Source organism: Glycine max, chromosome 6 (genome assembly GCF_000004515.6).
Source record: "Glycine max cultivar Williams 82 chromosome 6, Glycine_max_v4.0, whole genome shotgun sequence".
NCBI lineage: Eukaryota > Viridiplantae > Streptophyta > Magnoliopsida > Fabales > Fabaceae > Glycine > Glycine max.
Window position 1 is genome coordinate 20,348,487 of NC_038242.2, and position 144,179 is coordinate 20,492,665.

Consider the following 144,179-nt stretch of genomic DNA (forward strand, 5'->3'; position numbering starts at 1 on the left):
TATATATATATATATATATATATATATATACCCAATTAATAAAAAAAGGTAAGTAACAAAAAAAGAAAAATGCAATACAATTCATAATTGTTACATACAATTAATGGTTCATTGTATTCACACTGTGTAAAATTGCAATACGATTTATTTGGTATGAAAAAATTTATGTTTGATTTTCACACTGTGTAAAATTTCTCTTAATCCAATATAAAAAAAAATGAACCAAGAAGGTTAAACCAGGGAACCGAATTCAAACTCCTTCGAATGCACACTAAAAATTATAATTTATTTTATTTTAAAAAATATAGAGATTGGAACTATTAATTAAAATCTGCGACAAAAACCAAAATGTAAGATTTTATTTTCCATATAATTAAAAAGGCAAGTAACAAAAAAAGAAGAAAAAAAAGGTAATAGTTGATACTTGACTACTTGTAATAATGAATAAACAAGGTTAAACTGGGAAACCAAATTCAACCTCCATTAAGTACACACTGAAAATTATAATTTTTATTTTAATTATTAATTATTAATATCATTACCAAAGCAGAGAAAAATATAGTAGTATTATTATTTTGGAGAAGAAAGGAAACAAAAGTGATACGTGGGTAGGAAGCAAGATATTGGTTACGTGACAACAGAAAGTTTATTGTGGGGTTCCGCAAGCAGCGGTACACGCGCTCTCAAGGCGCGTGGGAAGAGGTTGACGTCAACGCGCTTTTGGGTTTGCCCTAACGCAAGGGAGGGCATGACGGAAGAGCTCTCTCTCTCTTGTTCTTATCCATCGCATTGAAAAGCAGCACCATCACCACCCCCACCTCTTACCCCTTCTTTCATAAATATGCGTCTCTGCAACAACATGTTCACCACCACCTCCTTGTTCTTCACATCATCCTCATCATCTTCTTCAATCAGTTGACTCTTCGTTCCTCCCTCTATTCTTTCGGTGCGTTCTTTCTTCTCTTCTCTTTCTTTTTTATTCTTTTTCCTCAGATCTGCGTTTTGCGTTTCGCCTCTCGTCGTTTTGTTGATTTTTTTTTTGTTTGTTTTGGATCTCAGGATGGAGCCCATGGACATCGTTGGGAAGGCCAAGGAAGACGCTTCTCTTCCTAAAGGTATGTGTATTCCTCTTTTTTTTTTTCAGATTTGTGATTTTTCCAATGTTAAATTAAAGAATAAATTGGGGAATTTTGATAAACAGTTTTTATTTATTTATAAAGTTGGTATTTCTTGCAGCGACAATGACGAAAATTATTAAAGAGATGTTGCCCCCGGACGTGCGTGTCGCCAGAGATGCACAGGATTTATTGATCGAGTGTTGTGTCGGTAAGGGTTCCAACGCCCTTTTTTGTTTGTTTTTGTTTTTTATTTTAATTGTTGACTGAAATTCTGTCAGTTTCAGTGTTTTTTCCCCTTTTTTGTGTTCTTTGTTTAATTTTTCTTTTATTTGCCTTTTTTTTTTAAGTTTAGTTTTCTGTTTTTGTTTTCCCCTGTACTGAATGTGCCGGTGTGTAATAATCTCAGTGCCTCTTTGTTATAATTTGACAAATGAAAGGGAAGGCTTAACTAGATGGTATAGATTGTGCTGTAAATGATGTGGAATGGAAAGTTAATAATATATTTTTTGGTAAATTCTTTTTGATTTTTTTTGTTTTTATATTTAAACTTGTGGTTATTGTAAATGAGATTTTGTTTGTGTATCACTATGGTATGTATGTGCACTAAATGAGATTTGGTTGGTGCATCTATCATTGTAGAGTTTATAAACCTTGTCTCGTCAGAGTCCAATGAAGTCTGTAACAAAGAAGAAAGAAGGACGATTGCACCGGAGCACGTGTTAAAGGCTTTAGGGGTATTTCTCAAATTGTTGAACTGTTGTATTGCTAAAGTTTTCATGCAGATCCGTTCCAATTTATGTTTGATTAATTATGTAATCTCTTCTTTGAAGTGCTGCTTTTTGTTTTGTATTTTGAATTTTAATTTCTATCTTGTAAGTTTTTATGTGAGCTTGCTTTCTATTTGTGAAGTGCCTGTTATTCTTGAAATTTTTTTTTTTTGTGTTGCATTGTAGTTTGATAGCCAATGGTAGCGCAGTAGCAGGTTATATTAGTCGTGACTTTTTTAGTTTTGGGAATTTTAGATAGTGGGTATATTTTGTAGCTGTTGGAGGAAGCACATAATTATACAATTTTATAGGTTTGGTATGTAGGTTTACAATGTTTGTAGCACAATACTATTTTATCTTGGGCAGTGGTTCAATTTTCTAGTAAGCCATTGGATAAAAAAGATTCTTGATGTTATGGAATATGCTTTTGAAAAGATTTAGAATAAATATTTATTAATAGTAACAATTCCATCTTTCTTATCCCTATAGACCCTGATGTGCAAAAGGTATTTATGCTGTATACTTAAAATTGAAACCATCTGGATTTCACTCCCTTCTATCTGCACTGAGATAATCAGATTTGGCTTTGAAATGAATTTCTCCTAGTGTTTTCTCATTAGCCTAGCCTTTCCTTGGTTGCTTACTGTTTATCTTGTCCATCCTAAATGCTGTCCTGTGCTTTCCGCTTCCCAGGCATTGAAATGTGTTAACTCATTGGTAGAGTCTCTAATTCTGAAGCCAAAATTATTGATTATAGCAATGTGTATCTTTGTCAAAGTATGTTGTATTTTATTTTTGTTGCATGTAAGATTGTAATTGGAATCTCATAAATAAAATTTTGTTTTTCAAATGATTTATTTCCAATTCCCAAGTGTTCCAAACCAAAGCATTATATTGTTTTCTATTGTCATGCTTATAAATATTCATGAAAATGATTTTTTCAAGATGGGCAAATTGTATGCTTTCAAGTGTATGGGGTTGGTTATTGATTTGCATATGTTTCTATCAGGTTCTTGGATTTGGCGAGTACATTGAGGAAGTTTATGCAGCATATGAACAACACAAGTTGGAAACAATGGTGATTGTTTATGTTAATGACCAATGTGCATGATATGTATTACAACTTAGCAGCAGAATTGTTTTTGTCTTGTATTCATCCCTTAATTGTTTATTGGGTGATCAATTTTATAAGAATCCATGAAAACTTTTAAAAGTGCCCTTGGACCATTTTTGAGCTTTTATCTGATCAACCATACTAGTGGAGCTACCAGCCTGTCTAAAGGTCATCTGTCATAGGGGAGCACCTGCAGGGTTCCATGATGATCCTCTAAAGAGACCCACCCAAGTTGGTTATGGTTCTCTTATAATCATGCTGGTAGCCTGTTGGTGTGACCCATGAAATGTAAATATGGTATACCATAGGTGTATGTGTTGGGGAGATCTTAATGGGATGATAACTTGATTTTACTCCTCTCCTCTACTTTATAGGGTGCTTTGGGAGCATGGCCTCTGTGGTTTGGTTGTGCCAGTCTGAGCTTCTATATAATTTGTAGAGGGACCCATTAAAATGGGTATTCTGTAGGCAAAAGCACTGGAAAGACCCTAATGGGCTGATAACCTGACTATGGTCCCCTCCTCTGTTTCCATTAAGTGTTTTAAATATTATGTTTGAGAGCTCAGCCTATAAATTTTCATGCTGGTGAAATTGAAATTACCTATGATTTATGAATCTCCACTTATGTGTATGGTCCATTCTATCCTTGTGGAGTGGTTAAGTATTCCATTAAACTTTGAAGTAAATTACTGATTGTTCTGTGATTGTGGTTTGTGATAAATGATGTAAGAAGTTGTGGTCCAGGCAAATTGATAATCCATCTGGCTATTGAGTTCTTGGTATATGTTCTTGAATTTTTTGTGCCAATGCTCATTGTGACCACTGAGCACACCATGAGCTGTGAGGCAGGAGGGACATGTATTATTGATCAATTAGACCGGAAAAGTGAATTTTGAATCATTAAATTACTATTGTTGTTTATAGATTGACTTTGTTAAAGAATTATCTTCTGACTTTTTTTTTTCTTTTTTAACCTTCCAGCAAGATTCTTTAAAAGGTGCAAAGTGGAGCAACAGAGCTGAGATGACTGAGGAAGAAGCATTGGCTGAACAGCAAAGGATGTTTGCAGAGGCACGTGCAAGAATGAATGGAGGAGCCATTCAATCCAAGGAGCCAGAGGCTGACCAAAGTTTAGAGAGCTAACTTTATAGGACACTTTTATTTTCTTTTGAAGCATAGGCAAGCAGCATCTCTTACTCTTCCCTATGCGTTGTTAATTTAGCTCGATTTTGCACATACCCCCATTCACTAGTTTGCTGGCCTACGTGAATGTACTCGCCATTTGTGTTCTTTTAGTAATCCATATTTGTAAGTTAATGTAATTATTGGAGTTCATCTAAACCCTCGTCTATTTAGAATTTTACATGTAGATTATTTCATTTACCTGTTGTATCTCCCACACCAACAACAGCTATTGCCTTGATTTTGACAATAGTTGCTATATTAGAATGTAACAATCTATTATATTCTGTTATATAGAAAGTCGTGAAGGTTTTACAACAGCAATTATGGTTCTATAATAACAACTTATCATCCATATCCTAATTTATGATGCCTTTTCGAGTATTGGTGCCAAAGAAAATCTCAAATTTGTGTCGATCTGATACACCTATTCAATTAAACGAATTTTATCGAATGACTCTGTAGTTAGAATCTCTAATCATGATCAGTAGTTTATTCAAACAGTTAAGCGTGCTTTGTTACATTCTCGTACATTAACAAAAATGAGAAATTTTAAAAAACTCTTGTTTAATTCTCGTACATTACCAACAAAAGTGAGAAATTTTAAAACAACTCTGATAAACGTGGGAAATGTTAAAATCAACTCTTCAAATAGTTGGAGACATATCCTTGCCTAGCCCTGACAATCGAAATTCTCTGTAAATGATGTACTGATGTCTGTTTCAAAAAAAATTCTAATTTGAAACTTAACTTCTTATCACTCAAATTCTTAGGGAAATGCTTGGGGCATCAATATTTTGTCGGTCCACTCAGTAATTTTTTAAAATATAAAAAATATTCATTTTTGGCTACAAATAACAGATCAGGTTTTTTTATTTCTGCAGTGTTTTTTTTTCCCGTAAAATTGAACTCCCTTTTTGAATGCTTTTTGTCACCGGTGGTGTACGTGCGTTATTTACGATTATACGGTGAAGTTCGATGATTTTTCGTTGCTAGAGAAGAAGAGGTGTGTATTTTTGTTTTCAACATACGGATTGGCAACCTGTATGATTCATACGGATTAACAATCTGTATGAACCTTCATACTAGGCATGGCACCCACGCGGGGCGGGGGCGGGGAGTACTCTCCCCATCCCCGAACCTTACCCTACTCCCCATCCCAGTTCCCGCTCCCTTGGTGGGGATATTTTTTGCCTCGTTCCCCCTGCTTCTTGCGGGACCTGCGGGAACCTTGTTTTACATTAAAAAATATAAAAAAATATAATTTTTTTGTTTTATCTCAATTTTTCAACAATAATAAATTTAAGGTTTAATTCTAAGTTTAAAACATGACTAAAAATATCAAAATAAATCAATAATAATAGTAATAAAATCGCACAAGCATAAAAGCATCCAAGAAATATTCAAGTACACATTAATGTTACAGTATTAGACAATAAAAACAATAAAACTAGCATAACATTACAAGTTTTCATACAATAAATTAACATCATCATACTGAATCAAGTCTTCATACTTCCATCCAAGTGCAATGAAACATCTTCAACATCAAACCTACACAATGAAACATGTAAATATGTGTTTAGAAAGTATAAAAAAGTCATGAATTAATATAATAAAATTTTCATACCGTTGTCGTTGTCTGCATCGTCAACTATTGAGCAAATTCCATCTTTGATTTTAAGGAACCTAATGACACAATTAAACAATCATTAAAATAAATTAATTGCTTAGAAGAAAAATTTACTAGTAAAATTAAATTTATTACCTTCAATCTCATTACGCAACCAATCTTGAGAGCACATCAATGCCTCAACAATGTCTTCATTTAATTTACTACGATGTGGAGTTAGAAACTGTCCACCAATGCTAAATGCAGACTCTGAAGCAACCGTTGAGATATGAATAGCTAGAAAGTCTTTAGCAATCCTATGCAAAGTAGGATACTTGACTCCAATGTTTTTCCAATATCCCAAAATGTCAAAGTTACTAATATTTGATTGATTAAACAATACATATTCCTCCAAGTATAAATCCAATTCAAATTTAACACAATCACCAGAAGAAGTTTCTTAAACATATTTTAAAAAGTCAGAACTCCAATGTTTTCTTGAAGATGATGATTGTTGAAGAGTTTTTAGTATTGATTGCTTTTGACCCCTCACTGTTCGAAGCTTACAGGTTCTAATGTGGTTGTGCAAATGCTTCGTACTTGATCTTGTATCACCACCAAGTTTCTTTTCACAATATTTACATATAGCTTTCCATTTTCCCTCTATTTTCTTTCTTTTGAAGTGGGTCCAAGCAGTGGAAGTTAATCCTCTTTTATTTAGACTTCTTTCAACATCTTCAACTTCTTCTATATTTGGAGAATTTTCTGCTTCTTCCACTGGATTGCTTTGTGCGTCATTAGCAACTTGTTGTGTTTCTAATGGAGCAATACTATTAATGGATTGATCAATAGGCGTACCCATTTTCTGTACAACAAACAAGTAACAAAATTTACAAATATGAGTCATGTAAAATTGTAAATGCACAAATCTGACTCTTATTGCTAGATTACAAATTTTAAACTCAATGAATCAACCAAACCAAAACATCACAATAAGCTAGCAGCATAACTAAGAGTTGAAAATACAACAGAAATAAATAAATAAAACAGAGGAAGAACATGCAATAGAGGAAAAACAATTCGAAGTTGCGAAACCCAGAAATGCATGGTGCAACTCGAAGAAGAAAAAGGTGCAACGAAGGCTTCCACGAGTTCATGGCTGAAACAAATAGTGAAGAAGGAATGGTGAAACGAACGGTGAAAAAGCGAAGAGGGTGAAGATAGTGTGAAACGGTGAAGAAGTGAAGAAGGAACGAAGGTGAAGAAGTGAAGAAGGAACAAAGGTGAAGAAGGAAGTCAAGGAGCGAAGTCTAAATGTTTGATGCGGCGTTTTAGGGTTTGGGTAATGTTTGTGTCTTTGTGACTTGTGAGATATTACTTATATATATGATAATTTTATTTTGTATTTTTTTTACTAGTAAAATAATATATTAACCCTTATATTTATGTTATATATATTATAAGTTATGAGGGTATATAAGTAAAATTCTATATACGCTGGGATACGAGGACCCTGCGGGGCGGGGAGCATAGTCCTCATCCCCGTCCCTGAATTAGCTGCGGGGGGTTTTTTATCCCCATTCTCGTCCCCGCAGGGAATTTTTCCTTGACCGCAGGGCCCCGAATGGGGCAGTACTCGCGAGGATCCCTGAGTTGTAGGGAGAATTGCCATGCCAACTTCATACAGATTGTCAATCCGTATGTTTTGATTTTTTAAAAAAATTATAACTTATTTAGAATTTTTTTATGCGTTTAATTTATTTACAAAATTTGATAATTAAACAAATTGAATATTTAATTGAATGTTGTATTTAGATGTTTATTACAATAATTGATAGTTAAACAAATTTGGTATTTAATTGAATGATGTATTTAGATGTTTATTACAACAATTAATAATTAAAAAAAGTTGATATTTAATTGAATGGTGTATTTAGATGTTTATTATAGTGATTGAAAATTAAAAAATATGAAATTTAATTGAATGATGTATTTAGATGTTTATTACGACAAATGATAATTAAAAAAATTTGATATTTAATTGAATGATGTATTTAGATGTTTATTACAGTGATTTAAAATTAAATAAATATGAAATTTAATTGAATGATGTGTTTAGATGTTTATTACAACAAATGACAATTAAACAAATTTGATATCTAATTGAATGATGTATTTATTAGAATATATATGATATTTATTAGTCATTTGTTTAATTATAATATTATTTTTTATTTTTTTATAATTGAGTATATTAATGAAAATATGTAGTGAAAATGTATTCTGTGGATATATGATGTACAATACATTTTTTTTTAATTTTGTATAGTTATATTTGTGTCGATAACAAATGAGGTGATTGTATAACTTTTTTAGTTGTTTTTTTGTTTATCATTGAATTTGTTAAATGTTTTATTGAGATGGATGAAGAATAGTGAATGTATGATACTATCATGTCTGAAGAAGTTGATATGAATGTTGAAAATGAGGAAGATGCTAGCGTGAAAGTAGAACACGTTGATTGCTTTAATGCCTTTAATACTTCTTAAGTATTTGTCTAATTTTTTGTTGGTACAGTAACTATATTACATAAATGTCCATTGATCTCAGACCTTCTTTGAATTGTGTTATAGTTGTTTCCTACTTGTGATGAAGTTTTACATTGAGCTCGATCGGTGACTCATGAAATTGGATTTGTTGTCGTGATAATGAGGTCGGACACAAATACTGGTGTTAGAGGAAAGACCTCATTTATGTTAATAGCTTGCGAAAGGAGTGGTGAGTATAGGCCTAAGAAGAAGGATTTGGTTAGAACATGCACTGACAATAAAAAATGTGGATGTCCGTTTAAGTTGCATCTGAAGCCAATTTTGGAAGGATAAGGATGGATGGTGAAGTTAATTTGTGGGACTCACAATCATGAAATGACAAAGTCATTTGTTGGACATCCATATGTGAGTCGACTAACTAAAGATGAGAAGATTGTTGTTGCTGATATGACGAAGTTCATGGTGAAGCCAAGAAATATTCTTTTGATGTTGAAGGAGCACAATGCCAGTAGTTATACAACAATCAAACAAATTTATAATGCCAAAAATGCTTATCGTTCTTTCATAAGAGGGAGTAACTTCGAAATGTAACAACTCATGATGTTGCTTGACCGAGATCAATATATTCACTGACATAGGCTGAAGGATGAAAATGTTGTACGTGACTTGTTCTGGAGTCATCCTGATGTAGTAAAATTAACCAATTCTTGTAATTTGTTTTTTTATTGACAATACGTACAAAAAAATAGGTACTAACTGACATTGCTTGATATTATTGGTGTTACACCAACAAGAATGACATTCTCTGCTGCTTTTGCTTATTTGGATAGAGAACATTTTAATAATGTTGTTTAGGCTCTACAACGGTTTCCGAATCTTTTCATGAAAGTTGATGCATTCCTTGGGGTTATTGTTACCGACAGAGATTTGGCTTTGATGAATGCAATGGAAACTGTATTCCCGGATGCTACGAACATGTTGTGTCGGTTTCAAATTGACAAGAATGTGAAGGCAAAGTGCAAAACCCTGGTGGGTTAAAAAAATGTATAGGATTATGTGATGGAGGCTTGGGGGAGTTTGGTTGACTGTCTGGGTAAGAGTTATTTTGATGAGTACCTTAAGAACTTTGAAATGGCTTGCTCTTGTGGCCTATGTTTGTCGATTATGTGTGCCAAACATGGGTGATTCCACATAAAGAACTATTTGTACAAAAAATCTACTTGTACATCTTTTGAGACAAGTACATACGTCGTTGGACATGTGTTTAAAGTTACCTTGTACAAAAAACTACTTGGCATGGTATCAAGGTACACTTTAAATGAAATTGCTGCTGAGTGTGAGTATGTAGCTTATACAGGCAAAAACCCTTCACGCTGTGGATGTGTCATGAGGACTACCCATGGTCTTCCATGTGCATGTGAGTTGTCTAAATATGTTGTTGGCTCCATACCACTAGAGACAATCCATATTTTTTGGCGTAGGCTCAGTTTTTCAGATCAAGGATTATGTGAGGTTGAGGTGACCATAATTGGGGAGATGAAAACCATATCGAAACGATTTGAGCAGCTCGATGTTTGTGGCAAAGTACATTTGAAGATAAAGCTTTGGGAAATTACTTATCTTGATTTGAACTATATGGGTCTTCCTCTAGAAAAGGTGAAGACCAAAACGTGATCCGTCTTATTGGGAGTATGTTGGTGCGTTACACTCTGTGCAAAATAGTAATTCTTCAGTGAAACGTAGTGCATCATCAATTGAGCAACCAATACAGAGACAAAATATTTCAATGTTGGATGAATTTCATCCATGCATCTAGGATTCTATTGAAAACATTATTGATGTCAAAACGGATGGTAACTGTTGTTATCATGCAATAGTTGCCTTATTGGGTATGGGTGAAGATTCATGGTCATTGGTGCGCAACCATCTGCATAAAGAACTCACAAGCTAGTCGAAAGAGTATATCAACTTGCTTGGTGACATAGAGAGATTTGAGGAATTAAAGCGTTCCCTACTTGTTGACGGATTATTTATGGTGCGTACGTTTATTGTTATGTCACTTTTTCTTAAAATAACATTTAGGTAACCTCTATTTGTTGTCTGTTACATGTAGGTTTCCATAGACAAGTTGATGAATATTATGGATATGGGATATGTCATTGCTTTACGATACAACGTGATTGTTGTTTCTCTTTCACGACAACAAAGCATAACATTTTTTCCTCTTTGAAGTCAACTGCCACCAGATTTTTATGTGCATCACGTAATATGCATTGGTCATGTGCGAGGGAATCATTTTGTTCAGGTAATTGCATAATTATTATGTTAGTATAAATGCTGACAATGTTGTTGGTTATCTTACATTGAACCCGTTTGTGGTTATGTAACAGACTTTTTTACAAGACCATTGTCCTTTACCATCATTGGCGTTGTTGTGGAATACACATTACCATTATCAGGCAAAGTAGTGACCCACCCCATACATAGGTAGAATGCAACGTTACACAAATTTGTCAAGGCTAAAAACCGAATTTGTTGACTTAGGTGAAGAATGAACATAAAATATGTTATTTCCAAAATAATAATTTTTTTTGACATTTTGTTATACTATGCATGTTATTTCCACTAATTGTGTTGCTTTGTTAAGATAACTTAAAAAGTTAGGACATAAATAAGTACTTTGAAAATAACAAACATACGGTTTCATTAGCTAATGGACACCAATTTAAACATTACATTAACTTAAAAGAGAGTTGAAACAAACAAAAAATGCGTCAAAAACTATAATTAAATAATACTAATTTTTCACTGAATCATGTTGCAACCGAGACATGTTGTCTTCCATTTTGGTTACCGGTTTACTAAAAACAGCTAAAATTTCTATTAGGAAAAATTGTTTCCAATAGTTAGACTGTACTAAAACCTTCAATACGTCATTGTCAGTTTTCAGCTCAATAATTTAAAATTTGATAACTTTTTCTGAATACTCAGAATGAACTACTTGTCGAAAAAACAATCGTCTTACCGTTTGTGATTCATGAATACCATAAGAGGGAATCCATTGAGGTGCAACTTGCTTGATCACATCCTTGAGTCCGTCGATGCTACATCCCGAAGGAATGCCACATATTTTTGGATTTTTTCCTGTGAACGAGTAACCCACAAAGTCGCTTTGGCGTGACATGTTTCACCTCCCATTGTAATATAGGAGGGCATCATGAGTAGGAGTCGTAGTGGCTTGAAGTAAGTTTAATATACCATCCGGTGTTCTACCAATGATACATAATAACTCAATCGGGCCAACACACAAGTATTGATAATTACGCATTAACATTGTGTTAACATCATCATCATTTTTCAATTGCATAGATTGAAAGGCAAATTGGTTACCTACATCTGCGAATAAATGTTGGTAGTAAATTTCATCCAAATATTGATCATTGCTCTTTAGTGTTTCAAAACTACAATCATTAGGTACTCGCATGGGTATTAGAGTGGAACTTTGGAAATAAACACCATATTCATTGCGAATAATTGATCCATTTGGAAAAATAAAAGCTAATCTAGAGTTAACAATGGTCTGATTACTTGTTTCTCCCAAAAATGTCAAAGTTTCGAGACTACAATTTGGTTTCTAAAGGTAGATTGGGTGAAAATATGTGATTGTTGAGAGTGTTTTTGTGGTATTTATAGATGTTGTTCATTTAAACTTAAATAACTGAGTAGACAATTGAATGTCAGTTTTGTTGGTGCAGTATTTTTTTTAAAAAATAAACGCGTGCCACTTCCTATGTGTTGTCAAGTACAACAATGTTGTTTCATACTTTAATGTTGCATCAGACATGCATTGTTACTATCAGAACTAAAATAACTGAGTAGTCATTTCTATGTCAGTATGTAGGTATAGTATTGATTTTTTTAAACAGACGCATGCAATTCACAATGTGTTGTCAAGTTTGAAAATGATTTATGATGCTAAAATGTTACAAAAAACATACAATCATAATTTGTTAAGGATGAATTAATTTATTCCTCAAATCAACATTAACGACTAATTAACGATAAATGGATAACAAAAATTTGTATAAAATAATTAATCACGTGTTCGTAAGTAACATACCAAATTTATAAATTAACCAAAATGTCAATGTCAATAAATAAATGTACCAAATAAAAAAATTATCCACAAAATTAAAAATAGCATATATAAGGCAAAAAAAAACTTCCATGATCGTCCATACGCCGCCCAAGCCTCGATCTGTGACCTCTAGTTAGTTGGCCAATGTAGCTTCTGGCGATGCTCAAACATTCTTCAACAATAGTATAGGCTTCTATTCCTTCGGTGAAGATCGTGAAAAAAACAAACATAAAAATTGTTAGTAATAAAATAAAAAAACTAAAAAACAAACATAAAATACAAAAAATATATTACCACTGCATATCGAGAATGATGCACATCAACGTCTGGTTCATCAGGTGTCACTGCCGCCACCGGTTGCTAATGCACATCTGGTTCAACAAATATGTCATATTGCCGAATCGGCGAAACTCTAAGAGGATCCCCTGGCTGTGTCGGAGTCATAAACAAATGTGAAATCATGTAGAACTACTCCATGTAATTTAACGAACACTGGTCAAACACTACACAAATTTGTCCCACAGGTGCAATATAGTCACCAAACTACATCCATCTAGCATCCATTTCTTCAACAGAAGTCTAAGGCACAACAGGATGTGGTAGAATGGTCTGGATGTACCCAAACTGTTGTACAACCTTCTCTGGTTGGTGAATGAGTGTCAAGGGGCCTCATATGAGATGGTTGGAAAACAAGAAGATGACCTCAAATTCTCTAAATGAATGATGGTCACCATATGAAATCCAACACACAACATCAGGGGTCAGTCTATTCAGACGCCTATGATATGTCGACACGGGTAACGCCTTGCTCGAGGTCCATCGACATGCACGCGGTCTCTGCTGGTCATAATCCTCAATAGCTATTGCGAAATCAACAGATGAGAAATGCCAGTAGATCCAACACTACAAATATTTTGTAAACATATTCATTAAAATAAGAGACAACATATAATAACCAACGCTAATGAAAAATGTTTTATTAACATGTCAACTAACCTGTAACAGAGTGTGACATATCCTGCAAGCTACCTCGCTGTGCTCTTTGACGCCTTATTTAAATTATCATACATATACACAAGTGCAGTAGCGCCCTAAGTGTAAGTCTCACTCTGCGTCAAGTCACGTAGTGCATCCAAGAATACCACGTGCACGTGTGTGACACTCTTGTTAGCAAAGAGTATGCATCCAAGCAGATACAACAAATACGCTCACGCTGCTATGATCCAGTTACATGCGTCAATTTTTGTCTGATACACATCTCACAGACAGGATAGTCGAACATAAGAGCCATGACATTGAATCGTCTCAGCTCTTGCCTCTACAATGCTGACCTTGAGTAATTCAACCAACATATAGACAACATCGTCGACATGAAGCTGCTCGAAGCTATGGAATGCCCCTATGATCAGCAAATGCAGCAACAACGCCACATCATCCAAGGTGATAGTCGCCTCTCCTATGAGCAAATGGAAACTACTAGTTTTCTTATGTCAGCATTCCACGAAAGCAGACATAAGTCCTTGATCGCCCATATCTAGGGAACATGCGATCAAAGGACATAGTCCGCTGACAACCACAAGGCCTTCAATCTCTGGAGCAGGCCTACCGAACTTAGCCATCTTCTACGTGCTTTATGTTTTTTAAGATTTATATACCTCTCCATTCCAAATTCTCAAAGCAACGTGATTTTCAAAATCTCTCAAAATTGATGTGTCATGGGGTCCACCTAGAAAACCTTCAACATCAATAACACCTTCAACATGTGGTTGTTGTTGCTCTTCATTTAATTCCTCTACGATCGTACGAGGATCCTCAACAATACGCGCCTCTTGTCGCTGCCTACGGGCAGATGCGGTAGGCCTTCGCCGCTGGGACATCATTATCATCGTCACTAGTCTTTCTCCTCCCTAGGGCTTTTCCTATTGCTTGGCATAAAGCCTGTTCGAGACCTCTAGTTCTAACCACTATATGCATAATATTTTCATTTTTCTAACAATTTTAAAATATTTTAAATTTTGGTTTCAATCATTTTTTAAAACTAATAAGTTTAATATCTTTTAAAAATTGGTTTCAATATTTTTTTTAAAATTAACAATTTTAATATATTTTAAATTTTGGTTTCAATAATTTTTTAAAACTAACTAACAATATTTAAATTATTTTAACTTTTGGTTTCAATATTTTTTTAAAACTAAAAAATTTAATATCTTTTTAATATTGGTTTGAATATTTTTTTTAAAACTAACAAATTTAATATATTTTAAAATTTGGTTTCAGTCATTTTTTTTAAAACTAACAATTTTAATATATTTTAAATTTTGGTTTCAACAATTTTTTAAAACTAACTAACAATTTTAAAATATTTTAAATTTTGATTTCAATCATTTTTTAAAACTAACAAATTTAATATCACTTTTAAATATTTGTTTCAATATTTTTTAAAACTAACAAATTTATATTATTTTAAATTTTGGTTTCAATATTTTTTATAACTAAAAAATTTAATATCTTTTAATATTTCTTTGAATATTTTTTTAAAACTAACAAATTTAATATATTTTAAATTTTGGTTTCAACAATTTTTTAAAATTAACTAACAATTTTAAATTTTGATTTCAATCATTTTTTAAAACTGACAAATTTAATATCACTTTCAAATATTTGTTTCATTATTTTTTAAAACTAACAAATTTATATTATTTTAAATTTTGGTTTCAATATTTTTTATAAGTAACAAATGTAATATCTTTTTAATATTGCTTTGAATATTTTTTTAAAACTAACAATTTTAATATGTTTTAAATTTTGGTTTCAACAAGTTTTTAAAACTAACTAAAAATTTTAAAATATTTTAAATTTTGGTTTCAATAATTTTTTAAAACTAAAAAATTTATTATCATTTTTAAATATTTTTTGCAATATTTTTTAAGACTAAAAAAGTTAAATTATTTTAAATTTTAGTTTCAATATTTTTATAACTAAAAAATTTAATATCTTTTAAATATTGGTTTCAATATTTTTTTAAAATTTAAAAAAATTTAATATGACAGCATTGTTATTTCCAAATTCATTTATATTTATTATATTTTTGTTTCCAATCTAATTACTAAACTATTTTTTGTATTGTTTTTATACCGTATAAAATAATATCACCAAATCAATACTTATAAAATTGCTAAAACTATGCCCAATATACAAAAAAAAAAAACAAATTAAAAAATAAATCATAGAAATAAATTTAGAATTATAAAAAAGTCTTACCGATTAGCAATTCGTATGACCCATACATATTGTTGATCCGTATGATTCATACGGATTGTCAATTCATATAATCCATACGGATTGTTGATCCGTATGGCATTTTGTTCAGCAAAAATGTAATTTTCTTGTTACCATCGACGACAACCAACAATCAAAACACAATGATTCATACAAAATAATGTACAAACAAATCGAAAATGATAAAGAGAGTAACTTACCTTGAAGGAGAACAAAAATGCGTCAATGAACGAAGAAGAAGAAGCTTGCTGCGTGAATGGAAGCAAGAAAGAACATGGAACGAGGAAGAAGCTAGGAAGAAGAAGAACCAAAGAAGAAGGAGTGGCAACGAAGGAAGAAGAAAAACAAGGAAGAAGAAGCAACAAGAAAGGAGCAATATCAGAAGTGACTTATACGTACGAGTTACTTTTTTTATTTTTTATAAAGAAAAGGTAAATGACATTTTAGTCTTTTCACCTTGATTGTTGGATGTCCCAACAAAACTACTTGAGTGTCCAATTCTTATGTGCTTCCCTCGAACCATCTTATGCCTCATCCGTTTCAAATTCTAAGACCGGCCCGTATCCACTAAAACAAGTTTGTTTCATTAATCAACACTTTGAGTAGAGGATTTATATCCTTTTTACCCATGATGCCTCTTTCTTTTTAATAAGGAACTCCTGTATGATGATTTTGGGTTATAAATTACATAGTTTCATGTGAACAAATATAAGAGCAATAGGATAGAGTACTTTTTTGTGGGGGGCCAAATGGGGAGGTGTCAGTTCGAGGTAGGTTTAATGTTGTGTCTGGAGCCAACATGAGCCACGAGATTTCAGTAACTCTCTCAACCGATGTCTGATGTCACCACCGTGAACCGTTTGCACTACAAGACATGGGAATGATGCAGAAGGGGAGAGTGGCATGTCGAGATTCAACAACACTACAACAGTGATAGATTCATGGCTTTGGGGTTTGTCTGTTTTTGGCTTTATTTTTTATCCTTTTCTACCGTTTTAGCCTTTGGAGGGGGGTCCCTCAAGTCAAAAGAGTTTAGTCAAGCAAGCACGATCCCCTCCCTGCCCCACAAGAAAGTGAAATTACAAACACGTTGTCTCCTCAGATTCCTTTCTTCTTTTTTTTCCACTTGTAATTGCACAATATCCCATGATTTCCCACATCCACTGGTGGGGACTGCTTTGTTTGTTTTTTCTTTTGTCAGGATTCTCTTCATTTCACTCACACTATATAGTAGAGTCTTCTAACATGGGTTTATATAAGTGATACTGATTAGTGTTTTTAATTAAGGATTGTCTTTTATGTAAGAAATAAATCGTATTGAAAAAAAAAATATTTATCTTGTTTGCAGGCCCCACAAATGAAAATAACTTGTACTTATAGCATGTTTTAAAAAAAAAAACGAGAGGCCTTGAGTTACAAAGAACAACAATTTAAATTAAATTTAAGGCCTCAGTCTCTCACATATCCATCACCAGGAATAAAAAAGAAGAAGAAACTAGATTCTCTCATTCTCTCATTCTCTGTCTCTCTCTGTCTTCTCTTTTGGTTTTATCTTTCTCAGATGAACAAAGTCACAGCTAGAAGCTCTCAAGAAATGTCTTCCAAGAGGCACCACTTTCATTGGACAAATAAGGTTGGGACTGAGGATGGCGAAGTTCCCACTTCAGAATCATTCTCAACACTCATCAAAGAGGAGAAAAAACATGAAGACAAGGTTTCTATTGTTGCTGCTGCTGCCGAGGCAACAAAAGCACCAGCATCTCATGTAACAAGGAAGAAGAAGCTGCAAGCAGTGGCAGTCTCAAGAATCCGGTCTGTGCTCACCGTGTTCAACAACAACAGCAACAACAACCGATCCTCGAACTCATCTTTAGGCCTCGGCTCGCGCGTGGTCGGAACCTTATTCGGCTATCGACGAGGGCACGTGCACTTTGCATTCCAGAAGGACCCCACTTCCCAGCCAGCCTTCCTCATAGAGCTGGCTACGCCAATAAGTGTTCTTGTTCGCGAGATGGCGTCCGGGTTGGTCAGAATTGCCCTTGAATGTGACAAGGAGAAAGAAACAGAGAAGAAACATGTGAGGCTGCTTGAAGAGCCTCTGTGGAGGACTTACTGCAATGGCAAGAAGTGTGGCTTTGCCACCAGAAGAGAGTGTGGACCAAAGGATTGGGATGTTCTCAAAGCAGTTGAACCAATTTCAATGGGTGCTGGTGTTTTGCCAGGAAATAATAGTAATAATAATAATAATAGTGGAGCTGAAGCAGTAGGGTCAGAGGGTGAAATCATGTACATGAGGGCAAAGTTTGAGAGAATTGTTGGGTCCAGAGACTCTGAAGCTTTCTACATGATGAATCCTGATAGCAATGGTGCTCCTGAACTCAGTGTTTACTTGCTTAGAGTCTAGCAACCTTGCAAGCTTGCAAGATCTCTGTTTATTATACTTAATTTTCCTCTTTGTTTTGGGTTATTGGTATACTACTTGCTTAGCTCTTCAATCATGAACATGGTTGATCTAGTCTTCTCCAGATTTTTCTTTTTTTCATGTAGTATATTAAGTGGGTTTACTTTTTTTTTTGTTAGAATAGGTGAGTAGGCTAAGTAAGGAAGACGGGGGGAGATAGTGGGTAACCAATACTTTACAGCATTGTGGTGTGTGGGGGGTGGGTCATGAAAGGTGTATATGTGTAATTTTTTTTCCCTTTCCAATCCTTTTAATTAATGATATGAGGGATGGAGGTTAATGCAAGTCATCATTGTCTTGGCATTTTTAGTTGGTTGAAATAGCTTTTGATCATTTCATCATGTCATCTTATTGTGAAATTGCCCTCTTCGCCGTTATGTACTAATTGCTTGTCGATTAATCAATTAATTCCCTATAATTGAAGTGCTGCCACAGCTTATGAATATATTTTCTGGTTCAGGTGATCATCCACTTAAGTGGATATATCACTCTTCTAATTTTTAAAGGACACACACAAAAGAAGAAAAAAAAATTGTGTTCACATCTTATGTCCCTATTATTAGGGTTTAATATGTTTTTTAGTGCCCTTAATTTGTATTCTATTGCCTTCTTTCCGTGTTTAGTTAGGACACTTTATCGGTATCCTCCCAAATCCCACAAAAATTCGGTATTTGGTCTAAAGGTTGCGATATAGTTTTTTTCTATGCAAAATTTTGTGTGAATATGATCCCATAAATTTTATTGAACCCCAATCATAGAAGTCATAAAAAACAATATGTATAGCTTCTTAAAGGAAACTCATATCCGATTACTGACATCAGAGCCCATCTTTTTCTCCTTTTTCCTTTTGTTTACACATTGGTTCTTAGCTTTACCTCTTGTTGACTGCTTTTCTTTTCTTTGTCTAATTCAAATCTGTGACACATTTTCATCAGTTTATGGCACATAGTAGTTTGTGCAGCATGAGTTGAAACTTGTAGACTAGCCCAGTTCCCACCACCATTAACATGGATGCAAGAAGATAGGAATTACTTTTAGCACCATTGTTATTTTAGTTTCACCATTCTTTTTTGCATTATTTATGGAAATTTAATTGCAAAATAAAAATATTAAATACTCTTCCAAAATTAAATTTACTATGCAATAAAAGGGTGGTGCGACAAACACAAAAGAGTGATGTAAAAAGTAATTCCCAAAACATAGATCTTTTATGTGGCTAGTTGGCTCACAGTAGTGAAAGTGTGAAACCCTTTTCCTTTTTCCATTTCCTTGTTTTCAGGCTTTCGATTTTCTACTATTTGTTTGCAACTTGAGAGAACACAGTGAAGCTGATAATATATGGCTTACAGAGAGGTCAAAACCAAATTCCTAAGAATTCTTTCACCAAAACCAAAGTTGTTCATCATGTAGTCATCATTCTTCTAAATAAAAGCCAATTGCTGCACTGCACATAAAGTCTGGCCATTCCTTTATAACCATTATGGCTCCAATTAGTGCACCAAAATCCCCTAACCCACCACAGAGAAAAGAGATAGAAGAAGAAGTTGGAAGAAGAGAGCATTAAGGTTCTTCACAAGCCATTACAAAGTTCATTTTGCTTCGACTTTTACATTTTTAATTGTAGGGTCTATTTGATGTTGCTGCCTGCAGCCAACTAGTTTTTTTTGATAACCATGTTGTAAGTGTGAATTATCTAACCCAACTTTACTAACAACTAATCTCTGCTAAAAAAATTGACTGAAACTTTTTGTGAAATTTCTTCTTTTTAATCACATTTTTAATTCACAAGACTTGAATTTAAGACCTGATTAAGGAACTGAAATGCAGTATCGCTCGAACCAATAAGTAGTTGACAGCTAGCTACTAGTTTAGTAGATAACCAAATGATTTCAACAAGAAAAAAGGAAAAACCAATAGAAGTACTGACCACCCTGGTGGGCTACATGTCATTATGAGTTATGCTATAATAGAAGAAGCACATCAGGTTGTTGTTTGATTTAGGACAATTTTGTGTATATTTTCATAAGAAGGCTACCCCATATAAGGACTTCAAGGAACCACCACCTCTTGTCCCTTCTCTGGGATAGGTGCTGTCTTGTGGCCTACTTGAATGACTGGATCAGATATTTGATTTCATTAAAAGATTCCAATTTCAGATGGAATGCAATGCAAGGTCAGAAAATTTTAGGGTAGGCCTTGGCAATTTTTTTGGTAGGCCCGCTAGACCAAGAGAATAATATTTGCTTGGTTGAGTTTGTTATGCCTACAGGATGAACATATGCTTGTGTAATCCAAACGTAGACAGCACTAGCAATAGTTCCATGGTTAATGCTGTGTATGAGAAATGTGTTATATTGTCTACAATATTAATGATCAAGCAGCAATTGTGACCGTAACATCAAAGCTTTTGGAGTGTCCGAAAGCGCATTGTTGGAGATATCGACCACTAGCATGACCAAATTATTATATATAAGTAAAGACCTAATTCCAAATTTTAAGAAGAATTGTGTTCACAATTGCAACCCTATCGGCCGCAGTTATATACAGAATCATGGGTTTTGAACATTCTAGCAACAATGACCACAAAGTGAAACCATGGATATGGTTAGTTCATGCGCGATGGTTTGACTGAACTTTTGTAATGTAATTCTGAAAAGAATACAACTTTAAAAGAACAATCACCGCAATTTGGAATGCTATTCTTAAAACAACAATGACCACTCAAGGGTATTTGATCGTGTTCAGTTCTATTGCAAAAGCGGGAGGGTAGAGATAAATGGAATTTTTGTAATAGATGTTTCTTCATTCTATATATTATTCCATAAAAAGCTTAGCAAGAAAACAATTTCATAGCAGACCGACAAAAAGTTTTCGACTTTGTTGGTTAAGATAGAGACTGAATCTTTGAATATTGTTTTATCTAATAACGGAGCTTAGCTATTACAACCGAGGAAAATCCTCTGGAGAGCATAAAAATATTAGAAAGAAATGAAAAGTAAAAAAGATACTAGAGACCGCAACAAGCAATCTCGTCCCTGGCATGTCGACACCCTATAAACGTTCAGTTCTCTCCCTCGGCCTGTCCTTCGATAAGAACACACACCAACCAAATTAATTAGAAACATTAAATTACAAAGTTTAGAATTTGGCATAATCGATGTTAAAAGAATAATAAAAAATATTTTCCAATTTTATTTTCTATTTACACTTTATTTTCTTTTAAAATATGATATTCATTGGGCCGAGCCCAATGATTAAGAACTTCACACTTTTAACCTTTTTGTGCTACCAAACTCTTGAACTTGAGAGATTGTGTATCCTCTAGTATCCATTAGAGCAAGCCCTAATTGGTCTACCTAATATGACAAAAAACGTAGACCGAATCTAGTTGCCCCGTTATTATCTTAATCTTATATTTCAAGTATTAAGGGATCTAATCTAAGCATATTTAATCCAAATTCTGTTATATGTTACTTGATCATATCATATTTCCAAGATATAACAAGATCTTACCATAATTAAAGAACACCTATATAATTCTCTCTAGACAAAAGAGTAAGACAAATTACACACTAATATTAGATATGGCAACAAGACAAGACAGGGATGAATATGTGGTTCCTCGTCCTCTTACTCACTTTCCCAAAACTATCCTAGTTCCCATTGGGGATCAGGTATACATGTCCCCATTTAATAAATTTTTGTAAAAACAGCATAAAAAATGAACAAAGCTAAATATATTATTTATTCAAGAAGTCAAGTTTAGACATCCAATTTGTCATAATCAAATATAAAATCCTATCCCGTGAAAAGTTTTCCTATCCCATCACCTAAAGAACTCATGACAAAGATGAAACATGAAGCATCTAATCCTTCCCATCTAGTACCTCAACTAGCTCGTCCAACGACTGCTCCTGTTAGGAGAAGTTCAAGGCCTCCTAATGAGCAACCCTCCAACTACTAAGGGATATGAGTGGAATTGAGGATGAAGCTCTTCCTATCCCAAGGAAGCACAAGATTGAAGATCAACAAAGGTCTACTGTCCAGAAGAAGAAGAAGAAAATGTTAATTGGATCGAAAATCTATAAATGGTGGGGGGAGGGGGGGTTGAATAGATTCCACAAATTTTTTAATTTTCTTGATGAAATCAATTCAAATTCAAATACCCTCTTGAACAATCAAGTTTTCCTCAAAATCTTTTATCACAAGGATAATCTTGCTTAAGAAAAACAATCACTTCTTGTTCCAAAACAAAGTTTTAATGAAACATTCAGTTACAAGATCAAATACCAATACAATTCAATATTAAATCAAGACGGGTTTATATTGATTCAGTTTTCAAGAGAACCTACATCCCTTTGAACAATCGCTATAGAGAAATCACTTTACAAATACTATGCACAAGCAAATCTCTATCACAACCCTTATTCCATTTGACCCTACAAGAGAAAATCTGAGTTGAACCCTATAACTCAAAAACTTTCTTGGTAACCCTAACCAAGATCAAAATCTAAGAAGAGAAAAATAAAAAATGGAATGAAAAAACCTTGTTGTGTAGCTGTAAAATCTTCAAGCTTCAATCATGGTGCTCATCTTATGATGTTGAATGCAGGATCTTGATAAAATGATATTCTCTGAAGAAAATGCCTTGCAAACCCTCTAAGAGACACTTTCAAACTTATATGTATAATTTTATCTCATAAAAGAGTCACTCTAGGAAAATAACAAGATGGATATTTAATAAAAACAATTATAACTATCATAATCAATTATCAAACCCAGGTAATCGATTATTTTGTTCATATACCCTTTGTTATGCATTTCTAGATCATGGTAATTGATTGTAATAAGTTGGTGTTCGACCAGAATACTTATTTACTCCCTCTTCTAAATTGGTATTACTTGTTTTTATATGAGAGTGGTCTTACTGGCAAACGCACCGGGTCGCCAAGTAAAAATAATTAAAATGGAATGAACCGAGTATCGAACACAAGAAACTTGTTCATTTAGCAAAGTTTTGTTAAGTAAGCAGACATTTGCAAACAGAAATTAATGATTGTGAATTAAAGCAAAAGTATGTTCTATCTTAAGTAAAAGCAATAAACGAGAACAAGTAAGTGTGAAAACAAATATCTAAAGGCGTTGGGTCCTCCTACTGAGTAAGTTGATGCAATTAAAGATGTTCCTGTATTCTATGCTAAGGACAAAAATACCAAACACCGATTCCTCCAGCGTTTGGACTAATTTAAATCAAACTTCGTTCGCAGATCCCTCTTGTTGAACTTAGCCTAATTTAAACAACATTATACTCACAACATAATAAAGAAAACTAAAATCCTGCACAGTATCCCTAGCAATGCAGTTATTCAGTCCCTGCTCTATCAAGTTCTAAGGAAACAATACATTTCCCAATGCTAAAGTCCCTAACAACACACACAAATGGGTGATCAAGCCACAAGCATGCATACAATAAGCATAGATATAAGTAGTGAACACATAAAACAACCTTAATTAGATATGAAAAAGAGTTTACATCAACTACTCAGTAAGTATCCCCAACTGAGGGTTTTAGCCTTTCATGGCAAGGAAGCTCCTTTTACACTGAAGAAGAGGAATCAAGAGAAATTGCTTGCTTACAAAGGAGTGGGGATGTCTCCTCCACCTCTAGGAATCTCACAATCTCTCAAAAACTCACTAATCTCCCTAAAAGATGAATACTTGGCCCCTTGCTTTACTCTATGCTCTCTGAAATTCACACTCTTCAGGCCTCTGAGTAGTGAAAAGTTCTCTCGGCTTTTCTTTGGCTCTCCTTTAATTTTGTGCAAATCAGGCTTAAAAAGGGCTTCCTGATCTCGACGTCACGCTTAGCGCCATTCTCGCGCTTAGCGCGAGTAAGTGAATTTGAGCTTAGCGCCAATCTCGTGCTAAGCCTGGAAAGCGATAGACGACTCACTTAGCTAGCTGATAACGCGCTAAGCGCGTGCTTGCGAAGCAGATGCCTTTTTAGATTCCCCTTTACTCGCTAAGCGCGCTACTGCTGGGCTTAGCCGATGATGCACGCTAAGCGCATTGAGCTCGCTTAGCGCGATGACTCCTTTGGCACTTCTTCAAAATAACTTCTTTTTGCCTAAAATTAAAGAAAATTTAACATTAATTCCATGTAAAGAGGCTTCTACTGAGCAGAGATCAAAACAAAGCAGTTTTATTTACAATCCTACCAAAAAGAACCATAAATTGGGAGATTTATATACATTTTGGAAAACTTTTCTATACAAAAGTTAGTTGTAAACAACAACTAACAGTTGGTTATTAATTATTTCGAACACAAAGAACAATCTTCCAATTGCAATTCGATATAATCAATTACAAATAACTGGTAATCAATTATCCCGCTTACAATATGTCATCTTTGCTTCTAATATGTTGTTGAAATTGATTACAACCAAATAGTAATTGATTAACTCTCACACAGAGAGCAAATTAAGTTTTTAAGAACACTTGTAATCGATTATTTGGCTCACAATGAATTTCTTTTTTCTGAAAACAAGCTTGGTAATCGATTGACAATTCCTTGTAATCGATTATCTCGATGGGAATAACCTTGTTTCAACAGAATTAGAGTCTTAGCCAAGGTTATAACATGTTGTAATTGATTACAAAAACCATGTAGTTAATTAAACTATGTTAAACACTTATGTTAATAAATACTTAATGATCTTAGCATTCACAATCACTTATTACACCAATCTAAGCATGATACTAGATAAATAAACTATGAACACACATGCCTAGATCTAAAAACAATCAATACATAATGTCACATGTATGAAACATGTTTGGCATTGTAAAATTACATAAACAAAATTCCTTAGACTAAGTCTTCAATCTACAATCTCCTCCTTTTTGGTTTTTGAAAATGCCAAACCAAAATGATGTGTATTGATGTTTTCCTTTGATTGTAAATGCTCTAAATCACAGCTTAACAAACTTGTTAGTAGCACATTCCTTAGGTATAAGCAATTCAACACAAATACTTAATCATGTTTTTCTCCCTTTTTTGGCATTTCAAGGTCAAAAAGAAAGAAATAACAAGCAAGTAGACACAATACCCAATCAACTAACCATCATATGTGGTGCAAACAAATTACGTAAGCAAAAAGATAGTTGTATTGATAGATGATTAAAATAGGACATAGTACATTGTGTTGCAAAATTAGAAAATGCAACATTAAGACATTAACAAGCATAGACAACAAGCTGGAGGCATGCTAATCCTAGACTCTAATGTTAGGTCTTAGGAAGAGGCACTGAGGAAATGGTATGGCATCAAAATGTGGAGCTCCTAGAGCATCAAGCCTCTCTGAGATGGTTTAAAAATAGTCCTTAAGCTCTCTATAATCCTCCTTGTGAACTCTCATAAGTTCATCCATCTTCTCAATCATCATGAGCTCAAATGCAGTCATTGGCTTCTCCTCTGCATGAACTTCCTTTGGCTTCTCTGTCTAGGCACCTGTTCAATATCTACGTATCCCATCTACTTGAGGACTTTGTTCTTCAACTCTAACTCAGACTCCACAAAGTATGTAATCTCATCATTCACTTCAACCTTGAAATGATCCAAAATTCTAGAGATGAGTACAACAAAGGGATACTTGTAAAAGTCAAACCTCTTTTTCTTTAACATGTTTTCCATTATCACATTGACCCAATTTATCTTGTTTTTTTGGATCAAGTGAATAATCAACCAATCCTCCTAGTGAGCTGAGCATGATTACTCCCCCTGGAGTGATAATTCATGCTATGCTATAGGCCAACAGTTTATCCTCCATCTTCAGCTTGTTGAATTCAATCCTAGCCTTTTGAAGATCCTACTTGTAGCCTTAATGCCTTTGGATAGTCCAACAATCAACTCCACTTCTCAAGGTCATTTAAATGAATTTCCCCTTGACAGTAGCATAGAGATACTTTGTCTCGTCATCCACATGAGTAGTGGTATAGAAGACATGAACAAGATCAGGGTAAAATGTGCCTTGCATCTGAATAAGCTTCTCCAACCTTTGCTTCTCCAAAATCTTAGGAAACTGAAACTTGTGACTTGAGCCAAGTTAGATTCAAAAACTTGGGTTGAACCAAATCCTTCGTTGCATAACTATACCTGTAGGAGGAATCATAATGATCCTCTAAAAACCAAGGAGAGGTATAAGGAGGTGCATCTGTAGCTTTGCCTTTTTCAGGGGAAGACCCAACTATCTTTTTCCTCTTCTTTTGACCTTTAGCCTTAGTACTAGTAGGCTTTTTTTTTTCTCCTTCTTTGGAGGTTCAGAGGAAGCATATTTTGTAGATACCCTTAATTTCAGTGGAGCCTACACCATGGACTAGGTATGACTACGTCCACACCCCTCTGATGCTTACAGACTCTTTCCCCATATGTTATTATGTCTCTAGATAGCCCAACTTGGACAAGACTAGTGTATCCCAACTTGGAAAAGATGACTCCTCACTAGATGATCAGTGGAACTCAAAGAACCACCCATTCATCCATTGAGGAAGGCGGAGGTTAGAAAAAGAAGATGCCCATCATAAGCCTTGATCCATTCTCAAAGACATCCAAGTACTCCCTGTCTGTAGAACCACTTAGAATTGACACATCAAAAGAGAATCCCACTCCTTAAATTCCCTGGTCCAAGGATGTTGACATCTGGTGTCCTCACACAAGGTTCTTTCTCTCTAACCCTGCTACTCTTAGACCTTCTCATAACGATCTAGATATGATAAGGGGATCCTCAAACAGATGTATACAGTTGATCAAGCTATAACATACTCACCTGGCCTAACATCAATAGGTGTATTAATTTAAAAATGGTACCAAATAGGATTTTCCCTAGGTTGCCTATTTGTGATGAAGGCAAAAAGAAGAACGTCAAGCTCTACTTCAACATGGAAATGCCTAGCAAACAACAACATGTTCAACTGGTCAACTATCTAAGGGACTGGAAGACTTTGTTCAGAGGTCAGAAGCTGATAAGAAAGCTAAATGTTGATGAAGCAAAGACCTCTTGGAACCAGACTGTGTGGATTGACACTCAACATGATGTTTCTTCCAACTTTGACAAGGTCCCAATCTCAAATCAAAGAGATTTTATACATGTTTTGCGTCCAACATGGGTGTATCATTCTGATGATACAAACGTATGTTTTGTAAAGAACTTCGATGATGACTTCATCTAGAGTCTGAGGAAATTGTCAATCATCTTCAACCACAACGTCTTTGACCTTTGCAAAATGAGTCAAGCAAAGTTCGTAGCCCGGGTGAAGCACTTATGTGAAAAGAAAAAACCTGAAATGACTCAGTATGAACAAACATGGAAGGCAAGGCTTGCAGTTGAGGTAAAGCAGAAGATTGAGGTAGAAGCTAGAAGGAAGGTCATTGGCAAGAGGAAAGTTAAAGCAAATGCTACTAAGGATCAACCTGGAAAAGTTATCCTTAAGCAATCAATCGTTGTTGAAACCACATAGGAAGTAGATGCGTTCATTCCTGCCTTAATTGTTGAAGCACCAATAAACAAAGTTGATTCGGATATGACTAAACCCCAACAATCAGAAACCGCATATGAAGCTACGTCCGAAGATACTATTGTTGTCACAGTTCATACAACAACCTCTGAATCCATTCCTATTAACTATGCACCTCCAGAAGTTGTGACCATGTATGAAGTTCAAGAGATGATTGGTCAAGCTATGAACACCTTTGTTGAAAGTCAATAAGCTGAAAATGAGGAGTTTCAACAATCTATGCAAGAGGCAATCAACACTCAGTTAACCAACCATGGTGCCACTCTCATCCAAAATCTTCAACAAACTCAATTGGATATATTCAATGTTGTTGTTGTTGCACTTGCTCTGCTTCCGCCTCCGCCTTTCCACCACCACCACCAGTAAGTATTCCACAAACTCTTCCTCTCCTCATCCATTCTCAAACACCTACCCAAACACTAAGCCTTAACCCTTCACCACAAATAAACACCTTTGAACCATCTTAACCATCACCTACAAACTCTGGTACCCCACGACCACTATAACCAAATCATCCACCACCATCTCAACCACCTCTAGCACCTATTCAAAGATAATAGTGATGCCAATCATAACCAAATGAGATGCTTGAAAGTCCACTCACATGTGCTCATTTTTTTTTGTTTTCATAGTTATATTATATTTTCACTTGTATCATCATGCATAAGATTGTTGGACTTAGGAGGAGTTATGGATAATATTCCATACATAGAACTCTGATCATCCATCATACATAAGCATATTTTATTCACTCTGATAATTACAATAAATATGTTTTTCTCTTGATCAACATTTATATGGTTTGTCATCATAAAAAATGAGGAGATTGTTAGAATTGTACGATCCACATATCTCTTGGGTTTTGGTGAAAACAAAGATATAAACTTATGTTGATTGTTTGTTTAAGTATAAGTAAACATGATTGACCACTGAAAGCAACACGATGTAAGATCTACACCATTCTATATACTCCACTACAATGTAACATAATTTTTCTCTATAATTAGCAATCATGCATCACAATATGAGACTTAATTAAAGTGTAATTCATTTGAGCAATGTTAATCTTAATAAAAGGAACATATGTGATAAGCGATATTAATCTTTCCTTTATATATGTCTAACAGTTGTATTGAGATATGAAGGATAACTTTAGAAAGTATTGATCTAGGATTAATCCAGACGCACATCATTTGTCATTAGCTGTAAATAGAGAATCAAAGATTGACAATGGTTAGTTTTTAAGTGCTCAAGATTCTTCACTAATATTCTTATTTCTTAGTATAAAGAACGCATCAAGGCTTCTCAAAACAATATGAACGATTGATCAAAAAGACTATAAACAAGTTCAATAGCAAAAAAGAATAAAGAAACATTGTGCTTATAAAGTCAATCCTTTGCTTAGCAAAGTTATGTAGATATATCTCATTGTAAACACACTCTCTAAGTGTTTGAATATGTGATTCTACAAACTGTTCTTTGTGAAAGCCAAGGGGGACTTAGTAATGAAATAATACTTGAGTGTTCTTAGATTCAGGGGGAGTCTAAGGATTGTGTCAGTAGTGGCCTAAAGAATACTTGTAAGCTAGGTGTGGTAGGTCATAATACTTGTTGTAAACAAAATTGATTAGTGGAACCCTATATTGGTTGGTAAAGAATAACTTGATGTAGCTCAAGTTAAGTGAACCAATATAAAACTAAGAGTTTCCACTACTCTCTTTTAAGCTTGTCAAAGTATTTTAAAGTACACTATTGACACATCTTTGCATACAAATTTTTCTTGAAAACAATGTTTATAAACCATTGGACAACAATCTACTGCTTTTTGTGAAAACATAAGACTTATTAGTGGACAACAATTTATGTGAACTTATAACTACTTCTAAAATCACTTCCATTGTGAAAAGTTTTCAAAGTTTATCTAACACACTATTCAACCCCCCTTCTAGTATGATTTGTTGTATTTCATCATAGTCCTTGGTCTTTCCATTAATCTAACTTAGCTTAGGGTTAGTTTAGTTTATTTTAGTTTCTTTTGCTTGAGGACAAACAAAACTTTAAATTTGGGGGAGTTTGATAATTGTTGTGCATGCTTAACTTCTTCATTTAATTTACACATTAGTTATATTCTTTTTCCTTATATATTGCTTAGTTTGATACCATTTAGCAAAGATTTAACATTTTCTTAGGTTTTAGTCTTTGTAAATGAGTTTTTACAAAATTCATTAGCTTTTGTGTGATTTGAAGTGTTTTAGTTCACAAACAATTGAAGTTTGTAGTTGTTGATTGCTCGTTGGTCGAGTCAAGCTCTCCCAACGAGGGTGCTCAAAGGAGAAGACACATGGCAACTTAGGAATGGAAGCTGGAGAGCCATGTCAGATCCCATGACTTGCCCAATGAATCCAGCTCAACCAGCAAGTAAATCCCTTTGAGATAAAGATTTTAGAATTCTTGAAGAACTCACCCAATGAGCAACACTTTATGGAGAAAGGACAAAACAGAGATATTGGGCCCATATTTAAGCTTTATTGTCTTGGGATCAAGATATCATCCTAGGGTTTCATGTGATGGCTAAGACCTCATTTTGCTACCCTAGTTCTTCATTTCTTCATTTTCCTCTCATCCTTCTTGTAATTTTCAATTGTTGATGCCTCTCATGACAATGAGAGACCAATTTACCCATTATTGGGGGCTCAATGTGCTAAAAAATCTATGATGTAATTACTCTTACTACCTATTTAATGTTATTTCAATGTTATTGTTCTCTTTCTATGCTTATTATGTTGTTTGTAGTTTCATCACCCATGTGCATGTCTCTTATAGTGTGATTGTAATTGGAAAATGTTTTTGCACTAACAACTAAAAGAGACTTCTAATATCTAGGGATAGAATGATGTTGATTAGCCTTGTTTTAACCTTTGCTTTTGTTCAAATCACTTGGTTTAGCTTTCTAAGGTATTAGGGGTGGAATCAAGTGATTTAGGATCTTTCGCATGAGGGATCATGGTTAGAGTATATTATTAGGTTAAGATAACACTTGCTTTAACAGTAAATAGTGAAAAATAGTTACATTGCAGCAAAATCTCTTTTAGTAAATCCAAGTACCCAAAATTCATCAAAATTCTACCTTAACACTTTTTTTAGCTTATAAATAGTTTGATAAATTGTCTAAGAGAACTTGTTCTATTTTTAGTGGTTTACTTCATAGTTTAGCTTTAAATTTCTGCACTATCATCTTAAAAATAAAAAAAACCCTTTGCCTAGAACTTGATTTTGCATAAATATCTAGTACAAACAAGTCTCTATGGGAATGATCTTTGAATATTTATTGAAAATATTACACCGATTAGTGTGTTTGCCAATGATGTAACAAGTTTTCTAGCACTATTGTCGGGGACTTGTTTCTTGTATTAGGCATTTGTGCTATTTTCATTTTCTAGGAATTTATTCATTATTATTTTCCTTAAAATTTTGTTTGCATTACTCTTGAGAATCTTGTTCCTTTAGATCACATGATTGAAAAAATGCCTTGAGGAAGAAGCAAAAGCAACAGGAGAAAAGAGCTAGGCAAAAAGCTCAACAAGCTTCTTCATCTTCACCATAACCACAACATTCACCTCCCCCACAACTGCTATGCCTCCTCCAATCTTTGAAGAACCACAAATTGATGCAATCCTACCCCGCAAGGGCATTGGATAGAAGACTCCAAGTAGATTGGGCCAAAGATGCAAGAGAAGGCCCTAGGGTTCTTATGAGCCTTAGGGTAGATTTCGGGCCCATGGGCTAAGTACGAGCCCACTTATCTTTGTACATATTAGAATAAGGTTTCATTAATTTTGGGTTTTGTATTTAAGGCTCCATAATGTAGGTAGGGTACCCTAGAAATATAGGGATTTTCAGCCCTTGTATTTTAGGGCACCTAGACTAGTTTTTGTATTAGGGGTAGTTTTGTAATTTCACATACACTAAGTGAATATATGATGTGTGTGGTTGGAAATAAATTTAATTGAATTGGTAGAAGCCCAATCCAATTAAATTTTAGAGGGGGAGGAAAGCATTTGCTTACTACACCCCATTGCCACATCATATAGTCACACTTTGTGCATGTCCTTCATGCTTTACATGCCTCATACACCTAAGCACACTTAGTGGAGAATCTTGGAATTGATCTTGGATTAGTGGGTTGAACCATAACTAAAATTCACTAATCATAATTAGTGAAATTTAGGCTCCACAAATTCAATTTCAAATTCAAGTAAAATTTGAATTGAAATTCAAATTTCCCTCCAATTTTGTGTGACACTTAGGCTATAAATAGAGGTCATGTGTGTGCATTTTTTGGAACTTTGATCATTTGAATATTAACTTCAGATTTCAGAGCTCATTTAGAGCACAAAATTTCGTGCTCTTCTCTCCCTCTCCCTTCATTCATATCCTTCTTCCTCCAAGCTCTTATCCATGGCCTCCTATGGTGGTGAGCTTCTTCTAGACTCATATTCTCCTTGAAGTGGCGTCTCCTCTCTCTCTTCCTTCTCCATTCCGCTGCCATTTATCTTCCCAGAAGCAATGGAATCCATTGATGAAGAATATCCTAGGCCTACAAGCTCCAGTGGAGCTTACATCACAAATGGCGGAAGAGAAGCCACCTAGGTGGACACTTGGAGATTACTCCGCCCATACCATTCAATAATTCTTCACTAGCGTTGTGAGGTTGATTGTGCAAGCAGCCAATGTATCTTATCCCTCCTCACTCATCCAATTGATCAGTGCAAATCAATTCCATGGAGATCCTTATACTCATCTTGCAACATCCATTGAGATTTGCAACACAATCAAGCTTGTGGGAGTGTCGAATGATGCTAAGCATTGGCTCTTTTCATTCAAAGGAAATAGCTTGCATACTTGGGATGAGGTAGTCAACAAATTCCTCAATAAGTATTTTCTAGAGTCCAAGACCACACAAGGAAAGACTAAAATCTTGCCTTTCTATCAACTATTGGATGAACCTTTTAGTGAAGCTTAGGATTGTTTTAGAGGCTTTTTGTGGAAGACTTCTACTCATGGCTTTTGTGAGTTGATGCAAATTAACATGTTTTTTATGGTGTGAGGCCACGTACCAATCAAATACTTGATGATTTTGCGGGCATAAAGATCGAATTGAAGACTCCAGAGGAAGCCACAAAGCTTATTGAAAATATGGCGGCTAGTGATCATGTCATAATTCAGAATAGGACTCATGGATGGGTAACTAAGTGGAAAGTGTTGTGGTATCCTCAACAAGGCAAGTTTGGCAAGGGTTGGTATGGTTTTTGTAGATGGCTAGGGCTAAAGGAAGGTGATGAGGTGATCTTCCACAAGTTCCATGGTGTGAGCATGGTCTTTATGTTAGTCAAACCAATTGACATGTTGTCAACTATGGAGTGAAAGTGTAAATCAAATCTTGTGGTTTACTAACATTTTCCTAGCACCATTAACTTGTTGGGTGAACCTTTTGTTTAGTGGTTTGTTGAAATGGTTATGTAGGACTCTACTCTTAAATGGATGTGTAGGATTATTGTTTATTTTGTTGTATTTCACCCCTGGTTTTGTCTATAGTCAAGTAGCAATGGTGCTTAACTAGTGAAAATTGTATTTTAAGTTCATCTTCTTAGTTCACCATCAGCAATAGAATGTTCAGTGTAATATTGTGAATAGAGTAATGGACATATCCTTTGTCTTTGCAAAAACTTGTTTCATCTACTTTGGTATTATTCGAATGACAGATTAACAAAACCACATGTGACTCCTTCCTTAGGACTATTTTTCTTCTTCTTTTTTTTCTAGCATTTTTCAACACTTAAATCTTTTTCTTTATTTTTTTCTCCCTTATCTTCATCTGTCACCCCCTCATTATCACTAACTACATCACCCTCACACTTAACACCATAGGCAACATTATCCTTGTGCCTACTCCTTGCAACCACAACCTTGTAATGCTCCTTGGGATTTATCTTCGTGTTAGCAACAAGTTCCCGTTAGATTTTTCAAGTAGTTGCTTTGCAAGTTGCCCAACCATTACTTCAGGATTCTTGATAGCAAACTCGGTTCTCTTGTGTTTGGAGATAGACACTTGCATGAATTGAGTCAAGGTGTCTTCCAACTTGCTAGTCTTCTTATAGAGAGTTGCCCCTTGGTTGGGAGGCCTATTAGATGAACCTCCTTAATCTTTGTTGAAATTATTCTTAGGATGAAATTTCCAACTTTGGCCTTGATTTTGATTGTAATTGCCACCTTGATGATAATCATGATTATCGCCTTGGTTGTAACCTTGGCGATTTTGACTAGCCATGTAATTAAGCTTTTCATTGACCTCCTCTTGAATCATACAAAGACCAACCCCATATGCACCACAACACAATGTGCATGCTCCAATTGTTATAGTGGAAGGTTGAGAAGGAGTATGAGAGGCTCCTCATCATTGTTACTAGTAATAGGGGACCACTGTACAAGGTGATCTAATAATCACTATTATCGCATTGTTTTATGGTTACCAACACTTTGTTTATGAGATGACTATTTTGCTAGACACACCTAACCATCGACCTAACCAATCTCCAATCCATGCAATGCATCAAGATTTCTTTGGAATTTGACAAGTATGAGGATGATTACTACTTTTTCATTCCGATAAAAAAAAAAACAATCAATGGCCATTTATGATTAGCTTCCCAAACTTGAGTACTCCTTACGGGATCCTGCCAGTTGGAGTTTTCATTTATAAGGAGATCATTTTGCAGAAATGAAAGCAAAAGCAAATGCTTTAGCTCTTCCTGAGATCATAAGTTCCCAATTGTATGCTTCATTGTAATCCATGGAGGCATGCTTTCAGGGAATGGAGGAAAGACAATCCTAGTATTTTGGTTCACCTACGTAATTGGCACCTTCCTAAACTATCCGAGGAGTGATAACTGCTAAATATGAGTTATTTTATAATAAAAATATATTGAAAATATCTTTGAAAATATTTATTTAGCAGTTATTTTTGGCTTAAATGGTAAGAATTGATACTTTTATTATTTATGGCTTGCAAATATGAAAAGATAAGATTACAATATCCAAAAGATATTGATAACTGCTAAATATGAGCTATTTTGAAAATATCCTTAAAGATATTTATTTAGCAGTTATTTTTTGCTTAAAAGATATGAATTGATATTTTTCTTATCTATGACTTGCAGATATAGGAAAGATAAGATTTATAAGATCCAAAAGATAACAAAAAGATAAATAAGGAAGATTTTTTGAATCAAGCCCAAGTCCACTTCATCAGCTATAAATGGAGAGTCAGGCCAAGGAGAAAACACACAAAGTCTCAGAGCACTCTCACTACTACCTAAAGCCTGAGAATTCTTACTCTCTTCTCTCTTTTTATCATCTTTCTTTCACCCCTTTCATAGTAGCTAAACCCCTAGTTAGGGCTTGGCAGGCCTAAAAAGCCAAAGAGATGTATAATGTACTTCATATTTATCAATGCAACAGGATTTTTTTCCAGGTTTTTCTATTCTATTATCTTTTCTGCTTTTATCTTGCATTATTCATCTTTATATTCTTTTAGGGGTTAGACGTTCGGGAGAGGGTAACTTCTAAATAAGATTTAAAGAAAATATGCATGCATTAGTTTTAGGGGTTAGATACTCGGAAGAGGGTAACTTCTAATAGAACAAAAAGAAAGGATTTCATAAGAAAGTCATTGCTAGGAATAGAATGATAATTTTATGCCCATGCATTCTTGCAAACATCTAGAATTCATACTTCATGCATTTTATTTGTTGAGTCTTTGCAAATGAATTTGGGAGATAGATGAATAAAATAGGCTTGTCATCGTGAGAAATCAAGGGCAAGTAAATGAACAGATGTGGGTAGAATAGAATCACCTAAATTGATAAAGAAAAATCATAAACTCATACATCCTAGGCAAACAAGGCATGCTAGGTCCTAACATTCGCATTCAATTGAATTCTCTCTTTAATTATTCTGCTTTTAATTCTTTTACTTTTTATTTATAATTTACTATTATTGTCTTCTATTCTGTCTTCTATTCCTTTATAAATTGAAAAGTATCCAAGATAAGTACAACACAAAATCCCTATGGATTCGACACTCGGACTTCCAAGTACTTTACTACTTGTGACAAACTTGGTACACTTGTCAACGAGTTAACAAGGAGCTACCATCCTTATCCACCACCTCGATGACAGGTTCCTTATTCCAATCCCTTATTTTTAGATTTACATTGGGAATAGTGTAATTTTTTTGGGGTTGCCTAATGTCTTAGGTTCATGCACTTCTATTTTGTTTTAGATATAGTTGCATTATTCTTGCATATATATATATATATATATATATATATATATATATATATATATATATATATATATAATTCCTTTTTAGTTGCATGTTTGCCTTTAATAACCCTAAAATTGAGTGATAACTTGTTATATTCATAGAATTGGACATATTAGACTCTTGTTGTGGAACCTTTGTGCAATTGATTTGTATGCAAATTGGATGATTAGCATGATCTCTCATTGCTATTGTTTGCGTTGACATGAGCCATTGTCGTGATGTTTAACCTTAAATATTGTTCCTTGTTATGTGTGATAAATTGGTCATTAGTGTACTCTAGAACTTGTTTTGGAACCTTTTTGGGGCTGCATACATTGTTCCCAATGCAATAGGCATTATTACCAATTCTTTTGAGCCCCTAAAATTGATTGGAAATTTTGACCCTTAGTTTCCCGTTTAAGCCAAACACTCTTATTATTGTTTTGGTACCTCTTGTCTATGTTTGAATTGTCTTGATCCCCTAGATTTGAAATTTGACTACTTGGTGGAAAAACACTTGAAAATGGAGATGTTCTTAGTTAATTATAATGTGTGCTTGTTGAATTGAAATGTTGAGTGCCCTGGAAAGTAAAGTTGATAAAGTATGCTTAAAAAATAAAAATAAAAGAAAGAAAGACAAAAATTTGGACAAAAAAGTGATATTGAATATATTGAATTTAGTAGACATGAGTTAAGAAATTATAACACATTCCATGTTGCTTGCAATTTCTCAAGATTTAGGAAAACCTTGTCTAGGGAGATAAAATGTTCTAAATTCTCGATAATGCTGACACAAAATACACACTTAGAAATTGAGAAAAGAATTTATGATAAAGTAACAAATCAATTATAGTGAATGTTAGACCCTAATTTTGTCTGGAAAAAATAAAAATAAAAAACAAGAAAATAAAAACGAAAAAAATAAAAAAAAAAGTAAAAAAAAACAAAAAAAAAAGAAATAAAAAGGAAAGAAAGAACATAAAAAGAAAATAAAAAAGAAAAGAAAATGGAAAGAGAAGAAGAAAAGGGAAAGAAAGAAAATAAGAAAAAAAGGAAAGAAAGAATAGAAAAATAAAATAAAAAAATAAAAGGAAATAAAAAAAGAAAAAAGAGGAAATAAAAAGGAAACGGAAAAAGAAGAAAAAAAAAAGGAAAGAAAGAAAATAAGGGGGGAAAAGGAAAGAAAGAAATTAAGGTAAAAAAAAGAAGAAGAAAAAAGGAAAGAAAGAAATCAGGGAAAAGAATGAAAAAAGGAAAGGGAGAACAAAAATAAAACAGAAAAAATAATAATAAAAAGGGAAAGAATTATAAAGGACAGAAGGAAAAAGAACACTATAAAAGGAGGAGGTATGAACACAGTTACACACATAATTATAGAGAAAGAATTACACAGAAACACAGAGAACATGTAAAAAATAAGAAGAAGAGGCACGAATCTTGAAGATGCGAAAGAAGTTCACTACTTCGCGTTGTTTGGCACAATAACCAGGAAAGGGGAAGGGACTTCCAGGTATCCCCTTATTCCTTTCATCTCATTTCTTTCTTTCTCTTTTCTTTTTCTTTCCTTCCCTTATCCTCCCCTCCCTTTTCCTCTTTCTTTTGGTGATGAGAATCCTAAAGCTGCCTAAATACAAGGACCTATGACCAGGGATAAGACCAAACAGTCAGAGGATATCCTCCATCAAATGGTAGCATCCATACTTGACAAGGCCCAAGTGGAGAAGGACGAAGGCTCAGAGGCATTCCCAAGAATCTTGATTGCTGAAAGCCCAAACTAATTTGAAGACCCATATCCAATATTTTCTATTTGTAAGTGTAATTAAATAAATTGGTGGCTAAATCCTATGCCTTTTCAGCTGCACCAATTTCAGTTAATTTAGTAATTTAATGCTACATTATATGTATTCAACTCATTTGAAGGAAGGGAACTTTTGACATTTTTATAGAAAATACCTTGTGTATTCGTGAGAGCTTCTCTCTGGGTTCTTTGTCGAACCAATTCCGGACTTATCAAGGTTGAACCCTTGTGGCGTCTACCCCTGACTTATCTTTCATCTCTAGAAGTAGCGTCATCCGATTTCGTGACCTGTATCAAGCGATTCGCCCCTAATAAGGATCACATCATTTGGTCTTTTACTTGATTCGCTTTAACTTGTCGGTGAACTCAAGGTTGCTGGTGAGACCCGTAGCATTTTTTTTTTTTGTAAATATTTGTTGTCCATCTTTTGTTATATAATAAAAATAAAAAAATAAAAAAAAACAAAAAAATGGAAAACGGAAAACAAAATAAAAATTGCTATTAACACCACCTTTTTCACATATATAGTTTTTTCTTACATTTTGGGCCTGGCCCATTTTTTCAAAAAAATAATTGTACATAAACTAATTACCACTAGTTACACCTTCATTTACTTGCACACTCCCACTCTGGAATGAAGTAAAAACTGCTATTTGCATCGTCTTTTTTCCGATTTGGCTTTATTATTCTTTTTTTTATTTATCATTGTCTGGTTAGTTCGTAGTGTATTGTAAATATTCTGTCACTTATTTATTTCCCCCATGTTTTTAACCCCACACCCTTAATTACTAAGTGTATTCCCCGCTTCTATTTTATCTCTTTCTATTCCCATTTGATTTATTTGTGTGTGTCCCGTCTATTGATTACTTAACGCTACTTCAATCATTTTGAAATTCTATGTTAGTACTCTTCAGTACACGCTTACATTTTGTGCACTTCATGCTGAATCTCCGACTTGCTTGGCAGAGTTTTAATAAATGTGTGGGTAAATTTAGTGAATGTCATGTTGGGTCTCCGACTTGCTTGACTTCATAAAGTTTACCGCAAACCCAAAATATTTTCCACATTTTATGCACTCCATGCTAGGTCTCCAACTTGCTTAACTTCGCAAAGTTTACTGCAAACCTGAAATATATTTTTTTCACATTTTGTGCACTCCATGTTGGATCTCTAACTTGCTTGATAGTGTTTCAATAACGTGTAAGTAAAATTTTGTGAAAGTCATGTTGGGTGTCTAACTTGCTTGACTTTACAAAGTATACTCGAGGTTCTCCCTTTTCTCCACAAACAAATAATCACAATTGTCCTTCTTCTCCATAAAAATTGTGCATTACTTAAGATCACTTCAAGGTCCAATGCCTTAAGCGATTCTCTCCTATGTTTTCTTAAAATTCAACATTGTTTCAAGGTTCAACACCTTAACGACTCTTTGACACGCAATTAAAACAAATCTTTCAAAAAAAAAAAATCCACCCAACACACAAACTATTTTCTACCCAAAGAACTACATAAGTCCAATTTTATCGTTGCACTTGAGGATACATAGGAGCGAGGGCAACCCTTTTGTCAACCTAAAAAACTAAAAAACATAAAATTCCTTTTTTTTCCTAAAAAATAAAATTCACTTTCTTTTTTTCTAAATAAACAAAAAACATAACAAGCATAACTCATGTTCTCAAGGGAAAATAAATAATTAAAAAGTCATTTTATTTTTAGCACACTCAATTAAAGGTTGTCATCTTTATGACGGGTGCATAGGGTGCTAACTCCTTTCCCGTGCGTAAATGACCCTCGAATCCTTTTTCTCAAATTGTAGACCAATCCTTATCCTTTTTTGTTTTTCTGACATTTTCCTTAAATAAATGTTGGTGGTGACTCCCCTAGTTTTCCTTTTTGGAAGACCACTTCATCCCGTCGTGACCCATATTACGATAGTGAGTAAAAGGGAAATATGATCCTCGAGAGTAAGATTGTAGAGCATATGCCATAAAAAATAAGCACAAAATGCCTTAGGTAAGGACACAAAAGTCGTTTATGGAAATTGGAACGTGGATGGTGCATTTGATAGGCTAAACAACATAACTAGGAACTTTTAGTGGTTGTCATAGTTGCAAAAATTTGTTTTATGAGTTTCTTCATGCACAACCATTTTTCGATGGTAGCCTGGATGTAGATCAATCTTGGAAAATACAGTGGTTGATTTGAGTTCATCAAGCAACTTGTCAGTAGTGGAGATGAGAAACCGAACCTTGATAGTGAGAGAGTTCAAAGCTCGATAGTCTACACAAAATCTCCATTAACCATCCTTTTTGCAAACTAACAAAACTAAGGATGAAAGAGGGTTGATGCTTGGATAAATAATTCCTTCATTAAGCATTTCCTAATTTCCTTGATGGAACCCTAATTTGCGGATCTAATTTATAGCATCAACAAACTGGGGAACCTATTTGAGACTCTCTAAAATTGGGGGGAATAAAAAGGAAAAAGGGAATTAGAAAAGGAGATGGAAAGAACAACGCCAAAATCTTGGAAGATTGATAAGTTGAGGATGATTTGCCACAAAAATGAAATTCTTTGATAAGAACCTAAGGTTTTATACAAGAACTAAGAGAGACACTCTCTTAATTGTGTCTAATATGAAATTTCATAAAAAACTGCCAAAAAAGTGTTTAAGGAGTTTATTTATACCTCATACTAATAACCCTAAATTAGACTCAGGGCCCAATAACTAATCTAATAATTAAAAGATTTGAAAATAACAATAAAAGGTCATAACAACCCATTACAAGTCCAAAAATACAATTAATAATGAAAATAAATCTTATTCTAAAAGTTGACTAAAACTTATGAGCTTCGCTTCTTCTTCTCTTTCCTCCATGAGAGAATTTAGTCTCTTGTAAAGTTTTTCTTGAAACCTCTAGTGATTGGTCCATCCATGTTGAGCCTACCCAAGTCAAACTCTTCCTCCTTGGATAATCCTATATTATTCCTTGCAAGCATGAGGCTAATGGTAAGGCTTATTGTTGATTGGAGTGGATTAGGAACCAGTGGTATGTGATGATGGCTATGGGGTTTGTTAGGTGGTAGACCATAAGGTGTCTTGAAAAACTCATATCGGTGAGTAGGTGTTGAATGGGTAAGGGTAAGGGTAAAATATGGAGGCTGAGATGGTGGGTAGCATAATCAGTAGGTGGAATCAACCTATTGAATTAGTGTAAATGTGTATTGGAAGAAATTGTCAAAGGTGGTAGGGTGATATGGAGTTCAGTAGAAGGGTGGTGGTGAGTGCAAGTATCACATTCCCCATTACCATCCAAGACAGAAAAGGAAGAATTGGTCTGAATTGGTAAATGAAGGTGTGTAGCGATTAGTGGTTAATGTTATGGCTACTGCTAGTGTCAACCAAAATCGAAAAAGGTAAACACCGGATATATGGCCCAAGAAACGAAGGGTATTGGGGAGTCAAAGCCCAATAAGGCTTTAGAGAACAACTAAAAAAAATTGTTAGTTGGTTCATGTGAGGGGTCTGGAGGTGGTTCTAAAGATGTTGGTAGAGGTAAGTCATCAATAAAAAAAAGAAAGGAATATGATGGAGGTACATTTTATGTCCCGAGTAAAAATTGTCACAATTGTAACATAAGTCGACAACATATCGACAGAGGGGTATGAGATATGAAGGGTCCTAGACAAAGAATCATTGAGGTTTTTCTTGGTTTTGGTGTAGGGAGGGTGGGATCTAGTGTTGTGGAGTAGCATGGAACACTTCAGAAAGTTGGATGGTTGTTTGGTGTTAGCGTCACCGATGAGGGAAGAGATAAAGAAGGTAGCAGCAGAGGAGTACTAGAAATGAAGGTTTCTAGACAAAACATCTTTGTTTATAAAACGTGAATGTTAAACAAAAAGTACGACTTCGGTGGGAGACACTAGACCATTGGTGATGGTGTATACAAAGGTTTTTGGAGGTGAACTTCCTGAAAGAAGGCATGAGGACGGTGGTGGTGATCATGTGAGGGTTAGTAGTGGTGGTGAAGAAACAAGTATCTGGGAGACAATAATCATCCTCTGAAAAGTAATATCTCTGTTTATGCTTTTGGTAATGTAGTAGATGGAGAATTGCTGGAAAAGGGTACCTTTTTGGGAAAAGAGATGGATGATTAAGAGAATAGGGATGGAAAAGGAGACAAAAAGCCTATTGACATAGAGTTTCAAAATTTGAACGTTGGAGTCAATATGTAGGGATACGTGGCAGTTGTTTTGAAGGGTGGTGGAGATAGCAAAGCGAAAAAATGGTAATAGGAATAGGGCAGGAGGACAACATGGGAATAGATAAAGTGAAGGTGTAGCAGAAATATGACTAGTGAATGGGGCAATGGACAAAGGGGAAGTAGTGGTGGTTTACTGGTTTAGTGGTAGAAATGGTAATAACAGCACTTGAAGAGGGGGCTGTAAATAGCGGTGTGCAAGTTCCAAAGATGGGCTGAAGTCAACCAAGAAGTATTATTTATACCTGCTGAGTGACAATCATAATATAGAGTATGTATTAGACTCCCTGTGCCTTGTTGATTGTCTTTAATTATTGGGTCTTGAGAGAAATTGAATGGTTTATTTATGGTATTGCTTGATGCCAGTGTTTGTTTGGTTCATATTCTAATTTGCAAATAATATGACTAAGTTTTGTTAAAGCTCAAGTTTACATGTATATTTATAGAGGCCATCTATACTAGGTGTAAATAAGGAATTTCTCTTGCAAGGTCATCAAATACAAGTCCATTGTTCAATAAACCCTCCTGTCTAAATTGTATCCCTTAAATTTTAACTCAGAAAGATATCTGATTGTACATTGTCTAATTATGTTATAGGGGATTGTTGCAGCAGGTCTTACACAATACCGAGCTTATTCCACCGATGAAGTCATATTCTAATCCAATTTGCTAAATTTATAAGTTTACCAGCTGTTTGAACTATGAACTCTCAGAAATTTGTTTATTCTTTTCTTTGTTGCTTCAGGTGATGGCATTACTTCAACAAGGAAATCAGAACAGAACCACAGAATCAACCCGTGCTAATGAAACATCTTCACGCTCCCATGCTATTTTGCAGGTAAACTTTGAAATTTTTTAGGAAAAAAATGAGCAATCCCTTAAATGTCATGATTGTGACATATGCTTAATTTGTTACATCTAGGTTGTGGTTGAGTACCAAGTTAGAGATGCTGCAATGAATATTATTAAAAAAATGGGCAAGCTCTCAGCTATTGATCTTGCAGGTTCAGAGAGAGCTCTTGCCACGGATCAAAGAACAGTTAGATCTCTTGAGGGTGCCAATCAGTACAAACTGCAAAGAATTGAAGAGTCGAAGCTATCGTTTTCGGTCACCAGTACAAACTGCAAAGAAACGAGCTTTTGGGACATAACTACTGCCAACAGCCCATCAGTTACCACATTGAATGGGAGAAAAACTAGAAGTCATGTCATTTCTGAAACTACAGCACATCCATCTGTGCTTCTTCAGGTCTCGTGTTTTTTATTCTCCTGACTCCTGTTACTTTTTTTTTTCTCCTGACTCCTGTTACTTTCCCTCCGGATGTACATCACCATCAGCATATAACACAATTAAATCTATAATCTAAGGTCTCCTATAATATCTGCACTTTTAAAAGTTAGTAGTCAATACTTATAATGTGACTCTTTTTCTATATATTTATCTCAATTCTCAAAGAAAAGAAGTTAACTAGGAAAGAAAATAGCTAATATGTCGTGACTTTAATTACATTGTTGAAATTCCTTTTTATAAACCTGTTTATCTTCTCTGAGAACCAGAGGTCTTCCAGGTGAAAGCAATCCCCGACAGTTTTGTTATAAACCTCCAGATAGGACAGATGAACAGCATGATTTCCATCACAACTTCTCATCCTGATTTTACTGAACAAATCCTTAATTGCCAACACCGTCACACCCGGACTCTCCACTGTACCAAGCATTGTGTAAGTTTTTCTGGCTCCGCTGGCACCATAACAGAAAACTGATCCATTCCTCCCTTGCAGAACTCCTTCCAGAAGTTCTGAGGTTCTGAGGTTCTGAAAATGTAAAGTCAATGTATACCTTCCATCAAAGATAAATGAGTGCCTAAGCTATAAGATTTTGAATGCATGCTGAATATTAAGCATGGAAAGATTCTATAATGCTGTCAAACCCTTTTCTCTTTAAGGTTTTAATTTTCTTGTATTATAAGAGTCAAATGAACTCCAAAGGCCAATGAGCTTGAAACTCAGCTAGTAATATTGACATAACAAGTTCAATCCTCCTCAAGACCTTATCATTTACTAATTTTTCCTGTTGAACTGTTGTCAAGCTCAAGCACAGCAACTAAGCAAGTAACAAAATTTTCAAAAGAAGCCATAGAAGAGAAGATAAAATTTCACTGATATCAAAACAAGCAAATTGCAATTTAATGTAACATAAATATTTAACCCTGGAAATGAGCCAGCTCACGAATGAGATGCAATACAGTTATTAACATAAATTAAAGACAGAAAGAGAGAACCACTAGGGCCAGAATCCACCAAGAGAAAGCTTCGCGGTTGGAACAGAATCCACCAATATTTGAAACGCAACAGTTAAGAGAGAACCACTAGGGCCAGTTTCGCCAATGCCACCACTTCCATTATGCGATGTGGTTCCATCAGGGAGAATAGCAAACCCTGAAGGAAGAAGTGCCACGTAATCTGGGTCTCCACCATTTAGAACCACATTCATTGCAACAATGTCCACCGGAGCATAAATGACAAAAGAGCCTGTTGAATTGGTGCAACTCTCTTGTAATATCAACATGTTGCTCTGGCTCGAATTTGCACTCTACAAGGTTATGACTTAGTTAATTAGTCACACTTCACTCAGTTTAATTTACTGGGAATGTTTCAAATTGACAAATAATGAATATACATATATAACATACATTTACTCGAAGTAGAGATACACAGTTTCCTGTGTCTCTTCCGTTTGCAATGTGTGCCATTTCTTGGACCCTGGAAATGAGCCAGCTCACGAATGAGATGCAATACAGTTATTAACATAAATTAAAGACAGAAAGAGATCAAAATTAAAATTAGTCTTTAGAAAACACTGCATCTATCATTAGTAATTGTTCAGGTAGTGACTAGTGAGTGAAACCTTCTGAAGGACAAGGACATTTCCCAAATTCCGATGCATATCCAAAGCAGTTTTATCAAAGGAAAAAAAATGTAAAAAGAAAAAACAAACGAAGCCTAGTCTCTCAAACATAAAAAAGTACCACATAAGCATGTTCCTACATAAATTTTTTAAAATAAAAACTCTTTTCAATTCTCTTAAAAAAAAACATAAGCAAAAATTTCTAAATAAGCTCAATCAAATACATCCGCGTTCCTAAAGTTCTCAAAATGTTAAATTAATCAAGTAATTATTATCATTCTCAAAAGCAAATCGAAAACGAAACTCACGTGGTGGAATAAACGTCATGCTGAGTAGCCGAATCCGTAATTATTATCTTTTTCGGACGCAAACTACGTTAGGTAAACGTCACGGCGGTCAACGATTCTGACGCAACACCGTGAACCCGCTTCCTTCTCCCTCTTCGCCAGCGGCCTAACCCTAACGAACACCAGAATGCGGGTCCCACCCTTCAAAGAAGGGTTCTTGTTGGTAGGTGCTGCTTCGGCGGCGCCGTGCTTCTGCTTGTGCTGCTCGTACAACGCAAGAAGCGATTTCATCTTCTCCTTTAAAGCGTCGTGTTCCGAGTTTGACTCGTTCGGTAGTGTCTAGGACCGAGTTGACACTGGCATTGTAAGGGCCGAGTTGACTCGTTCGGCTTCGGTTAGGTTTGGGGAAGAATGGATCGGTGAGTGATTATGATGAGGTTAAGCGGTGGGAATGTGGTGTTGAAGCTCCGTTTTCTGCTCATTACGCTGCCCAATCTCGATGCCTTCTTCTTCTTCGTTCACGGTTGAAACCCCTTTCTGTTTTTTTTTTTTTACCGAGGCGCGGTGAAAAATAAAATGGGTTTGTTTGTGACCTTTTTACCAGCGGACCATTCCTTTCAATATTTATTTTCCCAAATATTCCTCTTTTCAAATTATGTACCCAAATGTCTCATTTTTTTAAGGTATAAATTCAGTTGGGAAGATCCAAATTCACAGCATGAATTTTCAAAATTGCAATAAAAAACAGTTAACGATTTAGTTTGCCAAAAATCGAATTCTTAACGTAGTTTTTTAAAAAATAATTAGAAAGTTATATTTTTTGTAATATTTTTTTTTGTTTTATATATTTGAAAGCATTCATTTTGATTTTTTTAATTATGAAATTTGACTTAATGAACTAATTTTAAAATTTTAGTTTAATGTGATTCGTGGGGATGACTTTGTTCTTTATTTTTAATGTTAGATGATGTTTTATGATTTGAAAAATAAATAAGTTTAATAGTTTTTATGTAAATGAATCCAATGGCATAAGTTTCACATCTTGATTTGGTTTAAAAAAGCTTTAAAAAGGTGCTTGAAAACGCAAAAAAAAAAAAAAAAATCATGTTTTGCACTTTAATATTTTTCTAATGGTCTTTTGTAGCATATTTTGCCATATCAATATGACATTATTTGGTACGAATAATGCATCATTTGCATTGTTTTTATGTTGATGAATGTAACAGTATAACTTTTTTTACTTGAATCAGTTTAGAAAAGGCTTTAAAATCATGTCTAAAATTGTAAAAATTAGACTTTAGACTTAGTAAACTCCTTTTATAATATAATTAGCTAATTATGAGTTAAGCACGAATCATTTGGGCCTGTGTATATTACAACAGTCAAATGATTACAGCTAAGCACGAATCCACATCATTTGCCAGCAATAACACAAGGTTAGTTTGTCTTCATCAAGACATGACACTTCAGGCTCTAATGCAAGCAATCCAGAGTAAGATTACACCATGTTTGAATGACAAACAAGTAGGCGACATCTATTATTGATGGCCTATATCCAATGTTGATGGAAATATTGAATATAGGGCATGGAAACTTGAAGACAATGAAGTCGTACATATGATGTTTTCTATATTCACAGAAAATCCTAATATCATGTATGTTGAATTATGCGGCGAAATCAAACCACAATCCCAATGTAGTCTTTGGGACGTTATGAAAAAATTGCTTGACAAAACAATGAAACCTGAATGACATTATGTAGAGATTACAATCACCATTTAGTGAAATTTTTATTTTCATGTTATTTTGATTTCAAGGTTCAGCGTTTGTTTATTGTAATAATAATGTATGGATTTTGCTTGTAGGAAATGTATTAATGTATGTGTTTTTTCATTTTAGTTTTTTTAATAATAAATATAAACAAATCAGTTGCACAACACATCATGAATCAATCAACCCATCAACAATTCATAAATAAACATGCAGAGCTTCATCTTTTATGGCAGAAAAGGAGTGGTTGGGATAGCACCAACAACAATAAACGACCCAGAACGCATTGACGTAAACGAGGCTATTGTTCACTCGTCACCGAAAACAATTAATGGCTCATAACACATTGATGTAAACAAGTTTGCTATTCACCCGTCAAGATTCTTGTAGAGCTTCATCCTTTGTACCAGAAAATGAGTGGTTGAGATAACATCAACAATAATCAACGACCCATAATGCATTGATGTAAACGAGGTTACTATTCACCCGTCAGGATTCTTGTAGAGCTTCATCCTTTGTGCCAGAAAAGGAGTGGTCGAGATATCACCGACGACAATCAATGACCCATAAGACATTGATGTAAGCAGGGTTACTGTTCACCTGTTAGGAATCCTACAAAGCTTCATCTTTTGTGCCAAAAAATGAGTGGTTGGGATAGTACCAACGACAATCAATGGCCCATAACTATGTTATCTCTTCCATTCAAAGCTCGACTAATTTATTTGTATAAATATGAGTAATGTATGAATGTAAACTTTAATATCTCATCATCTTCAAATCATTTATTTTTTTTTCACAAGGATCCAAACACAAACAACACACATGGAGTGAGTTATTATATTCCTAGCTAATAGAAAGAAACAAGACAACATGTATATACACATATCATATAAATGAAATACAGCTTACTTAGACATAGCTCACGTCATTCAACCAATTATCGTATAACATCCCATCTCAACACAACACGTGTCACACATTTTAACATCATTCATGTACTCAAGGATCAAAATGCAATATCACTTAACTAGTCAATAATCATCAATACATGAGCATTATGTAATAGATATACTAAGACTCAATCTTTGATGCAATGTGGTACTATGTCAGTGAAAAAATCTCATCGGGTGCCCACGAGTACATGATAAGATAGACCACACATTGGTAAGTCAGGTCACTCTCACTAGGTGAAATCATAGGAAGACCAATCAGGGTCACGTTGTTTTGCGAGAATGCTCCAACCATGTGGGATTGGCACAAGCTTAAAGGAGCACTCAAACGAGGTGTATTTACCCTGAAGGCCTACACTCTGAGAAGTCCGTTGAGGTCTCTCCCTCCTGATTCAAGTCCAACCCAAAAAAACATTTTAACACACAGACTTTACGTATGAACTATGCAATACACATAGCTACTTAATTGTTTTTAAAATCATTTTAACTCGTTGCGCCTCAAAGTGGTTAAACTTGTCAGGTTCCCATAGTGAAGCTCATCATAAAACTCGACGTGCATTAACTCGTCTTCCTTCAAGGGTCTTTGATCGAGGCCGTACCCGAATCAAATAAACATTAAAAATGCAGTATCTAGGAAGTGATCCTAGGTCGTCTCCCAACGAGCAATGGTCAACCAAACGTTCATAACATATAGTAATAAAACAGTAACGAATTGGGGGGGGGGGGGGAGGGGTTGTTTGTTTTTGTAAATTAAACAGAAAGTAAATTTGAATTAGAAAATATTAGAATTAAAGCACGTTGTTTCCCCTTGATTCACAAGCAAGTCTCTTATCCTAGGTTACGAAAATTTATCCTTTATCAGTTCAACCACTTAATCCAACCCTAAATTAAATTACTAAGCGGAATTTAACATAAGGCATTCATTATGTGATTAAGCATCACATACACCAATTAATCATGAATGAAACTAATCATTAAGCATGAACGTAAATTAAGCGCAGAGACAATTAATCAAGCACTAAGCATGCATGGATTAATAGCAACAAATATAGAGTAACTGGTGAAGAAGAGAAACTGATCAGAATTCAATATAAATAATAAAACCTCAAAGAGAGTTGTGCTTGATCCTCAAGAGAAAACAACGCTGGAGACTTAGTCTTCCATTAGTCAGTAGAAACGAAATTGTAGATTGAAGCAGAAAACGAAATTTTATTGTTACGTGAATAGTAAAAACTGGAATTGCAAAATCTAAAATTATTCTTTGTCCCTAAAACAAAAAAGACTAAAACGAAAACGAGAGAGAGGAGAGAAGCCAGACTCAAACTAGAACCTTGGTGCTGTTATATAGTTCTCAGCCCCAAAGCTTACAAATCTGTTTTAAGTCCAAGCCCATAAATAAAATAAAATCTAGATAAGATAAGATAAGACAAAATCTAGATGAAATAAAATTTAGATAAGATAAGATAAGATCTAGATGAAATAATATCTAGATGAGATAAAATATAGATAAGATAAGATTTGGTAGAATAAAATAGTCTGCTCTCTTCAAGTTCAAGCCCAATTCTGGATTCAAGCCCAATTGCTTATAATTCTCCTGAAATTAAATCAAAAACACAAAATTAATCCAGTAGGCCCAAATGATAAAACTGCATAATTAATTTGACAATTAAGGTTAATCAGTAATTAAAATGGTGACAAAAAGAGTTAAGAATTAGGAGAAAATGATGATTCATCAAATCCCCTCACACTTAGCCTTTTGCACTCCTGGGCAAAATAAAAAACAAAGCAAGGGACAAATCCAGAGACATTAAAGAGAAACAAACAGACACAACAACAATTACATATTTCTCAATGAATCTCAAGGAATGAAAAGAATGGGTAACATCCAACATGTAAAGAGTTAAAGAGTCAAGGCCGTCATGAAAATCATCCAAGCATCTCAAACACGGTAAGATAGTCAATCAGCTCAAGAATGAAAAGTGATAAAGCCTCACAAGATATGCACTCTATCTCTCAAGTGTCTAGGTTACTGATTACTCTCAGAGTACCCATGAAAACAAACAACACATAGACTTGGCAAGATTCTAAAATTGACAACCACATCAGAAGCACATGCACATGAGGATCAAAAGGTCTTTTAAGGTTGTAATGGTGCCAAGGACAAGGTAGATGAAATTATGGGATAGTAGCTAAAACCCAAAGGAATAGAGGAGCAATGAGGAATAAGTGGGAAGTAAGAAAAAGTAGTAAACCCCAAAACCAAAATTACAAATTAAGCCTTAAAAAGTAAACCCAAAACAAAATCAACCAAGTCTTCAACCAATCCAAGTCTTCAAACCAAGACCTCAGTTATTCAACTTCATTCATTCTTTTTTTTTTCTTTTTTTTTATTTTTGATTTTTTTTTAACGTGGACAGTAGCATTTGAATGCGATTGAAAAATAAAGCAAAAATTAGGCAATATATGTATACATCATCAAGCATGGCCAATAAAAACATATCATCCAATGAAACATACCTCCCCCCTCCCCTCACACTTATTCCCAAAACAATTCCAAAGCTCCAAAATTCCTTAAGAGTATGTTTGGATGGAGAAATTTAATAAGGTAATTCAATTTTTTAAAGGATTTTAATTACTTTTCAATTAAATAAGATGTTTGGATAAAAATTTGAAAAGAAATTGAAATTTGAGAATTTTGATCAGGGATTTTAGTTAACTTAAATATTAGCATTTCAAATTCTTTCATTTTATGAAAGAATTTGAAATTCTTTTGTGTTGTATTACCCTCTCGACTCTCTTGAATCTGTGGTTAACCCCTTTCAACCAACCCTGGCTACTGAGGCCATGGGTGCTGGCAGCTTCACGCTCAACATTTCATGCATTAACGGCTCTGTCACAATCAACACCGGCATCGTTCAGGCCTCAATTACGTAGACCGTGTTTGATCAGAATCCCGTCGCAATTTTTGGGGTTTCCAAGGTTCTCTTGCCGAGGGAGATTTTTGGGAGAAATCCGATAGTTTCTGCTAAGCCTCTTGATAATGCTCCTCCACCGGATGATGATGCTTTGTCACAGGAGAATTCACCGGGATTTGATGGACAAACCTCACACCTATCGTCCCCGCCAGGCTTTCGCGAAGATGTGAGGTCTCATGCTGGTGGTTCCTTGAACTTTGTTGTTCTTCTTTGCTGTATAGGCTTGTATTTTGTGGTATAGAATTACAGATTATTATTTTCTATTGTGGGGTTTTGTTTTAATTTTATCCACCTTCTGTACACGGTTAATTGTATTATTAGGTTGCAAATGCACCCTTTTTTTCTTTTTTGTTTTTTTCCTATTGCTTCTTAGTTATTTTCTTCTTTCGATTTATTATAAAAAAATTATGTTAATTGTGCCATTGATCCAATAATTAGTGTAATTAAGGAGGTCAATGTCATTTATCTGCTTTTATTGTTTTCTCCTCTTGTATTTTGATATACAATACAGTCCTATTTGTAAGTGTTAGTTGAATAAGCCTTCTCATCTTGTTTTAGACATAATTCTATTCTTCAGAATTTGAAATTTGAAAGAATTTTATGAAATAATTTGAACTTTAATAGTGTGTTGTAAATGAAATAATAATTTAAATACAAAATTTTGAAAATGAAGAAATTTAATTTCTTTATCCAAACACAAAATTTTAAAAATGAAAAAAATCTAATTTTTTATCCAAACAGAAAATTTTAGAAATGAAGGAATTTAAATTGAAGCATTTGAAATTCTCAGAATTTAAAATTCTTTAGAATTTTAAATTTCCTCATCCAAACACACTCTAAGGGTAGGGTGAAATCATGGTTTTTCACTTAAGGCTTGTAATGAACTTCAAACACAAAGAAAGGGGAACATACCGAATAAAATGCCTAAATCATCTCCCAACATGCATGTGAAGCAAGAAGTATCAACAAGAGTCAAGCCAAGGCTATTGTGCAAGCAATCAATGGGGCAAAACACACCGAATAAAATAGATGATGATGGCTCAAATTCTCACTAGGGGTAAATCTATCACCTTCAATTCGAACTTTCAAAACTAACTTGACATGTACAGAAAAACAAGGATTTCAATTCACAAAATGCCAAGAAACTCCTATTTCAAAAACAATTACCCATTACTTGTACATAACCCAAAATTCAAAGAGAACATGCAATGTTGTACACAAAACATAAAACCCAAAATAACAAAATTAACCTAGAAAACCTAACAAAATTAAACTAGAAAACCTAATAAAATTAAAGAACAATCTTCTTCCCCCCCGCCCCCCCCCCCCCCCCCACACTTAAACAACACATTGTCCTCAATGTAGCACAATCATAAGATCAAGAACAATCAAAGCAATCAATAAATTTGGACAAGTGCAATAAAAGTAAAGAAGGAGACAGAAAAAGAAAACTCCCTAAGTCATGGCGGAAGAGAAGTAGGGTGAAGTAAGGAGGTCTCCTCCACCACTATATCCACTAAGGAGGGATTTGTGAGGAATGGTTTCAGTCGGTGTCCATTGACCTTGAAGCCCTTATCTGTGGATTCACTTTTGATCTCAATTGTACCACAAGGAAAAACATTAGTCACCACAAAAGGACCAATCCACTTTGACCTCAACTTACCACTCATGAGTCCGAGCCTAGAGTTATACAATAAAACTTTCTATCCAACCACGAAGTCTTTCTTAGCTATCAAGTTGTCATGGAACTTCTTGGTCTTCTCCTTGTAGAATTTGGAATTCTCATAGGCTTCTAAACGGATCTCATCTAACTCACTTAGTTGCAACTTCCTTTCCTCTCTAGCCTGATCAATAGAAAAGTTGCAGTTATTTACAGCCCAGTAGGCTTTGTGCTTTATCTCTACAGGAAGATGACATGCCTTGCCAAAGACAACCCGATAAGGCGACATTCCTATGGGTGCTTTGTAGGCAGTCCTATGCGCCCAAAGAGCATCATCTAGCCTGGTGCTCCAATCCTTTCTGTTCGGCTGCATAATCTTCTCTAAGATCCTTTTTATCTCCCTGTTTGAAATCTCAGCCTGCCCATTAGTTTGGGGGTTGTAAGGTGTGGAAATTTTGTGCACGACCCCATACTTTTTGAGCAAGGCATACATGGATCTGTTACAAAAAATGGGTGCCTTGATCATTAACGATGGCTCTAGGGACTCCAAACCTGCAAAACATATTAGATCTAACAAAATCCACAACAACCTTAGCATCGTTAGTTCTGGTGGGTTTGGCTTCCACCCATTTTGAAACATAATCAATAGCAAGGAGAATATAAACAAAACCAAAAGATACAGGGAAAGGCCCCATAAAATCTATACCCCAGACATCAAACACCTCACATAATAACATGGGTTGTTGAGGCATTTATTCTCTCCATTAAAGTGAGCCGCTTGCTCTTTGACAAGGCTCACAAGTGCTACAGATTCTCCATGCATCCTTGAAGATGGTAGGCCAATAGAAATCACAGTCAAGCACCTTGCGAGCTGTCCTCTGTATGCCAAGATGGCCACCTAGTGCGGAAGAATGACAGAATTGCAGGACTGAGTCAATCTCATGGTCTGGAATGCATCTCTTAATAACCTGGTCACTGCACAACTTCCACAAATAGGGGTCATCCTAAATATAATGCTTAGCATCGCTCTTAATTTTATCATTTTGAGCTTTAGATGCTAAGGGAGGAAAAACATAAGCAACCAAATAATTCACAATATTAGCAAACCAAGGAGTGGGGAAGGAATCAGAAATACTATACAAAATGTACAAATGGTCATCCAGAAAATCATCCCGAATGGGTGAGTCCGCAAACGCACGCTCAATCCTACTCAGATGGTCAGCCACGAGGTTCTGTGCACCGCTCCGATCACGGATCTCCAAATCAAACTCTGGGAGCCAAAGCATCCACCTGATCAATCTAGGCTTTGATTCAGCCTTCTTCAACAGGTACTTCAGAGCTGCATGGTCAGTATAAACAATAACACGAGTACCAAGTAAATATGAACGAAATTTCTCAAGAGCAAAAACTATCGGTAATGGCTCTTTCTCTGTGGTAGTGTAATTTGCTTGAGCAACATCCAAAGTTCTGGAAGCATAGTAGATCACCCGAGGCAGCTTATCAATCTTTTGAGCAAGGACAGCCCCCAATGCGTAATTGGATGCATCGCACATTAGCTCAAATGGGGCTGTCCAATCAGGTGCCTGAATGATAGGAGTAGTAGTCACCGCACGCTTGAGGCAATCAAAAGCCTCTTTGCATCGATCATCAAAATCAAACTCCACCTCCTTTTTTAGCAGATTGGATAGTGGAAGGGCCACTTTGCTAAAATCCTTGATAAAACGCCTATAAAACCCTACATGACCAAGAAAAGAACGAACCTCTCGCACGCAAGAGGGGTAAGGCAATTGTGAAATAACATCTATTTTTGCAGGGTCTACCTCTATGCCCCTACTGGAAATGATATGCCCTAAAACTATACCTTGTTCTACCATGAAGTGATATTTTTCAAAATTCAGCACAAGGTTAGTTTCAATGCATCTACTAAGAACTCTATCTAAACTATCTAAACATGTATCAAAAGAGGATCCATAAACAGTAAAATCATCCATAAACACCTCTATGCAACTCTCTAAAAAGTCACTGAAAATGCTAAGCATACACCGCTGGAAGGTGTCAGGGGCGTTGCATAGGCCAAAGGGCATCCTCCTATAGGCAAAAGTGCCAAAGGGATAGGTGAATGAAGTGTTTTCTTGATCCTCAGAAGCAATATAAATTTGTAAATAACCAGAAAAACCATCAAGAAAACAGTAATGAGACTTACTTGCCAAGCGCTCAAGCATTTGATCAATGAATGGTAAGGGAAAATGATCTTTTCTGGTTACCTAGTTCAGCCTCCTATAATCAATGCAGACTCACCAGCTGTTCTGCACTCTTGTGGGGATAAGCTCATCCCTTTCATTCATAATTACTGTGAGGCCTGTCTTCTTAGGAACCACTTGGACGAGACTCACCCACTGGCTGTCAGAAATGGGGTAGATGATTCCAGCTTGTAAGAGCTTGGTCACCTTCTTTTTCACCACATCTAGGATGACGGGGTTGAGTCGCCGCTGTGGCTGCCTCACTAGCTTAGCTCCATCCTCTAAAAGTATCCTATGCATGCAGGTAGATGGGCTAATACTAGGAATATTTGCTAAAGTCCATCCAATGGCTTTCTTGTGCTTCTTGAGAACTAGCAACAACTTCTCCTCTTGCTCAGCAGCAAGGGAGGAAGAAATGATCATTGGAAATTTTTCCTTGTCCTCCAAGTAGGCATATTTGAGGTTTGCTGGTAAGGGCTTCAACTCCAGTGCGGGTGGTGGCTGAACAGTGGGAGGAACTATGGTAGGAGAAGAAGGTTCCTCATCTTGTACCTCATAAAGCAAGTCAGAAGTATATGTACTTCCTGCAACATGGTTAGTGCATTCTGACTCTAAAAAATCAACATCAAGAGGTACAACACCCAGAAAATCAAAACCAGACTCAAATTCAGATTCATTCTCAGCATAAAAATCAGACACGGGATCAAATTCAAACTCATATTCAGATTCAATGCATAAGGAATGAAAAGTATGCAGATAAGATAAAAATGGATGTTTCCTACCATAAAGAACAGAATCAAAATCAAACATATAATCATCAACAATCTGATCAATTATCTCAGCACGAAAAACAGAATGATCCTCAGATGGATGTTTCATGGCATCAAGAATGTTAAAATGAACGACAATATCACCAAATTCCATAGACAATGTGCCAACATAAACATCTATCTTGGTTCGGGTTGTTTTCATAAATGGCCTGCCTAAAATAATTGGAACTAAACCATAGGAAAATCCCTCTTCCATATTAAGAACATAAAAATCAACAGGAAAAATAAGTTCACCAACCCGAACCAGCACATCCTCTATAAAACCTGTAGGGTAAGCAACACTTCTATTTGCCAAATGAATCACCACATCTGTAGATTGCAAAGGTCCACGAGATAAAGAATTGAAAATGGACAGAGGCATGACACTAACTGATGCTCTTAGATCTAGCATGGCATTCTCAAATTTACTGTTCCCAATAATGCAAGGTATACAGAAAGTACCTGGGTCCTTACATTTCTCAGGAATGTGAGGAACAGATTTACCTATCAATCCTGACACATTTCTACCCATGCTAATCCGTTCATTGCCTTTGAGCTTCCTTTTGTGGGTGCACAGCTCCTTTAGAAACTTGGCATATCTTGGAATCTGCTTGATGGCATCTAGCAGAGGTATGTTCACCTCTACTTTCCTGAAGGTCTCCAAGATCTCCTTTTCCGCTTCTTCCATTTTTTTGTTTGGAATTGCTCTAGGTGGGAATGGAAGAGGGATAGGAGGTTGCGGTAAGTCAGAATTACTAGAAGAAGGTCCACCTGCATGAAAATTTTTGTTAGGAAGCTTTCTCTTTTGTGCAACTATTTCATCCTGTTTTTTAGGTGTAGGTGCTGCTACTGGTGGAGGCACTTGAATTTGGTTGCCAAACCTCAAGGTGATGACACTCACATTTTTCAGATTCTGCACAGTTTGTGAAGGCAATTTGTCAGAATTTTGGGACTGAGCTTGGTTCAACTGAGTAGCCATTTGCCCCATCTGATTTGTCAGACTTTGAATGGAGGCTCTTGTCTCTTGCTGAAATTGAATATTCTGGATGGTCATTTGTCTCACTAACTCTTCTAAGAAAGGTTGAGGAGGGGCCTCAGTTGCTGGTTGTCTTTGTTGTGACTGCTGCTGCTGTTGCTGCATTGGAGGAGGAACATATGGCTTGCTTGGACCAACAACATTTTGGAAAGGAGGGACAGGCTGTTGTTGTTGTGGAGGACTTGCCCATCTCAGATTTGGATGATTTCTTCAACCTGGATTGTATCTATTGCTTGAAAGGTCATAATTATTCTGTTGTTGTTGGTTTTGCTACTAAGGGGGTCTATTATAAATGTTTGCAGCATAAGCTTCAGGTTGCTCATTGACTCCAGATTGCTGCAAAGAAGGACAAATATCTGTATAGTGATCTGCAGAAGAACATAGACCACATACTCTTGCAACAGGTGTAGATTTCTGATTCATGGCAAGCTGGGTTACTAGGTTGACCAAGGCATCAAGTTTTCCTTCAAGCTTTTTATTTTCAGTAGATGAATATGAATCCGTGGCCACCTCATGGACTCCTCTAAGAACAATAGCATCACTTCTTGCACTGAATTGTTGGGAGTTGGAAGCCATCTTCTTAATCAAATTCCTAGCTTCAACAGGGGTCATATCACCAAGAGCTCCACCACTGGCAGCATCAATCATACTCCTCTCCATGTTACTAAGTCCCTCATAGAAATATTGAAGAAGGAGTTGCTCAGAAATCTGGTGGTGAGGGCAGCTTGCACACAATTTCTTGAATCTTTCCCAGTACTCATACAAGCTTTCTCCACTAAGTTTCCTGATGCCTGAAATATCTTTTCTGATGGCAGTGGTCCTAGATGCAGGGAAGAATTTCTCCAAGAACACCCTATTAAGGTCATCCCAGCTGAAAATAGACCTGGGAGCAAGGTAGTATAGCCAATCTTTTGCCACTCCCTCTAGAGAATGAGGAAAAACCTTTAGAAAGATATGATCTTCTTGGACGTCAGGGGGTTTCATGGTGGAACAAACAATATGGAACTCCTTAAGATGTTTATGAGGATCTTCACCTACAAGACCATGAAACTTGGGCAACAAATGTATTAGTCCAGTCTTGAGAACATATGGAATACCCTCATCAGGATATTGAATGCACAAGCTTTCATAAGTGAAATCAGGTGCAGCCATCTCCCTAAGAGTCCTCTCACGAGGTGGAGGTTGAGCCATGTTCTCAATATAAAAATTAGTAATGGAATGCTTAAAATCAGAATATTCAGAATCACCCTCAGTAGAATGCTCAGAATGCTCAAAATGTACAGAATGACTAGGATGCACACTATGCCTAACAAATCTATGAAAGGTTCTATCTATTTCAGGATCAAAAGGTTGTAAATCACCTGGATTGCCCCTTGTCATGCACTATATGCAGCAAATAATGTGTTTTTCAGCAAACACCTAACAAGGGGGTAAAACTACAACTATACTTAAACGATATCAAAATAAGCTGAAATTTTGTAAGGAACACCCTAAAATCATGAAAAGATAGCACAAAAATTTTCAAACAAAAATTCAAAGTCTAACTATAAAAACTACCTAAGCAAAGTTTAGAAAAATAAGGCAATAATACTTATAAAAAACTTAGTAAACAGCTGATTTTTAGAGTTTGGGAGTCCCCAACCAACTTTAGCAGGATTCCACAGCATGGGAAACTTTTTTCTACCCCAAATCCATATATAATAATAGTCGTTCTGATACCCGAAGCAAAAGTTATAGCCATTTTAAGTTTTGCTAAAAACAAGTTTAAAAATTTTTTGTCTCTCTCAAATAATGTCACACTAAGTGCTCTTGGTATTTTTCACACAAAATATGGATCAAAAGAAGCTACCACACAAAAATTCAGCCAAAAATAAAAACTCTAACTATCAAAACAAAAATCATTAATTAAATTGCAAAATTCGTCGCTAATCACTGTTCAGCACTGTTCACAGCAAAAGGCTGAATCAGTTGCTGAATCCGTCACTAAAAAACTGTCGCTAAAAAGGGAATGCAGCTGAAATGAAAAACAGAACGCTACACAAATTAAAATAACTAAACACTATTATGAACCTTTGGCCCACTGCTCCTCGGCAACGACGCCAAATTTGATAGAGGTCGTACCCGAATCAAATAAACATTAAAAATGCAGTATCTAGGAAGTGATCCTAGGTCGTCTCCCAACGAGCAATGATCAACCAAACGTTCATAACAGATAGTAATAAAACAGTAACGAATTGGGGGGTGTTTGTTTTTGTAAATTAAACAGCAAGCAAATTTGAATTAGAAAATATCCGAATTAAAACACATTGTTTCCCCTTGATTCACAAGCAAGTCTCTTATCCTAGGTTACGAGAATTTATCCTTTATCAGTTCAACCACTTAATCCAACCCTAAATTAAATTACTAAGCGAAATTTAACACAGCATTCATTATGTGATTAAGCATCACATACACCAATTAATCATGAACGAAACTGATCATTAAGCATGAATGTAAATTAAGCGCAAAGACAATTAATCAAGCACTAAGCATGCATGGATTAATAGCAACAAATATAGAGTAATTGGTGAAGAGGAGAAACTGATCAGAATTCAATAGAAATAATAAAACCTCAAACAGAGTTGTGCTTGATCCTCAAGAGAAAACAACACTAGAGACTTAGCCTTCCATTAATCAGTAGAAACGAAATTGTAGATTGAAGTAGAAAATGAAATTGTATTGCTACATGAATAGTAAAAACTGGAATTGCAAAATCTAAAATTATTCTTTATCCCTAAAACGAAAAAGACTAAAACTAAAACGAGAAAGAGGAGAGAAGCCAGACTCAAACTAGAACCTTGGTGCTATTATATAGTTCTCAACCCCAAAGCTTACAAATCTATTTTAAGTCCAAGCCCATAAATAAAATAAAATATAGATAAGATAAGATAAGACAAAATCTAGCTGAAATAAAATCTAGATAAGATAAGATAAGATCTAGATGAAATAATATCTAGATGAGATAAAATCTAGATATGATAAGATAAAATCTAGATGAAATAATATCTAGATGATATAAAATCTAGATAAGATAAGATTTGGTAGAATAAAATAGTCTGTTCTCTTCAAGTCCAAGCTCAATTCTGGATTCAAGCCCAATTGCTTATAATTCTCCTGAAATTAAATTAAAAACACAAAATTAATCCAGTAGGCCCAAATGATAAAACTGCATAATTAATTTGACAATTAAGGCTAATCAGTAATTAAAATGGTGACAAAAAAGGTTAAGAATTAGGAGAAAATGATGACACATCAGTCTTACAGTTGTGTGATTGTACAGTTCATAGCCCAAAACTCAATGTGTACAAAATCTCAACACACATGTATCTTACAATTCAACACATACTCAATTTATCACATACACTCAATCTCAATCACAATGTTATATTCCTAAAGCAATATGTTATCACACCTCATGAATCATATACACATCACACAATATTAAAATTTTCATGGCACAAAACATGTATATATTAAATCGAACTATAGTATTTTCAATTAAAAAGAGTTAATAAACAATTAAACTAAAAATGCATTAAAAGTATTTATCGTTGAATCTTAATATATTAATTTCCATCAATTTAATTTTATTATTTGAACTATTAATTCCTAATTTATTTTAACAGATTATATGCATATATATGTGTTATAATCATCAACACATAATAAGCTTATGAGACCAAAACATGACAAAGAACATTTCCAACAATCTAATTCTCATGCTAATCTAGTAAATTTTGTCCTATTCTTTATATAGCTTTATGATTATCCAATTGATTCAAGAGCAAAATGTAACCATGCACATTCGCATGGCATCATGGAGTATTATATAAAAATCTTTCTGATCGCCACCAATAAGCCAAATACGAAGGTTGTCAGTAGCTAATTGAACAATAATATATTAAAATGAAATAGATATCTCGTGACACAAATGTAGTGAAAGCACACTCAATTCACGATAATAAAGAAATCAAATGTACAATTTATAAGTACGAGAAACAAGAGAAAGACACATATTATAATCATAGATAAATTTTCAAAGCATGAGACAAGGGAATAAAACACATCAATTTCACAACAATTCTACATCGAGACATCAATTGGTTTATCAAACACAGTCAATTCATGATTAAAAGCATGGGAACATAATTGAATTTCATAAAACAACCCAGAATTGATCTTTAGGGATCCTTACATATGTTTATTCTAATCCCTAAGCATGAGTAACTCATCCCTTACCTTTAAGTGGGCTCATGTGTGTAGTCTAACAGCGATAGTGATGTCTCTAGAGGTTTCCTAAGATTCCTCAAGCTTATCCTCTAGTTGCTCTGCTAGGGTTTCCAAGCATTAGAAAAAGGATAAGAGATTTGAGCCTTAATTTCATTGTCTCTATGCGAGGGGCAAATCCCAATGGTGGGAATGTGAGAAAATGAGCTAGTGCCAAAGGTGGTGTTCAAATTTCAAGACGATCCAACGGTTAACAAGTCTGGGATCATAGTTTTACTGGGACATGTTTGGGTGTATGCGGAAAAAAAAAGGATTTTGGAAGAGGAAGAAGGGAGAAGGAATTTGGGAGGAAGAGAGAGCAGAGAACGCACGTAGGTTTATAAAAACTACTATGACATTAAAAAGGACAATTTATGTGCATGAGTACTCAAAGCCTATCATTTACCTTATTTTCTTTATTTTATAAAAAGGAACTCTATTTTACTCTTTTATTAAATAAATAACCAATTAAAATATCCCTTTATTTTTTAAAACATCATTTTATTCTATTTATTTTCTAATACTACGAAACTCTTACTTTAATTAACAAAAACTATTTTCTCTCATTTATTTAATTTCTAAAAACTCAATTAATTTCTGGTCCACATGATTGATCATTAAAACTCAATTTCAACCAAATATATCACCCCAAAATATTTGCTTAATTTAATCAATTATAAAAACTCAAAATACATACTTAATAAATATTAATATATATTTATTTACCGAAAACTAGGGTGTTACAAATGACATGTGTCAACACCTTATTTTGTCCGGAGTAATTACTATTTTATATAAAAAAGAACAAAAAGAAAAAAAGAAATAAGAGAAGATAAAAAAGCGGGGAAAGAAAAAAAAAAGAAAATTTTCATGGGTTTCTAATTTTCAGTTTAATGTATCAAGCTCAAATCAAGTGTTGATAGGCCATTAATTCATCAGAGTCAAATAAAAAGGGCGAAGTAATGCCCATTACTTGAACCCGACCTAACACCTATTCAAGACCCAACTCATCCTAACCCATCACAAAACCTTAATTTCTTATATGTCTCTTTCAAAATGGTGCCCCTCTCATTCCTATGCCCATATATGTTATATCCAACATATCTTCATCAACTCCATGCTACTCTCTACTCGATCACTATCCTAATCCTTCATGCAAGCTCTGCCAATGCACCAAGCTCAAGGGTTTCTCTTCAAGATGTGTATGAAGGTATACCAAACATGGAAGAAGTAGAGACTAGGACGAACCTAAAAGGTCTTAAAAATGGAAAAAAGGAAAGACTAAGAGCCAATTGGATGTTGCAACACGCGAAGCTTTGGGATTTCGAGGTCAACTTTAGCAATTGGCTAGAAGTAAAAGAAGGAAGGCACTGACAATAAAATGGGAATTTTCTTCCTATGAGTGTGGGGGTTTTCTGAAGTTTTTCGGTAAAGAAGGAAAACAAAATTAGGAGGAAAAAGGAACTTGTTGTAATTTTCTCTTCTTAAAGAAGAAACTAGCTTGTATTTGGGCATTGAACTATTAATAGAAGACAAACTTTGATTCAACAATCCCTTTCGATTTCCTTTGCCAACATTTTGTTGTTCAATTATAGTATAAAGAACATGTTTTCTATTATGTACTTACCAAAATTCGGAGCTGGCACATGTCAGGGTGTACGTGGCCAAAGTGGACTCTTGGACTTCGTACGCTGGCTTTGAGAAAGGTCTTTGTTAAGAGGATAGGAGGGGAGACCTGCAAAACAAAGGACTCTGACACTCAAGTATATGAGTTAGGAAATAAAGCATGTATATGCATAAGTGTAAGCTCGAGTGAGCGTTTGAGGGATAATCAGTGCGCAGGCGTGTTTGCTCATATGTTCGTGTGTGTGGGATGTATTGAGGGTTTGATAGAACTTGGTATTTGTAGGAGGGAAGTGGAGCTACAGGTCCTTGTTTGTAGGGGCTGTTATGGACCTTATAGATATTTACCATCTTATAGATAATAGCCAGTAGCTTATAGATAATGTTAAAGATAATACATAGTTTAAAGATAAAAACTAGTAGATAGTTATACCTTATAGATAATGTGTAGTTTCTAGATAATTGAATACCTGCCAAGAGATAAGAAGATTCAAATATATTCAAATATTAAGAGGTTAGAGATAACTTGTCAGTTAGGGATCCCGACTGCTAAGGGTCGAACATCCATGATCCTGGCCAAGGCTGACATGAGGGCTTGACATGTGTCTTGGAGTGCCATGTATGATGCCACATGTATTTTGTGGACCCTGGACAGTACATAAGCCCCCCAAGCTCTGAGACGGCTTTCGGGTGAAAGAGGTTGTCTAGCGTTGAAGATTGTATGATTCTGGGGTAGTAGCCTTGACAAGTAGGAGGGTGACAAGTTTGTCAAGCCCTCAAGCATAGACAAGTGTTTGTCTGATGTCGGGTGTGGTAACCTTGGCAGGTGAGAGAATTCCAGGTCGATGTGGCTAGTCAATCCCCCGAGCCTGGACAAATGTTGTCTGGGCTGCTTCTCTCAAGCTGTCCAGGCTGGACATGCCTTTGATCTTGTAGGCTAAGTCTGATGTGTCAGGTGAGGGAAGTCTTTAGATTTGACAATTCTGCCCTTTTTTGGCCGTTGGAGGGTGCACTGAAGATAGACTTTATGTTCTCTTGCATAGGTGTCACTCGTTGAGTGGATAGATATTGGAGACGTAGTTTGTGCGTAAGTGGGGATGCGTTGCGGTGTGAAATTTTAGGGCACCACTTCAGCTCTCTCCATTTACCGAAGAGTCTGCCTCCTCTTTAAAAGAAGGAGAAATTTGATTTCAAGGCATTGTCACTATGATTTCTTGTCTCCTGAATCCTCTTTGCATTTGTTCTTGCTTCTTGTGATTTTCTTTTTTCCCCATTCATCTTCTTCAATCCTTCAAGGTATTTTGTTTTTGATAATGTCTTCATTTTTGTCTGACTCCGCCATCGACTTGGGTGACAGTGATTCTGAGGGTTCGATTCAACAACCCTTGATGGACCAAGAGATCATTTCCATTAGTGGTTCCTCCTTGGAGAATACTCGTCACGGTGCCTCCAACAATGAGTCCTCCTCCTCGGAGAAGGTGAGGGCTTCACGTCGTACTCGTGGAGGCATTTCTTGCCTTTGCAGGAGAGCGTAAACTTTCACTACTTCCGGGGAGTCTATCCCGGTTATTGTGATCCTCCCCACTTCTGCTTTTAAGGAGTGAGGAGAGGTAGTGGAAATGAAGATGTCAGGGCATCTCCCTACGTGTGATGTAGCTGGGTCGCCATTGTTCCTACTTGTTGTTGCTGGCTATGAGTTGGTGAGGGACAATGATCTAAAGTATAAGTCCTCTCTCACCTCTACAGCGAGCGTTGTTCTTCTGTGGCGCTAAGTGAAGCTAGCAAGCCCTGAGGACTCTTGCAAGATAGTCCTTCAGGCTTGCAAAAGTGATAACTTCCCTTTCTTAAAGGCGATGTCGGGTAGTCTGCCCTTCTTCTTTATGCATAAGTGCTTGTTTGAGGTCTTGGGGCTTGTTCTCCCCTTGATCGTCTTCCAATGTACTCTGTTTGAGCACTTGAATATGGCTCCTTCTCAGCTTCACCCAAATAGTTGAGCAATGGTGAAAGCTTTTGAAATTTTGTGCCCCTTCTTTAATATCTGGCCCAGTGTGTTGGTCTACTTGTACTTCTTCTAGATGAAACTAATAGGAAAGATTGGTTGGGTCTCCTTGAATAGTGTGTCCAATAAGTTGCTCGAGTTTGACTTGAACGTCTTTTGCCATTTCAAGGACCGTTTCTTCAAGGTCCTAGACACAAGTGTCGTGGTTGATGGTTTGCCCCTGATGCTCAACAAGGATAGGGAGCCTAGCTTCCCATTCTACTGGCAGGCTGATCCCACCAAGTTTAAGTCTCTTGATGAAGATCTGTTGACCCTCATGGAGAGGGTGAATAAGGCCATCTTGAAGTAGTTGTCGACCTCGTTGGACATACAGGCCCTTTTTTCTTTTCACTTAGTGAGCGATCCCCTCGCTGCCTTGGACAGTAATTGTTTTGCCTTGTCTTGCTTTCTTATGTATTTACTTGCATTGAGGCTTGATCTAACACTTACTTGTGTTGTTTTTTCTCATTTTGTAGGTATTATGAATGACTTTGCTTGGAGGCCATTCATGAAACAGGTTAGACCTACAAGTGGGACTATGCCTCCGTCTGTTGCTACTTTCGCTGAAGGGGGTCAACCTGTTGTTGAGGTTGGTCTTGTTGTTGTTGGTATTGCTGAGATTGTCCCTAGTGCTCCTTCCTCTATATTGGCTAAGAGGAAGCGGGACGATAGTGTTGGGTTGTTTGGCCGCAAAAAGTCGATGGCTCCTTCGAGCCTTCGTCCCCTAAGGCAACCTACAGGGTTGAGGCCTGGTGTGGGTCGCCTTTCAGTTGTGCAAGATATGCCTCCGACTCCACCAGTTGTCGAGGCTCCTACTGCTAATGTCGTTGTTGTTGTTGTTACTCTAGCTCCTCCACCTCCTCCTACTATGCTTGTTTAGGAGGTCGCTCTTATTGCTTCTAAAGTGAGTGCACCAACTGCTCTGGCTGGTTCTACTATGGCACCCTCGTCCACCGTCGTTGCACTTTTATTGAGTGTCGATGTGGTGACCACCAGTTCCCCTGTGGCACCTCCTCCTTCCTCTTCGGCTCTAATAGTCCCTTCCTCCACCTCCTCTCAGCCCCGTGTTTCACTGGATCACATCTACACTTCCAATGATGTTGATTTCTTGTTAGGCATGGGGTACAAACCCAAATAGAAGACCCCCACTGGCTTTGTATAAACCTTGGATAAAAATCTTATCAAGTTAGCTAGGTTCTAGCATGCCACGGATTCTGCCAAGATTTTCCTTCAATGGAGTCTAGAAATCCTTGAAGAAAATGGGCAACGACATTAAGAGATGTTGAACAAAGTGGCATTTTTAGAGGTTGAAGTTTCCAAGTGGAGGGTGACTGCTTGCACTGTCTGGAGAGTGGAGCGTCCTAAGGTAGTTGGTGCCACTATTGCTTTTGTTAAGGCTGTGAGGTCGAACCACCAACTATCTTTTAAAGTTGGTAGTGTGTTGGCCAAGTTGTTGCACACTAGGTTGGATGAATTGTTCAAACGTTGCAAGGACTTGCAGGAAGAGAAAAATAACTTGGCTGGTAGGGTAGAGGATGTTGTAGCAGAGAAAGGTAAGCTTGCTAAGAAGGTGGCGGATCTTGAGGCCCGGGCGAAGGAGTCAGAGTCCATGCTAAAGGAGACCGAGCTACAGGCTACTGCAGAGAGGGAGGCTATCAAGAAGCTTGAAGATGAGTTGCTAATTTTCAAGAGGGAGGCCATGGAGCACCATGAAAAGGGCTTCAACAAGGTCGTTAGGTAGGCCGGGTTCTTCGCTAAGGACCTTGACTTGGGTCTCTTTGACCCTTTCAAGGACGTGAAGGATGGTGTTTTGCTTGACGAATACGATATTGCCGCTGAAAAGGAGGCCGACAAGGAGGAGCAGGGTATTATGGGGCAAGGTGATGATGCCACTATTTATGCTGCCTTTCGTTTATTTTCTTCTTTTCTCCATTGTTGGAATTTGGCCACATGGGCCTTGTAATTATGACAATTTTTCTTCATAAGCTTTCCTTCGAATACAAATTTTGCAGTTTATGTATGTCTTGTGTGTTTGCCTATGCAACACTCCGTACTTATGGTAGTATGAATAGGCCATATTGAGGATAAATGTGGAATCTTTAACAGTGTAGGAAGTAAGACCTTGTCAATGTAGAGGCAGAAGCGTGGTGGTATTGTAAAAAGTATATGACATAAAATCATCTCAGGTTTGATTTCAACCTGGTTAAAGGTCTTGTCACCCATCTAGTGGGGCTTCCTTCTGCTTTGCGGAGCTTCTCCCCTGATGCTTGTGAGGAGTATGTTTGACTTGCCCCTGGTTAAAGGTCTTGCCAACCAGTCTCGGGGGTAGGTCGCCTGACCTGCGGAGTTTCTCCTTTAATGGTTATGAGGAGTAAGCATGAGTTTCACCTGATTGAAGGTCTTGTCACTCAATCTAATGATGGGTGGTTTTGACCTGCAAAGCCTCTCCTCTGATGGTAATGAGGAGTAAGTATGAATTCCACTTGATTGAAGGTTTTGCCAAATAGTCTCGTGGTGATTTATGTTGTTCAACTTGGACCTTTGAATGTGGTCGTCGTAGTTGTTATGAGTGAGTAGACCAAGGGGGTGCCTTGGGTTTTGTAGGCATGCATACCAAGGGTAGACCTTGGGTTTTTTTGGTACCAAGGGTGGACCTTGGGTTTTTGATAGACTTGTATTCCTGCACATATAAAATTAGGAATAGAAAAGATCGTTAAGGGCAGACCTTGCGTACCTTGAATTCTTGTGGAGATGGAACTTAGTAATAGAAAGGGCTCACCAAGGGTGAACCTTGGGTTTATCGAGCCTTGGAATGGGGACATATCCTCCCCTGCGTTTTGAAATGCCTGTAGAGCTGTGTCGAGGCTTACCAAGGGTGGGCCTTGGATTTTGTGAACTTGTGAGGATCACCAAGTGCAGAGCTTGGGTTTGATGAGTCTTATGTGCAGCGCGTGTTCTTTTCTCTTGCATGCATGTCACTTGTCGTGGATGGCATGTACTGGAGATGTACTGTTGTGAATTAGTAGGACAGACCAAGCGTGAACCTTGGGTTTTATGAGCCCTTTGGAGGATCGACTAGGGAATTGTCTAACTTGGGTTTTAGGCGCCGTGCTCTTGCATACATGTCACTCATCGTGGATGGCATGTACTGGAGACTTAATGGCGTGCTCTTGCATACATGTCACTCGCTGTGGGTGGCATGTATTGGAGACTTAGTGGTGTGCTCTTGCATTCATGTCACTCGTTGTGAGTGGCATGTATTGGAGACTTAATGGTGTGTTGTTGCATACATGTTACTCGCTGTAAGTGATATATACTGGAGGCTTAATTGCGTGCTCTTGCATACATGTAACTTGCTATGGTGACACGTACTGGAGACTTAATGTTAGAAAGAGGGCTCAACAAGGGTGGTCCTTGGGTTTTAAGAGCCTTAGAGCTATGACTATGGACGTTCCTGTCTTGACAAGAAAATTATGAAAAGGAAGTGGTGTAGAATTTTTATTCAATGCATTTGATTAAGTACAAATTCCCTTCATTATCCCATATGTGCCTAATTAAAACCTCTCAAGCCAAAACCCTAATTTTTCTATTTTTGGGACAAAAGACTTGAGTATGAAAAAGAGTACAACATTGGGTTTAGATTTAGGTTAATTGAAGTAGAACCTTAGGTGGGTGGCAATTTATGCTCTTGGAATTGCTTTACCATCCAATTCTTGTAGTCTGTGTGCTCCATTGTCAAGGCTTGTTGTGACCCTGAATGGGCCTTCCCAGTTGGGCTTTCCCACTCAGAGATCTTTTCTGATTTCACCTCAGACTCGCCATACAAGGTCACCAGGTTGAAAGGCTTGTGGTTGAACCTTTATATTATATCTCCTCGCTGCTCGGAGTTTGGTGGCTTCTTCTCGGATCTTTGCCATGTCTTGGAATTCGTTTGTTGTTTCGACTTCTACCCTCATATTTTCTTCATTTTATTGTTGCTGGAACAGCAGTCTCCTTGTGGATGGTTTCTCGACTTTAATAGGGATCATGGCATCTATGTCGTAAGTGAGTCGGTAAGGAGTCTCGTTGGTTGTTGTATGGGTTGAACAGTGGTACTCCCAAAGTATATACTAGGGATCTCCTCTTTCCATAAACCCTTATACTTTTCGAGTCTAGTGCGCAGGGCCCTGAGGATGACTCTATTACCTGCCTCTTCCTAACAGTTGGTCTAAGGATGTTCAATAGAGGTGACAAGGTGCTTGATGCCTAGCCTTGCAGGAAGTCTTTGTAAGTATGAGTTTTGAATTAAGTGTCGTTGTCTGTGACAAAGGCGTATGGGAGGCCGTACCTGCATATAAGGTGTTTCTAGGTGAATTTCTCCACCTTACATGCCATAATTTCTCGCAGTGGTCTTACTTTTATCCACTTGGTGAAGTAGTCGATGGCGACTAGTAAGTTTTTAACTGCTCCTAGGGCCTTTGGCAGTGGTCCTAGTATGTCCATTCCCCACATGGAAGGGAGCTCAGACTGTGGAGTTTGTCAGGAGGGGTGCATGGAATGTCTGCAAACTCTTGGCATTACCTGCATCTCTTTGTGAAGTCAAGGGTGTTTGCCCTAAGTGTTGGCCAGTATTAGCCAGCGCACACCACCTTTGTTGCAAGGGAGCGTCCTCTTGTGTGGAGACCACAAATTCCTTCATGGAGTTCTCTCATGACATAATCTATTTATTGGTTGTTTAGGCATTTGAGTAGAGGTGTTATCAACCCTCTTTTGAATAGTTTGCCGTCAAGGATGATGCAGTAGCTGACCTTCCGTTTTAGGCATCGGGTTTCATTCTTGTTTGATGGCAACACCCCCTAGATTAGGAAATTCCTGTAGTGGGTCATCCAATCTGGTTCCTCCTTTTCTCTAGCCATAACTTCTTCGGTGTCTATGGTGGGAGTTTAGAGCATCTCCTGGATGATAGTCTTGAGGTGCCTCGCCTTTTTGGTGATGGCTAGCTTAGAAAGTAAGTCTTTTCTGGTGTTGTTCTCTCTGGGTATGTAGTACATTTTCAAGCATTTGAAATTATCGATGAGAGTTTTGGCAATCTGGTAGTACTTGAGTAGCACTATTTCCTTGGTTTGGTATCTGTTGGCAACTTGTCCCTGGACGAGCTGCAATTTTGTATAGCATCGTAGCTTCTTGGCCTCAACTTTTGTTGCTAGTTTCAGACCTGCAATGAGCGCCTCATACTTTGCCTGGTTGTTTAAGGCTCTAAAGTTGAGCTTGAAGGCTTGCTCTAGAGTGACATTGTCAGGGCCTTCAAGGATAATTCCTCCCCCGCTTCCCTTTACGTTGGATGCATCATCCACAAAGAGGTTCCACTAGTCTAGGGTGGTTTTGTTGTTTCCAGTGAATTCTACTAGGAATTCAGCCATGAATTGTGTCTTCATGGGACCGTGAGGTTCGTATTAGATGTCAAACTCTAAAAGTTCTACAAACCAGGCCATCATCCTTCCAGCAAGTTCATTCGCAAAACCTGCTTAATGGGGTAGTTTGTTTTGACTACCACTTGATGACTTTAGAAGTGGGGCCTGAGTCGTTAGGCCGAGGTAATGAGTACTAGTGCCACCTTTTCTACCATTTGGTAGCGCTTCTTGGCATCATGAAGTATGCAACTAGTGAAATAGATAAGGAGTTGATGTTTCCCTTCCTCTTGCACAAGGGTCGAGCTAACGGCTTCGTCAGCTACCGAAAGGTATAGGAGTAAGGGTACTCTTGGCCTGGGCCGACTCAAGATCGGTGATGTAGTTCTGGTCTTCTTGAAAGCCAGGAAGGCTTGTTCATAGGTCTCACCCCATAGGAAGGGCTCTGTTTTCTTGAGTAGTGTGTAAAACAGCTTTGCCTTTTTGGCGAGCTTCGGGAGGAACCTGGACAAGGATGCTAGCCTACCATTCAGTTTCTGGACTTCTTGGACATTGGTCGGGTTTTGCATCTCTAGTATGGAAGTGCATTTGTCAATGTTGGCTTCAATCCTCTCAGTGGAGAGACTACCTCCTGCCATAGAAGAAAGGGAGAAATTTGATCTCATAGAGGAAAGGCCGAGGGCCATTGAGGGGATCGGTGATTATCCATTTGCCGACATGGCGTAGCTATGCTTAGTGCCCGGCGTCGTCATCCCTCCCAAATTCAAGGTGCCGGACTTCGACAAGTACAAAGGGACCACTTGTCCCAAGAACCACTTAAAGATGTATTGTTAGTAGATGGGGGCATACTCAAGAGATGAGAAACTCTTGATGCATTTTTTTCAAGAGAGTTTGGCCGGGGTGAGAATCACTTGGTATACTAACTTGGAAACTTCTCGGATCTGTTCTTGAAAGGACTTGATGGCTGCATTCATTAGGCAGTATCAATACAACACTGACATGGCTCTCGATAGAATGCAATTGTAAAACATGTGCAAGAAGCAACATGAGTCTTTCAAGGAGTACGCTTAAAGGTGGAGGGATTTGGTAGCCCAAGTAGCATCTCCCATGATGGAGAGGGAGATGATAACCATGATAGTAGACACATTACCAGTGTTCTACTATGATAAAATGGTAGGTTATATGCCCTCTAGTTTTGCAGATTTGGTGTTTGCGGGCGAGAGAATTGAAGTGGGCTTAAGAAGGGGGAAGTTCGATTACGCTGCTTCAGCAAGTACAAGCAATAGGAGGTCCGGAATGGGTGGAGCTAAGAAGAAGGAGGGAGACACTCATGCCATAACTTGGGCTCCCACATGGCCAAAAATCCCAACAAACCCCTCATAACCCCACCTACCAATATTCTCTGCATCAACCAAATTATTCAGCCAATATTGGCACCCCTCCCAATTCGGTGCCCATCCAACAAAGATTGCCTACTCAACCATAAACGCCTCCCCAACAAAATTTGTTTCCCACACAGTCTCGACCAACCAGGAACACCAATCCCAACGCATACTCAAACTCGAGGAGGAACTTCCTAGAAAGAAAGCCCTCGGAGTTCACCCCAATACCAATGCCCTATGCTGACCTACTACCATCTTTGGTCAGCAACCAAATGGCTTTGGTGATCCCCGGGAAGGTTTATCAATCTCCCTTCCCCAAATTGTATAATCCCAACACGACCTATGCCTATCACGGTGGTGTTTTGGGGCATTCTATAGAGCAGTGTGTGGCCTTCAAGCACAAGGTACAAAGCTTGATCGATGTGGGATGGCTGACGTTCCAAGAGGACAGTCAGAATGTGAGGACTAATCCACTCGCCAATCATGGAGGCTCGACGGTTAATGCAGTGGAAAAGTGGGAGCCTCGGGGATTGAAGCAGATGGGGGACGTGTCAACCTCTAGAAGGTTCATTTTGGAAGCACTATGCGAAGTGGGTATGATTCGCCTTGATGGGGACAAGGGAGATTCCTGTTTAATGCATTCGGGGGCATCACACGATGTGGAGACGTGCTCAATGGCGGAAGAGTTGCTCCAGGGGATGATGGATAAGGGCCAAATTGAAGTCTGCAGTGCGAGGAAAGGGAAGGGGGATGTGTACATGCAGTCAGATGATAAAAACCCAAGTAAGCCCAAGCCTTTGGTGATCCACTTCACTAGGGATATCGCCACTCAGAAGCCCCGAGGCTTCCAACCTATTACAGTTAAGAAGCATGCGCCCTTCCCTTACAAAAATGGTAAGGCAATGCCATGGAAGTATGCCGCACAAGGACCTGACGGAAGAAAAGATGCATCCATCGTACATGTTAAGGATGATCTGTCCTCCACTAAAGTTACAAACAAATCCGGTATGAGTGGCATGACTCGTAGTGGATGGATCTTCGCGGCGCCCGAACTACCGGTGCGATCCAAAAACCCAAAAGGGAAGGCAAAGGCGGATGTGTGCGAGAGTGATAAGGCGGGCCTGACCCCGAATGATGAGGTCCCGGTTGGAAAGATTGCCAAGGAAGGGAACAACTTCAGCAAGAAGGGAATATTCACTGAGTTCAAGGTGATTGAACAATTAAACAAAACCCCAACTAGGATTTCTCTGTTAAGGTTGCTTATGAACTCCAAGCCTCATAGAGTGTTGTTGGTCAAGATTTTGAACGAGGCCCATGTAGCACAAGACATATCCGTGGAGGGTTTTGGGGGTGTAGTCAATAACATCACGGCCAACAACTACCTCACTTTCGCCGACGAAGAGATACCCGTCGAGGGCAGGGGACACAATAGAGCCTTGCATGTGTCTGTCAAATGTTTGGACCACATAGTGGCCAAAGTGCTCATTGACAATGGCTCTTCCCTCAACGTCATGCCTAAGGCTACTTTGGACAAGCTGTCTTTTAACACATCGCACCTGAGACCGAGCTCCATGGTAGTGCAGGCTATTGATGGTAGTTGTCGGGATGTAAGGGGAGAGATCGATCTCCCAATTCAAATCAGGCCCCACGTGTGCGAAATTACCTTCCAAGTAATGGACATAAATCTTGCCTACAGCTGCTTATTAGGTCGGCCTTGGATTCATTCGGTTGGGGTGGTCTTGTTAACACTACACCAGAAGTTGAAATTTGTGGTGGAAGGGCGGCTGATTATAGTTTCGGGAGAAGAAGACATACTTGTAAGTTCTCTGTCTTCTATGCCTTATGTTGAGGCTGTAGAAGAGTCATTAGAAACATCCTTCCAAGCACTAGAAGTTATAAGCAATGCTTACATGGAGTCTCCCCCGGTGCAACCGTGCTCATCTGGTGCCGCTTCGATGGTGGCTCGGGTTATGTTGGGGCACAGATATGAGCCCGAAATGGGTTTAGGCCGAAATGGGAATGGCATAGCGAGTTTGTTGGAGTTCACGGAGAATCGCAGAAGGTTCGGATTAGGATACGAGCCTACGCGCGCCGACAAGAGGAGAGTCGCCTTAAAAAGGAAGGAGAGAAGCTCGGCTCAGCCGTAAGGGCTACAACTGGAAAGAATCACCTTTTGCCACATCGATGAAAGCTTCGTCAATGCAGGGTGGATGTGTGAGGGACGGGTTGCTGTGATAAACAGAGAAACCCCTTAAGACCAATTAATTTGGGTGCGGTCGTTTCGTCCAGAGTTTGAATTGGGGAATTGGCAAGTCATCAAACAATCTGGGATTTCCATGGCAAATTCAATGTAATTTAGTAGTTCCAACCCTATTGTTAGGTCTAGGTGATGTAACTCCATTGGAGCTTGTAGACCTTGGATCTTCTTCATCAATGGATTCCTTTGCTTCTTGAAGTTTGATTGCAGCAGAATGGAGAAGGAGAAAGGTGAATGGAGATGCCACTTCAAGTAGAAGATGAGTCTAGAAGAAGCTCACCACCATAGGAAGTCATGGATAAGAGCTTGAAGGTAGAAGAAGATGAATGAAGGGAGAGGAAGAGAAGAGCATGAAATTTAGTGCCTCTAAAGAAGTCTGAACTTTGAAGTTTAATTCTCAAATGATCAAAGTTGAAAAAATGCACACATATGACCTTTATTTATAACCTAAGTGTTACACAAAAATTGAAGGGAAATTTGAATTACTATTCAAATTTCACTTGAATTTGAAATTGAATTTGTGGAGCCAAAAATTCACTAATTATGATTAGTGAATTTCAGTTATGGTTCAGCCCACTAATCCAAGATTAAGTCCAAGATTATCCACTAAGTGTGCTTTGGTGAATTTCAGCTAGGGCAACTTACTAATGGGCTATGGTGGTGTTATTCCACAACATGATGCATAAAGAGATTGAAGTCTACATGAATGACATGATCGCTAAATCAAAGACCGAGGAGGAACACCTTGTCAATTTACGAAAGTTGTCCAAGTGGCTGCGAAATACCAATTAAGGTTGAGTTCCACAAAGTGTACTTTCGGGGTCAAATCCGGAAAGTTGCTCGGTTTTGTAGTGAGTCTGAAAGTAATAGAGGTAGACCCAAACAAGGTAAAAGCCATCCTCGAAATGCCCGAGCCATGCATCGAGAAGCAGGTCCGAGGTTTCCTTGGATGATTGAACTACATAGCAAGGTTCATATCACAGCTGATCGCCACTTGCGAGCCTCTTTTCAAGCTGTTACGTAACAATCAGTCCGTCTGATGGGACGATGATTGTCTAGTGGCGTTCGAAAGGATTAAACGGTGGCTCATGAATCATCCTGTGCTTGTTCCACTAGTGCCCAGAAGACCCTTTATCCTGTATATGGTTGTGTTAGATGAGTCAATGGGGTGTGTGCTGGGACAACATGATGAGTCTGGAAGAAAGGAATAGGTTGTCTATTACTTGAGCAAGAAGTTCACGACATGCGAGATGAACTACTCTTTGCTAAAATGGACGTGTTGTGCCTTGGTGTGGGTGGCTCACCGTTTGAGGCAGTACATGTTGAATTACACCACTTGGTTGGTATCCAAAATGGATCCCGTCAAGTACATCTTTGAAAAGCCCTCTCTCACTGGACGGATCACTCGGTGGCAGATTCTATTTTCAGAGTTTGATATTGTTTATGTCACTCAGAAGGTGATGAAGGGAAGTGCCTTGGTAGATTACCTGGCTCAACAGCCCATGAATGACTATCAGCCTATGCATCCAGAATTCCCTGATGAGGACATTATGACCTTGTTTGAGGAGGAAGTAGAGGATGAAGACAAGGACAAATGGATCGTGTGGTTTGACAATATGTCTAATGCACTAGGCCATGGAGTTGGGGCAGTATTGGTTTCCCTGAATGAAAAATATATACCTTTCACGGCTAGGTTGGGTTCGACTGCAGAAACAACATAGCTGAGTATGAGGCATGTGCCCTTGGGACCCAAGCGGTGATCAACTTCAAGGTCAAGTTGCTCAAGGTATACGAGGACTCGGCCTTGGTAATTCACCAGCTGAAGGGTGAATGGAAGACCAGAGACCATAAATTGGTGCCTTACCAAGTTTACATTAGGAAGTTGATAGAATTCTTTGATGACATATCTTTTCATCACATTCCTAGAGAGGAAAATCAGATGGCCGACGCCCTCGCCGCCCTAGCGTCCATGTTCCAACTAAGCCCGCATGAAGATTTGTCGTACATCGAATTCATATGTCATGGAAAGCCTGCACATTATTGCTTAATAGAAGAAGAAAAGGATGGTAAGCCTTGGTACTTCGATATCAAACAATACATTGAAGACAAGGAATACCCGCCTGAGGCCTTTAACAACGACAAGAGGACATTGCGAAGGTTGGCGGCCAGCTTCTTCCTGAGTGGAAATATCTTATACAAGAGGAACCATGACATGGTATTGCTTCAATGTGTGGATGCCAGAGTGGCTGAGCAAATGCTAATAAAGGTGCATGAAGGATCCTTTGGAACGCATGCCAATGGACGTGCCATGGCCCGAAAAATTCTAAGAGCGGGGTATTACTGGCTCACTATGGAGAGTATTGTTGCATCCATGAGAGGAAATGCCATAAGTGTCAGGCCTTCGCCGATAATGTTAATGCTCCACCCATACCTTTGAATGTCTTGGCAGCACCTTGACCATTCTCTATGTGGGGCATAGACGTGATCGGAGCCATTGAGCCTAAGGCTTCAAATGGGCATCGCTTCATCTTAGTCGTCATTGACTACTTCACCAAATGGGCCGAAGCAGCTTCATACTCTAGTGTAACTAGGAGTGTGGTGATTAGATTCATCAAAAAGGAGATAATTTGCCGATATGGGTTGCCCAGGAAAATCATCTCCGATAATGCCACCAATCTGAACAACAAGATGATGAAGGAAATGTGTGAGGATTTCAACATCCAACACCATAATTCCATGCCTTATAGGCCTAAGATGAATGGGGTAGTCGAGGCTGCCAATAAAAATATCAAGAAGATAGTTCAGAAGATGACCATGTCATACAAGGATTAGCATGAGATGCTTCCCTTTGCATTGCATGGTTATCGAACTTCGGTGCACACATCTATTGGAGCCACCCCTTTCTCTTTGGTATATGAGATGGAGGTTGTGCTCCTGTTTAAGGTGGAGGTTTCTTCTTTGAGAATCCTAGCCGAGTCGAGGTTGGAAGAATTAGAATGGGCCCAAGCACACTTTGATCAGTTGAATCTTATCGAGGGTAAGAGATTGACCGCCATAAGTCATGGGTGACTGTATCAAAGCAAAATGAAGAATGCTTTTGACAAGAGGATGCGCCTGCGCAAGTTTAGTGAGGGAGATCTTGTCCTAAAGAAAGTATCGCAGGCTCAAAAGGACCATAGAGGGAAATGGGCCCTGAATTATGAAGGACCGTTTGTTGTGAAGAAGGCTTTTTCGGGAGGAGCATTGTTGCTTACAAACATGGATGACGAAGAGCTGCCTCCGCCTATGAACTCTAATATCGTTAAGCAGTATTTTGCATAACGCCTGGGGCAATTAGAAGGCTTAACATCTGGCCATCCTCAAGGACTCATTGGAATCTCCAAGTTTTGAAATCTTTTGTAAACCATAAATTGCAGCATTAATAAAGGTGGGTTAATGATTTGCATCTCCACCTCTAGTGTTGTGTCCTTTACTTTCTATTGTCTTTAAGAACATACACTCTCGATCTTGCTCACTAATTCCAGAGCCACTAAGCTCAATCAACGGGGTGTCGTAAGTGTTTAAGTAAAAATTGACCACCACAATAAACACCTCTGTAATTGTTACATTTTTACATTTGATCATAAACATGCATGCATTTGCATCTTATCATCAAAGGACCCTGCAAATCGGAAAATGAACAAAGAGTCATTTTGGGTGATGGTTAGCACCACATCGATTTGGGTAAGCACTAAGGGCAAGTGAAAGGTATTACAAGCCTTTTGTAGTATTGTTTCACATATTTTCATGATGTCACTTTCTTTGTCCAAGCTTAGGGGCAGGAACGCCCATGATTGATCGATCACCACCCCGTGTCTGGCTAAAGACATTAAAGAAGCGCTCCTAGGAGGCAGCCTAGTATCTCTAACTTTGCTCTTTAATTTCCTATTTCATACTTGTTCATTTTCTTGAACTATATCCTAAATTCACCTAAGTTTATATGCAATTATAGGAATTTTAGAGAGAAAATATAACAATGAATAACACAACTTTGCAAAGGATTTTTTGCAAAAAAAAAAAAATTAAAAATTAGCTCGCCTAGGCGAGCATGGTCTGACGAGAAAACATAAAAAGGGGAGGGGTGAAGCCATTTTCACCCCATTTCTTCCCCAAAACTCAAAACCTCCACCAAGCTTACGGGAACCACCATTGGCAGCAGCCCCCAAGCTTCGTTTGTGCACTTTTGGTTTCATTTTTTTCGCATTCCTTTCATCTCACGCAAGTAAGTACCATCTCTATTCAATTTTACCTTTTCCTTGTGGTATCTTGGTGCTTTATTTGTTATGTTTTTGCAATGTTTATGAGATAAATTATTTGTGAATCCATGACTTGAATGTGTGATTAGGGACTGCAATGGATGGCCCTAGGCCTATCCTTGATCCTATTGTAGATTGGTATGTCATGGTGTTCTCCATTCCTCATTTTTACATGCTTAAACATGCGCCCACCAACTGTTCGATAAAATGCCTCAATGACCATTTCATGTATTGTTTTGGAATATAAATGTGAAATTATTTTATGCAAGTAACCATCATTTAGAATGTGTGAGCAACTTAGATTGGTGGATTAAAATACCAAGAGCATGAGCTAGGCTTGGAAATCTAGACCTTGTTTTAAATGCAAAATACATGAATTACATGAACATGTAAAAATGATTGGATGGAATTAACCTAATTATTGGTTGAGCTTGCTACACTATGATGGGCACATTGCATCTAAGTAGCAGTAAAATGTTTTTCCAAAAAATAATAATATGCATTAGTGTGTGATTTTTTTTAATTAGTTGCACGGTGACACTTGCAATTAGCAAAAGAAACACACACCGCCCAAAGTTGGTTGGCTTTTTCTTGCTTAAGATAAATGAAATAATGGTTGTGCATTTCGTTCAAACTAACTTTTTATGGATGTGTCTTTGCAGGCAATGGCTCCAAAGAAGCTTCTCTCTAAGAGGACAAGGAAGGACGTCAGGGAGAAGGATCCATTGCGGCTCCACAAGTGGACATAGAATTTGATGGACACCGCTTTCGGAGTGAGGAACACCAATACCGCTTTGAAGCGATCAAGAGTTGGTTTTTCCTCAAAGAGAGACGGGTCCAACTGAAAGAGGGGGAATACACTGAGTTCCAGGAGGAAGTTGCCAGAAGGCAATGGACTCTGCTCACAGGGCCTATGGCTAAATATGACCCAGAAATAGAAATGGAATTCTATGCTAATGCATGGCCCACAGAGGAAGGAGTCAAGGATAAGTGCTCCAGGGTGCGGGGCCAATGGGTCCCCTTTGACGAAGATGCCATAAATCAGTTCTTGGGGCATCTGTTGGTCCTGGAAGAGGGTCAACGTTGCGAGTTCAGTGAAAGGAGGAGCCACGCTTTGGGATTTGATGAGGAGGCCATAGGCTAGCTGTTGTGTATTCCCGGACAGGACTTCGCACGAAGCGTGACGGGAAGTCAGGTGTAGATCATGCGCACTAGCATGACCACGCTGACACAGATCTGAATGACGCTACTCCTCAGCAACATCCTTCCCAGCAATCATAATTTTGATCTTCCCCTGCCAATGCCAGCTGGTCTACACCATCTTGACCCAGGTCAATAATCACATGGCCCATCTAATCTTAGATGTCATTTACCAATTTGTAGGGATCACGCCTCCAAGACACCCAGTGGACCCGGAAAAGTCCAACAGAGCATTGGGATTTCAGACCTTGATCACAGGTCTTTGCTATGGAAGCAAAGCTTTCCAAGTTTATTTTGATGATGCCAAAGACTTAAGTCAAGAATCAAGAGTCAAACAAGTTTCAAGAATCAAAGAGTCATTCAAACAAGAATCAAGATTCAAGTAAAGATTCAAGAAAAGACTCGAGATATGTAAGAACTTCAAGAAAAGCATCAAGATAAGTATAAAAAGATTTTTTCAAAAGAAAAGATTAAATAGCACAATTTTGTTCAAGAGAGTTTTTCAAAGAAAAATATTTTACCAAGAGTTTTACTCTCTGGTAATCGATTACCAGAAGGCAGTAATCGATTACTAGTAGCCAACATTCTTTTCATACTGATTTACAAAGTAGTAATCGATTACCATGAGCATCTAATCGATTACCAATGTTTTTGAACGTTGAGATTTCAAATTTCAAGAGTCACAACTTGTGATAAAACATTTTCAAACTTGTGTAATCGATTACACAATATATGTAATCGATTACCAGTGTTTCTAAACGTTTTGAATTTTGAATTTAAACATGAAGAGTCACATTTGTTGATGTGTAATTGATTACACTATGATGGTAATTGATTACCAGTGACTGATTTTGAAAAATAAATTGCCAAAAGTCACAATTTTTAAAGTGACTAGTTTCTGAAGATTTTTTCAAGAGTTACAACTTTTAAAATGACTAGTTTTCAAAAGAGTCACAACTTTTAAAGTGACTAGTTTTCAAGAGAGTTACAACTTTTAAAGTGACTAGTTTTGAAGAAATTGTCAAGAGTCACAACTTTTAACTTGGTTTTTAAAGAGCCATCAAATGGCTATAAATATGTGACCATGGCACGAATTTAAGAGAACTTTCTAATTCATTTCTCAGCATTCTTCTAAGAGTTTATGTTCAATACTTTCTTTATTCAAGAAAAGTTCATTGGCCAAAAACTTGTTCTATTCTTCTTCTTCATTCCTTCTCTCTCTTGCCAAAAGAATTCAAAGAACTAACCGTCTGAGAATTCTTTTGATTTTTTCCTTCTTCCTCTTGCCAAAAGAATTCAAAGAACTAACCGTCTAAGAATTCTTTTGATTCCCCAAACAAAGAATTCAAAGAACTAGCCGTCTGAGAATTCTTTGCCCAAACACTGAATTCAAAGAACTAACCGTCTGATAATTCTGAGTAAGAAGCGGGTAGCTTCTTGGTTGTAATAGTGAACACAAGGGAGGGTACATCCTTTGTGGTTCGCTTCAAGTAGAGGGTACATCTACTTGGTTGTTCAAAGAGAATAAGGGAGGGTACATCCTTTGTGGCTCTTTGCTTGTAAAGGATTTTACAAGGTTATTGGAAATCTCAAGAACCGTGGGTTGCTTGGGGACTAGACGTAGGCACGGGTTGTGGCCGAACCAGTATAAATATTGTGTTTGCTTTCTTCTTCCCTACACTCTTTAATTTTCCGTTGTGCACATTTTATTTCCGCTTTACTTTTGTCTAAGTTATTGTTTTTGTTCTTTACTTTCTCATAACTTAGTAGTAAAGCCTAATTGAATCTAGTAACATTAAGAAAAATAATTTTTAATTAGTCAAGACACATTCATAATTAATTCAACCCCCCATTCTTAATTATTCTGAGGCCACTTGATCCAACATTTGCTAGTTCTATGGGCTGCTGGTTACGCCCACGAAGCTCATCTGACCTCCCATTAATAGGTCCTTCATAGAAAAGTACTGCATGCCGAGGCAAGCACAGTAGTCGGGGTAGGACCACCAGCAGCCAGCCGCAGATGCACCATCACCACCTCTACAGCAGCGACCATCCCTAGAGTCCATCTTTGCTCACATGTAGAGGATGGAACTATACCCGCAGCATGTGGCTAACCAGCAGGCGGCCAATCATAGGGGCCATGTGCAGTTGAATGAGAGCTTTTATCAGTATACCCTGCATCAATCGCGCCAGGATCCCAATCCTTACTCGTGGCTTACTCTCGAGTAGTTAGGGGCCACAATTGCATGGCCTGGAGATAGACCCAGTTTTCAGGCAGGGGCAAGACCCACATGGGTCCCAGGAGATGAAGATGGAGCTCAGGAAGATGATGACATGGCCGATGTGATGGACTTCTTCCTTTGAGGAGGCTAACCGCTTGACCGAAATCACTTAAAATTGTGAACTCGTCTTTATTTTATTTATCACTTTTAGTATTTGTTTGTTATTTCATTGTGATGGAACTTGTCTTTATTTTATCGCTTCCAGTATGTTGTCATGTCATTTCATTATGATGGAACTCGTCTTTATTTTATCACTTCTAGTATGTTGTCATGTTATTTCATTGTGATGGTTTGTTTGAAATAAGAAAAACTAAGCAAAAAAGGGGGGATTTTGTGTATGGTTTCTTTTCTTTCACGCGCCTTTTGTCCCTTTAATAAGTAGGGTCTCGGGTTATAACTTTGCCCAAGATTCAAACTTTTTGTAAAAAAACAAAACTAAAACTAACATGCTTTTAAAAAAGAAATGATCGCTAGTTTTCTTTGGAAAGTTCACGGATCAGAACACGAAAGGTTTTTTTGAAAAAAAAAATGTGCACTTAGAGGGTGAAAACAACGAAAGACTTTCCCAAATGCCAAAATGGACTCGGATGTTTTGTGTGACTTGATAAAAGAGCAATCGTTGAAACACTGGTTTGGCCTGAATGTGGAAACGAACCCTAAGCCTTAGTGTTTGTGTGGCCACAAAGCCTTATATTTGAGTGTCTGCATGGATATGTGCTATGGCCATTCCCTTCTTTCTGAGCCATTGGCCAAACAGGTGTCCCAATATACATTATGTTCTGCCATTTGCAGGCCTTTTGAGCCAAACATCAACTTTTTGCCATAACCTTGACCTAGGATGGAAATTTCCAACCTTACCCTAGGATGAGAGAGCAGGGGGTATTCCAAGCGAAGCTTTTATTATCTTGGGTTAGAGGTGTTCGTCAAAATAAAAAAAAAAAAGCAAAAGAAAAACACAAAGAACAAAAACAACAAAGAAAGAAAGCAAAAGAAAAGAAAGAAAAAGAAAGAGAAAGAATCAATCAAGCAAAGATAGAAGAAGAGCAAAGGAAATAGAAAAGAAAAACAAGTTCTTTGGACCAAACGATGTCTGAACAATGTGCAAAATTGTCGAAAAAAAAGGGAGAAGAGCAATAGTAACTTGGTTAAGACACCGGGGGGTGTAAAGTGATCGCCTACTTTAGTTACTAACCAAATCTTTGTGTCTGCTATCCTATTCCACACCAAAAAAGGAGAAAGGGAAAAAGCAAGGGGAAAGGCCAGAACAACTAAAACCAAAATTTCCTACAAAATTTGACCTTATAAAGTCATATTGATCCATGATGATTATGTGTATTATCTTCGATTTGATGGGAAATGACTTGAAAAATAAATTTATAACATGTCTGTGGTTTGGAATTAGGATGAAACACTTGTCTATGTGAAACTTTATACACCTTAAGCGATTTTCCTCTATTCGGTTGGACCCAGTGTTTCCTCTAATGTTCTCTTAGAAACGAAATGCTAGTGTCTTAAATCTCATTTTTGGTTATGAGAAATTCTATCTGCATGCTTTCATTCCCCGTTGGTCACATTGTTTTTTTCAAAAAAAAAATGTATGTTGTTATGATCGGTTTGGGGGTTTGTTTCTTTACCTGGTGTGTTCACGTTTTAGTGAAAGATTTCAAAGACTTCAATGTTTTTTGTCAAGACTTCAATGTCTTCTTTACATTTCAAAGACTTCAATGTCTTTTGTCAACATCTTCTTTACATTTCAAGACTTCAAAGTCTTTTGTTTGGTGCTCTTGATACTTCATACATTTATTCTTTTGACATGTTTCACTGCTTTGGTTTTCGCCAGTTGTCGATCGGACAGCAAGATCGCTGGGATGAAATTAGCGTCCTTATCTTTACTTACCTTTTTATTTTCAATAAAAGATAAGCAAAGAGGGACAATTGTCAGACCCTAATTTTGCTGGGGACTATCATTCACTAACGTTTTGATTCTCGCTAGCTGAATTGATCTGTTCGACACCAGTTGCGACGTTTCGGTAAAGAATGTGGAAAATACCCAAAAAGGAGGGCAAAAGGATCATTTTAAGCTTTTTTCTAACCCTTGGCTCGCCCAGGCTTACCTCTGGCTCACCTGGACCCCCAAATAGCTTAGGGGTGAAGTAACCAACTCACCTGGGCGAGCAAGGTTACTTCAGGTTGAAGCAACAACTCACTTGGGCGAGTTGCAGATCCACCAAACCCCCTTATTTCCTATAAATAGGCGTGAGGAGGGGCTGAAGAAAGGGTTCAACTTTCAAACATTGAGAGATTTCAGTGAAAATCAGAGAGAAGGAGAAGAAAGAAGAGAAAAATGAGGCCGAGGCGCTACCAAATCGCGACCGTAATCAACTTCTACATCGTTCATTGTTTGGTGTTCTTCATTCATCATCTAATTAGTATTTATTTTAAGGATTTGGATACAATCTTTACACCCTTAGGGATCCTCTTTGTTGCTTTGCACATCTTCATCTCATTCTTCTACCATCAATAATCTCTTTTCTTCTTGTAAAGTGAGTTTTGACCGATCATTTACATCACAAATCATCTTTTAATGAGATTAAAAGTTAATAAGTGAAACCAAGATGAAATCAACATGTAATTGAGTTTTTGTCCATAAAAGTCGCTTGAATCCATTCAAGGTCCAAAACCTTAACGGTCTCTTTTATTTTTTTGGTTAAAATGAACCTTTCAAAAGTTTAAAATCAACTCAACGCACAATTTTCTTGCTTTTAAAGAACTACGTAGATTTGAGTTCCTCGTCGCACTTGAGGATACGTAGGAGCAAGGGAAACGTTCTTGTTGACCCCAAAAAGTAAAAAAAAAACATAAAAAAGGAAAATAGAGAAATATAGAAGTCACGATTTTACACACTTGATTAAAGGTTGTCGTCTCTTATGACGAACGCGTGGGGTGCTAATACCTTCCCCGTACATAAACAACTCCTAAACCCTTATTCTTAAGATTCGCAAACCCCTTCTTGGTTTTTTCTAACGTTTTCCTCGAATAAATGTTGGTGGTGACTCCCGCGCATTTTCTTTTTCTGGAAGACGCACCCTTGAATCTCGCCTCACCTTCCCGCTGAAGGGTAGGTTGCGACAGATATGAGAATACATCACATGTGGAAAAAAGAGGCTCTACTGATGCATAAAATATGTATGCACAAGGGAAAGTGTACCCTACGCAGTAGTAACAATAAGCCTAAGTTCGGATATCGTACTCAAGGGATCAGTTGTGTTCCTCGATAACTAAAATTATTAAACTAAATAATTGGAGTAGTTTAAGAAGATATTGAATTATTTTTGTGATTTTAATTTTAATAGGAAACAAGTAAAGTATTGTAAAAGAGAGAATTGAGTGATATTAAAAATAATTGTGTATTATAATGTACTAGTATCAATTTCCCCCAACCCTGTTCTATGAAATTCCTACCCGAGTCAATTACCAATTCCCAAAGTCACCTAAAGCCTTTGATTTGGGTCATTAGATTCTTTCTCCTTAAATCAATATTCCAAATATCATGAATATACCAATTTAAGGAAAATGATAAAATAAAGTCTAGGGATGACTAATTCAAAGATAAACTAATCTATTGGAGATTACCCAAAGAGTTTGATAATGTAGTTTAGTATAAAATATTCACTACCTAGATCTACCAAATACATGTAGATTATCATCATTGTATATTCAATTAAGTTATGATTGATCAAGTTTTAATTGACAATAAAAAATAAGGTAAGAATTAATTAACATAAAACATCAAGGAATTTGATTAATAACAAGGGAAGGAGTAAATTGGGCAGTTACATCATAACCCCTAAACTTTGAGAGACTAATCGTTCATGGTCAAAGCAAAACTAGAAAGCATGGAAGAAATTAGCATAAACATACCAATAGGGAAGGAATGATGATCACGATTCATCCTCACAGTGTTGTTCACACCTCATAAATGCTCAAAACACTCTTAAGGCTCTAAAAATCATAAACTAAATAATGAATTTCGAATATGATTAAGTACAAACACCAACTTCTTATTTATAGATAAATATTTTGATATAATCTCTAAAGATAATTACTTTAATTAGGCACACTATAGGTAGATATTCTAATATGATCTCTAAAGATAATTACTTGAATTAGGTGCACTATAGATAAATATTCTAATTATATCCCTAAAGATAATTACTTTAATTAGACTCCTAAAGATAGTTTCCTTAATTAATTTTAGTCTTACAAACAATAAAATGGTAAAAAGCATAACTTTTGTTTTGAAGTTTTTGACTAATGCTCACCAGTGCATCGGATGATGTTCCCAAAGCATTATAAGGAGTGAATATAGATAGGAATTTGATTCAACAAAGCCTTAGTTTAATCTAGTTGTAGTGCTAATTGAGTTTGAAGATTCATTAAGAAGCATGTAAGATGATTAAAGCATAAAATATCCAACATTTTTGTATAATAAAAAATGTATACACATCATAATAGAGAAAATTTTGGTGGTAGATATCAAAGCATGTGAAATACAACATAGTTCCACTTGGTAATTAATTTTCCAATATGAACATAGATACTTGAATCCAAAGTGATGATCAACAACCAAAAGGTAAAAGAGATATACCGGTACCACAATTTGACATCACTTGCCTAAGATCTTTCTTTTCCTTTGCAGTTCCCAAAAGATCCTAGTAGCATAAACTTGAAATAGACTCATTCAAAGCCCATTGAAAATTAGAAAAGAAAGAAAAAATCCTTTTAAAAAAACAAAAGAAAGAAAAGTGGAGAGTCAAGTTCGAACATTGCAGCAATGGAAAATTAAAAAAAGAAGGTAAAACATAGGACCTTGATAATTTTGGTTTCAAAATTTATTGAAAATATATTTGATCTATCATGATCTCTGTTCTTAGCATTGATTAAAAAAAATCTCACAAATATTGTCACTATTGTTGAAACTTATAAAACTAATATAAGCTTGATTTTCAAGTTTAAATTTGAATTTTTTTCAAGCATTAACACCATACATGTTACAGGAACATGAAGGAAGGGTTATTAAACTTCACAAAGTCATTACAAATAACTTTTTGTTTTTACCTCCGAGGATACCAACATTGGCCAAGGGATCTAGGATCAATATCTGCGTGGGATGAAAACACTAAATATATAAAAGATAATTATGCCTAAATGCAATTGTAAGCATACTTTTCCACTCCATACAAAATAAGAGTTTATATACATATCTCATGTCAATATGAAGTATCAAGTGAACATGTTTCATACACTACATATTAGAATGTCAAGGCCAATTGCAACTACCCAATATAAGAATGTAAAGGTTAATTGAAACTCCTAAATCCAATGATATTTGACAATCAACCCCGTAATATAAGGCTTAACCTATGACAAGAACCATAAAAAGAAGTAAAAAGGTGAATTTTTTTCAGCAAAATAGATTAGGAAAGCAACAAAGAAAGAAAGGCAAAATAAAAAATAAGATTTATATCACCTTAAACATTGCAAGGCTGAATCAACAAAGTGATGAACTAACTTTGTAATTTGTTTTTGTAAAATGAATTGTCATATTGTAAACATTTTTCTTGTAAAACAAAAAACTTTATAATGAGAAACATGACTATTAAATACTTTAGTGTCAAAATATTCAACATAACATTTACAATTCATAGGTTCAACAATAAACAATTCAACAATGTTTTGATAAAATAAATAGAAGAAACATCACCAAACATATTTTATAACAACAACATACATAAACCATTAACCCAGGCCATAACTGAAATATCAATTAGTTAACAGCCACATACCTAACAAGAACACCTCACACAAAATTTGTGTTCGCATAGGCTATCCAAGTTTCCCAACATGCCATTAACCCAATCCCATACAACAACACCATATATCATATCAAAAGGAATAACAAAATAATTGAAGATAAGTTCAATCGTGAAAACAAATCTTACCCGAAGCACATAGTTCTAATTTCTACAAAGAGAAGATGAGAATGTTTCAATAATATGGAAAAGAGAATATGAAAACCCCTAAAAGCATAGCCATGAAAAGAAAACTTACTCAAAGCACATTTTTTTCTTTAACTATACAATGCATGAATTTTAATCTCACATAGATAGTCTTTGTCGCCATCATCATGTCCATCATCGTCTCCGTCTTTGGCATCGTAGCAACAATCAACGATGGTGATTGGTTCGAGGCACTAACTTACTTTGTAGTGAATGTGATTTTGGAGAAGGAAGACGGGCCGGGATCACGGTGTAATGACGAACATTGGTTGGTTTTGTAGAAGAAAATAGTGGAAATGGAAAGGGAAATGTGAAGAAGAATGTTGTGAAGTAGGGGAAACAATGATGAGAGAAACATGAAAGATGTTTTGATACAGATTCAAAATTCAAATTTTGAATCTATCGTGAGAGTGAGGAGGGTTTCTTTTTTTTTTGGAGTCCTAAAGTTTCTTCATTTTTTGGTGAGAGAAAGAATTGATTTTATTATTTTGAAAATAAAATTTGTGCCAGAAGGTGATTGAATGTTTTGGTTGGGAATTTGGATCAACCATAAGGTGACACGTGATAAGGGAAAATATTATTTTATTAAGGTACAATACATTAGGGTATAGGAGACACATATGCACACATCTCGATTTAGTTCCATGAAGTGTAGTTGTCTTTTGGGACTTACTAGTGGTCCAGTGACTATTTCATTTTGGATGATTGTACTACTTATGTACTTGAGACATATGCCTCCTTGGTCTTACGTAATCTTATGTTGTATTATATTTTCCTTGTGTTTGTTTATTTTAAGGTGTTGATAGTGTCACTTAACTTTTGAAAGAAAATAAAAAATACCCATAATTTCATAATCAAATTAAAAATAGTTTTCATAATAATTAGTCTTTAGAGAGAATGAAGTACCATCTCTACATTGTGTCAACTTGATGGTGGGTGTGTTGCGGATAATCACTACCATCATCTTTAATCAATTTTATTTGATTTTACATTATTACAAGATGAACATGAAACAACTTTCAAATAGCTATTGAAAATTTAGTTTCTGCAATGAAAGGAAAAAAGTTGGTATTTATAAAAAATAGTTAAGTAAATGATGATTTTCAACTGTTTTCCAACAATAATGGAGAGTTCATTCCCAATATTAAAAAAATATCTTTAAAGAAGATAATATTGAGCCTTATGTTGAAATGAAATTTGATTCCTTAGAAAAAGTTGAAGATTTTAACAAAGGCAAAAGATTTGACTTTTGTACTCACTTTAGTAAAGAAAATTGGTGCATTTTGGTATGTATGTGGTAAGGGATGTGGTTGTAAAAATGGTAAAAAAAAAATTATAGATTTTTACAAACTATTTGTAAAGACAAAATGATTTACTTTCGTACATTTTAGGAAAGAGAATTGTTACGTTTTGGTATGTTTTAGGAAAGGTAGTCATATAAGCGGCAAAAATGAGGTCCCCCCCCCCCAAAGAAACATAAAAAAATGTTTAATTATATTTATGAGATATCAAACACCATTTATTGTATTCAAGAAAAAGAATCAAAATATGTGGTTTATAAAAACATTGAACAATAATCATAAATATAATCATGTCATGACAAATACCGATAATGTATTTGATTGGAAGTGTTATTAGAAAATGAACTTTGTTACAAAAAAAATCATAGGAAAATTTAGTGAATAAGGTTTTCTAATTTATGTTAATAGAATCATGTGAAAATGTTGCATATGTTGCTTTCAAATTCAAATATTACAAATAAAAGCAAGCTCAAAATTCTAATTTTTTTTTCTATGCAACAATGTGATAATGCTGCTAAAATGATAAAGCTTAATACAATACAGTAATCAAGGTTTGGTTATACAAAATTTGGAGACGTAATTGAACAATCATTTTCAATCAATTTTATTTGGTTGTAAATTATTTGAAGATGAATTTAATACATTTTTCATATGATTATTTGAAACTTGACTTAAACAATAAATAGAAAAAAGTCGGTATCTATAATAATTAATAAGTAAATGGTAATTTGAACTATTCTCCAATAACAATGGAGAGTGCATTCCTTACATTAGATGATAGACCAATAGTACATTCTAACATTCAAGATGAACAACAAATTACTATAAGAGAAGAAGAATGTATTTACCCTTATATTGCAATGAAATTTGTTTTCTTAGAAAAAAAATACAAATTTTGAAAGGCAAAAGGATTTGAAATTTGTATTCGTTTTAGAAAGGAAAAATATTGCATTTTTGTAAGTGTTAGGGAATGTAATTGTCTAGTGAAAAAAAGTAACAAAAATGATGGTATCCCAAGGGAAACATAGAAAAAGTGTTCAACTATATATGGATGGGATACCAAACATCACCTATTTTGTCCAAGAAAAATAATCAATATATGTGGTTTATAAAATCTTTTGACAAAAATTATATTAATGTTATGGCAAATCCTAAGAGTATGTCTTATTTAACGTCTACCTTATTATCATTATTGTCAATGACATACATCCCTTGTTTCAACAAATTCTGAATTTCAAGAATTCACCTAAGAATTTCTCCCTTAGGCACACCCTTGGGGTGGGTAATTCATGTGCCGACGGGCTAGCAAAGCATAAAACATTGCATGAAGACTCCTTTTCATAGTGGACGGTCTACTCGCCACAACTTTCTCCCTTTGTTAGGCCTTAGACTTTTCTTTTCTTCTGCTTGCTTTTATCCTTTCCTACTTATAAAAAAACTACTTACATCCCTATATTTTATCATTATGAAAGAGTTACTTAATCATGTTTATGATTTATCCTATGAATCCATACATTGTTTTATAAATATTTTGAGTATATATTTCACACCACATGTTGATACAAGTAAATGTTAATGTTCCAACAAGAGATTGTGTCTTAGACCTCATTTTAAAGAGTAATTATAAACATAATTGTTGAAAGGCTTAATTAGTGTTCTAGTCCCTGAATTTAAGGGGAGGTAATTTTTTTAGTCCCTGAAATTTAAAAATGTTTTTTTTAGTCCCTGAATTTTGACAAATTGTTTTTTTAGTCCCTAACATAGTCAATTGATATTTTATGTTGATTTTTAGCACTTTGTGATAGTTTTAAAATGTAAATTCAAAATGAACCAGCATTATGATTTAATTTGAAAAATCAATCTATTTAATTTCTTGTCAAACTGGTTTCAACAACTTTTAAAATAAGTATAAAAATTGGTCTTTGGTATCAAAGCTAGTTTTAAACAAGGTTTAATTGTTGTTTTAGTTTCTAAATTTGGGGTATGCGCTTTTTTAGTCTCTAAAATTTTAAACTATTTTTTTTCTTGAATTTTGACAAATTACCCTTTTTAGTCTCTTGCACAATAAATTGATACTTTTTGGCGATTTTTAACTAAAATTAATTTTTATTTTTTAGCCGCTTGAATTTGCATTTTAAGATTGCCATAGTGTTAAAAAACCGTCACAAAGTGCTAAAAATCGACATAAAGTATCAATTTATTATATCAAGGACTGAAAAAACAATTTGTCAAAATTTTGGGACTAAAAAAACACACCTGCTAAATTCAAGGATTAAAACAATAACTAAGCCTTTTAGAAAGTACTATTTTGGAAAATATCTTTGATTGGTTGAGTTTGAGTTTTTTTTTTCAAGAGTTAATGATATGATAATTTTATAATGACTCAATCCAATGACCTAACCTAATTAAGTTTAATTTGATTGAGTTAAAAAATAGACTAAAATCAATTCAATTTGAACCACTTGCACTCCTAAACTCATGATAGAATCCACCATTTACTACATGGATGATTAGGGTTGACAAAATGGACCTGACCCAATTGGTTAGCCAGCCCGACCCATAATTAGAGTTAAGTTGGACATAAAAAAGACATGACAAATAGAAATGAGTCCTTTTGACCCAGTCCATATAGCCGATGGGTCAAATGAACTTTGGTTGCGGGTTGGACTAGTTAGTAATATATAATGAATATGAAATAAAATATAATTTATAATTTTATATTATAATTTAAATTTTTTAAAAGACAAAACATATTCACTAAACATAAAATAAGTATTCAAAAGAAGTAACAACCCCAAAATAATATTATTAATTTGAGTATTCATCAAACATAATTTAAATGATTTTGTCAATACTTGTGAAGCGATATAAATGCATATTAAATAATTTTTTGCCTTTGGATTTTTTTTATATAGAACCATTTTTTTTTATAAATTTTTAAATTGACACAAATAGACCTAATATCTAGATATAGGACTAAACCGAACCTAAAAAATTTAAGTCCAAAAGAATATAAACTGAATCATGACTGGTCATTTTCATGATCACTGTTTGACCCAATGGAACAAATCAGATTGTCCTGTTCATTTTGCTAATCCAATGAATGATTAGATTTAATTAATCATTAATCAGTAAAAACTAATTATAATTAGTTGAATATGATAGTTAAATATTTTTCTTATAATATATTCATCGATATATTAAATGATATTCTACTGTAGAGTCCAAAAAAAATAATAATATTAATAATAATAATAATTATTGAAAATTAAAAAGAAAAACCCGGAGAACCAGAAGTTGAAGTACTCGCTTGCTATAGGGTTTAGGTTAAATACTTTGAGAGTAGTCTGGTTATTCAGCTCTCACAAATACTAGTAGAAACAAAAACCGCGGAAGCAGCCATGGCCGAAGCAGAACACAACGATCCCACCTCGCCGGAGCGCGAGGACCAAACCAAAAGCAACAAAAAGAAGCTCCGAAAGAGAAAAAGACCTCAAAAGACCGAGCAGAAACAAGAGGAGGAGAAGAACGATGCGAACATTGATAGCGCCCAAACACAAACTGAAGATGAAGGAGAGAATCAAGAAGACACAAATGTGAACAACAACGTCTCATCTGGAATCATGAGCACCGAGTCTTTCTCCTCTCTGGGCTTGTCCGAACCCACTTCCAAAGCCATTGCAGACATGAGCTTCCACCGTATGACTCAGGTAACGCCGTTTTGCCGTTTCCTCTCTTTTATTTATTTATGTTTTTATTATTTTGGCGACAAAGCTTTTTCCCCGAGTATGTAACACAACTGGATAGTTAGGACTTGAAGTCGAACTCGAGAACACTGGTTAAGCTAATTAATTACATCTATTCAAGAATTAAAACCATGTTTATTGAATTTAGATTCAAGCGAAGGCAATTCCGACGCTTCTGACCGGGAATGACGTGCTTGGTGCGGCGAGAACGGGTGCTGGGAAAACCCTAGCGTTTTTGGTTCCGGCGGTGGAGTTGTTGTACAACGTTCAGTTTACGCCGCGGAACGGGACGGGTGTTGTTGTCATATGCCCGACGAGGGAGCTGGCGATTCAGACGCACGCCGTGGCGAAGGAGCTGCTGAAGTATCACTCGCTGACGCTTGGGTTGGTGATTGGGGGTTCCGGGAGGAAGGGAGAGGCGGAGCGCATTATGAAAGGGGTGAACCTGTTGGTGGCGACGCCGGGAAGGCTTCTCGATCACCTCCAGAATACGAACGGGTTTGTATATAAAAACTTGAAGGTAAGTTGTGGATTGTTAACCCGATTTCGGTTGGTTATGATATGTGTATGTTCATTTGTGTTAACTTTTCCATAAGTATTTATAGGAGAAGAAAATAAGAAGGAAAAATGAAATAAACTTCTTCCATTAGTTTATGCACGAGTTAATATCAGCTTTCTGGAGACGCTAAATGAGAAAAGCTTAAAAAAAGATGTTTTTTGATGTGTTAATTCATAGTATGTGTGCTTGTTTGTTTTGTGAATGGTTAAATTTTGGAATACAATAGCTTATTTTTCTAAAAAACTGTGAAATTTCCTCAAAGTAAGCTGATCCAAAGAACTGCATGAGGCTATTCTCTTATGCACAGTATTTGCTTTGGACCTTGGAGTTTACTCTTTACATTTTGTTTAATTCCTTGGAGTAGTACCTGTTGAGAAGACTGAAACTAGCTGAAGATGATGTGAGAAGACTGATATAGACTTGAGTGAGAAAAACAGATAAATTGGAAGATGATCTGAATTCTGATTGAAAGGCAAGCAAATTTTCAGGAAAACCATTAAAAAAGACCTTGCTCTGAATGGTTTTATTGAAAAATTGGTTGGTAATAGAGCCAAAGGACCAAGGTTATCAAACTCGAGAATTTACGTAGACTTGTGAGAGTTTCATAAACTCGACTCGTGAACTTAATTCGTTGACTCGTAAGAGTCCACTTCATATAAAAATAATAATAAAATACTTATAAATAACATACTAATTAAACATTTTAACAATATAATAAATCAAAATAGTAAATTATAAATTTCACAATACTTAAATAACCAAGTCTAATAATGCATCACTACTAAATAATAACTTATAGATATTATAGTAGTAGATCATTCCCATCGAGGGTTTGATGTTATTAGAAAACAAGGGTTTGATGTTATTAAAGGTGAAATTTTTTTGATTCGGGTACAACACACTAAACGTAGATATGTTGAACACTAAAGAGACAGAAAACAACCCAAAATCACTTACATTTTGGTCTAATTTTTTTAACTTGTTGACTCGTTGACTCGGTGATAAACTCGAGAGTCTATCGAGTTTACTTGAAGTTTATAAAGTCTATCCAGAGTCTACTAAAAAGAGAGTTTACACGAGTCAACTCATAGAAGATAAGTGGTCTCGTAAATTGTAAGAGTTAGCGAATTAACTAGAGAGTTTGATAACCATGCAAAGGACTTTGTTGTAGTTGTCAATTTGCATCTGTTCTGCTGACATAATTCAGATGTCCTTACAGATGCTTAGCCTTGTTGCCTCCTAAACTTGTTTGTTGTTTAAGTTGTTGAAGAAACTAGGCATAAGGAAGAAGGGAAGATGGCTGCTCTTTATAACTTATGGTGTTTGAGACGTTTATGTCTCTTCTTGTATCTGAAATATTAGTAGATGCATGCATATGTAAGTCTATGTCTTGGTTATCCTTCTTACTCTGAGGTCTGAGTTCTTGCTTGACTTGGCAGTGCCTCATGATTGATGAAGCTGACAGGATATTGGAAGCAAACTTTGAGGAGGAGATGAAGCAGATTATTAACATACTTCCAAAGGTATACAGAACTTTTGCAATGTGTTTCTGTTTTCTCCTTCCCCTCCCCCTTTGTAATGCAGTAAGGTTATGAAATTTTAATACAGTAATGAAATTGTGTCATGTCCAACACTCCAAATGTGTTGCTGCTTTGTGGATGGGATTAGTTATCTGTAAAACACCAAATACTGATGCAATAACTATTACAATATCATTTAAGAGAAAACTAAGTTGGGCAAATAATTGACAGTAAATAGGTTTCTGAATGAGAGTGTCTTTTGAGCTGTTAATGAAAATGAATGACAGTTTATGGTGCAACCCAAAAAATATGTTTTTAAAGGTCTAGAAAGAAGCAAATATAGACTGGAGGTGACCTTGTTAAGGAAGGTTCAAATCCCATTTAATGTCTTTTTTAACAAACATATGAATATTTTGTTTTCTCCATCAATAATATGTAAAGTTGTGGAAGGTGGTTTTCAACTTCTGTTTTTGCATGACTGGTGTATTTCTGGTGCTATGGCTTTTAGGTTTTTGCTCCTCTGCACCACTTTCTGTGATTAGATACTGACCATAATACCTCCTAGTGAGTTTATTGAGTCTGAATGCCAGCAGCTGCTTGCTGTTAAACTTGTAAAAAAGTGATAGTACCAATATTTTCTATCTGACTGTATTTTTTTCTGGTAGCTGTATGGTTTCAGTATCAATGTCCCTTAGGATCTAAATATATGTGTGTCAATTGAATAGCTTGTTTTAGGTTTGGGGTCAATCTTTGAAGGCTGAGATGTTGCTGCTGTTTCTCCTATTTTTTTCCCCCTTCTTGCCCTTCATGTAAATTAGATGTAGCTTTAAGTCTATATCTAGTTTTTGTTTATACCTAATATTAATATATCTGAGTATGGAAAATTAATTTGCTTTTCATTTTACAGAAAAGGCAAACAGCTTTGTTCTCAGCTACACAAACAAAGAAGGTTTGTTCTTCATTTTCATCCTTTATCATGTTCCTTTCTCTAAAACAAATCTTAATTCCAGTTTTGTTTTCTTTATTCAAATTTTCTAATTGTCACACCATATAAATGTGCATTTTGCCCTTGATACACTTGAAGTGGTGAATGCTTGATAATGCATGTTATGTTTGAAAACAAGATTCTGGGGAATGCAGGCATATTGTCTGTGTTTTCCCCTTGTTTTCTTTATTCAATTTTACTTATTGTCTGTGTTTTTGGATAAATTTTCCGTTTTTAATTACAGGTTAAGGATCTTGCTCGCTTATCATTTCAGACAACTCCTATCTATATTGATGTAGATGATGGGAGAAAAAAGGTGATGCCTCTTCACTAAAATATAAAACTTGAAATTTGTTATTTCATCATTATTATGTTAACTGACATGATCCATATGAATGCAGGTCACAAATGAAGGATTGCAGCAGGGCTATGTTGTTGTTCACTGTGCTAAACGTTTTGTTGTTCTCTATTCATTCTTGAGGAGATACCAATCAAAAAAAGTGATGGTCTTTTTCTCTTCATGCAACTCTGTCAAATTCCATGCAGATCTTCTCAAGTGCACTGGGTTGGACTGCTTAAATATTCATGGAAAACAAAAGCAACATGCCCGCACTACTACGTTCTTCAACTTTTGCAAAGCAGAAAAGGGGATCTTGCTCTGTACTGATGTTGCTGCTCGGGGACTTGACATACCGGATGTGGTATGCTATTTTTTCTTATTAAGTTACATGAATATTTCTGGCCTTTACATGTGATTAGGTTCTATCATACTTTTAAGGTTTTAACCTTAAGACTCTTCAGTTTCAATTTGCAACCAATTAATCACAACTGCCCGCACAGAAACATTAGACTAGAACAATAAAATCTTTGTTTAGAAGAACTTCCATAGTGAAGAGAAAGAAGGAAGGGGAATTCTGTTGTAAGTACTATAAAACCTAGGTAACCCTTTCTGGTTGGTTGCATCCTTTGTCTTTGGATATAGAATCCAATGGAAGATGCAGGCGCACCAAATTTAGTAGGGTACCCAAGAACCCTCCAAGAAAGAAACGTGAGCTGGAGATAAGATATGTTACTAATAAGAGAAATGACATTACTAAATTATGAACATACAGGGAAGGCACATCAACTAAGCCAAGCTGACCAACTGAGTTACATTACAAGGCTAAGAAGACCAAATTATCTCACTCACAATATAGACAATAACAAACTAACCACATTAAACACTGCTGAAGAGTCTTGACTCTTGATCACTTTACTCTTCTCAAAACCTTGTAATGATGCTGTGAAAATGCTCATAAACACTTTGAGACACCCAACATTCCCAAAAAATACTAGAGTTAACTAAATGAACAGCTTCCAGCTGCTGGACAGTGTAAGAATAAATGGTGACTGGTCTAAGAAATATTTGGAGGGAAACTTTTATGTGTTCTGCAAAGTTCAAGAAGTCATTTGTGTTGGTTCTAATATGTAATGACAGTAACACAGTTCAACTTGAATACTTAACAATAGAATAGGCCTGGAAATCATTTCTGTGAATTAGAAATCAATAAAGGGTATGTAAACATTTTATCACATTTTTTCCTTTTTCTGCTTTGCAGGACTGGATTGTGCAGTTTGATCCACCTGATGAACCAAAGGTGCTTCCTGTTCTTTATTGATGGTTATTGGTTATTATTTTTTTTTTCCATTTGTTTCTTTGTAGTCTTATACATCAATACAAAAGATAACATGTGATTATACTGCTTCCAGGAATATATCCATAGGGTTGGTAGAACAGCTCGTGGGGAAGGTGGAAAAGGAAATGCTTTACTTTTCCTGATTCCTGAAGAATTGCAATTTCTTCACTATTTGAAGGTCAGTTTTTTCTCTTTAGTGCAGAAGGTAGTAGTAGGCTTCTAATGTTTGCTTTATCTTTAGAGAGTTTCAATATAGATTACTTGAGGAAACTGAGTTTTTCATGCCTTATCCTATTTATGAGATTATCTCAGTTGAAGTGTATAAAATTAAGTGATGAAATAAAAGTATAATATAATACAGGTTTGACAATTATTCTTGGATTCTTATCCCGAATCATTAAATTTTGAACTTATGCTTTTCAGGCCGCAAAGGTTCCTGTGAAAGAATATGCATTTGATCATAAGAAGCTTGCAAATGTACAATCTCAATTGGTATATTCCTGCTCCCAAGTGCTAATTAAATTTTTTTTTAATGTGTTAACCAAAGTTTATCTTACATGGCACCATTTGGATTTGTCCAGGAGAAGTTGGTGGCTGGCATTTATCATTTGAATGTTATGGCTAAAGATGCATATAGGTCATATATATTAGCATATAATTCACACTCCATGAAAGATATATTCAATGTTCACCGCCTTGATTTACAGGTAGAGCCTTCTCATTACATTATTGTTATTTTCATGATTTGCTGAACTGTTTGAATATTCATGCCCATCAAATAGAACATACACTATGTGAACTGCCCCTTGAGGGTGTGCACGCATAGACACCGACATACCTTCCCTGACATTGTAAATAAGCTGCCTCTTGAAGTTCTACTAGTTTATTTTCATTTTAATCTCAAACCTCGGAATTAGGGGGGGGGGGGGGGGGGGGTAGATAGATTGTAATGGTTGAGTTAGTAACAAGATTATAAGAATAAATGACTGAAACAAAAATATTTACACATGGCAACATAAAAAAGGAGTTTTGGTTGTATTCTTCATTCTTTAACACTTTTGCAGTTCATCAAATTGTGGATTCTAGAATATAGAAAATCGATACAAAGAGGGTTGTGACAAGCTATTGATAACTTACCCTTGTTCCTTTGTTACCTACCCCACTCCACTATTCTTTAATTTTGTCTTTCTTTCTCATAAACCTGGTGCATTCTTCCCCTCCTTACCTAACATCTTGTATCAAACACTGGCAATTGTCAATCTGCTTTCTTTCCTAGGGTAACAACTATTTCTCTTCCGCTTCTCTATCCTTGTTCTTTGCTAAATAGTTAGCTCTCTCAGGCCTCTGTTTGCCATTATTCTAGCTGCAAGAGGAGTAAAGCTCTGTAAAAAAGCATGGCAGAAAATGCTTAAAAGATTTTGTTAGTAACTTTATTAATTTAACAGGAGCAATAGTTAAAATTTTCCCATTCAGGGATTTTATCGAAAAGGTTGTTGTGTTCTTTTGTGCACTCAGTGGCAGTCTGGCTCATGTAATAATTATTTATATTAACCATGTTATACCTTGTCTATCACAATTTATCAAATTTCTAGTCAAATTGTTGCACGGTAAATCATGTATAATGTTGACTAAAATATGATAGTATAACTTACTGTACTTTCCCAGGCTGTTGCTGCTTCATTCTGTTTCTCAAACCCACCGAAGGTGAACCTGAACATAGACAGCAGTGCTTCAAAGCATAGGAAGAAAATACGCAAAGTAGAAGGAAAAATTAATAAAGGAAATTTGTGACGTCTTTTAGCAACAGACAATAATGTCACGGCTGTGCAGTGGTGTGATCCCCACACCACCCCCATAAAGTTTTGGTAGGAACCCCAATTTTATATGAAGAGAGATGGATTTGTAACTTCATCAAACAACCTTGGTTATTAGAAGCATCAGAAATTTTAAATTAGAATGGGTTATGCGCATTTTTGAACTGTAATATTCAACATGATTTGTAAGCTTATTTTTTAGAATGGGTTATGCCTATCCCATGTTACAATTTGTAAGCTTATTTTTTTGTTATTGTTTTGTGTTCAACGTGTGGTCTAATTCTTTGTCGTTTGTGTTAGTTTTTTTGGTTTATTCTTTTGTTATGTAGTTTTGTGTTCCTAATTACACTAGTCTGGGCTCACTTTCTGGTTTACCATTGATTGTTTAATTTAGACCCCCTTTCTTATCTCCATCCAACATCACACCTCTATAATTATAAAACGTGGTTTGCTGTGGCGTTTTAATTAGAAAAGTAGCTAGAAAACATGAAAAATAAGTTGGGCTGTCCGAAGATGACTTGTTCAAACTTTACCATATGGTACGTTTTGAATAGAATCTCTATGATTAAAATAGGCTTTTTTTTATAAAACCAGAATAGTGTAATTTTTTTTAATAATTACCAAATGGGTTGATTTTTAAAAAATTATGAAAATGGGTAAATTGTGCCTCAAAAGATGATTTCAACATGAAAAAATTGTGCTTAGGCTATTTTACTTTTTTATTTTATTTTTTACTTTATTAAAAAATTGTGATGATTAGAAATCGTCATTGCTTCTTTAGTCACCATAAAATGAACAATTGTCTTTTTCTTATGTTGCGAAACAATTTGTGGTGATTTTAGAAATAATTTGTGAATTTTTTAATTGTCACAGTTTTTTTAATAAAAAAGAAAACTGAAAAAGTGAAATTGTTTTAGGAGTATGATTTCTTCATGTTGAAATCATCCTTTGAAGCATGATTTATCGATTTTTGTAATTTTTTTTAAAAATCTATCCATTTTAATAATTTATGAATAAAATTATACCTTTTTGATACAAAGGCCATTAAAATATGTAGAGCTGCTAATTCCCGTCCTAAATATTGAAGTTACTTGACCCGACCCTCAAAGATATTAAAGACACGAGAATAAGAATGATTGGAAGCTAATCGAAATCTCAAGAATGGCTTTATGGCACCATTTGTTTGTTGCATATGTACTTGTCATGTCAACTTTATGTGTGCCACTTTAGACATAAAGGAAGAACTAGTCCTATCGCGTGTTTATATGCGTTCTGCATGAAATACCTAGTGGTCTTCTAACTTGGATTTTCAACTTGTCTACCAATGACATTTTTTCTTTTCGACAACCAAACAATCTTGCATTACAATTAGAGCTGGGCAAACATGCTTGGATTCGAAGGATTCATATAGGTCACCTATGAAACCCACAACCCGCACAGTATGAGTTTTATTTTTTGAACCCGTTTAAAAAGTGGATTTTTTAGGTCGTCCCGCATAACCTACAGGTTAAATGAGTTTTACCGGCAGACCCGTGAATATTTTAACCTTTACTAAAATAACAAAATAATGTGTGATTTAGCCAACATTTGGGTGCTTTAGCAAAACTAAAACCCTAAAACTAAAAATGTATTCACGCGACATATTCCCTTTCCCTATCTTCTTCACTTTAGTCACTTCTCTCATCACGCTCCACCATGCCTCCATGACTTCCACGGCTCCTCCATGCAGCCTTGCTCTCCACCACGCTGTCACTCCTCAGCCCTCATGCTCGTAGTCTTTCTCTCTCTCTCACTTGTAGAGTCGTAGTCTCTCTCTCACGTGTTCACAGCCTCTTGTGTGAATGTGGGCTGGCCTGCAAAACCCGCGAGCTATGCGGGACGGGTGCGGGTTAAAAAACAACCCTTTTAGAATGCAGGCTTTGCATATCTCATGAATTAAAAAACATATTGAAGTTGAATCATTTTATTCATCAACAAGTTCAAAATGAAGTTATTCAAATTGCGTATATTTGAATTCATGATCAATTTGATGATGCATTTAGTTAGGTGTTGCCAAATGCACAATTCATCTCTTACTTTTCAAACTTGGCTCAATCTATCCTCTTGACCTAGCTTGAGCTTGAAGTGGAATATTGAATGAAAGTTCTAAAATCAAGGAACGACTCTACTGTTAGTTCTTATAAGTTAGTTATATGTACCAAATTGTTGATAAATATCTTTGTATGATTGGTTTTTTCTTCTACTATATTTTAGAACTAGCATTAATATCTCCTAAATTCTATGTTAACATTTATTTTTTAGTAATTTTTTCATGCTATAATGAGTTGTAATACGTACATTATATACGTGTATGAACATCAAAAACATCTCAAATGGGTGACATATTACGTTAAAATGAAAACTAAAGTCTAAGAAATAAAAATAATTCAATAAATTAAACAACCAGTTGTGCTCTCACCCTTCTAACACTTATTGTAAGTGAAAACAAGGATCTCATTAACCAAATCATAGGTTAACAGGGTTCCTTGGAGGTTGTTACTGCCAATCACAGTAAGTGCAGAATCTTTTCCTTCAGCAAACGATAGACAAACTGTTCCCTCTTCAACTTGTAAGAGCAATTGGTTGTTGTCCAACTTGAAGGACACAAAATTTAGACCCGCAATATCACCATTTTGAAAGAAAAATTCAATGGTTGGATACACGTTGGTTGGATCTTCTTTGTAGCAAAACTCTAACTCTTCAAACCCCGACTTCTTAGTAAGGTTACCATTTGTTTTAAGTATCTCTGACCTGAACACACTATACGCTTCCCCTGGCAAATAGGTTAACACAGTTCCCATATCTATAACAATCCCACCATCATAGTTCAAGCCATAACCCCAAACTCTAGATTGAATATCCAACATGAACCCGTTAATGCTTATTCCCACAAATTGCACAAAGTAATAGTAAGGGTACCTATTGTTCTCACTCAAGGGAACCATAATAGAACCATTGGTGTTACCATTTTGGTTTGTTTTAGGTGGTTGTGTGTCATAAAACTCAAGAGAAGAGGGTTTCTCTGATCCAAGACTCACTACGCAAAATGAAAAGGCCTTTGCATGAAGTTGACTTTGCACTGAAAGTGGACCACGTCCAAGGCCAAAAACTCCTGAAAATTGAGTCCTAAAGGGTCCCTCATATGAGTCCCCACACCCCATTATAAAGTCCTTGACTTGAATGTTGGAGTGCTCAAAATTGAGGGTTTCAGTTACCATCATACCAAAGGAGCGAGATTGAGACATGTTGGCATAATCATATTCATATTGCATGTTGTACCTGTAAGATTTAATGTCTTATGTTAGAAGTATGTGACTTATCAAAGACTAATTAATAAATAATTGGATTATGACTTAAAGTAAAGTGATTTCTAAAAACAGTTATTATTTAATGAGAGTAATGATTTTAAGAAATTAATATCCACTAATATGAAAGTATTTTTAACCCTAAAAGAGTCTAAAAGGAAGACTGATAAGAGAGTGAAATCTTGATTTCTATCTCTCAAGCAACTTAAAATGCATCAAAGATTCGTAGAAGTTTTGTTATAAAGAAAGGTACATATATTATTTCCTATTAATAATGATAATCATTAATTGATTCCTAGGATTTTGTTTAATTTTATATTATAAAGATTCCTAGAAAGCTATAACTTACATACCTACAAGTCCATCCAGTGCAGTTTCCAAAAATGCCCCTCATCATAGGGATGAGGCACGTGTCGGAGTAGCAGCCAAGTTCTTTGAAGGAGGTTGATGCACGTGTGTTGAAGGGAGGGCGTTGCATGGGGTAGCAGTTGCTGCAAGGGTCGCATTGGAACCATGTGATGGGGCTCCCTGTGTCAATCATAACGAACACAATTTGCACTGGGGTACCCACCCACAAGAACATTGCGTAGGCATCATCTGCAGAATATATATCTGATATGACTTTCGTGTTAGGATAATAATGAAATCTTGCATGTGGCTTGAATGTGTCATATTTCAGCATTGCCCTATTGTATAGTGGGATGCTGAGTATGGTAGCAGAGTGGGATAGAGGAATGCTTGTTATTAATAATGCACACCAAAATGTCAATAGAATATTCATTTTGGCAATTAGCTAATGGCAAATTGCTAGTTGTTGGAATGCGCCCCTTTGAGGAGTTTTCTTAACTTTTTACATATATTGTTTTGTGAGAAATCTGTGTCATTTGAGATGAGCCTTGGGTTTTGTTAACTCATTTCATTTGCCTGGCTCACACGAAACGTTAGAATGATCGTTAGTAAACATTAGGATAGCATGTTATGCCACTTATTTTTCATTACAAACCTACCCGCTCTCTAATGTATACATCAGTAACTTTCTGTATTGATTTATGAACAAATAAATTAATAACACAAAAAAAGGTTATTTATTGATAATATAAAAAGTTTTTAACAATCATTCAATTACATCTCATCATACAATAAATTTAGTAATTTTTAAAATAATTATCTTAAAATAATTTAAATGATAATTTATAATTAAATAATAATATAAAACTATTTTATATTATCTGTACTTATATATTAAACTCAATTAATAATACATGTACAACTTTAATAAAGATTAAATATGAGACCTTGCACTAACTACCGGTTCATCTCATTACTAGACTAATCTTAATGAGTAATATATAATATTTTTTATCATCTTGTAATAATTATCTTAAAGGATATATAAAAAATATAAATTGTGATTGATTGACAACATATTAAAAATATATGCCAATTAAACTAAAAGTTTTACCAATAAACTTCTTTTTTCCTAAAAATATTTCTAACAATTACTTACTTTACTTAAAACTTATTTTAACAAAAAAATAACGGGATTGATTGATCTCACAAAAATAAAACAACCCATGATTGATGCAATTGTTTATGTACTTAAAGATGATTAATATAACTTTTTAATTGCACCAATTATTTACTATGAGGTTGCTAAATCCCCTTTTTATATGGGATAAATTAGATAACCCAAAAATAATTCTACAAAATTCTAAACCCAAAATTTTGGTAAAAAACAATACTATATCTAATTCTATACATAAAACATACTTACCTAAATTATCAAAACTAATAAAAATAATTAGATTAATTAGTTTATAAATTTTAATTTTATTTTAAGACTAGTCATGTCATTAAATAATTTAAGATATGATTATTTTTCAAAAGATAAATTTTTTGACCAATAAATATGTCTTATTTTATTAATAGCTCAATAATACATTTTCTTTTATGGAAAAAAGAGAATAATCATTAGAGATAAAAAAATAGCAATAAAAAGTTTTATATTTTTTATAATTAAGATAAAAAAATGTTGTTTTTTTGTTTTTTATATGCAGAAGACCGAATATAGTATTAAAATTACTTGTGGATGGAGAAATATAAAAAAAAAAAATTATTTCTAACAGGGTTAAGCAAAATGACAATGACAGCTAGCAGTGTTAAAACGAAGTGCATTCAACCGCTGAACAAAAATGATACAAACGACAAAAACGAAAGTAACAAAGACGTAAATTCAGAACGTCCTCTGATGCCTATCTTGACAAGACTTACCACTTGGCCATTGGAAAACACTAAACGACAATGTTGAAGTTTGCTAATTCCAAGTTTCCAACCAGCAGCTAATTGTATTTTTATTTTTGGGTTAATTTATATTTTTGGGTTAATTTTTTGTTTTTAAATAAATATAAGAAACTTTATCCTCCTTCAACGAGGGATTGTTGTTATTTGTGATGTTTGATCCTATTTTTGATTCCCAGTGGATATACTAATCACCCGGTTCCACACTTCACACCAATGGATCGCCTATAACCATTAGTCTGTTATCATAATGAACTATAATATCTCAAAATGCAGAGTTTAATTTGTAAGAATTAATTTGAATTTGATTTGCACAAAATATATCACTAGGAATCAACATAGTTCCATAATCCAATCAAAAGATCACATTTGTAAAGATATCTCAAGATCATCATCAAACACATTAATTTATTTATTGACATGGATCATTTTAGTTTGACCATAGAATAAAAGTTTCAAATTTAAATTTTAAGTATATAACCGTATTAAATACTTTGGAAGAATTATATCGTCCAAGATAATCTTATCGGCTTAAACAAAATCATCTTCCATGAAAGATATATGTTATCTTAAAAAGAAATATATGGAGATCTTATAGGAAGGTTAAAGACCCTAATGACATTAATTAAAATAATAGTAGCAATACCCAAAAAATGCAAAGTTGAATTGCTAACCAAACTTGAATTTAATAGTTAGGATTAGCAGTTAACAGTATCTCTGACAATACTAATTGCTGTGACTTCATTAACATTTTTTAAACATTAAAAGAACAAGTTGAACCACGTCGCGGCCATTTTCAATGACAGGTGCCAAGAAACTATTCGTCACATGCCTAATCCTTAACATATTAATTTTGAGTGCATACGTGATCCCAAATACTACTTAATATTATTATTTAAAACACAACAAAACCCACACTTACTTCTTGTCCTATTGTGGATAATTTTATATTTTTTATTAATTTTAATAAGAAAGGTTAAATAATACTAGTTGAGTGAGGAGAGTCTACTTCAAAAATGAAATCAAGTTATAATCGTAAATTATAAATTTTAAAATTAAAAATTGAATAATTTATTATTATATACTTCACTAAAATATTATTATTTACATGTATCAAATATCAAATTCATAGCATTTCAATAACAAAAAATTAAAAGTAAATTAATGTGATTTGTTTTTATCCATAGGAATTAAATTCAAATACAAGAAAATTTATAATAACTAACACACATTTCTCAACCAATTAAATTAGATCTTTTTAGTAGAAAACTAGTGATTTTAATTTTCAATTTAGAAGTATAACATATTCTCTCTTTTCCACTTTTTAATAACATGTCATAAATCATTTTTATAAAGAATGAGTAATTGATTCAAGTAACATATATTTGATTATTTTTAGGTAAAGTTCTAAATTTGAGTGTTGTCTGTGAAACTTTTTTCACTAAAAATGTTGGTATCATATCATATTGTGTATCATATTGTGGCAATTTGAATAAGATTGTTTCCTAATTTGAAGGAACTTGAGGGAAATAGATTTTCCCTTAAATTAGATATTTTTCCGGTGGTGGTTAATCTAGGAGTAATGCGAGACATAATATAATGACTATGATGGTGAAACCTACATAGACTTTAATGTTCAAGTTAGAAAATAATTTTGATAAGAGTAAGTCTTGTATTTATGTGAGCAAGATTGACTAAATATAAGATTTACTCTTGTCAAAATACAATGTTTACTCTAACAAATTTATGCTTACCCATAATTATATCTTGGTGTAAAATTTGAGAAATTGTTAAATGCATGTTATTCTAATTAGATTAGACAACCAAGGTTGTCGAATGATATTTTTAAAAGATTTAGTCAGACAAGACATGATTAACATAATGAGTAAAATAAGAATTATCCAATGATTTTTTTAAAAGACTTGATATGATAAGATATAATTGATATAATGTGTAAAACATGTAACTCTTCCTAAAAGGATATAATCTTATAATTATAGTTATTATTTTTCCCTGTGACTTGTGTTAGAGTGGATTTATGGAATAATTTGAGGAGGAAGTCAGTCTAATATGATAATTGACCATATTTTGTGATGTTCCATTTTCTTAAAAAAGTTTTACTAAAATATCATATATCATTTCTTAACCATTAGGATATGTTGAGTCAGTTCATTGGACTAAGTTTGTTTAGGGTCACAACCCAATTTAAAATATTTCTAATGGAAGATACCTATCATAATATTATAACTTACCAAAATAGTTTCATTTAACATTGATATAAAATTCATTGTAATTCTGGTGAACAAGATTATTCATTGTAATTATCTCAAACAAGGTTACTTTTGAATTCCATTACATGAACATACATATGTATGTGTATATAAATAGGATCGTGTACAGACATTTTGGGGCCTAAGGCGAAAATGTTAAAGGGATCTTTTTTTTTTACAAGAATTTTAAAGAGATTTAGTATATTATATAAAATATCAATTTTTATATTAATCTTCTAACTTTTTTAGCTGCAAAATCATTTATGAGAGTTTTATAATCAAACAATTCTAACACTTCACTTTTAATAGATAAAATAGCTAACTCATTCAATCTATCGTGTAACATTATTGATTTTAGATATGATTTAAGCAATTTTAATTTTGAAAAACTTCTTTGAACAGTAGCAACTGTTGCAGAGATTGTCAATAAAATTTTATATGCAATGTAAACATTTGGAAAAGAATATAAAGTTTTAATATAACTCAATACTTCTATTGGTGTGATAATTTCTTCTCTTAACACTTCTTTTAGTACTTTCAATTCTGAAAATAAATCAAGACCATCAATATCAGAGTATTCATTAAACCTTAAAAACTTTTCAAGATTAATACAATATTTTTTCAACTCATCCTCATCTAAAGCTTTAATTTTTTTGGAATCAAATAAAAACCAAAAATAGTCTCATATTGTAAAAATTGTTCAAATCGTGTCTCAATAGAATTAATTGATTGATCTAATATGTATAAAAAATATTCAATACGAAAAGATTCTTCAGGTGAATGTGTGATCTCATTACTAATAGATTTTTTTTATGAACAGAAGATGAGGAGATGAAAAAATGTGAAGAATGAAATCTAGAAAGTGAGATACATTAGTTAGGAAATTGAGATGGGTTAAAGGAAAGTTAATAGGGATTTACTTTTTTGGGATAAATAAAATACTTTAAATGACATTAATTATGATATTGGTTAATTTGTAAAAAGATGATATTGATTGACTAATTTTTAGGGAAGAGAGAGATTCTAAATTATTTTATTTTCATCAGTTAAAATTTGTTAATAGTTAATAATAAAAAATTAAGAGACCCTTAATTGTCTTGCACTATCCACGACCTTGTATATAAACATGCAATTCAGAAGGAATTATTATTAATTCTCTAAGCATAGTCTGTGAAACTGTAACACAGTAATTATAATTGCAATCACTTTCTTTTTTATTTATTTAAATATAGCAGCCAGGCACGCACATGACATTTTCCGTTCATATTTGCTTGGGGACTATTAAATTCAAGGTCAATCAAGAATGAAATAATAGACACAAACCATGAGAGAGAGACAAAGACAACTTTGTCTAAGTTAAAGATATATAAATAAAGAGCATTATAGAGAGGAATGTGTGGGGAGAGAGAGAAGAGGGAGCGAGAGAATGGATGTGAAGAAAATTGTGGTTGCTGTCGAAGATGTGGATGCAGCTAGAACTGCTCTACAATGGGCTCTTAGAAACATCATTCGCTATGGTGACATAATCACCCTTCTCCATGTCTATCATCACTCCACAAGATCAAAAAGCAAAGCACGTCTTCTACGCCTAAATGGCTTCAAATTAGCCCTCTCCTTTCAAGACATGTGCAACAACTACCCCAACGTAAGTACCCTTTTTTATGGTTTTTTTTTGTTCTGTCTCAATTGTTATGATGTTGATTTTGTTGTGTTCAAATTAACGGATATGTGTCATATATAATAATAGGATTGTGTTACAGACAAAGGTTGAAATTATTGTCACGGAAGGGGACCAAGAAGGAGCCAAGATCGCAGCCACGGTGCGAGAGATTGGAGCTTCCATGCTTGTGGTTGGACTCCATGATAGTAGTTTTCTATACAAGTAAGTCCAATTTGAAAACATCTCCAAGGTTTTGAGTTCAATTTCAAAAGATAAATGCATATTGGAATTAATTATTAGTACTTATTACATAGTTGTGAGTTGTGATGGATGGATGATGACATACCTTAATAATGTTATATGGGTCCTCCCTCTCAGTCCCTCTCCATAGAATTTATAGCTATTTTAGACAAAATTCTAGTTGAATTATCTCTCTTGTCATTGTCATCTTGATCTGGGTGATCAATGAAAACCTGAAATTCAAGGTTCTTTGGATATCATTTGGGAGAAACTAGAAAGAGAAAGGTTAGGTTCTTATTAGAGGTCAATTTCAACAACCTGATAGGTTCTGGAGATGATTTCGCTTTATTATCTATCTTATTCAGCAAGATCCTGGCCTTCATAAGACAACAGCATCAACATGGATATTAGTGGGACCTGGGTTTATTAATTGTCCAATTTGTGTTGTGTTAGTACTTTTTTTCTTTCTTTCTGCTGCTTTAATTTTGTAAGATTTATGCTATTGAGCTTCAAAAATTGGTCACGAAAATCCTTTGCAAATGCACGCGCCTTCTTTAATGGTGACAAAACCTTTTTAAAGCTTTTTGGATACACTTTTTAATCTGCTTTTCCTTTAAAAGAAGCACCCATGTTTTATTTACATGATAAGGTCATTTCTCTCTTGATGGAGCTTATTAGTGTGTTTAATTTGGTGGTAAAAATTATGTTGAATACAAAATCATGTGAAATCACCACAAAAAATCACTATTTGTTGTTTTAAAAAAATTATGGTGAGTTTAATTCATCTTATTACCAAACACGCACTTTATATGTGGCAGGACCATTTCAATTGCATTTGACACCTAATCACCCTATGCATTGTATTTTCTCAAAGCACATACCAAACGCATGCATTGATTTCAGTTTTTGTTTCTTTAATTCATTTATTTAATTTCACTTCTGCAACTTTGCATTATCACTAGGAGAACTCAAAACAGTGTTTTTATTCATTTTGTAACATATATAGATTGACAATGGCCCATTCCCATAATAGCATAGGCAGCATTTTCAACTGCAGAGTATTTGCAATCAAGCAGCCTCATGTGTCACCAGTGAGGCCCATGATATCTGCAGTGTCTGTGCTAGACAGTTCAACCAACATGGATTTTTCTCAAATTGATCTTTCTAGATTACAGTAAGTTTCGTGACAATATGTCTTACCATCAATAAATTCTCAACATATTCAATTCTTTACTAGAAATTAGGAATTTGGAGTTTAAGCACTATTAGATTGTTTCCTTGTGCATTTTAATTAATGACTTGTTTTATGGTTCATCTTCGTTTGTTTTAACCAAAAGGTGAACGTACCATGTTCATAAATATTTAGTGAATAAATCATCAATTTGGTCCTAAGACCGAGATTCATCATTTCTCTTAAATAGTTGTTAAACTAATTAAATTATATTAGTCATTAAAATATTATAAATATGTCATATAATCTCTCAAGTAATATTTTTTTCTTTCAAATCAGTTTCTTAGTAATTAGTATTATTAAAAATGTTTAAATATATTTTTCATACTTATATTATACTCATTTTTTTAGTTCATTATTTATTTTTTTATTATTTGATATTTTCAAACTTTTACTTTTGATACTATTACCTTATCATATTATCATTTAATAAATCAAGACTAACAATGTTTACTAAAAACAAAAATTTAAAAATGTCTAAAATAAATAAAAAAAATAAAAAAATTAGGTAGTAAATTAAATATATATATATATATATATATATATAATACATATATAAAAAATATATTTAAATCGGTTAAAAAATATTAATTTTGGGACTAAATTGATGTATATTTAATGTTTTAAAAATTATTTATATAATTTTATTAGTTTAAAGATTGTTTGAGAGTGTGATATTTTAGGAACTAATTTATTCAATTTTTAATTGTTATAAATTGATTGTTTATTCAAATGCATTGCAGAGTCCCTCGTACCCCTCCACAAAAAATTCCATACCGAATCTGTCCTAACCCATCTGCAATTATTTGGAGATCAAGGAAGTCTAGGAGAAGGTGAAGGAAACAATTTCGTACAGAAAATCTTTTCGATTAAAGTAGTCCCAAAAGTAATTTGGGTTCCTTTATTTATTTCTTTCTTCTGCTTTCTGATTTCCTATCATTTATGTTCACCTGCCACACGTACACCAACAAAAGAGTGCTGCGCAATTGTACATTATTGTGATAGTATAAAGGATCTTGTGATGTAAACATTACCTTGCTTCAGATTCGAAGAGTGGATTATATTTTTTTTGTTCGATTTATTTATTATCTTGTATCCATGTATTCCGCGCCGATTCTTGCCCCTGTTAAGTGCTAGACGCTGAAGATGTCAAGACAGTGTCGCACTGACAGTCTTCTCTTTCTTAATATATATATATATATATATTCAACTTATGAAAATGGAAGTTGTATGACTGTACCACTGAAACAATCTTATTTTTAATCGAAGTTTTTTAGAATCTCGGTTTATAGAAAGTTTTAATTTTTTTTTTATGAAATTAAAAACAAATATCGTGATGTACAGATGAAAAATTAAACAATGCAACGACAAAAACAAATTCAACATTAAAGCTATGAGATTTTTATGTAAACAATTTTCATATTTTGTGACCTTGCTTGGCCTATTTTTTTTTTGTCTAAATTTATATAATTTTTTTATATCTAAATTTATATAATTTTTTTAAAATTAAAATAATGTTGGACCAAAATAGGCTTGATTGAATTTTGACTTTATATTTCTTGACATCAGCATCAACTACAAAATATATATATATATATATATATATATATATATATATATATTGGTATTCTTTATAGCTTTTGTCGGACTTGTTGTGTTCACATGGCTTTGACTTTGTGTTGCAGGAAGGTATGGGAATTGTTTGTGGTCTTAGTTTTAGTTTGAGTTTTGGTGTGTTTTAGAGGTGGTTATCTCTATTGTGAGTAGAGAGGTTATCTTGTGTTTTATTTCTATTATGTTGGCACATCTTGTGTTTTTGTATTAGCGTTATTAACAATATTTTTTTTTATCAAAATATAAAATAAAATCTTGAGGTCAACATGACCTGATTCAGTTTGGGTCAAATTTTTTATCCACAACCTAACCCGTTAGGTCCGATCCATTTTGTTAGCTCCATGAGGTAGTGAATTGTTGGTTATGGATTGGGTACAAGTTTTCACCTTTCCCATGAATGTAGCTCTAGATCTTCCCTAAGTCACTTTCTCACTTGGTGGGCAATCTTACCTAGAGAGATCCCTTGACGTAAGAATTAGTTGAAAAGTTGCATCTAAATGAAGTTGTTTGTGGTTTAGGTCATGCCATAATTCTTTAGCTCGACCTTTGATGACAACCCAAACATGTCATCAGTGCCCTATCCAATAATTTGGGGATGTCCCATTCTACCAATTTTCCAAATACAAAAGACACTGACATAATAAATTTCTATTAAATATTTGAGTAAAACTAATATGTAAACATAATTAATTCTCTTAACTTTCAAGGCAACGGTGGAGACAACACTGTTATATTTTGATCTTTAAAATGAACACAAATGTATTTACGTTAATATAATCATCATGATGCACCAACAAATGTTGGTCTAGTTGGTAAGGAACAAACTCATCCCAAAAAGAACCTGAGTTTGATTCTTGTTATTGATGTAGGGACCTTGTTGGTAGGTAATTTGTAAGTACCTCCGTAAGTTCTCATTGAGCTAAGATGAAAAAAGATGATGGAACTCAATAAACCAAGAGGAGGGGGGGGGGGGGGTGAAATAGTTTTCAAAACAAAACATACCTTTTTTTTTTACAAAAAAACAGTTACAAAAACTTTTGTATGGATTGTATCACAAAAATATTTATGAATCAAACGTAATCAATATTTAATCAATCCACCCTTAATCAAGATCCTTCATTAATATCCTTTCTTTCACAAATATAAATCTTGAATCTTTTTTAAAAACTTGATTAATACTCGAATGAGAGAAAAAGATCAGATTAAGAGAAGAAAGACACAATCTTTTATACTAGTTCACTATATTACTAGATAAGCTAATCCAATTATCTAATCCAAAACCATAATTAGATTTCACTATGCATCAAGAATCCTTACAAACAATCACATCCAATCTACAATTCTCACCTTGGAAAAAGAGACTAAGGCATCCAATACTCTTACCCCAAACTAAAAAACCCTATTCTAGCATGCCCTAAGCAATTCATGCATAACCAAAAGACGTGTAAAACCATACACAGAAAAACGAGTAAAGAAAGATACAACCTGATCAATCTTTTTTCGCAAAAACCCTTGTTGGACTGAAGAAGTGTTCTTCATCAACTCAAGAGACACAATGCTTCTAAGAAAAAGTCTTCATAATCAAACGATTTAGAAGTTGTGAGTTACTATGTAGCTCTTTTCTTCTCCTTTCTTTTCACTAATGACAACTCGAGATCTTTAGCTCATTCAGAGGCTTAAGTGTTATTTTCGAGATATTGAGTATTCTCTTGTTGTATATGGAGGGGAACACAAGCTGATTATTTATAGAGAAAACAATTATAACCGCCTATAATCGATTAAATCTACAAAGTAATCAATTAATTCAATGAATTAATCGATTAGATAATCTTTTTAATTGATTAAAGTGTTCTTATCAACATCTGGAAATAACACAAGAACAATGTAATCGATTAGATACTCAAAGTAATCGATTAAAGTGTTCTTGTTCACTTTTGAACAACTAAACGAGAGAGAAACAATCGATTAAAGCAGAAACTCCTGAATAAATCAATCATTGTCTCAAACAACAATGTAATCGATTACTAGATATCGGTAATCGATTAAACCGATACGAGACTTAACTCTTCAAGCTTCAAATAACTTGTTGTAATTGATTACGATAGACATATAATCGATTAAAACAAATTTTTTGCCTTTTGAAGAAAATTTTCTAACTTAGAAACTTTTCTTCACACTAACCATGATGATGAATGATGCAAGACATATATCATATGTACTAAGATGCAACATACAAGATAACAACCAATACAAATGCCACTTAAGGGAGTTAAGCATGTAAAAGTCAAAACATCTTCAAGCTTTGGCCTTTATGTTGTTCACCATGTTGCTCACTCTATCTTTAACACAATGCTTACAACGACTTTGATGAACCCCCAAGAGGCAATTCACCTAAACTTTTTTTATAGAAAAAAAAACATCATAATGTGTCTAAATTAAATCAAAGAAAAATATGATTGTTTATTTTAGAAAAAATATTGTTAATGTATGTCCACTCAATTCATTACTTATTACATGTAACAAAAAAAGTTAAATTCATTAGAGGAGGCTGGTAAAATTGCTTCTATTCTGAAATCTTATGAAGTTGTCTCAGGTCAGAGAATAAACTACTAGAATTCAGAACTCTCGTGTATCCAATATTTGCTTAGTCCAAGAATTGATGAGCTCACAAGGTTGTTGGATGTAAAGGCAGTGGAGAGTCATGACAAATACCTTGGACTGCCTACAATTATAGGTAGATTGAAATCACAAGTTTTTCAGTACGTTAAGAAAGGGTGTGGGAAAAGGTGAAAAGCTAGAAAGAAAGAGTTTTATCAAAGGGTGGTAGAGAGATCCTCATTAAGTCAGTAGTGCAATTTATTCCTACTTACATAATGGGATGCTTTAAACTGCCAAAAACTCTTTGTGATGATATTGACAGGATGACTGCAAGATTTTTCTGGGGAGGATCTATGGATGATAGGAAAATTCATTGACTCAAATGGGGAAAACTCACTAAATGTAAAGGGCACGGAGGCCTGGGATTTAGAGTCACTATTGTGTTCAACAAGGCTTTGCTGGTGAGGCAATGGTTGCACTTAATTCAATTCAAAAATTCACTAGTTTCCCGAGTGTTGAAAGCCAAATACTATCCTCACTGTAATCCATTGGAGGAATCTCGGGGACACGGGCCAAGTTATATTTGATCGAGTATCATGTCGTCAAAGGATTTATTGGAGGAGTGGGATTAATAGAAGATTGGGAATGGTCGTAGTGTGTGCGTTTATCATGATAAAATGGCTAAAGCAAAACCACGAGGTGCTTAGTGTACTGTTTAGGGTCCACAAAATACATGTGACAAGCTATGTGGCACTCCAATGCACAAGTCAGCCCTAGCACAGGAACACAGACACATTTCCCTTAGCAGTCGGGCTCCCAAACTGACAAATTATCTCTAACCTTTTCATTATTTGAATGTTACAACTTTCTTATCACGTGCCAGGTATTCATTTATCTATAAGCCATACATTATCTATAAACTACGATTATCTTCTAGCTATTATCTACAAGCTAGAAATTATCTACAAGGGTTGTTATGCCACCGTAATAGCCCTTACAAACAAAGACCCACAACTCTCACTTCACTCTATGAGTACCAGGCTCCATTCACCCTTTTCATCACCTTTTCTCATGTAACTCATGTACTTACTTGAGCATCAGAGTCCTTTGTTTTGCAGGCCCCCCCTCTTGTCCTCTTAACAAAGACTACTCTCAGTCTGACCTGCGAGATCTTGGAGCCTACCTTGGCCATATCCATCCTGACATGGGACAACCCCATATTTTGGTTAGTATATTTGGTGCCCACCGTAGGGATGAGGAAAAACTTACCCAATGACCTCTCTTTTCACCCACGATTAGCACGTGGCCTGGCCTCAGATGTGAGACCCTTTTTGAAGGCTCCAATCCTTTCCCTACAACCATGTTAGATACTGATACTCTCCAACAACTCCAAACCCGCATTGCGGAGATGGAGCGACACCATGAGGAGGAGCTCAAAAAGCTGAAGGCTGACCACGACCAACTAGAGGCTCGTATGAAACGCCCCCAAGGCGAGGAGTGTTCGTCTCACACTATGCCTGAGTGCACTCAAGGGGAATCATACCCCCAACACACCGTCAACACCTAAGATGATCCTAGTCTCTCTTATATACACCATTCTGAAAGGCAGACTACTCATCGACACCCATTTGTCGATCGTATAATGGAAGTTGACATACCCCTAGGTTGGAAATCACTCAACCTAGAGCGGTACGATGGAACCACTGATCCAGATGAACATCTGGATGCATTCCTCACCCAGGCGAACCTCCATACCAACAACGGTGCAATCTTGTGTCATGTCTTTCCAACGTCCCTCAAAGGGGTGACATTAACCTGGTACGGAGGACTCTCTCCAAGGTCCATCGACAACTTCAACACTCTTGTTGAGTGCTTCAGTTCTCAATACACGACCAACCGATCTCATTGTATGACATCCACTACTTTGGTCAGCTTGCGATTAGTATATGATGAATCTCTTGGGAAATTCATGGATAAGTTTGGACGGATTGGTGTCCATACCCAAAATCTCAACCAAGAGGTAGCATTACACTCCATGCTCCATGCCTTATGGCCTACTAAGTTTGCGGACAATCAGTGCAAAAGACCCCATAGTAGCATGGACGAGTTGTGCGAACGAGCCAAATGATACATCCAGATGGAGGAGATGTCCAGGTTCAGAAATGAGGTTTGACAAGTTGAACAAAAGCACAAAAAGAAAGAATGAGGTACCAAGATTGACTCACATAAGTCGGACAAAAGGCATAAGCCAGACAAGCGTCAGCCTTTCCCAAAAGGGCCCAGGTATGAGCGTTACATGCCCCTGATGGCTAATCACACAACTATCCTTGAGGAAGCCTTCAATGTAGAGGTACCCATAAAGTTACCTCCGACACTTCCTCCCAAGCCGGGGTTAGACAAGACCAAATACTACAAATACCACCACAGTTACGATCACAACACAGAGGATTGCTGAGGACTAAAAGAAAAAATAGAAGAGCTAATACAGGCTGCGCTTCTAGCTTGTTGGAACAAGTGGCCTCGGAATAATTAAAAAGGGAAGGTTAAATTAATTATGAACGTGTCTTGACTAATTAAAAATTATCCTTCTTAATGTTACTAGATTCAATTAGGCTTTACTACTAAGTTATGAGAAAGTAAAGAACAAAAACAATAACTTAGACAAACATAAAGCGGAAATAAAAAGTGCACAGCGGAAAAGTAAAGAGTGTAGGGAAGAAAAAAGCAAACACAAGTTTTATACTAGTTCGGCAATGACCCGTGCCTACATCCAGTCCCCAAGCAACCCACGGTTCTTGAGATTTCCAATAACCTTGTAAAAACCTTTACAAGCAAAGAGCCACAAAGGATGTACCCTTCTTTGTTCTCTGTGAACAACCAAGTAGATGTACCCTTTACTTGAAGCGAATCACAAAGGATGTACCCTCCCTTGTGTTCACTATTACAACCAAGAAGCTACCCGTTTCTTACACAGAATTCTCAGACGGTTAGTTCTTTGAATTCAGTGTTTGGGCAAAGAATTCTTAGACGGTTAGTTATTTGAATTCAGTGTTTGGGCAAAGAATTCTCAGACGATTAGTTCTTTGAATTCTTTTGGCAAGAGGGAGAAGGAATGAAGGAGAAGAAAATAGAATAAGCACAAGTTTTTGCCCAATGAACTTTTATTGACAAAGCAAGTATTGAACAAAAACTCTTAGAAAGATGTTGAGAATAATTGAATGAATTCCTCTCTTTTTTAAAATTCGTGCCATGGTCACATATTTATAGCCATTTGATGGCTCTTGAAAAAACAAGTTAAAAGTTGTGACTCTTGGAAATTTTTTCAAAACTAGTCACTTTAAAAGTTGTGACTTTCTTGAAAACTAGTCATTTTAAAAATTGTGACTTTTGACAATTTATTTTTCAAAATCAGTCACCATTATAGTGTAATCGATTACACATCAACAGATGTGACTCTTCATATTTAGATTTGAAAACCAACGTTTAGAAACACTGGTAATCGATTACACAAGTTTGAAAATGTTTTATCACAAGTTGTGACTCTTGAAATTTGAAATCCAACGTTTAAAAACATTGGTAATCGATTACATGCCCATGGTAATCGATTACTACTTTGTAAAACAGTTATAAAACTGTTTGGGCTTCTGGTAATCGATTACTTCCTTCTGGTAATCGATTACCAGACAGTAAAAACTTTGGTAAAAGATTTTTCTTTGAAAAATTCTTTTGGGCAAATTGTGCTATTCAATCTTTTCTTTTGAAAAAAATCTTTTTATACTTATCTTGATGCTTTTCTTGAAGTTCTTGTATATCTTGAGTCTCCTTTTGAATCTTCACTTGAATTTTGATTATTGATTGAACGACTCTTTGATTCTTGAAACTTGTTTGACTGTTGATTCTTGACTTGAGTCTTTGGCATCATCAAAATAAACTTGGAAAATTTTGCTTCCACATAGCCCAGTTCGTAAAGAGGTTAGACAATCATCCAACTGGAGTAAGACCCGGAGGACACCAAGAGGATCAACATAAGAATCACAACGCCAAAAAAAATGGATAAAGCAGAATATCGAGGGAGACAAAGCCACCACCATCAAAGACGCAATCGACAACCTCTGCAAGAATGGGAAAACGATCCCACCTAGCAAATAAGAGGTATAATCAACACCATTGTGGGCAGATTCTCCTATAGAAGGCAGTCATGTCAGTCCCACAAGCGTTACCTCCATGCCATCTGGGACATTGACATTAACTGTGTCGATACACTATCATGACGAAGTCTCCCTCGTATCACTTTCACTATCAGAGACTTCAAGGGTATCAACCCTATTAACCAAGACGACCCCATGGTTATCTCTACCATAATCGTCAACTTCATGGTGTCCAAGGCCCTTATTATCCTAGGAAGCTCCACGGACATATTGTATTGGAAAATATTTCAGAGGCTCGAACTCTCATCTGATACAGTCCATCCTCACTCTGGACCTCTCCTCGAATTTGAAGGAGAAAAAGTATAGACCAGGGGCTATGTACATCTCATGACCATCTTTGGTCAAGGCCAGATCTCGAGGAGCTTTACAATCAAGTATTTTAATTGTTGACGCAAATACCTAGTACTTTGCTTTAATTGGTAAAAAAAAACTCTAAATGAGCTTGGAGCCATCATCTCCACGGCTCATCTCAATATGAAATTCTCTTCCTTGACAGGAGAGATCATGATTCTTAAGACGGATCAAAAGCAGGCATGACAGTGCTACACTGGAAGCCTAAGGGTGGCACCTTATCATCCCACTAGGGAACATGACAGTCCTTACCCCATAACAGGTGGTGGCACCCAAGTCATGAGCGTGAATGAAGGGTCTCCAATCCGAGCACTGACCATCTACGAAGCGAGCTTGGATGGCATATTTGATGTAGATCCGCATGTCGACACCGCTGACAGAGGCCCAAAGCTTATTGAAGAACTCATCAAGTACGTAGCTCAGCAGAGACCTCATCATCCATGAACACAGTCAAATAGTTGATGCCCTACACAGGAACGTGAACCTATTCGTATGGTAGCCATCTGAAATGTCGGGTATCCATTCCAACATTATATGCCACAAGCTTTCCATCTGTCCCCAGGCCAAACCAGTATCACAAAAGAAGAGGAAGATGGGATAAGAGCGAGGTAAAGAAGTCAAAGAGGAGGTGGACAAGCTCTTCAAGGCTCAATTTACCAGAGAAGTCAAGTATTTTACCTGGCTCGCCAATGTCGTCATGGTCTAAAAGGCCAACAGCAAATGGCGGATGTGCACCGACTATATCGATCTCAATAGGGCATGCCCCAAGGATGCATATCCTTTGCCCAACATCGATTGGCTAGTCAATGAAGCATCTAAGTTCCAAGTACTAAGCTTTATGGACGCCTACTCTGAATACAATCAAACCTGAATGCACGCTCTAGACGAAGATAAGACGACATTCATCACTGAAGATGCCAACTTCTGCTACAAGGTCATGCCTTTTGGCCTAAAAAATACATGTGCCACATACCAAAGACTGATGGACCGGATCTTCAAATAGTACATCAGTCGAAATGTCGAGGTCTACGTCAATGACATGGTTGTCAAATCTCAAAGCATAGCCCAACACGTGGCAGATCTGGAAGACGTATTTGGAGAAATCTACAAGTATTACATGCGCCTCAACTCGGAAAAATGCACTTTCGGGGTCAACGGAGGCAAGTTCCTAGGGTTCATGATCACACATCGGGAAATTAAAGCCAACCTTGACAAATGCACAACCTTACTAAAGATGTACAATCCTACTAGTGTCCAAGAAATCCAGAAGTTGAATAGTAAACTAGCATCCCTATCCAGGTTCCTCCTAAAGCTTACCAAAAAAGTGAAGCCATTCTACAAGCTGCTCAGGAAAACTGAGCCTTTCCTATGGGATGAAGCCTGCAAGCAAGCCTTCTTGGTCTTCAAGAAGACCATTACCACACCGTCGATCCTGAGTAAACCTAGGCCAGGAGCACCGTTACTCCTATATCTCACAGTAGCTGACAAGGTCGTTAGCTCCACCCTTGTACAAGAAGAAGGGCTTGAACCTACTTCATGGGAAACACCAGGTTCCCATCTACTTCACCAGCCGCATACTCCATGACACTGAGAAACACTACCAAATGATGGAAAAGGTGGCACTAGCACTCATTACCTCAGCCCAACGCCTCAGGCCATACATTCAAAGTCACCAAGTGATAGTCAAGACGAACTACCCCATCAAACAGGTAATGCGGAAGCCTGAGCTGGCAGGAAGTGTAACGACCCGCCTCGTCACTACAATATCACTACTCTAAACCACATAAATTTCAATTTTTTTAAATGAAAACTCTGTTAATTTTCTTAGGAAAAACGAGAGTAAATTTTTTTTCGCGATATACATTCACCAAACAATGAAAAAATACTTTAAATGAATATATATAGATATATAAACTCAGTACAAATCATTCATGTGACAGAAGGTAAATTAGTTCATTCATATAATTAAATATGTACTTTATAGAACCATCTACGGAGGAGTTGATTAACAAAACGCAACTCTCTCCCAAAATAATCTCAATGTCATCATGTCAGTTTGGCGGCTCCAACAAAAAAATCTCACTCCACGTAATCTACTGTTGTCCATCTACTCCCACGAATGAAGGTTGGCCATCTTCACAAGTACCAACCACATGATACAAAAATTGCAAGGGTGAGTTTATTATAAAAGGAATCAACACAAAAATTAAATGACCATGATTAGTAAGAAAGCATTAACAAATACCATAATCATACACAAATATCCATTAGTCCAATATACACTCAATAAGTAGTCATCAACTTTCCACAATTCTAGTCAATCATACTCAGTATGATGCATGCACCTAACCTCAACTCTCAAATGCAATGTTGTACCATTTGTTAGGAAATAGCCTAAACGTGTCCATGCAACACTCTCACTTAGGAAAACTAGGCAGCAAGTGTCGAGGTTATCCTGTCGTGCACAGACAAATCCCCCTCATGCCTGAGTCTCAAGGGAGTTCCAAACCAAATGACATGCCCCCAAGTACAAGTATTCCCCCTTATGAGAAACTACAAGTACTTACTAACAAAGTTTAAACTATTTCCATGCAATATGAAGTATGAAACATGGGCACCATCAATGCACTAAATGTAGATAATTAAATATTCTAAGCCATCCACCTCTAGAGATGCTTAAAACTCTTTAGCCACTCTATTTCCTCCACCAGGAATATCTATCATGGTCACTACATCCCCCATGTACATACACAACATACATCATCACAATGGTATTTTCAACATCAACATCTCATCTCAATGTCATTATCAACATCAACATCATATCATCTCAATGTCATTTTCAACATCAACATCATTTCATCTCAATGACATTATCATCATCAATATCATCTCATCTCAATATTATCATCAATAACAACATCACCTCATGTCACATTATCGTCAATAACATCATTCTTTATCAATATTATCATCAATAATAACATCACCTCATATCAACATTATCATCGATAATAACATCATCAGTAATCACATCCCACAAATACATACATATAAATTTCATGTCTCAGATTCACACTTCCTAGGTCTTCAAACAACATAAGTCTGATAAAATTATACTATCATTTATCAATAGTTGATGTATCGCATCCCATTAGTCGAAAACATTATTTTTCTTGAAAACCAGCATGCACAGGGACAAACATACATTCCCATAATTGGGTTCCCTGACCCCAATTATGGTATCAAAGCCATAAATAATAATAAACTTCCTTCACCTATCGTGAGCTCTCTGTTAGTTCCTCTCTATGTCGCTCAAAGGCCTTTCTTATTCCCATTCGTCGGTCCAAACATAGAGTTCCATATACCAAATCAAAGGGAATTTAGTATAGATTTCATAAACAAGGTTAATAATTCGAGGTCAATCACCCCTGTCAAAAAAAAAGCTAAGGGGTGTTCCAAGTTATACTACAAAGAGATGTCATTTTGAAATTCTGACCATGCCAATGTGACCAGGATTCGACAAAGGTCACAAAAATAACATCAATTTTATAAAAAGGTAACTTCTACAATGTCTCATTTTCAAGGTTTTTTCAAAGGAAGTGTAAAAACATCCTATTACAGTACCCAAAACACAAGGGACATTAAGAGAAGCTCAAACTAACTAAGAGAAAGGCATAGAAGTCAAGATTACCTCAGAGAAACTACGAAAGAAAAAATTGGGACCTATTCTCCACCGAATTCTTAAGGTGGATTCTGAGGATTTCACTCCAATTAAAGTGTTCCTCTCCGTGTGCTAGTCCAGCGACAAGCAAGGACGGCTCGTGGTGGCTACTGGTGGTTGTGGGTGGTGGAGGAGGAGTTTCTAGGGTTGTTTCACGTTGAAGAACGTATTTATAATCTGCAGATCTTGTTTAATGAGCTCGTCTCGCTAACCAAAAATCCATTTTTGGCATTGAGCGTGACATTTTGCGTTGAGCATAATTCCTCTCAGGTTGGGATTTTCGCTAAGCGTGACATTTCGCATTTAGCGCAATTCCTCTCTGGTTGGAATTGCGCTTAGCGCGCTTTCCTCATTAAGTAAGATGTCTAGAAGTGTTATTTTGCAGATCCCAACGATCAAAGCATGAAGATTTGGGTTATGAACCTGTAGTCCAAATTTGAAGGTGATCGAATGGTTAACAAGTGCAAGACTATGGTTTTACCGGAACAAGTAGGTAAAACTTGAAATCTCATAATTTCAACATATGTCAATCAAACTCCACATAACCTAACATTCACATCAAACAATCACACATAGCTATTCACACAATACCTTAAATCATCCAAATCAATCAAATAACACAAGAATTACATAAAACATCAATTTTAAGTTATCGAAATTCCTGGGTAACAAAGGTTTTAATGAGGCACATCCGGGGTAACGAAGGAAATTTATACTCAATCAAATACATTGAATAAAGCTTATCTCCCTTCAATTTTTTTTAATTTTCTTATGTTAACTTTACCAAGGCTTGTAAACCCAAGGTCTGTCCTTGGTGAGCCCTGACAAAACCCAAGATAAACGCATTCTTGGTCGCAGGTCCACAAGCTCGTCAAACCCAAGGTCTGCCCTTGGTGAGTCTCGCTTCTACAAAGGCTCGTCAAACCCAAGGCTCATCCTTTGTGAGTCTCACAGGCTCGTCAAACCCAAAGTCCACCCTTGGTGAATCTCGCTTCTCCAAAGGCTCGTCAAACCCAAGGTCCATCCTTGGTGAGTCTCACAGGCTCCTCAAACCCAAGGTCCACCCTTGGTGATTCTCACTTCTCCAAAGGCTCATCAAACCCAAGGACTATCCTTGGTGAGTCTCACAGGCTTGTCAAACCCAAGGTTCGCCCTTGGTGAGTCTCGCTTCTCCAAAGGCTCGTCAAACCTAAGGTTCGTTCTTAGTGAGTCTCACAGGCTCATCAAACCCAATGTCTGCCCTTGATGAGTCTCAAAGGCTCATCAAACCCAAGGTCCACCCTTAGTGAGTCTCACAAGCTCATCAAACCCAAGGTCCACCTTTGGTGAGTCTCGCTTCTCCAAAGGCTCGTCAAACCCAAGATTGATCCTTGGTGAGTCTTACAGTCTCGTCAAACCCAAGGTCCATCATTGATGAGTTCGCTTCTCCTAAGGCTCGTCAAACTCAAGGCTCATCCTTGGTGAGTCTCATAGGCCAGTAAAACTTAAGGTCTGTCCTTGGTGAGTCTCGCTTCTCCAAAGGCTTGTCAAACCCAAGGTATGTCCTCAGTGAGTCTTATAGGCTTATCAAACCTAAGGTCTGTCCTTAGTGAGTCTCATAGGCTCGTCAAACCCAAGGTCCGCCCTTGGTGAGTCTTGCTTCTCCAAAGGCTCGTCAAACCCAAGGTATGTCCTTGGTGTGTCTCAAAGGCTCGTTAAACCCAAGGCTAGTCCTTAGTGAGTCTCACAAGCTCATCAAACCCAGGGTCCGCCCTTGGTGAGTCTCGCTTCTCCAAAGGCTCGTTAAACCTAAGATCTGCCCTTGGTGAGTCTCGTTTCTCCGAAAGCTCAACAAACCCAAGGTCTGCCCTTAGTGAGCCTTACCAAAACCTAGAATGAATGCGTCCCTGGTCCAAAGCTCATTAAACCCAAGGTCCACCCCTTGGTGAGCCCCTCTACAATTATCTCCTTGCAAATAATTTTTCTTCTTTGTTGGATTTTGTTTTCATATAATTAAATTCTTTATCACATGGCATGTGATCATTTATCTATAAGCCATACATTATTTATAAGCTACAATTATCTACTAGCTATTATCTACAAGCTAGCAATTATCTGCAAGGGTTGTTATGCCACCATAATAGCCTTTACAAACAAGGACCCGCAGCTCCCACTCCACTCTATAAGTACAAGGTTCTATCTCATCCTTTTCATCACCTATTCTCTCATAACTCATGTACTTACTTGAGTGCCAGAGTTCTTTATTTTGTAGGTCCCCCCTCTTGTCCTCCTAACAAAGGCTACTCTCAGTCCGATGTGCAAGATCTTGGAGCCTACCTTGGCCACGTCCACCCTAACATGGGACAATTCTAGATTTTGGTAAGTACACTTAGCCAAAGCTCATAATTGAGGGGTGGGGATGGAACACTAATGGTATTTGACCTTATTGATGATGAAAGGAAGCAATGGAATAAACAATTGGTGGAATATATTTTTCCACAGGTGGTAGCGGAGGAAGTTTTCCAAATTCCATTGAGGGAGGTTGAATGCTTGAACCAAGTTATATGGAGACATACAATAGAGGTGTTTACACAGTTTGATCGATTACAAATACAAGATGAAAAGTCTTAGATTGATAAGGGATCATCAAGTGTGGTTTCTTGAAATTTATGGAAAGATATATGGAGGTCAGAAACTATTCCTAAATGCCAACATCTCATCTAGCAAGCTTGTCACAATATAATCCCAGTTGGACAAAACCTAGTGAAAAAAGGAGTGCAAATAGACCATTTGTGTCCTTGGTGCATGAAGGAGGAGGAGACAATAACCCATGCTTTGATTGCTTGTAAAGTCCAATATATTTGGTTTGCCACCAATGTGGGAGCTTGTCCATCACCAGACATAACAAATTTTGGGCCATGGATTAGTGAAGTTATTGTTCAGATCATGCCGAATTTCACAACGAGGGTGTTTGCACTGGTGTGGGCTCTATGGAGGAGAGAAGGAACCAATGGGCTTTCTCAAAATCAAATGTCTGCATGTGCTTCTTGAATGCCATTTTTGAAATGAATTCCCAAATGTTGGCATTGGCTTGGAAGAGGCGTAACCCACATGGCAACTCCTACCAGGCACAAGTTCAGAGGGATAATAAAGGTCTCACTCTTAAAGGAAAGGCATTACCCCTTGAGTTCATCAAGAAAAAAGGTAACTTGGTAGCTGAAAAACTTGTTTTTTTTTTTGGCTTTTCATGGTAATGAAATGTACTTGGTTGATAATTCCCCCCACTAGATTTTGACTCTTTTAGAGTCTCATGTACATGCATTTGGCTTTTCTTCTGTTTCTGAATAAAAGGCAAGTTCTACCTTAAAAAAAACTATCCAACACAATATCAGATATGTGATAGTTTTTACAAACTAGGGAACATGAAGATTGTATAAAAATAATCTAATAAAAACAAATAAAATTTGTTATTGTAAATTGCTTGCAATGAGTAACGATCACCTATTGTGTTTGTTTCCATTGAATTAGGAAGAAAAGATTGTGAGAGGAGTGAATTGTAATGAATTTAGCTGATTTCACATGTTGAGAAGTTTGTTTAGATGAGAATATAGAATGGCATGTGTCAATGTTTCGTTGTAAGAAATGTGATGTGAGATGTAAGATAAATATTAATATCTCTTTCTCTAACATATTCTTCTTGATATTCTTTATTATTGATTGAAATTTATTATAAATCACATTTTTTGGGGGATTTTACTTATATATTTGGATAAACTTCTCCATAAATACTTGTAAGAGAAGCAAATAAAAAATGAAAAAAAAACATAAACTAAAATTAAATTGTGTATAAGTTAATTTATACTTATAATATAGAAGTGTATGGGAAAATATGTTAATATTACTCCACAAAAACATAAATGCCACACATGAAACATGGCTTATTGTCCAACCCACCTTCCTCCTTCCTAATGTCACTTCCTCCCCACAATTTTTGGCCTATGATAAAATTCCCCTACGCATATCTCTCTCACTGTCTTTCAATCATCAAGATTCAAGAAGGCTCGGGCAGACACTCCCTTGGTGGAAAAATCCTTGGTGCTTTTATTTTGTGTTTTAAGATTCTTGATTTCATGTTTACTTCATCCATTTATGTTGTCCTCATTCACTCCGCACCTTGTAATCAAAGTTTTCTTTTCCTTAGGTGAGATTTTAGCTCTACCTTATCCCTCCTCAAAGGGACTAGATTTCATTAGAGCTAATGAAAATGATATGTTTTGTAGTTGTAGCAGGTTGTGGACAATTTATTATAACTTGATAGATAGAAGGAGCCTTATTTTCCTCATCATCCATTGACACCGCGAGGGGTGTTTACATTGTCATGTGATTATCCAACATATTGACAATTGAGGTGGTGATAGTGACAATTAGGAATGATAAAGTCTACTGGACTCTACGGGTACCTACAAAAATATCTATAAGTAGAAAGGATAATTATCCACATATTAGAGTTGGGTACAGGGACGGGTATTTACCCGTATATATATAATGTTACTTAAATAAATAATATATATCACATATATAATTTTTTGCCTAAAAATAATTATGTATATTTGTATTTCAATGACTAATAAACACTAACAGAACCCTAATGGTATGTTTCAATGGAAGGAAAGAAAATAGGAAAAAAAGAAAACATGAATAATAATGTATTTTCTATTGTTTGGTTAGAGAGAAATAGAGAAGAAAAGTGAGAGAAAGGTTGACTTGTAGAGACAAATATTTAAATTTTCCTTTCCTCTCATTTTTTTCTCAATTCAAATTTTAATTTTTTGCCCTTCAATCCAAACAGAGGGTAAATCTAATTCATGTTTCCTATTTCCCTTCATGGTTCACGCGTTGCACCTTTCATCTTTGTGATTATGTAAGTGTGACTCTGCGAGTTCAAGACTTCGAGTGTCGACCTCACGCCACAAGTTTGTGGTTGTGCAAGATAGTCTCTACGACTGCGTCTCTCATAGTGACTGTACCTCTACAATTTCAAGTATAATTATAAGCTAATTAGTTTTACTATATTCTTTTTTGATAGGTCTTAGATAGTATCATTATCATATAATGTCCAAGTTTAATTAGACTTTTTGTTAAACAATTAAAATTTAAAACATTAACTTTAAGAATCTTTGTAATGTTTATGACTTGAATTTGACTGAATCAATATTATATTTGTTTGCTTTTAATATTATGTTTGAATGCCTATAATGTTATTATATTTTCTAAATTTAATAATGCATTATTAATATACTTGTAGTAATTATTTTAATTAACTTTTTTATTGATTTATTAAATTTATACATAAGTATAGATTGTAAGTCACAAGTGTAAATATGAGTATATAAGTACTCAACAAATACGAAAATTGAAATTAAAGTTATTACCGATAGTGTAAGACCGGATGCAAAGATTTTTTAAAACACAAGTATATAAACAAGTTTAATAAAATCTTACCCATTATCATCCCTAGTGACAATTGAGGTGGTAATAGGAACAATACACGCTAAATTTACATTACAGAAAATATAAAATAAACAAAATAATTACCTTTTTTTTCCTTCATCCACTTTTTCATATAACCAAACAACTAAAAGTAAATCCTTTTATTTCATTCATTTTCTCAATTCCATCAATCAAAACAGCACACATTTCCATTCAAAATTCATTTCTATTTCTTTCATCTCTATTTCTTTACTTCCTAATTGTAACTTGTATCCAAACAAAGTGTTACAGAAGACTATCGAGTATTAAAAAAATGGAACAATTGAAAGAACATGCATCTCCATAATCGTTGAGGGATAAAACTATACAGTAAAATTCCATTTATCAAAATCGGTTGTGGGCTGTTAAAACCACTTGCTGACTTCTCTGCATCTCTAGATCAAGTGCTCTCGTCCATACTCGCGCACAATTACGGCCACACTTGTAGGAGGGATCTGTAACAGAAGCAGATAACAGATTGGGTAACGAAGAATTAAAAAGAAAGGGTATACAAAGATATTCACAATTATATCATCGCTTAAGAAAAAAATAATTGGATTTAAGAGGTAAAGGGTCCAAGGACAGGTAATGTACACGACAAATTAATCATTTAAATTCAATCATAAATCACCTAACAAAAAAAATGACCCATAAGAAAATAAGAATGGAAGAGTTGTTAGCATTCTAAAAAATTTAAAGACATAACAGCCATCAAGTAACTGGATGCCATCCAATTTAAAAGATAGTACCACCAAGGGGGGACACAGCAATACAGAACTACCATAAAACCTTTACAGTATACACTTCATCAGCTTACCATTCCATGGTCTGTAACAATGGCCGATACATAATCTGAAGGAGTAGCATCATAGCTGTCCATAAAAAAAAATAAAAAAAATCAGTCTATCTATTTTGGGGGGGTTGTTCATACAAATGACATATATAAAGCTTACAACAAATTCAGAAGCTGCAAATTGTCTTGATTAGTCCAATTGTCCAGATAATTGACATCCATTCTTCCAGGAACCACGGCAACAGCATCTGGGTCACCTGCATGAATTTTAAGTTTATCAAATTCAGTTGCCAACTGTGTTTCAAAATATGGCATGTTGATTGTGGCAGTGCTGGAAGCCAATAAAAGTGGGCAGAAGTTGCCCCATTTTTCATAATAAATAATACTTAATAACAGTACAGTCGATTCCCATCTCTCTCAATACGTATCAAGTATATGTTAAAGTGAAAATTCCACACTAACAAACTTAAACTTACCTAGTTCATTAGAACATATTGAATCAAGTTGCACCCTTTCATGAAACTTATAAGCTTCACAACAGATCAATACAGGAACACGAAATGTATGAGCTACCATTGCAACACATGCAGTCCCAACCTTTGCATATGCAGTTCCATTACACAGAATGGAAGATGCTCCAAGAAAAACTCGTGTGACCTCATGCATGACATAAGAAACAGCATTTATATGGGTATATGTACAACTCAGGCCCCTAGCCACCAGTCTACGAAGTAAGGCCCGGCTTTCAAACTTTGGTCGTGAGTCTACCACCACAACACGGAACTGTTTCCCAAGATCATGGGCATATAAAAGAATCATCTCAACAACACATGATGATCCATATGTAAGAAGAACGTCTCCATCCCTAACTTTCGAAGCAGCATGTCCAACAATCACCTTATCAGCAAGAATTATTTTTTCGTTGATGAATTGATTAATATCTGAACAAAGAGCTGCTTTTGCTTCAGATTCAGTATGACTTAAAGGCAACTTGGCAACACAACTCTTTACAAACCTAATTGCATTTCCCATGCTAATAGAAAGTGGTCTGCATTCACTAAAAAATGAAACATAACTACTGATTTTTGCAGTTAAATCCCTGACAAGGACTTTCCCAGGCGGTGTGGAGTAGTCTATAATGGCTTCCTGAAATGCTCTAAGCATTTCAATACATCGGGCATTACTCCCAGATATATCTCCTGCCAAATAACGCATTCCAACCTGACAGTTAAATAAGCTTGATGAGCATCATCAGAAGATACAAGCAACTTGGGAAAGCAGTTAAAGTTGTATAATACTATCAAGGTCTCTCAAAATATATTAAACATTGAAAACATGTGTATGATAACAACTTAACAGGAAATAAAAACTTTAATATTATCAAAGAAATCCATTCGACACTAAAGATTAATAATTAATTTAAGATGGTTGCCCTATTGCAGTTAAATTACAAGCATAGATTATGGATCTAATGAATGAAAAGAATACTTTAATTTTTAGTTTTACTATTCAGCTGCAGATCACATATTTAACTGACCTTGTCTACAAAAGGATGCTATCTTCATTATTTTGAACCAACCTTATAAGATTTCAAAAGAGTACCTTGAACACAGCAGGATGCACTGAATCCAGTTGGAAAAACTTTGATTCAAGTTTAGGAAGCTGAGTCCAACGTTCATATTGAGGCAAATGGCGAAATAATTCAACTCTGTTTCTAGCTTCATTCTGATCAACTACAGCACGCCTTTTGGCCTTTTCCACTCTGTTTTTATCATCAAATTGCATTCGTGGAGGAGGAGCATCTTTTTTCCTCTCTTTCTCCAAAGGACGATCTCCTGATTTCTTGTCAGTAGCCACTGGTGACATAACAAGAGGACCATCTTTCTTTTGTGAAGACTGCCACATTCTTTTACTGGGGGCTGCCCTCCTAGTTTCAGCAACTGTTGTGTTTCCATCAGCTGGATGTAGGACAACTAAAAGCATAAACACAGACTATAGGAACAATACAAAGGGCAAACTGAATATCACCAACTAGCAAATGAACTATCTGGCATGTTAAGAACCTTATAATTAAACACTGAACTCCATATTCTCTTTTTTGAGGCCAAATTTTATGCACAACTTCATCTCATTTTAACATGGCTTTGAATAAAACAAGAGTGAAAAATTTACAAAAATATAAGCAAACCCAAAGAGCCACCAGGACTGCTCAAAGGAAAAGTTTACCTTCACTTAGATTTCAAAAGACTTACTGAAATTATGCCAGGTTCAGTTACCCTGCCACATATGAATGTTGTTATGGAAAAAATAAGGAACAAACATTGATTAATTGATAATCTATATTTTTCAATATCTAGAACAGTCTAATGTGACAGGAAGTTGTCAATATTTACAGTAGGAAAAAAAGCTAGAATTTAAACTTTATAGGAATGTCCATAACAAATACAAGCATTTGAATTCAGAAATACTTATCATATATTGAACCAGCTTGATAAGTTTTATCTTGGTATTTAAAAAAAAAAAAAGTGATAAAGTGACTTTAATGGCTACAACCTTTAGAAGCAGCTTTTGCAGCTCTTTGTGCCTCCTGCAATGCTCGTCTCTCACCCTTTGTATTTTTTTCTTTCAGTGGCTTTGAAATTGATGGCAGATCAGGGTGTACTTCTTTGCCAGACTCTTCCCTCTTTTCTGCACGATTTTTGCTTGCCATTAATATTTGACTGAATAAGACATGCAAATAATTCTGTAAAATTATCTATCTATCAATCAGAGGTATCTAGGATTTTAGGTAACACACAAACACGGCTTGAAGCCTTTGTAAGAAGTAAAAATCTAAAACCACTTTGGTTGAGGAAAAAAATTTAAAATCACAGGTAACACAGCAGCCCTTCCAATAGTAGGATGTAAAACATAATCTGGTAGATTAAAATGTAAAAATCCTTAGTACCACTACAGCTATACCCTAAATAAATCAATGATTGAGTTTATACTGTCACATATTGAACACTATTATCAATAATTTTATACAATGAAATACAATCAATGATTCCTGTACATGGTGAAAGATATATCAGGTGCAAGATATTTTTCAAGGAAACCAGTATATTTACCCATCACAAACTAAAGCACAAGATTGGCATCATGATTCATTTTTCTTTTACTTTATCCTCTAATAGAAAACTTACATACACCTATAAGAGGGAATGAGTAAATAACAGATCCCAAATCTTAGCTTAGTGACAATCATATCTAGATAACTTATTTTAAAAAATAAATAAATAAGAGTCCACTAGCACTGTTAAGAATACATCTCACAGAACCTGAGCATAAACACAACAAATAAATGTAAACAACCATGTTCAAGAGGCTTTTATTTTTTATACTACAAACTAATACCAGTAAGAGACATGATTTACAAAACTCACTATTTGAACCCAAACACACAAAACTCATAAAGCATATTAGAGATATAAGACTAGCCCTAAACCTCCACCTAACAGCTTAGCTTGTGTTCATCCATCAGGCTCTAAGCTTCATTCTAATGGAAAACCAAACAAACACTAAAGCTTTTCTTGGAGATACCCTTTGACATTATATCAGAGCCATTGCGATTATGTGGTTAGGATTTCAATTATTGCCGCCCGTTCTTCAAAATTAAATTATATTTTAACATATGGTATAATGGACATGCATTGTCCATGTTCTGAGATCAATGGGATTTTGCGTAACTGCATAAGATAGCATGAGCATGTAGTCCTAGTGAAGTGCCAAGCATATCCAAGAAGCTACCCCAATGCATGCCTTTCGAAGATGATATTGTAGTAGCAAAAACATTGAAAAGAGGAATAAAGGGTAAACTGGAGTATTGCTGTCAAGCTTTGGAATCACAAGGTTTCTGGTTAAGTTGAAGTAAAAAAAGCATGTGGAATACATTTTAAGCAAGAAGGCACATTAGGTATTGACTTGGGGATGATATTGTATCACAAGAATAGTTATCAACCCCAAATTGTGGCAGAGTTGCAGACCCCAAAGTCATAGCTTTGTCACTTTGCACATAGAATCAGCAGAGGGTAAACATATAACTTTATAGAACATAATCCAATTCAGAGACTGGTAACTCGCAACATACATTCCATAAAACTTTAATCCAACTCCCAAATAATGACTGGAAAACAATGAATATTCCAGAGCAACCTAATAAAAAATTAATGAAATACATATCCTAACTTAAATTTTATTACATCACAACTATAAACTATACTTTTATTTGCTTCATGTATCTCTGTACAATATGTATCCACTACCAACACTCTTGGATACTACACTTATCTGTGAAGTATCTTAAACCTTAAAACAATTCTTGAAAATCTAATCTAATATAGTCACATGAGACCTAGAAGGATGCATATATACAAACATAGAAGCATGTCTCTTGATGAGTAAAAAATAGAAACTCTCCTCTTTATGAATGATCTCAAAGGTGACACTTGGTTTGAATGTTTTCTGTTTCCATTCTCAAAGAAAACAAAAAATAAGAGTGAAAATACATTTGTTTAAAATTTAAAAAACATTTTCTCTAAAAATATTTTCAAAAAAACAAACCCAAAACTGAAAATAACAAATCAAAGTTTTCAGTTTCTTCAGAAGAAGTGAAAACAAGGTAACACCTTAGAGTACTTTCTTCTCGATACATATTTTCTAAACTATGAAAATTTGAAAATAAAAATTATTTTCAGAAAATGAAAACAGAAAATAAAAATTCAAACCAAGCGGTATTTTCCTATTTTCTATTTTGTAGGGAATACGAAGTGGTATTTAATGACAATGATTTATAATTTTTATTTTATTTTTAGTGATGTCTAATAAGTATTTTCTAAATTTAGATTTGCAAAATTGCAATGATATGTTTTATGAATTTTTATACATACCAATATACGCATCATAGCATCACAACAATGGTTAACTAAATCGCAATGTGCAGAAACCCTAGAAACCACAATATCGCGACTACAAGCGTAGTTCCATACTTCAATTTAAGACACCGAACACAACCAAACGAATTCATGAAACATAACAAGAATACCTCCGGCAACGTTTTTCGCATTCACCGCCGGCGAATTTCCAGGAGGCTTCACTACCGGCAAGTCAAACCCTACGCCGGTAAAATCCGAGTCGCCGCGACGGTACCAGCCGGCGGCGGAAGAGTCTTCGGAGAACTCCTTGTCGCCGACGCCAACTATGCTTGAAGAGAGCGAAGACGCCGCCGGCGAGGTCCCGAGCAGCGACTCGGCGGGGTTGTAGCTTCCAATTGGCACGAGGTCGCCGGACAACTGGCGCCGAATCCCGGTGTCGGGGACGGGCACGGCAGCGGAGAGATGACGCAGCGGAGGAACCGAGACGAAGTTTGGAGGCGGCGGCGTCGGGTCGGGTTCGGACTGCGGGGCGAAGAAGCCGATGCGCCTCACTTTGGGGTCGGCCGCAGAGGCCCGCGAGGCGCGTCGCCCGTCCATGGGAGGAAGGCGGGTGGGGATGGCTGTGATAACAGTGTGGAAATGTTGCTTGAAGAGGAAGATAGATAGAGAGATGAAGAAGGAGTTAGGGTTCGTTTTATATCGTAGTCTCAATTTCAAATTTCTGTGGTTTCTGCCAATTGGATTTTCACTGAAGAATAGGAGTGGCGGCATTAGCTAGTACTCTCTCTGTGTCCGATCGGATGTTAATAATTACTATTAAGAAATTAATTTTTTTTATTAACAAAATACAATGTTGAATACTAATATTGATATATTTTAACCTAATTTTCACTAAAAAAAATTTTGTGATAATATTAAAAGAATATAATTTAAATATATACTTTATATTATCATTTAATCACACATTTACATACCGGGAAAAGTTATTTATTTTAAAAATAATTATTTTAAAAGTTATAGTTAAATTAATTTATTTTAAAAAAATACCTTAAAATGATAAAAAAATTCCCAATAAAGACATTTAAAACTTGGTGGACTAATGAAAAACATCAATCCTTTGACTTTGAACGATACAAGATTAAAAGTACTTTTAAGAAAAAAAAGTTCTATATTTCCTATAGAAAAACTCTCAAAAACACTTGTGATTCATATTTAAAGAAGTTCTTTAAGACTTACTAAATAGAACTTATGTTAAAGAATTTTTTTTATTCAAACATCAGCTTTATAGTTTTTTTATCTTAAATATTAATTATTTATATACTTATAAATTGATTTTTCTTTTTATTTTTATTCCTAAGAAATCAAAGACATCATATGAGATTTACAATAACTTATGTATATGTTCAATCAATTGAATTAGATTTCACTAATAATTTATTTTTCTTTTAATTTCACTATTTTTGCTCTAAATCTTTATTTTTTTCAAACCAAAGTTGTCAAAGCCTACCTATTTATTTTAATCATCAAGGCATTTTTTATAATTTTAAATAATTTTATTTATATTTTTTTAAGAAATCTTTAATTAAAAATTCTAGTAAAATATATGAGGTATATTTAAAATATGTTATTATAATGGATTTAAAATCAAAGAAATTTCGAAGAACTTGATAACTTATTTTCCACACACATGTTGATGTTCCTTATTATTTTTTTTCTTTTTATGAAAACATACTTATACCATTTCATTGCCCCTTTATCTTATATAGTATAACTTATTTTCTTGTTGTAAGTGCTTTAATCGTATATTTTTTTAGATTTTTATGGTATCTTTATTAAATTTTAAAATTATTTTATCTTTTATATATTTATATTTTGATTTAATTTTATGGTACAATGCACAAGTGATATACTACTATATATATAGAGGAGGGATTATCTAGCAACCTTTTGGTATAGACTAGGACTACCTTCCTTATACTAAACTCTTATCCTGATTTTTTTTATGATTTTAACATATTTTATATTGTTGCAGTCAAGGTCATGAGGGGATGGTGCAAAAATATATTTAAATGGAGTTGCTACCAATATTTATTTTAAAGGAAAAAACACATGGAAAAAATCCTTTCAAAATGGTCTTTGATATCAAAAGAGTTCAAGAGTCAATTTTATGAATTTACAAATATTTATTTTACCCCACAAAACAATTTTTTATTATTATTAAAAAAACATGTGATTTTTTAAGAAAAGACTTACACAAGAAATTAAGCTAGCAAATGACTGTCATTAATTGTTGCATATTCAAGTGCAAATGTATCATTATTTTTTAAACAAGACAATTCTACGCATAAAAGTTTAAAATAGCAAATGGCTACTCTATAAAATTTTGTGATTTGTGTAACAAGACAAATTCACACAAATCCATCTTTCTTATCTTTTTTCCTTCTTTTTTTTTAATTCATGAAATCACCGTCAACTAACCTTTATTCTCATCACAAATCCAATTAGACCCTTTTTTGTCTAACCTATTAATTGAGGGATTATTTTCAACTTGACACCTCTCTATCCTATTTTTTTTTCCTCGAAGCGTAATTTAATGAACATACATCATTGCTCTAAAAGATTTTGGACTTCAAAAAGGAATTGTTGTGCTTCAAACATAATAGGCAAGCAAACCTAGTCTAATTGTAAAAACAAACAATAAGTATTGAGTTATTATATCCATAGAAACTATGTGTAATATAAAGGAAATCAACAACCAATTGCAATGAGTTATCAATTTGATGTGGCAATTGTCTGACTTTTAATTTTTGAAAAGAGAAGATTTCGTTATAGCAAATGGATAATTTGCTAACGCGAAAATAAATTATTTTTGGCTTTGGAAAGGAATTTTTGGAGTGAGAATGAATTCAAATAGAAAAAAGTGTTGTTGAGATAAAATTCATAGAATTCTTCATATGAAATTTGTTCTTAATCAATCTTTTAGTTCAATGCAACCAAGATTCAAACTACAATGACTAATCCTAATTCCTTAGTGATTAATCCTTGAGTTCTAAGCCAAATCCCTAATTCCTTAGGTGATTTAGACCTAAAATCTCAAAGCTTGACCAATGAATCTCTACAATGCAAGCACTTTATTCATTCATACGATCAAATCCTTGCACAATGTCAATTCAGATCTAGGATTTGAACTTGTTTCCACATAGTCCAAATCCCTAAAAGCTAGGTTGATCACTCCTAACATGAATTTATGCATAGAATTAAAATAGGATCACATCATCTTTGAGAATTGATCAAAAATAGAGAATTACATACAGCGAAATTAAAATATGAACTAAGGACATCTGCACTTAATCTTCATGCTTCTGAACCTTGCTCACTAGGGTGAGAGGTTGACTTGTTGTGACTAGTTTTTGTTATCTCCAAGGTCTTCAACTTTGGAGATTTGATATGGCAAGGTGTAGCTTTGTTATGGCGAATCTTCACCATATCTAGCTGATCAAGAGACCTATTTCACTATGGTTGGATCACATTCGCTATGGTGAGATCATGTTTGCAACTCCTCATTCTTTGAATCACAAAATTTTCTCTTGTAACATCCAAATTTACACAAAACATTAAGAGCTGTCTTTTTTAGTTTCTAAAACTATTTTATACAATTTTTTGACAAAAAAATAATTATTAACAAAAAATCTAAAGAAAAACTAGGATAAGGGCTCACAAAATAAGGTATGAAAAATAATTATCAGGAATGCATGGTGAGAGATGAAACTTGAACTAGGGAATTGTCATTGTCTATGAGTTTTGGTTTGCCTCAAAGAAATCAGGAGCATGAATGGTGGCAAAGTGAAAGATTGAATGATAGGAAAGGTAATTGCCCCAGTTTAGGCTTGAAGGACGGGGACAAAGATAAAGACAAATGACAAGGATTGCCCTAGGTTTGGACTTGTTAGGATGAATTGAGGATGACATATAAGGTAAATGTCCTAAGATGAAAACAAAGTGGGAACAAATTGCATGAACTTAAACTTGTGGAAGAAGGACTAGAGGATGAACTAAGGGTAGAAAGACACATGCACTACCCCAATTAACTTAAGGGATGAAGTTAGAGGATGAAACTCGAATGAAAAAGGATGCCCAAGTTTAAACTTGGGAGGATATATGAATCGTCTTGGCTTAGCTTTCTTTTTCCTCTTTGAGTGATTGTCATCAGTGGAGCATAGAAGTCAACACTCATTGATACGCATGAGATTTTTCCTCAGTTTCCATCTTTTTGATCAAGCCATATGAGCATTTTTATAGTAAGCATGTAGACAATCAATAATGAGTCAAGTCATTTTGTCTTCGATTTAAAGTTAGGAAAACAAAAGCATACAATTTTTTATATGTATGGACTTTATTGGTCTTGTAGCATGGACAATGGCTAAAAGGGCTATGAAAGGAAGTATTTAAAGGCTAAAAAAGTGTTTGAAGGTTATTTAAAACAAGGATATTCAATGTAGTGTTGCATCAAGTTTTTCATTATGATTTTCTCACACAATTCTTCCATTTTTCATTTCTCATTTCTTTCTTTTCTCTTTTCTGTTGATCTTTCCTTTGTTTCCATTTTCTTGTGGCTTTAACTAAACCACAAGCTAAGTAAATGATGCAAGCATTTGTTGACCCTTTGTGTAAGGGTGATCCTTGTTTGGGGTTATTTGAAAGAATATTTTTTTTTTGCTCAAATTGGGCAGCAAAGGATAATAATAATTTTTTTTAATAAAGGAAAAAAGGTCCCACATCATTTCAAGTCTTGACTGCTTTATTTTGAAAAAGTTTAACCTTAAGACAAATTTTGATGAATCACATGCTATTTTTCTTTTTATTGTGTCCAAATTTTGCTTAGACTGCCCTTGCAAGTTTTCAACCTAACTGACTTTTTATTTATTTTCCCTTTTTTTGCTCAAAAGACTTGTTTTGAGTAGAATTAGGTACCTCGACGAACATCCCAATATGGCATATTTACCTCAATGTGGAACTTTTTTAAATTTCTATTTTCTTGTAAAACCTTTTGATTGGGGATGCAAGAATGGGACAACCTTTTTTGGATTTTTTTTAAAGTTGGAACAAACTAAGATAAAGGCATGGAAATCACCCACATATAAACTCTCAAATGATTTCTTTATTTTATTTTTTTTACATTTTAACTTAATTTTAGGTGATGTTGCACTAGTGATATTGCAAAATCTTTTGACTGGGGATAGAAGAATGGGACAACCTTTTTTTATTCTTTTTTGAAAAGTTAAAAACGGACCAAGACAAGGGATGGAAATTGCCCAAAGATAAACTCTTAACCTGATTTCTTTATATTTGAAATTTTAATTATATTTTATATTTTAGCTTAATTTTAAGTTATGTTGCATAAGTGATATACTAATATATATAAGATGAATTAAATAGTAACTTTTCCACATAGACTAGGTCCACCGCCCCCAGATAAACTCTTACCCTGATTTCTTTTATGATTTTAACGCATTTTATATTTTTATTAAATTTTAAGGTTCATTTCGCAAGTGATATATCATTATATGTAGGAAGGATTATCATATCCAACAACTTTTTAAGGTAGACTAGGTCCACCGCCCAGAGACTAAACTCTTACCCTGGTTTCTTTTATGATTTTAATGAATTTTATATTTTAACTCAATTTTAGGTTATGTTGAACAAGTGATATACTATCATATATAAGATGAATTATATAGGAAAATTTCTGCATAGATTAGGTCTATCGCCCACATATAAACTTTTATCTTTGTTTCTTTTATGATTTTAACATATTTTATATTTTAATTCAATTTTAAGGTTCATTTCACAAGTGATATACTACTATATATAGGAGGGATTATCCAACAAATTTTCCACATAGAATAGGTCCACCACACAAAGACTAAACTCTTACCTTGGTTTTTTTTTATTATTTTAACATATTTTATATTTTGATACTTTAAATTAAATTTAAGTTTCATTTCACAAGTGATATACTACTATATATAGGTGGGATTACCCAACAACTTTTACACATAAACTAGGTCCACCACCCACAAACTAAACTCCTACCTTGGTTTCTTTTAACATATTTTATATTTTAATTTAGTTTTAGGTTATGTTGCACAATTGTTATACTATTATATAACAACTTTTCCGCATAGACTAGTTCTACCGCCCACAGATAAATTAACTCTTTCCTTGGTTTATTTTATGATTTTAACTTATTAATATTTTTATATTCTATTTATTTTAAGGTTCATTTTACAAGTGATATGCTACTATATATAGGAGGGATTACCCAACAACTTTTCCATGTAGACTAAGTCCACTGCCCACAGACTAAACTCCAACCTTGGTTTCTTTTATGATTTTAAAGTATTCTATATTTTAAATTTTATATTTTAATATAATTTCATGATACATTGTGCAAGTGGCATACTACTATATATAAGAGGGACTATCTAGCAACTTTTCTTTGTAGTCCAAGTTTGTCCCCAAAATACTAAATCCATTACCCTAACTTCAAAAAGATAGTGATAATCAAGTCTGTTGTGGAGAGTTGATTCTCCTTGAAATCTTTGATTAGATCTCAGATCTCCCAAATGTGTTATTGGTTGTGTTGTTTTAGTTGCTGAACTTTGCCGATTGCTATTGATACTCACCCATTTGATAGTAGTGGTTCTAATGGAAGGAGAAAGTCATCAACATCTCATGCTTAACACCCAACATTGAAATTTTTGAATTTCACAGTGGTAAGGAAGGATCCCTCTCTACTTAGGCAATGGGAAGACAATGGGGTTGAAGTAGAGGGTAAAAAGACAAATAGAAGAGGGAAATTAGGTTTCTAATTTCCTATTAAGAAATGCTAGTACTTATTTTTTCATATACTTCTTTTCTAAATTTTTCATCTTATTCTTCAATATATATAACGTAAAACATATGTATATATTTATAAATTGTGCTTCATGATTTGAATGTTAAAAATAGTACTTGGTTATCTACCACATCAAATTCAGTCACCTTGGCTTTCTGAGGAATATATACATCGAGCGAAAATCCAATCACCTCTGGTTGAGACTGTAATGTCCTCTATGAAGGTAAGTGAATATAGTATTGCTCAAAGAATTGTATATGTTATTTGTCAATATAAACTAGCATGCGCGCGTGCGCATACACACACATTTCAAATGCATTTTTTTGAAGATATATATGAATTGAATTTAGAATAAATCATTGCAAACAAACACTTACATTATTTTCTTCTTATAAATAACATGTATGCATATTTTGGTTTCAATCTTATCTCACTTAAATCATTGATTTTTTTATCATCCACTAAAACCAATGATAAGTCTAATAGTACACAATCTTGCATTTTAATGTCAAGCTTTTTTTGTCTTTGCTTTGTGAGCATTTTTTTTCCTTTTTCTATCAACTAATTTTGTAATCTTTCTACCACTGTAGTTACAATTTTGTAAATAGAAGTTGTAAATCTTTATACAATTTCTAGATATAAGACCAGATCTTCTAAAACTGAAGTCATATAAAAATTTACTACTTTTATTATTTACCCCTAAATAAAAATTAATTCAAAAGTGCACCCATTTAGTAATTTTGAAAAAAAAAATACTCCCAAATGATAAAAAAAAATCCCAACAAAGAAATAGAAAACTCGGGGGACTAATAAAAGACATCGGTCCTTGACTTAATGACTTACTTAATAGAACTTATGTTAAAGATTTTTTTTATTTATTTAAATATTAGCTTTATAATTTTTTATCTCAAATATCAATCAGTAAAATTCTTGTAAATTTAATTTTCCTTTTATTTTTATTCGTAAGAATCGAAAATAATGTCAGAGGTTTACAATAACTCACGCACATACTCAATGAATTTAGCTAAATGTTGTTGACAATTTTTCTTTTAATTTTACTATTTTTGCTCTAAATCTTTATTTTTTTCAAACCAAAGTTGTCAAAGCCTACTTATTTATTTATTTTAATCATCAAGGCACATTTTTTTAATAAATTATATTTTTTAAGAAAACTTTAATTAAACATAGTAAAATATATAAGGTATGTTTAAAATATGTTATTATAATGGATTTAAAATTTAAAAAATTCAAAGAAATTTTGAATAACTTGATAACTTATTTTCCACACACATATTGATGTCCCTTTATTTTTTTCTCTTTATGAAAAGATACTTATGTCATTTCATTAAATGTCCATTTATCTAATATAGTATAACTTATTTTCCTTGCTGTAATTGTTTTAATCATATATTTCGTTAAATTTTTATGATATTTTTATCAAAGTTTAAAATTATTTTAAAATATTTTTATATTTTAATTTAATTTTATGGTATACTACACAAGTGATATATTACTGTATATACAAGGGATTATCTAGCAACCTTTTGGTATAGACCAAGTTTACCACCTACGGACTAAACTCTTATCCTGGTTTTTTTTTTTTAATGATTTTGACATTTTTTTTTAATGATTTTGACATATTTTATATTGTTGCAAGTAGGGTCATGATGTGACGGTGCAAAAATATATTTATATGGAGTCGTCATCAACATTATTTTAAAGGAAAAAACATGGGAAAATCCAACAAGTTATATACTACGCTGGTTTATTTTATTATTTTAACTTATTTTTCATTTTAATATTTTAATTTAATTTTATGGTTTATTTCACATAGACTAAGTCCACTGCCTAAAGACTAAAATCCTACTCTAGTTTCTTTTATGATTTTAACATATTTATATTTTAATTTAGTTTTTGGTTACGTTGCATGTGTTATACTATTATATATAAGAGGAATTATATAACAACTTTTCCACGTAGAGTAGTTCCACCACCCACAAATAAATTAACTCTTTCCCTAGTTTATTTTATGATTTTAGCTTATTAATATTTTTATATTTTATTCATTTTAAGGTTCATTTTACAAGTGATATACTACTATATATAGGAGGGATTATCCAACAACTTTTCCATGTAGACTAGGTCCACTGCCCACAGACAAAACTCCTACCCTGGTTTCTTTTTGGATTTTATAGTATTTTATATTTTAATTTAATTTTATGATACATTGTGCAAGTGACATACTACTATATATAGGAGGGAGGGACTATCTAGCAACTTTTCCATGTAGTCCAAGTTCGTCGCCGAAAGACTAAATCCATTACCCTAATTTCTCTTATGCTTAACAAAGATAGTGATAACCAAGTATATTGTGCTGAGTTGATTCCTCTTGAAGTCTATTGTGCAGATTTTGGGTTCATGAGCTAAATATGAATCCACTTATCTTTGTACATATTAGATTAAGATTTCATTATTTTTGGGTCTTGTATTTAGGGCTCCATAATGTAGGATTTTTCAGCCCTTGTATTTTAGGGCACCTAGACTAGTTTTTGTATTAGGGATAGTTTTGTAATTTCACATGCATTAAGTGAATATTTGATGTGTGATAAATTTAATTGAATTGGGAGAAGCCCAATCCAATTAAATTTTAGAGGGGGAGGTGAGCATTTGCTTGTTACACCCTATTGCTATATCATATAGTCACACTTTGTGCATGTTCTTCATGCTTTACATGTCTCATGACACTTAAACACACTTAGTGGAGAATCTTGAACTTGATCTTGGATTAGTGGGCTGAACCATAGCTAAAATTCACTAATCATAATTAGTGAAATTTTGGCTCCACAAATTCAAATTCAAATTCAAGTGAAATTTGAATAGAAATTCAAAATTTCCTCTAATTTTGTGTGACACTTAAGCTATAAATAGAGGCCTTGTGTGTGCATTTTTTCAACTTTGATCATTTGAGAATTAAACTTCAAAGTTCAGACCTCATTTGAGGCATAAAATTTTGTGCTCCTTCTCTCATTCTCCCTCCACTCATCTTGATGCAATCCTCCATAGGAAGGGACCAATCACTAGAACCATGAGCAAGAGGCTCCAAGAAGATTGGGCTAGAGCTGCTGAAGAAGGCCCTAGGGTTCTCATGAACCTTAGGGTAGATTTCTGAGCCCATGGGCCAAGGTTGGGTCCAATTATCTTTGTACATATTAGACTAGGATGTCATTATATTTGGTCCTTGTATTTAGG

General features: G+C 35.3%; 10 protein-coding genes and 1 non-coding gene across 14 annotated transcripts; 8 read left to right on the forward strand and 3 right to left on the reverse strand.

Moving 5' to 3' along the window:
* Positions 1–779: 779 nt before the first annotated feature.
* DR1 (class 2 transcription repressor NC2 beta 2) lies at positions 780–4,505 on the forward strand. 2 transcript variants are annotated; one of them, NM_001248749.3, is made up of 6 exons: positions 780–946; positions 1,060–1,115; positions 1,237–1,326; positions 1,758–1,852; positions 2,895–2,963; positions 3,981–4,505. In NM_001248749.3, exons 2-6 carry the CDS (start codon positions 1,061–1,063, stop codon positions 4,140–4,142), a joined length of 471 nt encoding a protein of 156 aa, NP_001235678.1. In that variant the 5' UTR covers positions 780–946; position 1,060; the 3' UTR covers positions 4,143–4,505. The 2 variants fall into 2 exon arrangements, with proteins under 2 accessions (NP_001235678.1, NP_001350891.1); NM_001363962.1 differs by lacking the exon at positions 2,895–2,963.
* Positions 4,506–16,851: 12,346 nt separating this feature from the next.
* LOC100792218 (protein MIZU-KUSSEI 1) lies at positions 16,852–18,561 on the forward strand. Its single transcript, XM_006581982.4, has one exon. It carries the CDS (start codon positions 17,321–17,323, stop codon positions 18,161–18,163), a length of 843 nt encoding a protein of 280 aa, XP_006582045.1. The 5' UTR covers positions 16,852–17,320; the 3' UTR covers positions 18,164–18,561.
* A 23,331-nt stretch (positions 18,562–41,892) lies between these two features.
* On the forward strand, positions 41,893–43,490 carry LOC102668379 (kinesin-like protein KIN-8A). Its single transcript, XM_014776978.1, has 4 exons — positions 41,893–41,967; positions 42,815–42,865; positions 42,963–43,055; positions 43,140–43,490. Exons 1-4 carry the CDS (start codon positions 41,893–41,895, stop codon positions 43,488–43,490), a joined length of 570 nt encoding a protein of 189 aa, XP_014632464.1.
* Positions 43,491–44,355: 865 nt separating this feature from the next.
* Positions 44,356–45,963, reverse strand: LOC102668245 (homeobox-leucine zipper protein HDG2). Its single transcript, XM_006581983.4, has 3 exons — positions 45,433–45,963; positions 44,910–44,979; positions 44,356–44,809 (listed from the first exon to the last, which is right to left on the reverse strand). The coding sequence occupies exons 2-3, from the start codon at positions 44,967–44,969 to the stop codon at positions 44,501–44,503; spliced, it is 369 nt and encodes a 122-aa protein (XP_006582046.1). The 5' UTR covers positions 44,970–44,979; positions 45,433–45,963; the 3' UTR covers positions 44,356–44,500.
* Positions 45,964–57,557: 11,594 nt separating this feature from the next.
* LOC113001989 (small nucleolar RNA R71) lies at positions 57,558–57,664 on the forward strand. The gene has a single exon (XR_003267520.1). It is a non-coding gene; the product is annotated as a small nucleolar RNA R71 (small nucleolar RNA).
* A 14,152-nt stretch (positions 57,665–71,816) lies between these two features.
* Positions 71,817–73,733, forward strand: LOC113001861 (uncharacterized). The gene has a single exon (XM_026128729.1). It carries the CDS (start codon positions 71,817–71,819, stop codon positions 73,731–73,733), a length of 1,917 nt encoding a protein of 638 aa, XP_025984514.1.
* A 1,462-nt stretch (positions 73,734–75,195) lies between these two features.
* On the forward strand, positions 75,196–76,280 carry LOC102666714 (uncharacterized). Its single transcript, XM_006582514.1, has 2 exons — positions 75,196–75,444; positions 75,537–76,280. Exons 1-2 carry the CDS (start codon positions 75,196–75,198, stop codon positions 76,278–76,280), a joined length of 993 nt encoding a protein of 330 aa, XP_006582577.1.
* Positions 76,281–92,303: 16,023 nt separating this feature from the next.
* Positions 92,304–99,560, forward strand: LOC100793807 (DEAD-box ATP-dependent RNA helicase 27). The gene is made up of 11 exons (XM_006581985.4): positions 92,304–92,690; positions 92,875–93,246; positions 94,725–94,808; positions 95,713–95,754; positions 96,035–96,106; positions 96,192–96,491; positions 97,389–97,427; positions 97,540–97,644; positions 97,890–97,958; positions 98,048–98,173; positions 99,132–99,560. Exons 1-11 carry the CDS (start codon positions 92,382–92,384, stop codon positions 99,255–99,257), a joined length of 1,644 nt encoding a protein of 547 aa, XP_006582048.1. The 5' UTR covers positions 92,304–92,381; the 3' UTR covers positions 99,258–99,560.
* A 2,182-nt stretch (positions 99,561–101,742) lies between these two features.
* On the reverse strand, positions 101,743–103,306 carry LOC102668643 (protein ASPARTIC PROTEASE IN GUARD CELL 1). Its single transcript, XM_006581986.4, has 2 exons — positions 102,978–103,306; positions 101,743–102,598 (listed from the first exon to the last, which is right to left on the reverse strand). Exons 1-2 carry the CDS (start codon positions 103,304–103,306, stop codon positions 101,743–101,745), a joined length of 1,185 nt encoding a protein of 394 aa, XP_006582049.2.
* Positions 103,307–108,533: 5,227 nt separating this feature from the next.
* LOC100778166 (uncharacterized) lies at positions 108,534–111,398 on the forward strand. Of its 2 annotated transcripts, none has more exons than XM_006581987.4 (4): positions 108,534–108,837; positions 108,953–109,074; positions 110,126–110,266; positions 111,067–111,398. In XM_006581987.4, exons 1-4 carry the CDS (start codon positions 108,619–108,621, stop codon positions 111,158–111,160), a joined length of 576 nt encoding a protein of 191 aa, XP_006582050.1. In that variant the 5' UTR covers positions 108,534–108,618; the 3' UTR covers positions 111,161–111,398. The 2 variants fall into 2 exon arrangements, with proteins under 2 accessions (XP_006582050.1, XP_003527131.1); XM_003527083.5 differs by having other exon boundaries at positions 108,537–108,837; positions 110,099–110,266.
* Positions 111,399–128,493: 17,095 nt separating this feature from the next.
* On the reverse strand, positions 128,494–134,803 carry LOC100778711 (translation initiation factor eIF-2B subunit delta). Of its 2 annotated transcripts, none has more exons than XM_003527084.5 (7): positions 134,203–134,803; positions 131,673–131,807; positions 130,722–131,077; positions 129,596–130,340; positions 129,280–129,376; positions 129,144–129,198; positions 128,494–128,781 (listed from the first exon to the last, which is right to left on the reverse strand). In XM_003527084.5, exons 1-7 carry the CDS (start codon positions 134,801–134,803, stop codon positions 128,722–128,724), a joined length of 2,049 nt encoding a protein of 682 aa, XP_003527132.2. In that variant the 3' UTR covers positions 128,494–128,721. The 2 variants fall into 2 exon arrangements, with proteins under 2 accessions (XP_003527132.2, XP_006582052.1); XM_006581989.3 differs by lacking the exon at positions 134,203–134,803 and adding an exon at positions 131,346–131,396 and having other exon boundaries at positions 131,673–131,762.
* Between the last annotated feature and the right edge of the window lie 9,376 nt (positions 134,804–144,179).

Bases quoted from the DNA above. Each gene is read 5' to 3' on its own strand.
- DR1 (NM_001248749.3), top strand. From the start codon at position 1,061: ATGGAGCCCATGGACATCGTTGGGAAGGCCAAGGAAGACGCTTCTCTT. The intron at 1,853-2,894 runs GTATTTCTCAAA...TGTTTCTATCAG, and splicing joins ACGTGTTAAAGGCTTTAGGG to GTTCTTGGATTTGGCGAGTA. The intron at 2,964-3,980 runs GTGATTGTTTAT...TTAACCTTCCAG, and splicing joins AACACAAGTTGGAAACAATG to CAAGATTCTTTAAAAGGTGC.
- LOC100792218 (XM_006581982.4), top strand. From the start codon at position 17,321: ATGAACAAAGTCACAGCTAGAAGCTCTCAAGAAATGTCTTCCAAGAGG.
- LOC102668379 (XM_014776978.1), top strand. From the start codon at position 41,893: ATGGTGTATACAAAGGTTTTTGGAGGTGAACTTCCTGAAAGAAGGCAT. The intron at 42,866-42,962 runs GTCATATTCTAA...TTGTTGCTTCAG, and splicing joins GAGCTTATTCCACCGATGAA to GTGATGGCATTACTTCAACA. The intron at 43,056-43,139 runs GTAAACTTTGAA...TGTTACATCTAG, and splicing joins GCTCCCATGCTATTTTGCAG to GTTGTGGTTGAGTACCAAGT.
- LOC102668245 (XM_006581983.4), bottom strand. From the start codon at position 44,969: ATGGCACACATTGCAAACGGAAGAGACACAGGAAACTGTGTATCTCTA. The intron at 44,810-44,909 runs GTATGTTATATA...ATAACCTTGTAG, and splicing joins TATCTCTACTTCGAGTAAAT to AGTGCAAATTCGAGCCAGAG.
- LOC113001861 (XM_026128729.1), top strand. From the start codon at position 71,817: ATGCCCTATGCTGACCTACTACCATCTTTGGTCAGCAACCAAATGGCT.
- LOC102666714 (XM_006582514.1), top strand. From the start codon at position 75,196: ATGGATCCCGTCAAGTACATCTTTGAAAAGCCCTCTCTCACTGGACGG. The intron at 75,445-75,536 runs GTGTGGTTTGAC...TTTCACGGCTAG, and splicing joins AAGACAAGGACAAATGGATC to GTTGGGTTCGACTGCAGAAA.
- LOC100793807 (XM_006581985.4), top strand. From the start codon at position 92,382: ATGGCCGAAGCAGAACACAACGATCCCACCTCGCCGGAGCGCGAGGAC. The intron at 97,645-97,889 runs GTCAGTTTTTTC...TATGCTTTTCAG, and splicing joins AATTTCTTCACTATTTGAAG to GCCGCAAAGGTTCCTGTGAA. The intron at 98,174-99,131 runs GTAGAGCCTTCT...GTACTTTCCCAG, and splicing joins TTCACCGCCTTGATTTACAG to GCTGTTGCTGCTTCATTCTG.
- LOC102668643 (XM_006581986.4), bottom strand. From the start codon at position 103,306: ATGCTGAAATATGACACATTCAAGCCACATGCAAGATTTCATTATTAT. The intron at 102,599-102,977 runs GTATGTAAGTTA...TAAATCTTACAG, and splicing joins TGCACTGGATGGACTTGTAG to GTACAACATGCAATATGAAT.
- LOC100778166 (XM_003527083.5), top strand. From the start codon at position 108,619: ATGGATGTGAAGAAAATTGTGGTTGCTGTCGAAGATGTGGATGCAGCT. The intron at 109,075-110,098 runs GTAAGTCCAATT...TAACATATATAG, and splicing joins GATAGTAGTTTTCTATACAA to ATTGACAATGGCCCATTCCC. The intron at 110,267-111,066 runs GTAAGTTTCGTG...AATGCATTGCAG, and splicing joins ATTGATCTTTCTAGATTACA to AGTCCCTCGTACCCCTCCAC.
- LOC100778711 (XM_003527084.5), bottom strand. From the start codon at position 134,803: ATGCCGCCACTCCTATTCTTCAGTGAAAATCCAATTGGCAGAAACCAC. The intron at 131,808-134,202 runs GTATTCTTGTTA...AAAATCGTGCAG, and splicing joins TGCGAAAAACGTTGCCGGAG to AAAAGAGGGAAGAGTCTGGC. The intron at 128,782-129,143 runs GTAAGCTGATGA...CTTCTGTTACAG, and splicing joins TTGTTACAGACCATGGAATG to ATCCCTCCTACAAGTGTGGC.